Here is a 144,179-nt window from a genome sequence, read left to right as displayed (position 1 = left end):
TAGGACCCTGAGGATTTTCAAGTATCTGGTTGCAAACAAAACACTAGAAATAAAAACATCTTTCTGTTAAACCTAAAGGCTGGGGTAGTATAAGCTGCATTAAATATCTCCTTAATCTAGATAGCACAGCTCTGCTACTTGAAGTGAGATATGCTTAACAACTCCTTGTTGGGAACCTGAGAACTTTTAGCAAGGTATTAAATAAGGATCTCAGCTCCTATCAACATTACAAATCCATGGACATCAACAGGCAAGCCGGCCTAAATAATTCTCTTAATAATGAAGTGTCTACTGCCTCTAGCTCCTTCTTATGCTGATAAGCATTTCTCTGGTGTCCTACCAAAAGAAATAATAGATTAAAAGTTTTACTTAGTAGAAAAGATCTCAAAAGTGTTCCTCTTCTTGCCTATGCATTTTCTGTCATTATTTGTAGGCTGTACTCAAGCATGCCAGATGGGTTTGCATTGTCCTCTTAAGTTTGACTAACATCAAAACAGCTCATTTGTACAGTCAAATACTCAGAAATTACTATCATAAACCATTTCACTTCACACCCAGAAATTTTGTCCAACATGAACAATTTCTGTAATGTTTCCAGAGTCTAAAGATACATTGTCTACTGTGGAAACTCTCTTCTTTCTCTGTACATGTGCTGAAAGATTTATGTCACTAAGAAACATGTTAAAAGTGTTCTTCCTAATGTCTAGCTGCTGTGGAGAATAGGTTATTATGAAGAATGTGAAAAATTCAGTAGACTGCTGTTTGTGCTGATACCGTTTTTGCTATCCATTTAGAAATACAGAAAACACAGGAACTCTGTTTTACTTTGGCAAATATTTTGGGGCACCCTGATTAGCTCCAACAGCAACAGCAACAGCCCAGAGTGTTGGAAATTATAGAGAAACTGAGGCAGCAGAGCTAGGTTCGCAGGCAGCACTTGAGAGTGGTCAGCTTGATGTGCTGCAATACTCCCATGGTCACATATGGGGGCAGGACACTTCCTGTATAGGGAAATCCAACATCAGACTTTCACACCAAGATTCAAGTCTTCATGAAAGAGAGAGAAGAGTGGTAGACTGGGATGGTTCCTGTCGCCATACTTGAACAAGATGAGCTCAACATACTTGAAGAAGATTGGCAATAATATAATTCACAGAACCACAGGTTGGAAGGGACCTCAGGGATCATCTAGTCCAACCTTTCTGGGAAGAGCACAGTCTAGACAAGATGGCCCAGCACCCTGTCCAGACAACTCTTAATTCATAAATATCTGTTTGCTTCACATTGATTTGTGTACCGTGAATGATTGCTGCATATGTATTTTATGTAGTGCAGGATATTACTTCTCCTGAGTACCAAACATTTCACTATCAAGAAATCTCTGATTTTTAATAAGAATGTTATTTTTGCCTGGCCATCTGTCTCCATTGAGCTGTATCTCTCTTCTTCCTCACAAAAAAAAAACATTCAAGCAATCAAAAGACAGGAACTTCATAACAGGGAAGGAGAAAAGTTTTGAAGAGGGAGCTTTTGATCATTTTATCTCATTGTTTACAAATAGCTGTCCAACTAATCATTGGTGTCAGCCACTCCTCAGATGGAACTCCGTGAAGAACAGCTGTGAAAAGAACACAGCCAAATCACAGAATGGCAGAATCACAGAATGGTAGGTGTTGGAAGGGACCTCTGGAGATCGTCTTGTCCAACCCACCTGCTTGAGCAGGCACACCCAGAGCAGGGGGCACAGGACTGTGTCCAGGCAAGTGTTCAATGTCTCCAGGGAAGGAGACACCACAACCTTTCTGGGCAGCCTCACAGTAAAGACGTTTTTTCTCAGGTTTAAGTGGAACTTCCTTTGTTTCAGCTTGTGCCCATTGACCCATGTCCTGTCATTGGGCACTACTGAAAAGAGTCTGGGCCCATCCTCTTGACACCTATCGGTGTCCACCCAAATGGATTGCAAGCTGATGAGAGAGGGTGAGGATATGCACGCTGCGGGCACATTGGTTTTTTAGAGTGCCAGCAGACTGAAATGTTGACAGAGTGGTAAGAGAAGCCATTTTCCCAGTTCTAGAATGTAGACAGCTCTCTTCCAGCTCAGGAGGAGGAGGAGGCTGGCTATGCCTGTGTAGATCCAAAGACTCCTCTGCAGAAAGTCTGTCCCTTCTGTCAATATCCTGAAAGGTAGGGGTATTCAGGTGCTGCCAAGAACCAAAATGGATATTTTGGCTGGGCCAGCTGTGATACCACACATCCTTGTAAGGAATATCAGCAAGCCTCCTTAAGCAGAATGAGAGTGAAAGGTCCTTTTAAATATGCTTCTAGCAAAAGTCAGTGTCATCTCCTCTGTAATTGCCCTCATTCATGACATCTGACACTATGCTTTCTCAGGAACTAATCCTGCCAGGCACATTCCTGGGCCAGGAAAAAACTGTGGGTTGTGCTGATTCCTCCTCTGATTGATGTTATCACATCCTCTGAGCCTGCAAATGCTCTGGAGGAGCCAGTGATACGGGCATGACAAATGGATACGAGTAAGCTGTCACCTCCTTCCCTGGTTTTAGATCTCTGTGTGCTTGCATGCACGGCACGTATTTGAAAACAGCTCACTGTCTCTCTGCAGTGATCAGGGCATATACTGGACCTGATGCTTTTCTCCAGCCTCAGACCTAGCAGCTTTGGATATCCATCTTCCATTTGGCAGAGCTTGTAATCAATCTCTGCATGTCAGCAGCTCATGCTGGTGCTTCACAGTGTATTGCCGTGTCAACTGCAGCATGCAGGTGGCAACATGAGAACCTGCCTGCTGGATTGCTTTGACAGCAGGCGCTACACAGATGCAGGAGCAGAGATTATGGTTATGTGAGTGTGGAGAAAGCCCACCTGGAAAGGCCTAGACTATCTGGTCTATTCCTTGTAGCAGGGACTCTTCCTTTTTTCAGACACTTGCTAGTTAAGTTGAAGAAACTGACAAGTGGCATCCTGTAACTCCACTGGTGATGGCTGTGTGACTTCCCTAGTAGCTGTTCTTTGATGAGCTCTGAATTGTAATGGAAAGGATAGAGTTCAGCAGTGCTTACAAATCCATGCATAGTGCTTTTCAAAGACTGACTATGAACCACCTGGAAATTAATGCCTCTGTGCAAAGAGAAGATTGGCAGATTACAGAGACTGTGCAGAGAAAGAGCCATAGGGGACACTGCTTTTTGTTGGGCAAGATCATGCCAACACAGATTGATTAAAGTTGATGGCTCTGTCTCCAAGCCTGACACGAATTGCAAGGTTTGAAAGCTTTTTACTCTATTGTTTAGCAAAGACTCAGCTGTAATTTCAGTTATACAAAGCTGATCCATTTCGAACTTCACTTACCATTCCTCTCATCACAACTATAATTCTATTAAATCAAGCAGCAGACTGATTATTCAAGTAACAGAAATTATGTGTACCCATCTTTGTTAGAATAATGCTGATTTTATTGTCACCTTCAAGCCATTATGAATATCTTTCTTATGTATCTTCCTTATTGTTCCAAAGAAACTTGTTCCAAGATTCCAAATATGTATATAATTGTATGCAAATGTAAGTCCTACACACAGAGAGAACAAGAGATCCTAAATGAAAATTGCTTTTCAGTACCAAATATGTATTTTATTTTCTTTGCAGCAGGGAGAAATGGTCGAATGTATTATTTCAATTCTTTTCATATTGCATTACTTTTGGTGAAATGTCAATAATACAAATAACTCTTTATACCATGATTAACGCTATTAAAGCTGCTGGTAATTAACTTTGTCATTGCAGAAAACATTTTTGTCACCAGAAGGCAAGGCCCTGATGTCTGGAGGGAATAGGACGTAAGTACTTTTAGCTCAGAAAAAGCAGGAGTTTTCTAGTGTCTGGGGGCACAAAGAGAGTTGACTGAACAGCTCCTGTGGGCAGACTAATCAGTGTTTAATATACAGTGGTGTGCCAGAGCTTACAGCATTTCTGCTAAGCCAGCTAGGATGTAGCACTGGAAGATAGATGTTTGTGATCCTTCTGGGAAAAGTCTGGGCAGTATGCAGGAGCAGAATCTGTAACCGAACGCTATTACAAGCAGCCTTGGGTGGAGAGTGGGTGTTAGGAATAAGTGAAGAAAAGGAGGGAGAAAATAAGCTTTAGAACATCTCCTTTTGATGGATTTTTTTGTCTTTTTCTGTATATCATGATATTCTGGCTCGGTAGCAAAAACCACTAAGATGTGGCTAGCAGAGAGGTTTTTTCCTGGAATTGTAAGGATTAGATCAGGATGTCTTGCACATCCAGGGCAAAACCGTCAGTACCCTAATCTAGTAACAGTTCCCGTGGGGGAACTGAGATAAGTAGATGTTCCAAATATACAGACTAAGGATGCTTCTCAGGAATGGAAAAATGATGGGGCCCTGGGCTTCTGCTGCCTACGCAGCAAGGTATTATCTTTTGAGGGGCAGAGAGCAGTAGTAGACATCATGGGCACACTTTGGCTGAAAACCAAGACAGAGTCAGAATACATTTGATTCTGGACTGAGGAAGCTGGATGCAGACACAGAACATGACCTGCCTGAAGATAAGCTGAGTGACTAAAATGTTATGTTTCCACCATTACCAATGCTCATCCATGAAAACACTTCTGCACTGGGATAGCAGGAAGGATTCATCTGCTGTGCGGCATTGCCCACTAGTCTGCAAAATAGCCTAGTTGCTGGAAGGAAATGACAAGAGTAAGATCTTCCTCTAAATACATGTCTGCTTAATAATTTCTCAAGCATTCCCTAAGAGGCAAAAGATGAGGTTTGGGTGAGATTTTTTTTGTGTGTGTCAGAACAGCTGTTACTATTAACACCTCAGGAAACTCCAGATTGGATGTGAAACATTCTTGACATAATGCTGTTCAGTCAGGGAGGCAACTGGAAAGAAGTTGGAATCTATCTGGAAGGTAGGTCATGTCTGCTTACAGGACTGTAAGAAACTGGGTTTAGGTGTAATCTGTCACCCAACCTGTTAAGTGACCTAAATCAAGATGATCTGGAAAGCAGGATACTACTGGGAGAACCTGGAGATACCTATGCTACTATGTGCCTTTGAAGATGACTTTCGCAGCTCAGGTGATATTTCCTCCCTTCAGGACGACAACTGCACCTGGCTGTGGGTGAATGGGTAAAACCAGGTTTTGTCCTGCCTTCATACAGTCAGGCTGGCAATCCTGAGCTGACAAATTTCCACAGCAATTAACAGGAGAGATCAGGATGATGGTTTGATTGAAGAGTGCTGTGTGTTCTTTTGGTATTGAAGACTGTTTCTCTTTGTGTGAAATGGACTTTTTCCCTTTTATTGTGATCTAAGCCCCAAGCCTGTTAGGCAGTGGCTAAAGCCTTGCAGCTTGACAGGTGAAACAAACAATGGCAAATAACAAAAAATTATATATATATAAAATATCTGCTGTCAGTTCCTTTTACCCATTGAATTATTCTTGGAAAAGAAGAAAACTATTTTTGCTGGGTTTGATTCTCCATCCCTGACAAGAACTGAAATCTATTTCAACCAATGCAGTTACACCAGGGTGAAAGCTGAATTACAGTGAAGAGTCACAGAGAGAGTGAATTTGGATGCACCAACAAATGCACAACTGCACTGAAATATGCATGTGCAAACCCTTCTTTTCAGCTCACTACTCTGTGCATGACCCATTCTCCCTAGACAGAACCTCTAAAAAAATGCTTTAATATTCACATGAAAAATTTATCAGATCCAGGAAAATTAGAGCAATTCACTGTAATTACTTGCAGCTGATGCTAGCCTCAAATACAGATGTTCCAGCTCTAAAAATAGCCCACCTTAAAAGGTACAGAAGAAAAGTGCATCATCTAGAATTTAGGCAGTGATCTTGGTTAATGAATTCCCAGAGAAAAATTCCTTTAGTGATAACATTTTGACAAACACAAATAACTCTTGCTACTCTCAGTAATGTAGTAGGTGGACAGTTACATCTAGATGAGTGGGTTTGATGTTTGTTTGGCCAGGGATGCCCAGAAGGAGAACAGAAGATCCCCATGAAGCTTTCTAAGAGGGTGCACAGTCTCTTCTCCTTGGGAGACTGTTTCCTGAATAGCTTTTTGTACTCTGAATATCAAAAGTGCAGATATTTATTCAGTATAAACAAATATTTCTCCAGCAAAGCTACATTGATTTGAGGTCCCACACACTGGCCCATTGTAAACTCTTTCTTCTGTCCTGTTGCATGTGAAAGAGTCATTACTAATACTGGGTGTAGGAAGCACTCTTCCATGCCAGTGTCCTCCTGCAATACATGTGTCTTTGAAAATTCCTCTGGGATATCGAGTTGGAGGAGAGATCTTGAATCCATTTCCAGGGACCACCTCACCTGGAGGAATGGAGAAATTTGTTATCTGTCCAGTTACCCACAAAAATTACCCACAAAAACCCCAGAATATTTTAAGTAAGGAGAATGGAATAATTTATCTACTTTATTGTAGGTACTAGTAACAATATTACTAGGCTTACACACTATTGTATAAGAGTTGGTGGCAAGCCATGTTTGCATCAGCCTCCCCTTTTTATAAACTCCATGAAGTTTCTCTCCCTCACACCCAGCTATCAAGATATCAGATTGCTTACACAAGTTCATGGGTAAGATCCAGTCCTTCAAGGAAACCTACATCCTGCAGATTGCTCTAAGGAAAGGCAAAATGCTGCAGGACTCTTTTGAAACAAATAACACGCTTCCAGAGGTGGAGCTGGTGTGTAAGGACCACAAGATGTGGCCAGCGGGAGTAGAGAAGTGATCATGCCCCTATACTTGGCACTGGTGAGGCCACACCTTGGGTACTGTGTTCAGTTTTGTGCCCCTCACTATAAGAAAGATATTGAGGTCCTGAGGCAGATCCAAAGAAGAGCAGCAAAGCTGGTGAAGGGTCTAGAGAACAAGTCTTACGAGGAGCGGCTGAGGGAACTGGGGTTGTTTATTCTGGAGAAGAGGCAGCTGAGGAAAGACCTTATACCTCTCTACAACTACCTGAAAGGAGGTTGTAGTGAGGTGGGTGTTGGTCTCTTCTCCCAAGTCAGTAGTGATAGAACAAGAGGAAATGGCCTCAAGCTGCGTCAGGGGAGGTTTAGATTGGGTATTAGGAAAGATTTCTTCACTGAAAGAGTGGTTAGGCACTGGAACAGGCTGCCCTGAGAGGTGGTGGAGTCACCATCCCTGGAGGTATTTGAAAGATGTGTAGACGTGGCACTTCAGGGCATGGTTTAGGAGGCATGGGGGTGTTGGGTTGATGGTTGGACTTGATGATCCTTGAAGTCTTTTGCAATCTTAATGATTCTATGATTCTATAATTCTAAGATTTGCTTCCAAAGCTATTTTGGTGTTTCACACCACTAGTTTTGCAAGTGTTGCCTTTTCTTTACCTCTGGACCCCATTTTCTCTTTCCTCTCCCTGATTTTTCTTTTTTTTTTTTAAAAAAAAAAAAAAAGGTGAGTCTGCCACAGTCAACTGAGTGGCTGCAACCCCAAGTCATCACGACCATTCAGCTTCCCCATCTCTAAAACCACCAGCAGTAGAAATATGAGACTGCATGGCTGTAGTCTTTGTCCTCCAGATGTATATGTCCACGGAAAGAAAACACATGTGAGACCCAAGAAGTACTTTTGGTGGTGAGAATTATTTTGGTGGAAGCTCCACTTTTATCTGCAGTCTGCACTTACTTATGTGGGATAAAGCCAGAGATGGTCTGTAAACACAAGAGAGTTGAAGAACAATCTTCTTCTTTCAGGAAGACTTCCTTCCTTCTCTGCAGGAGCTAATTTGCCTGTGGTGTTCTAGCTAGGTTGTTGGTCTGACTTTATCAGCCTCTAGAATCTGAGTGGGGAGGTCAGCCAGATGCACAGTTTTCTGTACTGGGGTCTGGCACTGGGTTTTGTACCATGTCATTACTGAAACTATGGGTTCTATGAGGTTACTCAAATCTTCTGGTTTTGTTGAGAAAATCCCACCTAGGATTTGCAGGCACCTCTTAAAAAATGCTTTCTTGAAACCTAGTACATTTCTTGCAGAAAACTGTCATTTACACACAAACATTACCTTTGAAATATCTTCTTTGAACATGTCCATTGACATGAACACACTGTCTGGCAGCAGACAGAATGTATCTTAAGGCAACTTCAGCCTCTTGGTCACCAACAGTCTGTGGGTTACCTTTGAATTACTGTCTCAGCTGGGCTAGAGACCACCTGTACTATAAAGACAGTGCCAGCCAAAGCTCCAGAAAGAAGAAATACCAAGCACTTTTGTTTCAGGCATAGGGAAGAATTTGCAGTCTGCAAAAGAGGCAGTCCTCAGCCTCACTGCCTAATGAACAGCCGAAGGACCTAAGGTGTTGTCTGGCTGTAATGCCCGTCATACTCTACTCTGCTGACTGCCCCATCAAGCAGAAGTACACCTGGGATGTTCTATCACCTCCCAACATTTTATCAAGTTTCTAAACCCACGTTTGAACTTACTGCTGAATACACCTCAGGTGCATTCTTTAGCTTTGACCTTTTCTCAGGCTAACAAGGAGGACAAGGACTAGACTTCAGCAAAAGTCAAGGCTGACATTGTAAATGAGACATTGACAAGAAAAAGAGACAGATTTGTTTCCTCAGAGTCTGCTCTCTCTCACTTCTACTCCCTGTATTCTTCATCTATTCAGAGAATCACAGAATCACAGAATGGTAAGGATTAGAAGGGATGTCTGGAGATCATTTTGTCCAACACCCCTGCTTGAGCAGGCACACCCAGAGCAGGAAACACAGGAACACGTCCAGGCGGGTTTTGAATGTCTCCAGGGAAGGAGACTCCACAACCTCCCTGGGCAGCCTGTTCCCCTGCTCTGGTACCATCACCAGAAACAAGTTTTTTCTCTTATTGAGGTGGAACTTCCTGTGTTCCAACTTGTGCCCATTGACCCTTGGCCTGTCATTGGGCACCACTCAAAAGAGTCCAGTCCCATCATACTGACACCCACCCTTTAGATATCCCCACACAGTCTTCTCCAGGCTAAACAAACCCAAGCCTCTCAGCCTTTCCTCATAAGGTAGATGCTCCAGTCCCCTGATCATCTTCGTAGCTCTCTGCTGGACTTGCTCAAGCAGTTCCACATCCTTCCTGAACTGGGAGGCCCAAAACTGGGCAAAATACTCCAAATGTGGTCTCACTAGGGCAAAGTAGAGGGGGAGGATAACCTCTCTCAACCTGCTGGACACACTCCTTTTAATGCATCCCAGGATACTGTTGGCCTTCTTGGCCACAAGGGCACATTGCTGGCTCATGGTCAGCTTGTTGTCCACCAGCACTCCCAGGTCCTTCTCAACAGAGCTGCTTTCCAGTAGTCCAGCTCCCAACCTGTACTGGTGCCTGGGGTTGTTCCTTCCCACGTGCAGGACCTTGCACTTGCGCTTGTTGAATTTTGTCAGGTTGCCCTCAGCCCAGCTCCCCAGCCTGTCCCATATCTCGTCGGATGGCAGCAGAGCCTTCTGGTGTAGCAGCCGTTCCTCCCAGCTTGGTATCGTCAGCAAACTTGCTGAGGGTATACTCTATCCCATCATCCAGATCATTGATGAATACATTGAACAGGACTGGACCGAGCACAGACCCCTGGGGAACACCACTAGCAACATGCCTCCATCCAGACTCTGCTCCGTTGATAATGACCCTCTGAGTTCTGTTGTTGAGCCAGTTGTCAGTCCACCTCACTTTCCACTCACCCAATCCACACTTCCTTAGCTTGCCTGTGAGGATGCTATGGGAGACAGTGTCAAACACCTTACTGAAATCAAGATAGACAACAGCCACTGTCCTCCCTTCATCAACCAAGCCAGTTATGCCATTATAGAAGGCTATCAGGTTGGTCAAGCATGATCGTCCCTTGGTGAATCCATGTTGACTGTTTCTCAAAACCTACTTGTCCTCTACATGCATGGAGATGACCTCCAGGATGGACTGCTCCATCACCTTTCCAGGGATGGAGGTGAGGCTGACTGCCCTGTCGTTCCCCAGGTCCTCCTCCCTGCCCTTTTTGAAGATTGAAGTGATATTTGCTTTCCTCCAGTCCTCAGGCACCTCTCCTGTCCTCCACGACCTTTCAAAGATGATGGAAAGTGGCTCAGAAAGAACATCCACCAGCTACCTCAGTACTCACATGCATCCCATGAGGGGCCAAGGAATTGAGAAGATCCAGCTTGCCTAGGTGATCTCTGACCCAATCCTTCTCAACCGATCTTAAGTCTTCCTTTCTCCAGATTTTTTCTCTCTCTTCTGGGGGCTGAGATGCCTGAGGGCCAGCCTGAGCAGTAAAGACCGAAGCATAGAAGGCATTCAGTAACTCCGCCTGCTCTGCATCCTGCGTCACCAGGACCCCTTCCTTGTTCAGCAGTGGGCCCACTGTGTCCCCAGTCTTCCTTTTACTACTGATGTATTTAAAGAAGCCTTTCTTGTTATCTTTGACATGCCTTGCCAGATTTCATTCCCAGTGGGCCTTGGCCTTCCTCATCACAGCTCTGCATGCCCTGACAACATTCCTGTATTCCTCCCAAGTGGCCAGTCCCATTTCCCACGTACTGTGAACCTCCCTCTTCCATTTGAGTTTCTCTAGAAGCTTTTTGCTCATCCATGCAGGTCTCCTCTGCCTGTCCTCTTCCTCCTGGGGATGCACCAATCTTGAGCTCAGAGAAAGTGGTCCTTGAATACTGACAAGCTGTCTTGGACACCCCTGCCTTCCAGAGCCCTAACCCATGGGATTCCTCCTAGCAGGTCTTTGAAGAGGCCAAAGTTGGCCCTCTTGAAGTCCAAGGTTGTAACCTGATTCATAGCCCTGCTTCTACCTTGCAGTATCCTAAGATCAACATGGTCACTGCAGCCAAGGCTACCCCCAACTCTCACATCCTCAACCAGCCCTTCCTTGTTTGTTAGCATAAAGTCAAGCAGCACATCTCACCTCGCTGGCTTCCCCACCACCTGCATCAGAAAGTTGTCCTCAATGCTCTGCAGGAACCTTCTGGATCATGCATGGCTCGCTGTGTTGCTTTTCCAGCAAATATCAGGGTGGTTGAAGCCCCCCATGAGGACTAGGGCCTGTGACTGCAAGGTACTTCCAGCTGTCTGTAGAAGGCTTCATCAACTTCCTCTTCTTGATCAGGTGGCCTGTAGTAAACGCCCACAATATTGTCGCCCATATTTGGCTGTCCCTGAATTTTTACCCACAAGCTCTCAACTTGTTCTCCTTCCGCTCCAAGGCAGAGCTCAATACATTCCAGTTGCTCCCTCACATAAAGAGCAACTCCCCCACCTCGCCTTGCTGGCCTGTCTTTCCTGACAAGCCTGCAGCCATCCATGACCACATTCCAGTCATGTGAGCTATCCCACCATGTCTCTGTGATTGCAATGAGATCACGGCCCTGCAACCGCACACAGACCTCTAGTTCCTCCTGTTTATTCCCCTTGCTGCGTGCATTGGTGTGCAGGCATTTCAGAAAGGTGCTTGAGCATACGGGTTTCCCTGGAGGGGTGTACGAGGAGCCACTATAGCCATGCAAACTCTTGAGGTGGTTCGTCTCCTGGTTGCCATCGCATGAGGCCACCACGGTACCTTTATCACTGCTCAGGTTGTCCTGTCTTATTCCCCATTGTGTGTGATGGCATTAGCGTTGCCATTTTGTCATCCTCCCCCTGAGTTCCTCAGTTTAAAACCCTCCTCACCAAGTTGGCCAGCCTGCTGCCAAAGATTCCCTTGCCCCTTCCAGACAGGTGGAGTCCATCCCTCCCTAGCAGCCTAATGTTGTTGAAGAACATCCTGCTGTCATAAAAGCCAAAACCCTCATGTTGACATCAGCTACGTAGCCAGGAGTTGATTTGTATTATTTGCCTATTTCTAGTTGCCCATTTTCCTCCAACAGGTAATATGGAGGAGAAGATAACTGGGGCACCAATATTTTTCGCTTGCTTTCCCAGAGCTTTATAGTCTTGCGTAGTTCTGCCCAGAGTCTGGCTTTCAGCATCGTTTGTACCCACATGGAAGAGTAGCAGAGTATAGGAATTGGTGCTTTTGCAAGTTGTGGCACCCTCTCAGTGATGTCTCAGATCTTAGCTCCCAGAAGACAGCAAACTTCTCATGACTCCCTGTCAGGTCGGCAGATGGCTGCCTCAGTGCCTTTTAAAGTCACCCATTCCTAGTGAGTTGTTGGTTTTCCATTTTCTCTCTTGGAAGGAAGTAAAAAGTATATGTCAAAATTTCCTTATAGATTTGGCTCCTCATCACAAAAATACTGCTTACTTGCTTTCATTTTTGTCTGATAAATATTGTATGTTTTTGTCACCTAGCAAGAAATTTTTCTGTACTGCTGCTGTGTTTGAGCCCACTGTAGAAAATGCTAGTGCAATTCTGCAGAACTATGAAACATCTGGTATGCCTGTAACATGTTCGCTGTGCTACTCATGCTATTCAGCCCCCAGTGAGTATTTTTTCTGGGTGTGCCAAATAAACGCTGCAGTGAGCTGAGGGCATACTGGAGCTTTCCCTAGCAGGTCATTAAAGGAGTCTTCAGGAAGCCACAATCCTGAATGAACCTGTGTTTTACAAGAATCACATGTTAAGGGGGTAATAGTCTCACTGAATACATTTTCACATCCTGAGAAAAGAAAGGATAACATTTTAGTGATTTTGTTAACCATAGGCATGATTTCCCTTGGATTCGGCCTCACCTGAACTCCTCCTTTTTTACTGAAGAGATCCTGTTCCTCCCTGGCAGAAAGAATAAATATAATTTACTGTCTGTGATACATCTAGCAATGTACTTCTTCTGTCATATCTGAGGCACTTAGCCTAAGAGTGTCATGATCCCTGTGCTTCACACAGCCAGACTCCACACACAAGCAGCACTGTGGCTTCCCTCTTGCCTTGTAAGCCTCTGCAGTAAGTAAGAGCTAGGATGCAGCTACACCCAGTCACAGACTGGGAGAAAATCTGAGACTCTGCAATGCAAGAACTGTGTCTGCTTGGTTTCCTGTGACAGTGTCTCTCTTAGACAAGAGTCAGAAAAAGAGACCTTTCTTCAGGCCTCTTGGAAGCCTTCCTGATTTTTCCAAGAGCGTAAAGCATGCAAACATACAGAATGTATAAAGCAGCCCAGGCTTTTAATAACATGAGGAGCCAGAACATAGTGGCCTTGTCACCTTCAAGAGAACTCCACATCTGAAAAGGATTCTGTTTCTTCCCACCGTGCTTTCCATGCATCAGGTTCATATCATCCTGTTACCTACTGGGATAATCAATCTCATATTAGTATCAGACAGATGATGTGTCACAGACTGCTTTGGCAAAAGATCAGTCCTTGCTTTTAGCACCTAATCTTCTAGTTTACTTACAACAGGCCAAGCAATGGTTTTGTGAATGTCTAACCCTATCAGCCCTCCACATCAGAGAAAGAGTGGCAATGATACCCAGAATCCCATAGGTATGATACCACTGCTAAGAGCAATATTGCTGGAGGTCAAAAACCTGAATGCAGCAGGCATCTCCAAAGGCTGCAGACTGCACATAAATTTGAAAGAAGGTTGTCGGTACTGTCTGCATGGACATTGATGAACCTTCCAAAGACCCAGTTCCATACCTTTGTGCCATGGCTCGCCACCAAATTAAACCAATGAACCACAGACTGAGTATGAGTGAGTGCATGTTTGTGCAGGCAGCAGCTTTAGCTAACAAAAGTTTAGCTGTTCTTTCCCTTGCAATGACCTTGCTTAATTCAGTCAAGGATATTATTAATAGCTATTGTTATCAATTATTTTATTTAAAGCTAATAGTGAAAGAGCACATTCTTCCAAGATTAAATCCCCTAGTCTACTCGGTATCTTATCAGACCTCATAATCTTAAGGGAGATAGACATTTACAAAGCCACCAAAAGCTTTGAGTCAGACCAGCTCATGTTTCCTTCTGTGACCTTCTTAGGCTGGTCTCAGTCAAACTGAGCCTCTTTTCCCCTGCTTGGAGAGCTGAGTTACTCTGGAAAAGCACCAGAGGACAAAGCAACATGTAGATGTCTGGAGAGCAGTAAAAAGTGCAGGGAGGACTTTATTCCTTCTTGTGTACCATGTACAGCACGGCTCCTTCTTAACTGTTCAAATTCAGTTACTGACACAGCAGCACTGTGAAGTAAGAGTGGTACCATCCTACCTAGCATCCCTATCTGTGTGAACCAAGGCACAGAGTACTAAAGCACTTAGGGGTAAGACAGGAAGTAATCCCAGGTCACCATTTAGCCTCCCATTCCCTGTGCCCATAGTGGTACCTGAATCCCATGGATCTTTCTCCCTGACTGATGATCAAACATTGCATTGTGTTGTATAATACAGGGACTGTGACTGAAAGTCAGGACTCAGGAGATGCCTTGCCAGGCTACTTTTGAGAGAGTTGCCATCTAATGGGGACCCTGCATGACGGCACATCTCCATCTGCTGCACTACTCCATAGCTTCCCTCCTGCTGGGAACTCTGCATCCCATGCATTCATTGTCCCAAAAGCCACCAATTTCCTCTCATGTTACTCCATGTTCCTTATCTGATGCGCAGGGACACAACTATAGGATTGTTGCCTAGGGTTTGAAAGAAAGCTCATTCAGCACTCCTGGGGTCTGATTATTGCCTTGTACCTTTGCTGTGTGCACTATGGCTTCTAAGTGAGAACCAGGTGTAGGATTAAGCTTCGGAACATCTTCAGGACCATTCAAAGCTGCCTTCCACATGTGGCAAGGAGTATAGCATTTCCCAGAGCTATTTTACAGCTCCTGGTCCTGCCTTAGGTCCACCATTTCTCTCCTGTTGCTCTGCTGGTTGACATTCCCAGAAAATTCTTCTCAAGATGCCACAGGTGAAAGTCCAAATACTCAGACTGAGGATGGACTTACTGATGTCCCATGCACACCACAGTAATGCTGGTGCAACTGGGGCGGGGACCCCTTTCTTGTGCACAGGGTGGAAAGGTTTCTCTGCTCCCACATTTGCAGCTCTGCAAACAGCAGCAGCTGATTCACAAAGTCTTCCGCTGTTCCCAGTGCAGCACCAAGCAGATCCTACAAGGCAGAGAGAGCGTATGTGAGAAAGTGTTTATTTTTAAGTACATCTTCTGCTAATAGTTCATGGTTTCAAGCCCAGCAATGTCTGCAGCTACACAAATCAATGCTGAATCACAATGGCTTAAAGAGGAGGGAAAGGAATAGAGACCAAGATCATCACCGTCTCCCACAGTGCAGTCTGAGAAGGGAAAGTTTGCCTGATGAATCCAGTGAACAGCTTCTCCCTCAGATTGACCTGTCTCTGTCACTTGTAACATACAGGGTTTTTGGGTGCTACTGGAGTAGCCAAGACTGACAGGATATGAAAGGGGGATCCCATGCCTCTTCCTGTTTAAGTATTAAGAGGTAAGTTAGAAATAACGTATGCCACCAGACCCCAGCTCCCCTTACATCCTTGATTTGCTGTGAGCTGTGACTTCAACCTTGGTTCCTATGGTTTCATCTGATAAATGATTTAATTTTTCCTTCTCTGGGAGTGGAATGTGGGAATATGACCTTTGGAAGGAAAGGTTCAAACCCAGGATTTAAAGTCACCCCTGCATCCTCCTACTTTTTGCTCTTAAGAGCAAACCCAGTAGGGTCACTGCTCCCAAACCGCACAGCCACCAGCCACTCAGCCAGGCTCCAGAAAAGGAGAAAACATCCCCAGCACCAAGTATCAGATGTTTTATTCTGTTCTTCCAGAGCTTTAGCTAAATTCTAGGCAACAAAAATCAATCTGCAGTAATGTAAAGATCATGCCCCAGCATCCTGCCCTGTTTTACTGCCAATTTCCACCCAGGCACAGTTTCCATTAATACTGGTCTGATGTAGACACATCTCTGTGTCTGTGTAGGTACAGGTGCTCTCAACCTATCCAACAATCTCGGATACAAACTGGCAAGCCTCCATTGTTGAACATGTAGCCAGGCTCTCCTCTGCTCAGTCTGAGTCTGTTTACACCTGTTTCAGAACTCTTTCAGTTATGACCTGAATGCCTCAAGTCACTCAGCAGTCACTGCACAGAAAATTAAAGCCTAAAGGCATAGCCTTTATCATAAATCCTTGGGCCCTGCCCAAATCCTTTGCAGCTGCTTCTTATCAGGCCCAAGCCTAAGTCCAAAAACAGGCACTAAGAAAACCCCAGTCCCATTGTAAAGCTCTCTCCATACCTTAGGCATGCTTCTTGTGTTTCTAATATTTATTACTTATCACAATCTGTATCTTTAGCACCCCAGCCAAAGCCATGGTTACAGCCACCTCTCAAAGGGTCCTTCAGGCCTACCTTAAATATTTCCCTCCACTTTAGACCCACCAACATACAGTCTCAGGCTTCACACTTGCATGTTATTATGCTCCCATGGGATCAAAGCAAAAAGGGAAAACAGATGCAAACTAGCAATGCCAAGAGCTTAGCTTAATTTGAATTCAGATGTAAGCAATGAGATTTTAGGCTGAAAAATTTGATCCATGGGCTTTTTCTAAATACATTTCATCACATAATTTTTTAGCTTAAGAAAGTCGGGAGAAACGGCATTAACTATCCTGTAATACCTTGAAACAGGTAGAGGACTGATATCCAGAAGAAAATTAATTTTTTCACTAAATAAGAACAACGGACTATGTGAGCTTTGCAAAACTGAATTGGGCAGACAGAGGAGGGAACTGAGAGGTAAGGAAGCATTTGTTTTATGGTTATATATATGAAGAAGAACAAAGAGACAGATAAAAGGGAACATCTCACCTCAGAAGACCCTGAAAGCTGAGTGATAAAGTATGAAGTCAAGGAGAACAACTATTTAGGGTGTTTATGCATGTTGATAAGAACTAAAACTAAGTGTCCTTTAGTTGAACCATCCTCATTATAATACTAAAATTCTTGCCCATAGGTCAGAAAGCCCCCTACTCAAATAAGCCCCTTACTCTCTGAGCACTCATGGCAAATTTAAAGGGAGCGGTACCTTTAAGATGAAGTGAGAAAGAAACTAACCAATGATTAGCTGAGAGGTGTGAATATTAGCTGTTACTGATACATTTAACTGTATAAATACCTTGTAGTTTCTTGGTGTGGTGTGCTAGCTTTGTGGAGTAACTACCTTAGTACCCATCTTTGTGGTAATAAAATATCTCCACTCTGTGTGTATTTTGGTGTTTTGCATACTGAGTGAATGAACCTGCTTTTTGGGAAAACAGGACTGCTAACAAAAGGGTGTTGTGAATTCAGTTGCCAAGACTAAGGAGCAAATACAAAAGATAAGTCTGCAAATACAAAGTTTAGTACCAGTCTGTGTGGCATTTTTGGACAAACCTTCTGCAACATGACACCTTTTAGAAATTTGAGCCAGATTCACTCAGTTCTCTGTATTTTAAAACAGATTTTTCCAAAGCATTTGTTTAAACTATAGTTTGTATTTAGTTTTGAAAAGTACTTCTTTATTCCTAAAGAAGTCCTTTTAAATAGAGCCCATGTGCAATACCTGGTTCAACCTGAATTTTTGAATTCCCATTTTATTTGATTAAAACGTGTTTTTTTGTAATGCAAAACAACTACCAGGACCTTCCCCCCCACCCCCATGGCCATTCTGTTTCAATTTTCTCATCATTCTACTCAGCTGGAACTGAAACACTTTTCAAATTTCCTCCATGGAGATAAAAGATCACCTTGCCTCCTGCAGCTACTTATATTGACTAATCTATCCTAGGAGGCAGAAAAACAGAAGGGCAGTCAGAGAAAGGGTCTTCCATTCATCAGTCCAACCTCACAAGGCTTAGCTCTGCTGCCAACTATCTTGGTTCCAGCAAGGAATTAAGTGTATCTAGCAACGGTGTAAATAACAGAGGAAGCTACAAGGGAAGAGCCACATCCTCTGCACTAGTCTTGCAGGGCTAATTCAGTAGGAAATGGATATCATAGAATGAAAGAATGTCTTGTGTTGGAAGGGACCCAAGGATCATCAAGTCCAACTCCTGTCTCTGCACAGGACAAATCCAAATTCACACCATGTCTCTCAGGGTGTTGTCCAAGTGCCTCTTCAATATCAGGCTTGGCGCCTTGACTATGTCACTGGGGAGCCTGTTCCAGTGCTACACCACCCTCTGGGGGAAGAATCTTTCTCTAATACCCAACCTAAACCTCCCTGGTACAACTTTCTGCCATTCCCTCAGGTCCTGTCATTGGTCACCAGAGAGAAGAGATCAGCGCCTGCCCTTCCTCCTCCTCTTGTGAGGAAGCTGTAGACCATGATGAGGTCTCCCATCAGCCTCCTCTTCTCCAGGCTGAACAAACCAAGTGACTTTATGGTTTCTCCTCTAAACCTTTCACCAACCACGTGGCCCTCCTCTGGACACTCTCCAGTAGCTTTATATCCGTAATGTACTCTGGCACCCAAAACTACATACAGTACTCGAGGCTGCACCAGCGCAGAGCAGAGCAGGACAATCACCTCCCTCAACCAGCTGCAATACAGTGCTTGATGCACCCCAGGACACGGTTGGCCCTCTTGGCTGCCAGGGCACACTGTTGGCTCACGTTCAACTTGCCATCAACCAGAACCCCCAGGTCCATCTCTGTGGAGCTGCTCCCCAGCCTCTCGCTCCCCAGTCTGTATGTACATCCAGGGTTGCCATGACCCAGGTGTAAAAATCCAGCACTTGCCCCTGTTAAATTTCATATGGTTGGTGATTGCCCAGCTCTCCAGTCTGTCTAGATCTCTCTGCAGGGAGATCTCTCCCTTCTTGAAAACTGGGACAACATTTGCCAGCTTCCAGTCAACTGGAACCTCTTCAAATTCCCAAGAACACCGAAAAATCATTGAGAGAGGTCTCGCTATGACATCAGCCAGATTTTTAAGTACCCTTGGACGAATCCCATCAGGCCCCATCAACTTACAGGGATCTAGCTGGAGCAGCAAGTCATGCACATGCTCAGGGTTTATTAGGAGTTCATCATTCCCACAGTCATGGTTCTCTAGCCCAGGGCTCTGGGGGTCCCATAGCCCACCATCAGTGTTGAAGACCAAGGCAAAGAAAGCATTAAACATCTCTGCCTTGTCTATGTCCCTGCTTGTGAGGTGACCATTCTCATCAAGCAAGAACCCGATGTTATTTCTAGTCTGCCTTTTGCCATTAATGTATTATAAAAAGCCCTCCTTATTGTCCCTCACAATACTGGCCAGATTCACCTCTAACTGAGCTTTGGCCACACATATTCCCTCCCTGCAGTGGCGAACAGCATCCCTAAAGTCACTCTGTCACTTCCAGCAAGCAGAAAACATGGCTCATTAATAGACCCCATTGCAGATATGGAGGAACCCCCACTGCACCCCTCACACCATGAGTTGATTCATTATGCTTTCAGAAACCTGAAGGGATGATAGCTTTGTGGAGTTAGCAAGGAGAAGGATTTGCCTCTGAGCAGTGGGTAGTGGGTGTAAGGAATTAATTAAATGTGCAGAAAAGGGATTTTATAGAAGATTAGCTGTAGAAACAAAGTCATATGTTTGTCTTTGGGAAAGAAGTAGCTGAAGATGGGGTAAATATTTGTCTTTTTATATCTCTCTTCCTCCCTCAACGCTTTTATCTTACATAAATGAGCATGTGGTACCTTGTGAGTAATGTTTATAAACCACAAATGCATACAGCTAGGGCAGAAAGAAATGCCAAGACTAGTCTTCATGTCACTCAGCAAAAGGCATTACAGGTGCAGGGCTCTACTTCTGATGGGGCACAACGTGACCAGCAGCTGCTTATGGAAACTCTTGCACCTCTTCACAAGGTCACCTCAGATCAATGTGTGACAGCTGCTATGGGCATCAGAGAACCAAAGCAGGGTTTGAACTGACTTAACCCACCCCATTTTCCTATCACTAGTCTAAGTTTCAGTGGAGGATTTTGTCATAAATGCATACATTGTAAATTAATAACAGGGTGTGAAGCAGTAGAAATATCTGATACAACGGGCTTCCTTCAGTTGAAAAATTCCTTACCTTGAAAAAGGGTGGCTGAGTACCTGCAGTGTAACTACAGGAAGATGAAGTGCCATTAGAGACTTTCCATTACTCTGATTTTCTTTTATGTCACAGCTATTTGGCCATTATGGAACAAATAATGAGATTCTTTAGAAAGGGCTTTCAGACCACATAGCATTAAAAAGAGCAAGAATTTTTTCTGGTGTCAGTGAAAGACAGGTTGAAAGAACATTGCATGTAGCATATTATTTTGTATATATTGAGTTGGGATTATCCAAAATAAAGCCTTCTTGAAAAATTACTTTAACCTCTTGAAACGCTACTGGATTCTTTTCCATGTGGTTATAAATAGAAATGTGGCATTATATAAAGCGCAGAGATTCAAAAATCCCTCCCACCAGAAAGTCAATTATTCTACACTGTTCTCATCTTCTATGAATAGCTAGTTCTTTTGCAGTGTTTTTTTGCCTATAAATTTCCAAGAACATCTATAAGGATTAAACCCTTTGTTCAGCCAGGTGGCATTTCTCTTTGTCAGCTCATTGAATGCAGCGCAAGAACTTCTGAGTGACAGCTGCAGGAGTTTACTAAATTGTCCATGTAAAGGGCAGTAAGCTCCTTAACATCTGCTTTCCTTCTGACCAAGGCATTACCAGGAGCTCTCCCTGGTAAGATGCAAATTCATCAAGATCTAGGCCATCAACAGAAAAAAGACAGTACAAATATCTGGATGCTGAGAAATAAACAGCAGAGACCCCTCCCCTCAAAATATGCCATAAGAGTTTACATGTTCTCTGCACAAAGATCTTCTTTCAGCAATTATCCCTGCTAATTACTTCCAGCAATTACGCTAATACAGAGGGACACAGGTACAAAAATAAGATAATGTGATATCAGGTTCTCATATATTCAGAGTTTCACTTGTCAGCTATAGGAAGGAGGGGCGAATAAAAAATTCAGCAAAGACCAAGGGCATTGGTCAACAAGTATAATGAACCAAATATAATGAACACATCACAACACAATTAATGCAATTACACGTCTATATAATGTGAAAATACAAGCCATGCAAGTGGAAAACATCAGCAATTTAAATTCTCATTAGCTACATTTGCTTCTGTTTTTCTCTGTTAAGTCAAGGTTTGGAGCTTCAACAAAAAAGGCTTTAATCAGCCTGTTTATCTGAGGTAAGGAGTAGGTTGAAGTAATGACACCAGACTGGAAAGATGTCTTCAGTTGCCTAGCATTGTTGTGCCAAATATAGACACCATGTGTCACATTCCAGCCCAAGCGATCCCGAAGCTCTTCTGTAAATTACTTCTTCTGTAAAGTCCTTTTTGGTTTGGGAAGGCAACAGCTAAACACACAGCCATCTGAGGGAGGGAGTAGTACTTTCCGCCGATTCTGGTGAATAACTATCTATCTAAATTATGTTTCTCCAAAGGATAATTTCTATTGAGAAAAGAAAGTGTACACGTTGCTGGAATGGTAAAAAAAAAAAAAAAAAAAACAAACCACCACAATTTTTTGTAAAGTATTTCTGGATTTGAAAAGAAAAAACACCTATCTTTATTTTTAAAAGCCAGAAACAAAATGTCATTTGTTTTTCTTTTCCTCTCAGACAGCAAATAAATAAATAAAAGCAAAATCTCAATAATGAGCTCTCAGAAGATAAAAACATTTGCACTGAAATATTTCCTAGCATAGAGAGTGAAATCCAGGCTGTGTAATTGATAATCTAGGAAGAGACTGGTTCCAGAAAGTGCAGCAAAAAACATAAAAGCCAAGCAAGATGCAGTAGGTAGTTTCTGAACACATAATGAAGCATTCACCACACATATAATTAACTCAAAAAGATACTGGAGGCTATCTGTCCCAATTTCAAAAAATCCCAGGTGTTTCAGTGCTCTATTCTCACACTTCCAAACTCCAAAGACTACCATGCTTTTGAGATTCAAAATAAAGTATAACAAAAAGAAATACAGGATTATTCTTTCTTTAGCAGATCACAAGACAAGTTACCAGTTACTGACCCTAGCAGGTTTTTATATATGTCTTTGGTACTTTTCAGTGCACAAGGTACTTTTTAAGTTACATTTAAAAAGCTGATATCTCTGTCTTTCCTTGGATTGTAGCTAACTGACAAAGCCCAGGTACTGAGCACAACTGTGAGCAGAAATAATCTAGATTAACAGAATGAGGCTTGGATAGGCTTGATAAAAAATTTCCTTGTAAACACTTAAGGAATTTTATGGAGGTTCTCACTGATGGTGGAACAAAGTTCAAACCAGCTCCCTGGTGTCTTCTGGGCAGGAACAGGAAAGAGAGAGAAAGAGAAACCGTAATTGAGATTCCCTTATAACTGAAAACGTAAGTTAAGAAAACCAAAAAGTTTATTTTAAAAATGGTCACAAACTCCTCATTTGATGCTCAAATACAAATTCAGAGTCTTCCCAAGTTATTCCAAAACAGACCTGATTCTTCCATCTCCACCTGAACTACCATGACTCAATCACAGCATCATGACATTTTCTAGGTTTCCTAGCTGCCTTTTAACACAGCAATGTCTCTGGCTTCTTACATTTGAAATTTAGGGTGAATTTTTTGCCTTTACCTAAGGCAGACTTAAGATTTGCTTCCCAGACAGCATAAATTGGTCAGAGTTTTCAGGTAGTTCCATTAACTGTTTCCCCACAGAAGGACCACTGCAGAAAAGCTCTTGCTTAAATTTGTTTACGTCAGGTTCTTGTCAGGCTGGATCTGGGATTATAGCTCACATAGCCCTATTCCATGACACTCACATATACTGTTCAACATGAGCAGGGCAGCTACTTCACAGTTATGCAATCAGTTCTTCCTCTGCTCCCCTACACCCAGGCTGCAAAGCAGTGCGGGTAGCTTAGATGGAAACAAACGAAGTGGTTCCAAACACGCTGAGCACAGCTCTTTCATCTGCATAGTGTAGGGGATGAGTACAGGAAACATAACACTCTCTCCCTTGAAATTTGAATGGCTTCAAATTTCAGAAGCCATTAAAGTCACTGGCAACTTTTATCTCTGTACTTTCCAAGACACATAGAACATGACATAGAACATAGAAGCATGACTTTTTATATGAAAGAACCATATTCAATCAAGTTCTTTTCACTTTCTTCTCTTTTCTACCTTTACCTTCTGTTAATTCAGTACTTGAAGTCAGGACTGCTTCTTTTGGACAGGCTTTTTAATCCAGTATGATCCACTGCACTCAGAGGAATTTACTTGGCAGCAGGCAAGTAAGTGAACAATTTTAGAGAACATGATGACACCTCAGAAGAAGGAAATTAACAGAAAGCCTTAGCCTTGCTGGAAGGTAAGAATGCAACAACCTTGCACAGAGCACAGCATGAAACCATAGCACAGACAATAGGCTGGGATCACAGTATGAGATCCAACTTCCTGACTAGATAGTCAGGCTATTTCATAGAGGAGCACGGCACTAATATGGAAATCTGAATTTATTAGTTAGATCTTCTTTCAAAGTGTCACCAGCATCTCAGCATACCCTTGATCTTCCTTGCTGAAATGCTGGGATAAATGCTGGCTATCAGAGCTGGAGGCTTTGGCAAAAGCCACATGAATGTGACCAACAGACCACAGCATCGAAGCTAAACCCTGAACATCTTGTTTGCAAAAGTAATCCCACTGACAGAGGAGATTGTGCTCACCCAGAAGAAGCACCACTTCTTCCTTTTATGGAAATCTCTGCAGTTTTCTCTCAACATTCAACAAAGCAGGGGAAAGTCTTTTGTCTTCATTCGCAAGCTGAAATCTTTTTGGACTTGCCACTGTTGAGCTACCATTGCATCAATAGCCATATGCCATGGAAAAATATATCTTTTTTCCAGAAGGAGGGGAAGATCTCATGAACACACCAGAATAGTTTCTTGCTATTGAGTGGCATTTCAAATCTGATCTTGCTGAATAAAGTGTTGATCTGACTTCCTTGTAAAGAACTGTTTTCTCCAGGAACTTTATTCCTTCATCCAACCATGGAGTGAATCCCACAGGTATGTCAAACATCTCCCACAAGATCACAGGTATATTTTTTCCTACAGCCAGCAACAAAATGAACAGATCCAGCAAACACAAAGAATTTCATCCCCAAACACAGTCCTCTTTCAGTTCCAGGCCTCTGAGTGACATCACGCTCTACCTACAGATGGTTATTTCCAGTTCTCAGATACTTAATGCAAATATTTTTGAAAAGACAGCACCCTGCTTGCTGTGGGTTTTGTTTCCTTAGGAGATAGCCATGCTATACTATAGCTCTCTCTCCCTACTTTCTAAGCAGCAAATTTATGCTCTGCAGCAAGAGGTGGCATGAGGTGAGCTGATAGCCCTGAAGACTGAAAGCTTTAACATCTATCCAAGCTATACTGTGCCTTACTACCTGGAGCTTTTGGCAGTGAACCTGTCATACCGTGCAACTAACATTTGGAGAAGAGGACATCACACTGTCACCAGAGAGAAAAACGTGCACTCTGGCTGGCTATAGTCACAGATATTGGACCTCAGCAGGCAAGCAGTTCTGCTATTAGGAGACTGAAATTTAAGGGGAACCATGCAAAATTTAATTCTTAAATTTGTTCATATATGTGGAAAGTCATCTGCCTTATAGGCATTCTGGGCATGTCACTGAATAGAAGGAAAATAGAAGACCCAGAACTGGTCTGTTCATGTTTCACTCTTTATCAACTCTGATTTCTCTATTTTAGGATTCCCTTCTGCTCTTTGTATTATGCAAAGAGATGTGACATATTACTTTGACAGACCTCCCTTGTTTTATATTAGAACCCTCCACCATGTTCTACAATGGAAGGTGCAAAGGGTACAACTCTACAGCAACAGCTTCCTCAGGCAGAAAAGGAAAATAGGTGAAGTGGGAGGGGAAGTAGCGTTGCATAGTTGTGCTAAAAGTTTGGGCTGCGGCATAGACACACCCAACCTCAGCTGATCTTGCCAGACCACCTGCATCCTCCCACTGGAAGACAGACTGAGCAGAAAGCTTAAGTCCTGATGCTTTACAGGAGTGTAACTGAGAAAGCACACAATGCCTGCTGCAATGAGTGGGAGCTTCTCCATCTAATTCAACAAGCTTTGGGGGAGGGTGAAAGATCTACTGTGTTCCTCCTGGCACCAGGAAAGAAATCCACATTCTGCTCCCTTCTAAACGCTCAGCTTCTGCACTGCATGGGGTTAGTATTTTTGTAGTTCTGCTGTCTCAGAAATGTCAAGCTCATCGAGATTTCATAAAGCCTCGTCACCCAGGTGTGTGTTATCACATAGGAAACTCAGCTTCACCCAGCTTCTAGTTAGTGCAGCAGCAGGCACAGAATAGTATTCAGAAGCCCACAAGCTTCACACTAATATTCACATCTATGTTGACATTTGAAGCATGTGATATTGATCTTGTCACCCAAGGGAGGAGTTCAACATGTTAGTGTCTGTGTCACGGCCTGAAGGGTACCAGCGGCCCTGTCTGATGCTGCCTGGCCCCCTGGGGCTCCTCATACCAGTCCATGGCCCAGGACGCCATGCCAGCCCACAGGGCCATCATCCCCTGCCCCAGTGACACCCCAGCAGGGCCCATCTCTAGCTACCCACAGCCCTGCCCTGCCTAGACATAGGCCCTGCTAAGCTGGGTCCTACCATGGGCCCACACCCTGGCCCAGCCTGAGCCTACCCCTGTCCTCTGGGAGGTGCCTGATGCTCGTGGCTGGAGTGGCCTCCAGTGCCCCCAGCCACCCTGCTCCTGGCTGGGGCAGTGGGATGGAGCTGGCTCCCAGGCCCTGAGCTGCTGGTGGTATTATTCCCCCCAGGTCCCAGACCCACAGCCCCAGAGAGCCCTCAGCTCCCGTCATGCCCAGGCAGTCTGTGCTGCAACCAATACAGACAGGCATGATGCGAATGTTGTACAGGACTGGGACTCCTGACACCCAGATTCTGCTCTGACTCAGCTCCTGGGCAGCCTGTGACATGCCCCTGCATCCACACTGGAAAGAAACAGCCTGGCTGCCTGGTCTCCTCTGCAAAATGTTCCAGGCTTTCCTATTGGAAAAAGACAGACATGATTATTATCATCTCTCTCCTCTGTAGCAGCCTGAAACAAACTGCTTTTATTATGCAAATGTGAGTTACCCCTTTGGATGGTGGTGAGGAGAAGATGAGGTTGACAACGTAATCCCTAACTCTCTGGTTCCCCATCTGCGAAGGAGAAGAAAGCAGACCATACTGCCAGACGAAGCTTAAGGACAATTTGTCCAGGAAGGTATTATGAGGGCAATGGGCACTGAACTGTGGTTGAGCAGTTGAGAGGGTAGAAGACAGACAGATGAGCACTGGGAAATCAGACAAATCTCAAGTTCTCCCAGGCAGTCTTGGAGATACAAAAGCAATCTCTGCCTGCTTAGGGTAACACACTCAAGTCTCATCCCACCTCTCCTTTCTCACCAGCTTATTCGGATGTGGAAAGGACATAAAGAAACCAGGGGCTGATTCTTTCCCAAAAATCCTCACAAAGGGAATCTAATCTTCCAGGCATACAGGACAAAAACAGTAACTGTAAAAAGACAAGCATTTACCATTTTCCTAGGCTGTGTTTCAAAGACAGTCCTTGAATGCCCCACTCCCAATACTGGCCACTGAAGGTCAGTATCTGTCAAGGGCATCATGCTATTTCCAGCATGTTTTTCTACATATATTCTTTTGTACTCCTTTGGGTTGAAAAGACAATCTGCCCAAGGAATTTGGTGAGTTGTCTGAAGAACTGGAAATACAGTTCTTGCCATTCCTGGGCCAGTACCTTAACTAACTTCTTTGTCTAGGATCATGATAGTGAAATCAGAGGAAGAGCAAAAGAAATCACTCGTCCCAACAACTTTGATTTCTCTTCCAAAATGATAAATCTGCACGTGCAACAGAACCCTAAAAGCTTACACACTGACAATAGTTATTTGAATTCTAAAAAGTAATCTGCTATTTAAGTAGCCTGTCTGTTACTTAAATGATCCAAAGTCATATCACTTTTATTAAAAAATAAAATAAAACATATGTGACTTTAATCTTTGTTTGGGATTTAATCAACCCTCCCAACTTAGCCAAGAGCATTTTAAATAAAACCTCTTTTTATAAATCAGGCATTTTAATAAAGTATTACTAGCTGCCAGAGTAATACTTTTAATGACCAGAGACAGAGTTCTGTCTCATGGTTTCAGAAAAGTTAGACAAGAACTGGTCTAAATTGCTCTTCAAAACAGCCCTGAAACACTCAGTACTTGCTAAGCATCTCTCAGTTAATTTCAGGAAGCTGCCATGGTAATCGATGTAATGAAAAGGGTAATGAAATTATCAGATCAAAATACAAGTTAGAGGAAAAACGGTTCCTGAATGCCATCTTTGTCCCAAGCCATGATCCTTATACATCACTTATCAGGGTGGTAATAGGCCATACATTGGAAACCTATGTCTCAGTGTCAGGCATGGGAAGCAGAGAGCTCAACCCTCCTCCTCAGGGAGACACCACAGGGCTGCAGGGGACACAATGGTACATCATCCCATACTTCCACCTTGTTTTCCAGGTAAGACATCGCATATCAGAGCTTCACTTTCCATACCATGTAACCAGGCATCACTCGGAAGCGCTGTTTGCTGCTACCCTTCACACAGGATCTCTGCTCCCAACATTTCTTTTCAGACTTAGGAACCCATTAACCTGTGCAGCTTACTTGTTATCAGCCAAATTGTTCTCTGATGCTGGCACTCCCACTTCTCTTTCTGCCTCACTGTACTCATGACAATAGAGACTCTGAGATCCAGTTACTGTCATGCATCCTGCTGAGTGATTGTTACTGTGCTGTGGGTATGGTACATGAAGATTCCTTTGGAATGACCTGGTACCAAAGCCTTGAAATCCTTGCTCTCCCCCTGTTTTAGAGTTCAAGCGGTGGATCTGCATTGAAGACATGGAAGATATTTTACTGTGGTACATTCACAATGCTCTTAACCTTCCCAAATTTTGCAAGTGCTGGTACCTGTGTAGTTTTATTCCCATTTCTATTCCCTTGTATTGCTCTTGCTTTTTGTAATACAACAGGCCTGAGGAATCCAAATTACTTCCTTCTCCCTTTGCACATCAGTAAAGCTTCTGGTAAGCTATTTCAAAAGTCAGGTAAATGGCCAAAGAAGATTCTGTGAACCTGCAGGGCTTGACTTTTCTGCACAGTTCTAGAAGGTTTAACACTGTTTTTTCTGGTTACTGCTGCCCTTCTCTGAATATTGCACTTTCATAACCATATTGAACTACAGGGTTGTCTTTACCACAGCAGCTCAGCATCCCAGTGGAATTCCAAAACCTGGAAGTTCTAGGTACATATCAGAACACTGGATAGTAGTTACATGGTTTTGCCAAAAAGCCATGCTCTGTGTGCTAACTGCTGGGATGCAGTTAGTGAAATATATTGTAAAGAGTACAGTGCATATGCCAATAGTGTACCATATAATCCCAATCTTCAGACATCTTGGGTGTTTTTAAGTCACCACAAGTGCCCAGAATTCATGACAAAGGGCTAAGGGAGGCACCTGCCTTTCTAGATCTTGAAGAACTGGTGGGATACATTCTGCATCTAAAACAGAACTAGGAGTCTGTTTTGAGGGGACAGAATTCCATCCACCCAGATCCAAAGCCCTGCTTTTTCTCTGGCAAGTAAAGATGTGACTCAAGTCCCAGCCTTGTGTACTCAAATTTCAATTAGCCAAGAATGCTCTACTGTGGCCTCTTCTCATCCTCTGGGCAAGACGAAATCCTGTCCTGTCTCCTTTCCATCACTTATCTATGAGAACCCCCATGTTAGTCACTCCTGAACAGACCTTCCTGGTATCCCTGCTATCTCTTTGCGCCTGCTCTGGTGTCTATAATAAGCAGCTGCAGCAGTTCCCACTTAAAGAACATTCTCTGCTGCACCTCATGATTACGCCTCTTTAGTGCTTAGTTTCTTCAAGTTGTATTCAAATACTGTCATACTTTATGTCACTTGACTTCCCTCATTTTTTCTGATAGAATTTCAGTCTTGTTAATTACCAGCATTTTCTTTTCATTATCAAGCTAAGTGTCCTGTTTGGCCACATCAGTTACAGACATCTCAGATAATCCCTGTCTTTTCTGCTCTTCTGCATCTCTCATGCAGCTTTGTTCAGAAGAACCTAAGAAAGGCTATGCTAGACCACACTAACAATTCCACTGTCCCTGTGTCCTGTCCTTCACAGTAGCCAAAAGCAGGTGACTAGGTAAGGATAGAATACATTAAGCCCTATAGTTTACTGCCCTCCAGTACTTCCACAGTTTGCAACAGTTTATGGGCCAAGTAAATCATAAACAACAGCTGATGACTATCATCTACTTAATAACCCACTAAGGATTTGTCTTCCTTGACTTGCCCAATATCCTTCTTGAAACCACATAAATTTCCAGCATCCCTAACATCCTACAGCATGGACTTTCATACCTATCTGCAAACTAAACGAAGAACCATCTGCTTTGTTTGTATTAAAGCTGCTAGCAACTAGTTTCATTTCATTACCCTGTGTTCTGCACTAGAAAAGACCATGAACAGTCAACTCTTGTTCATCTTCTGTAGCATGAAACCATTTATTATTTTCCCCTAATTCCATCTAGTATTTCAAGATAATAATAGTGCCATTTTCATTTTGCTTGGGCCATATCAGCTTCTCTGTTTTACTATTTTTGCCACTTCTTGGCATAAGCTGTCAAGTACACATGAAGCAGAATGCACAGAATCAAAGCAAAAAGTGAAAATTGATACCATGGAATTGTCAACAACCTAAACCATGCTAACTCATAAATATGGTCTTCAGCATTAAATGCTGCATGTGCAAAGAGGGGCAGAAAATGTCAGGAATTTCCTTTCTGCTGTGGGTGGACAGTCACATCCTCTAGAATCTCAATCCCCTGTGATTAATACTACATGTCATCTATTGATAGTATCAAAACTGAGGCCAGCCCTCATCTACTGCTTGAAATGGATGTGCCTGAAGCATGTTTGTACCTACATCCCTAAGTGTCTTATGAGGCTATGAAGCACTAGCAAGCATAAGCTCTTTAGCAAACTGCAAGTTAGAACACTTTGTTCATCTCTGTAGTCAGAAACACTTCCTTCTGACCTATTTTTTTCCTACTGGCTTTGGTGAGAGTTTTGCAATTGGTTCAATTTAGCAACAGCTCCATTTTCTGGGTAGTCACTGACTGCAAGACCAAGCAGACGTTACATGTTGCTGTTCTGATTTGATGCCTTTAGTGCCATGGCTAAGAACCGCATGATATTAAAAGCTAAGGAAAAATTCTTAGATTCCCCAATAAGTCCTTTCAGAAAGGACAATCCAAAGTGTATGTGATCAGTTAATAATGAAGAATAACTGGCCTTGAGCCATCCCACAGGCAGCAGGCTGATTTCATAATTTTCCTAGATCACAGGGTCACATTCTGACATCAGACATATATGATCATCCTCTCTGAGATTGCCAGGAAAGTAATTTATACATTAAAAGAGCACAGTGGCAGCATGGTTAGCAATTCAGAAGGGAGTGTACTGCAGCAGACAAGGTCTTCACTGTGTTGTAGACCCCCAATGAGCTGCTCTTCTAGAAGTGTTCCTGTGTGACAATGTGCAGAATGTGTGGGTCATAATGAGCATGTTCTATGGTACCTGGTAGTATGGTGAGTTTTTTTCTGGCTACTGGTGTATCTAAAAGATGCCCACGCTCCAGTTCAGTAGGTCTGCTCTCCTTCTGAATCATTGAGGCCACAGGAAGTTAAGAGATGCTCCTATTACTTCCAAATCAGCTGTTGCAAAGCCAGAACTGAGTTCAGAATTCTGAATACACCGCATGTCCTCACACGCTGGCATAGAATACTACATGAAATTAGAGAGCTGGTTAGCAGCCGCAGCAACAGACAGATAACATTGCCCTTTTCAGATGTAAAGAGAAGAGGGCAAGAACTGATCAATGGCAGTGGGAAGACTGCAAGGTGGTGGAGAGTATGCAAGTCTCTCCCCATTCTTACCACTTGCACTACTTCAACCCCAGCCTTCTGAGGGAAGAAGGAATGAATACAGACCAGCCATGGTCTTGCTCCAGTGAGCATCTTGAGCTATTTTTGAGCTTCAAAAAATCTGCAAAGATAGTTCAAATGATCTTTTCTACCTCTGTACTCAAATCCTGCCTGGGCATTGGTACACACAGAATAGCAGCTCCTTTTTCACACTGCTTTCCTTTTCTTGATTTTGCCTTGTACCCAGTAGAGGAATACAGGGGAACAATAGTTAAAGGCCTTCAGCATTCATCTGGACACACCAATGCCGTGCTTACTATGAACATACACTGAAAGCAGACTCCAGCAGACACAGCTGTGAACAGTAGACATGGTGTTAGCCATGTACACAAAGGCTCCACTGAAGAGAAAAACACAGTGGTAAACAAAAATATGCCTTGGAAGCCACAAAACTACTAAGAATGCCTTCAGAGGGCTGTAAGGTATGCATTTGCAATGCCTTCAGGAGACCTCAGGTAGTTCATTAGATCTACAGTTGGCTGCAACTCATGACCGATCATCCAATAACCCTAAGAACGACCCAGCTTTTTAGCCTGGGGAGCTCAGGGGTCTCATTAGCTTCTTCCTCTCTGGGAAATTCAGGCTTTTCCCCTCCTTAACTCAAATGTAATAAGGTGTAGTGAGTTCAGATGCATTTAAAAGGGGTCTGACAGAAACTTCTAATGAAGGTGAGGCACATACCTATCTTCTGCCAAATGTTTGTCTCTGGTTGTGACTGGTGCCCCCTACTCCTCACCCCTGGTGTTATGATTTGCATGATTAGTGCCATCTGGTGAAGCAATGGCCATTAGTCGTAAACAAGCTTGTCACATACTGACTCCTCCTTTGAAAGTGTCCTGGGCACCAGACCAATCAGAGTAACACACATAGCAGAAAGGGAAGCATAACATCATGTGGGCACTGCCTATTAAAATGCACAGCTTCAAGTCCCAGGTGTGTATAGGACCAGAGCTGCTGCTGGAGAGCAGGCCTGTGATCCCCCAGCAGTCAAGGACACCACCATTGGCTACTTCCTCTGAGGACTGAGCAACTTCTTATATGTGTACTTTAAGCTTAAGTTATGACTGATGTGTTAAAATGACCCAGTCTGCAGAAGGTCCAGGTAAAATAAAGTTCTGCTTGTAAAAACAACTTTGCTGCATCACCATCCTACCAAGGATCCCTAAAGAATCTGCCTGTCCCCATAATTTTTGGTGACACTGGTATGACAGGAAGGCATCAAGAACCAGTGAAGAGAAACTCCTAATTAATCTCTGTTGCTTTCCAGGGTGCTAGGTGTGCCAATATGTTTCTGCCTGCCACACCATAAACAATACTAGTGAAACAAACAAACAAAAACAAACAAAAAGTAAGTTGTTGAGAAACCCTCTGAAGCAGGTAGAAGGCATGAGGCATGGAAAGCAAAGCACCTTCAGTCCCTCAACAATTTGCCTCATGACATGTTGTTTAGCATGAGAGCAGCCAGAATACCTAAACAGATTTAGGAAAATTGAATGTCCTCTACATATACACTGCATTTCATGAGCAAAGCAAAAGGCTGTTGTGGTCACCCTCTAAACTATTTTTGAAGTCATGTATAGGATTTAAGTTCCAACTCTCGCTAAGGTCCCAGACTAGTAATTTTAATACGCTGCTTAGGAGGCTGCTTAAATGACACTTCCAACCAAAAGATACTGCTAATATCCTCATTACAATTATGTTCTTCAAGCTATTAATAGATACCAAAAAGGCAGTGCATGTAGTTATTGAAAACCATTCGAAGCTGAGAAAATACTGTCATTTTTATTCAGTGTCAAAATTAATAGGAATTATAAAATTAGACTTGTGCATAATTCAAGTTATTCCTAATATAACTTGGCCATTTTTGGCCCTCTGTAAAAATAGAGGGCTGCAGCTTAATCAGAAAATTTTGGTTTCTTCCAGTTTATATATTTGCAGTGTATGTGAACATGCTCTACTGAACCAGCTTTTACTGGTTTACTACTTTTACTATAAGAAAGTACCACAGGTCCATCAACTCCCCAGGCTTGTGGCAAAATACAAAAGTACAAAATTACTTTTTTGTCTTAGGCTTGCTTTCACACTAGAAAATGTCTACTCATAGCCATAAAGGAGAGAGCAAGAAGAGCAGGATTTTTTAGTGAGCAAGCTGAGAGTGTCAGCTGGAGACCAATTGTCCTAGACCTTCCCAGAGAGGAAAGGTTTAATATTAAGTGGGAAAGTGAAGACAAGCAAGGGTACCCAGAGGCAAGAGCTTGGATAGGCTGAAAGAAGAGCCCAGGGAGTGGTATTCATAATCCCGGATCAGCATCAATCACCGTGTAATGCTCTGCAATTCTAGAGGTTTTCACAGGCTGCTCCTAGTAACTTTAGGGAGTGATGGGGGATGAAGACCTACACAATCTAAATGTGTTGATCATTGTAGCCCTTCTGTGTTTGTGAGTCAGCATTTAGGGTCTTCTGTGGACATAAGGGTCACCAAAATCAGAAGTATAGCTGACTTCTTATGTCTCTCAGATATGTAGAAAGAAAAATGCTCACACCTGATGCAGGCTCGCAAAACCATGTTGAATGATCTGAGGTAGCAGGTATGCTGAGGAAGCCACATGAGACAGGCAGCTGCTAATAAAGTAGTCCTTCCCTAGTATTTAGATTAATTCTCTGCTGGGATTTGGTGTGAAGCTGCCAAAGTGCTCACAAAATCCAGGATCTTTGCAGACTGCACAACTCATGGTCAGCACCAGTCTATTCATCATTCCTCACAGGACCAAGCAATTCCTCTTCCTTTAAAGAAGGTAATTCCCTAAAGTGCATAGCTTCCTAGTGGTTTCCACATAGATAGAAGCTTGTGTTAAGAGCTAGAAGTTAAGCTATTCTTTCTTCTCTATGGCAATTTCTGGTTTTCATCTTGTCAGCGAGGTTCAGCCCACTAAAACAGACACCTAAGGCTATGCATAAGAGGCAGAGGCCCTAATTCGTTAAACAGATAAGGATTTAGCTATCTGTCTGACTCAACTTATTTCAGCCATGGGCAATCCAAGATACAAAGTTTTTACAGATTTCTTGAAAACAAGTAACTTGATAGGGGTTTGCAAATTAAGACCATAAAACCAGAGGCATAATTCTAACAATTATTGTTGTTCTATAAGCCAGCCCATCAGCCTGTATGGGTTTGCCAACCAGCCAGTGTACACATAAACAGGAGCCGCCACTATCCCTAACGAACAGAAAAGCTCGTTCTTGCTTCCCAGTAAAAACAGTAAATCACACTGTCACAGAATGTTAGATGTCTCTCATGTTAGAGACCTATCAGGAAAAGAAAGATGTGCAGCCAGTTGGAAAATGAGAATCAGGATCATGAGTGTACCAGTAGGCTCTGCAACCTCTTGGGTTTGGCTGGGTTCGGCTTGGGTTTGGCTGGGTTTGGCAGCCAAGGGTTTGGCTGCCTGTGTAGAAGTCCAGCTCTGACATGGTACAGCTTTGTAACCTGGGACTGCTGGGGAAAGCTGAATTAAAAGGTCTGTGAAAAGCTTCACCTGGGATTTCTACCCACACACCCTTCACCCCTTTGCTTGGGAGCTGCATTGATCGATGCCTGAGCTACTCTGTAGGTATTACACAGAATACACAGAGTTGTATAGGTTTGAAAAGACCTTTAAGATCATTGAGTCCATGGTCATGCTTGTGCCTGACCATTTATCTGGCTGACCTGGTTTGTCCATCACTGTGGATTTGTCTGGCCAGCACTGGATTCTTTTTGGACTGTGGCTACTGCTCTCCTTCAGGTGCTGCATGACAGCACCCTGTTAGGGAGATGAGTGTCTGTGCCTGTGCTGTGCTCACCCTCAGCTTCTGAATTCCCTTCCCCTGTAAAGCAGCCCACCTCTTGCTGCTCTTTGGACAGCAAAAGAGAAAGAAGCAACCTGAAAATTTTACCTTTTCATCTGATGTATGGTTTTATTTCACCAATGAAACTTAGCGACTTATGAAAGTTGGAAATGTGTCTCATACCCTCCTGACTTCAATGCCCCTGGTTTTCACAACATTTTCCTGAAGCACACTAGTCTTTTTCTGTTTACACTGTAGAAAATCTATTCATATTCACTTTAGAAAACCTCAAAAAGAATACAGAATACAATGAGGAAAAGATACTGCTTTCATGATGCTTACAGCTGAAATTGCAATTTGGGTGTTAGTGGAATTAATTGCTGAAGGAAGCTGTGACTGCAAAAAGTTGGCATGTATTTAAAGGAAGAAATGGGTAAGTATTTGCATGAGAATTACTAAATGGAAAAACCACATCAAGTTCATGGAGTTTCCTGAGCTGAAAGTAGGACGAAGCTGGGGAATCCTCAAGGGAAGTATCAGCTATATATGCCCTGTTCTTATTCTTCTCTCAGCACGTGCTTTTGTACATGATGACAGACAGGCTTCTTAGCTAAGGGGCCTTCATCTGAGGTAGTAATAATATACTTACGTTCCTGTATTGTTATGCTTAAATTTGCAATGGAGAAATTGAATTGGTCTGCAGGGAGTAGACACATGTAGCAAAATTAACTTGGTTACAGTCAAAAAAAAAAACCAACAAACATATTTTGTGCTAAACCAGCACTCCAGTGGAAAAATTCTGACCATTTCTAACAGCTTGAAGACATGCATCAGCAGATGGCAACCACAACTTAGCAACTGCGATCAAAGTGCTTGTCTTTCAGCTTCCCTACAAAGATGATAAAGTACGTATATGTCCAACGTATTAGTTATGGTTAAATTATACAAATTATGGGAATATCCCATTGTCCCTCCTAGGAGGGAGTAATTCCTGTAAAACTGAAAAACCTGTAAAATTAGTAACCACAGATTAGAAGGCAGGATATCTATCTGTCACCAGTTCTCCCTCATCACTAGCACACTGAATAATCCACTGCAGTCCTGATGCAGAACTGAGTCTCCTAAATCACTGCTATGCTGTCTGTGCATCTAATAAACACCCAGACTTAAAAGCAATATGCAGCTTCAAGGAATAAGAATCCAGCCTTGAACCAACAGGTAATGTCCCATTTTCACAACTGAGGTTCATTTCTGATGTGCCCAACTCACAACAGCTTGTGGAGCAACACAGTGATCACATAATTATTTGGGATGTTCGCATGTGGGTTCATCATGCCTCTCCTTAGCAGCAGACAGAACACTATGGCAGGTCACCCACTAGGAAACTAACTAAGTGGGTGCTGATCCTGGACAAGGTGCCAGCTCCCATCTGAGTGACTGAATATAGCAGACAGCCTGCAGAGAGTTCACTGCAGCCTCCCAAAGGCACAGCCCTGAGAATGATCAGCATATGGAAAGCCAGTGTTTTCCTCTGCCTCCTTTTTATCGCTGGCCCAGCTGCCTTCTTCACTCACTTGAAAGGGTACAGAATGGGGCCTCAATATTCTCTCTTGGAAGGCAATGACCATGTGCAGGGAGGAAGCTCAGGCCAGAGACGATCACAAACCCAGCTTCCCAGAAACAACAGGTGATTACAGTGTGGACATAACATCACTAGCAGCTCAGCTCATCCCTCACCACTTGTCTTGGAAATATATGGATTGTGCCTCAGAGTCCCACTTCTTATGATTAAAATACCTGGTGCCAGCATTTCTCATGATCTGTTGGGTCTGTAACTGTCCAAAGGGGAATGACAGGTTTAATGGGTCATTTTCTGTTTGAGCCTATTCTGGGGGAGGAGCACAAAGGTTCCTCCTCAACACTGAGTCCAGCTCTGCCCTGTTATGCAATATTTCTATTTCTGGCTCAGCTTCAAGGTCCCTTGCAAGTCAAGCTGGGAAACAGATCCCATGGTGGCATCTCCTTTGCCCATCCACTATCCCTTATCCCTGTCCCCAAATATGTTCTGCTTTGCCCCCTCCAGACAATATTAGAAAAAAAACACAGTATCCAGCCTTGCTTTGGCTGGCAGTGTGATTTCAATTGCAGTGAAATGCCGTGAGGATTAGTTCCCTGGAGGAAACAGGCACAAAGCAAGATATAATTTGAGGTGTGTAGCAAGACTACAAGGCAGAATTTAAAGGGCTAGGAGTTTAATCACTGTTACTGTGTAGGATTCCCAGCAGGGACTCTGCTATGATAACAGCACAAACATCCTCAAAAAAGACCAAGTATGGGAGTAAACAGTAGCAACTTCTATATCACTGATGAAAAAAAGAAGAAAATTTTCCATAGTATTGCCAAATTGCAGGACTAATGACTAACTTTTCCTTCATATTGCATAAGACTGTATAGAGATCCTCTCTCTGCTGCAGACTCAGGCATGACACTCACTGTGTCATGGGGAACAGCTTTCTAATGGATGGCTCTTGTTTAGTTACTCTGCAGATTTATTTGCATGTGGAGGACAAAGGAGCAGAGAGCAATTTCCATACCAAAGCCAGTTGCACTTAGCTAGCTGAATGACTTCACTTTCCAATTTTATCTTTTCAGAAAACAGCACGTGTGTGTGTGTGTGTGTGTGTGTGTGTGTGCATATGCTTATAAACACATACGTATATGCACACCTAACTGAAAAGATGCAAGAGCACAAGATTTGATAGATGGCTGGCCAGATGCTCCACTAACTTACCAGCGCACACTCCCGAGGTAAATTCTCAGGAAAGATATTTTCTTACCTTCCCCCAGTCCCAACTGCTTTTGGAAAAAATAGAAGAAAGGCTTTGTCAGAGCTTTTTAGCTTGAAACCACATCTTTCACAGCATTTTCTCTACTTAAGAATTCCTTACCAGCAGGAAAGTAAATCTTAAGCCTTCCCCCTAGTGTACCCAAAAAAATACTCTGAAAAATACTGTCTGCTCAACTTCCTGTGCCCCAGGAAGCCTGCTCACCACTTATGTATTGTGTGACCAGGAATATGTTGATGCTTCCATCTTGAGGCAATCCTTGTGCTGTCTAGAAGGCGTGACCTGGCTGTGCCATGACCTCTACTTCCTAAACTCACCTGTACTTTTCTTCCCATTTGTTTTTCACTTAGGGCAGCCGTACATGTAAGAGAACACTCCCACCCCCACTCCCCTTGGAAAGAACAGGTATTGTATGTGTTTAATCAGCATGAATCTAGACCCCTTTGATATTTAGTCTAAGTTTAGGGACAGGCTATCTTGGCAATCAGAGATTATTCATTTCATCAAGGACAAGCATTCGTTTTAGAAGAAAAATATGGAAAGTTGGGAAGAGAAAATAGCCTTAAGTTGTTCTTGCATAACACACAACCATATATGGGTAAAAAGGGTTAGGGTACTTCATCTGTAAAGACCCCTGAAGAGAGGAAGGCATGCATAGAAGAATCTGGAACGGAGCCAAGTGGAGTGACTTAATGCCATTACGCAACCTGTGTAGATTAGACTGAATATGTATTAGGTAGGCAGAATATGTATGAACTTATTGTATAAATATAATGAGGTAGCTGGCTTCAGTGTGCTTGATTTGTGGAAAACCACTGAGCACCCAGGCTTGCGCAACCCTGACATAAATAGGCAATGTCTCTCCTCTGTGTGATTATTGACTCATTGCGCACCGGGCTACGAATCTGCTTTTCGGACAACATACTGAGCTCACAGCTGCCGTGCAATGACATCTGTTCTGCAGCTGACGCTGGGGGCAAGAGTGGTAGAGATTCTGCAGGGCGTTTTCTGGATCTCAATAAGAAAAGCCAAACAACAAACAGTGTAATAAAATGGCTGTTTCAGTAAGATAGAATAAAAAGAAAAATAAAGATAGTGAGTAAATCTTACATTCCTTTGCGTTTTTGAGAACCCTGCTTTCATGCAGCATTGAACTGACTCTGGGTGGATATTTCCCGCAGCACGCTGTGCAGATCCCATCCACAGAGAGAAGCTTTTATCTTTCTGGTCATTTGAAATATTACATTATTCTCTTACAAGAAAACCATTCGATTTGTAAAGGATGCTCTCATGAGAACTTGCTGCTCAGTTAGGTAAAGGCAAGACCGTGCAGGTGTAGCAATCGCTAGCGCCAAGTGGGAGCTCTCTACAGACTCCTCTGTTACAATGAGCTGGCTGGGTTTGTCCTGCAGCCAAGGGATTGTACACCACAACACGGGAGCGGAGGCCATGCTGTCTGTGCGGCGCGGCCCAGTGCAGGCCTGGGCATGCTAAGGTTAACTTTATTGTGGATCACTAACGAGCTCAGTCCTTCACCGAGTTGTTATTTTGTTCCTGAAGTCATCTTCAATACCCATGTCCTTTCCTGGCAGAGATCTACTCAGGGACATACAACAGGTTGTCAATATGTGTGGGAGCAGCTGTTTCCCAAAATATCCCCAAACTGAAGCATTCACTCTTGAGTTGCTGTGGCACTTGACTTGTCAAGATGCGTGCATCCAGGGAGATTTTTCAGGCTCCTCACAGGAAGGTGGGATAAGCCCATCCCATTGCAAAGGGAAAGCTTGGGAATCACCCTTCCATAAACAAGTGTCTCACATCAGCAACAGAGAGTCAGATAGAAGGAAATTATATTACCCTACAGCTTCCATACTGGCACCCCATTTTGGGCAGTAGCTCAAGACCCTGCCTGTTTTACCAATAGCCGAGTCACAAACCAGTGTCAGGATTACTTTTACTTGAGGAGTGAATTGCCAGGTCCAGCACTTTGCTCTGGCTGGCGTCTGGAGAAGTAAGAAGCAGCGGGGACACAGGCTTGCCAGGAAAGTCTTGGTCAAAGATCACAGGACCACCACTGCAGAAAACAGGAGTGGAAACAGGCGTGCAGTACCTGAACAGCCAATTTGGGAGATTTTGGTAAATGCTATACAGGACAACTGCCCAAATAGCACAGTAATGCCTTCTGTCTGGCACCACGATATCTAATAGTGGTCTTTCACCTAATCAGTCAAACCTGCCATATAGGCCCCTTCTCCACAGCCCTGTAATTACCTGTAGTGCCAAGGCAGAGAAGAAATCTGGGGCTAACTAAATGGCCATGTAACCATTTTCTACTGAACTAAGCCTGAACTATGCTTGAGGAAATAAATTAAGACGAGGTCAGGAAGCAATGATTTTGGAATAGAAAGAGCAAAAGCAAAACCAGCCAAAGAAGATAAAAGCCAAAGGGGTGGGGGTCAAAAAACAGAAGATTTAGATTCTTTGAGAAGTGCACAGGAAAATACCTGGAAAACATTCATTGGAAAAATGCTGCTTCCCATGTCAAGACATGGGCACATGGAAAGGAGAGAAGTGACCTGGAACAATGTCTCAGACAGGTGCCTGTCTTATCAAAAACAAAAATTGGAGATAAAGTAGAAGACTGAGTAGGAAATCAGCCTCAGCAGGAGAAGGAAGCAAGACCCCTTAGGATGAAATAATGGCCAGGAAGGGCTTGTTTAAAAACTCAGCTTCTGATTCAGTAGGAATTCAACAGTGAGCCGTATTCAACAGATTCCAGTTCTACAAACTAGTAACCTAAGATGAGGCCAGATCTCTGCAGGTGTACCTTTCAAGGCTACAGAAAGAAGAGACAGAAGGGAACTTTTCTGATCATCAAAACTGATCCTGCTATCACAGGCAAACATACCACTGAATCCCATCTGTAAATCTACAGAGGGGAAATGAGTCTTACTGTGTCTTTCACCATGTTTTCAGCTATGATCACAGTATCTAAGAACTGACAAACTAACTGTCACCAGCCACTGCAGAAAGAACAGATAAGTTTTGTTCAAGGTCTTCATCACAGTCAAAATCTGATCAGAGTCTGGTATGAAATCTGGTTATGAAGTCATGTATCAAAATCGTGGCCTCAAAAGAAACCACCCACTTTCTTCTTCCTCCCTACTTCCATTGTCAAAACTGACTCCTCTGTTGTACCAGCAAAAAATACGCTTTCAAGTACATGGAGAAATAGAATTAGGATAGTGGTCTGGGTTTGTGTCTTGGACAACCTCTTCAGCTTAGAGTCCCAGTCTATACTAGCATAATGTGTTTGTGAAATTACAGCCTACGTCTCATGGTTTTATCTAATGCAAGAAAAGCCTGTAAGATCATGTTGCAAGACAGGAAAAAAAAAAAAGACAGAACTGAAAACTCTGTAATAGGTGGATTAAAAAAAAAGGAACCAAACCACCTTGGCAAATTAAAGTGGCAATTTTAGATGACTCCTAGTTCAAATCTGTGTGATTAAGTAAACATCTGAACAAGGCCGTTGCAAAGACAATGCCTGTCCTCTGAACAGGGACTGAAATCTGGCCTAGATTCCTGGTGTGCCATGTTTAGGTTATCCAAACCCTACCTTCACATGGAAAATGGAAACAAAGATTCATACAAGAAAGGTTTTGACAAACCCTTTCTCCATTTGCCTGGGATCTTGCGAATTTTGACAACTTTTCAGTCACATAAACTGCATGCAGCAATTCCAACCACGCAGCCAGCCTCTCCAGATTAGTTAGCCTTATGTCATAAGTGAATTGATTATATCACTTTTTTGTAGACTGCTTCTTTGCTTTATCAGATATTCTGTACTAGGAGAAGGAGATCTTTTGCTTCTCAAAATCCATTTTGACCTTGCAAGTTTTCATTTTTAAGTTTAATTTTTACTTTTACATGTAAGGATCTAGTGCCTTTTAGTGCCTTTTTCTTTTCAGAAATGAAGGATGTCATCTGAAATTCCCACAAACTCTATTCATTATTGCAGTCACCCAAGGAAGAAACTCAAATATTCCTACAGAGCCTTCAGGACTGGTCAAAGAGGGCTGTGAATATCTACAGTGAATTAAGATTAGCTAAAGAAAATTCGCAAATGCTTGCCAAAATTATGAGGATTTCATTATCACTTCACAGACAATTAATGAACTAGAGGAGGGGGAAATAAGTGTACTTTGTTACACAAATTATACACTGTAAACCATTATTTACTCATATCTGAAAGATAAAATTCTGGCATGGAGGAACAACAGGCAGATTTTAAAGAGATTTAGAAGGAATATCAGCCTACTCTATGGATCTTAGCAAATAATTCAGAGTAAATATTATAGATTATGAACTTTAGTTTTTTCCTGTTTGCAAATTGCCTTGAACAGCTTACAGTCAATTACAATTAAAGCCAGATTCTGCCCATCTAGCCCTGTAATGAGGCAGGCTTTTTACACCTGGAATTTTTCTTCTTTTTTCCTTTTCCAGAGAAAACACAGGTATTCTTTTTTTCAAAAATATTTTTAATGATACTTTTAAGAAATATTTTAGGCTGCAAAACCATGTTTTTGAGAAATATTTTAGGCTGCCACAGGTAACCTGGATCATGTCATGAGTGACAGCAGAACTCTGGGACAAGGGTGAAGGTGAAGGGCATGGGTGCCCAGGTGGTGTCTCCTCAATCTCACCAGTAAAGGGGAAAGACTCTAGCAGAAGCAGACTCACTGAGTGGGCCAACACCTGGCTGCACAGCAAGGATCAAAACCAGGGTTGTGGTTCTAAGACCATTGACCTTCTGTAAGAAATGAGGAGTACTGAGCAGGGAGTTGATACATCTGACAAAGTGGGGCAAGATTTGTCTTTGTAAGTAGACTTGCTAACCTAGGAAGGAATGCTTTAAAATAGCTATGCCTGGGAGGACTACTGTAACCTGAAGGGAAGTGAGGGCACATGGGGCTGAGCAAATGTGGGGGATAGCATGACAGGGGAAGTTCTCACATTTCCACTATAAAAGCAGTGTGACTTTCAGCCTATCTCAAATGCTTGTACGCTGATGCATGAAGCATGAGGAACGTGCAAGAGGACTTAGAAGTCCCTGCACAGTTGCAGAGATATGACCTTACTGGGATTACAGAGACAAGGTGGGATAGGTGAGATAAGCTCCAATGGTGGGGTGCTGCAATAGAGGGTTATGGGCTTTTCAGGAAAGATAGGGTGGGAAGGTGAGGAGAAGGGATTGCACTAGACATGAAGGACTACCTTGAATGCATATTGGTTTGCCTTTGTACAGGTCACAAAGCAGTATAGAGCTTGTGAGTAAGGACTAGAGGACAAATCAGCACATGTGATGTTGTCGTAGGTGCCTGCTACTCACTCCCTGATCAGGAAGAGGAGGCAGATGGAACCTTATTTAAGCAGTTGGAGAAAGCTTCGCCATCACAGTCCTTGATATTTATGGATTACTTTAAGCACTCTGATGCACGCTAGAACAGCAATACAACTGCTGGAAAGAAACCACAATATGTCTGGAATGTGCTGAAGGCAATTTCTGATGCAGGTGACAGATGCACTGATGTGGAAAGATCCTCTGTTCAACCTGTGACTTCCAGACAAGGAAGAACTAGTTATAGGTGACAAGTTCGAGGGCATCCTTGGCTGCAGCAAACATAGGACAGCAAAGTACAAGATCCTGAGAGGAATGAACAAGACCAAGAGCAGAATTACAACCCTGGACATCAGAAGAAGAGATCTGAACCGTTCAGGGACCTGCCTGGAAGAATCCCAAGGGAAATTGCCCTGGAGGTTAAAGGGGCCTGGGAGAACTGTTTTATCTTTGCAGCCAGCCTCCTCAAAGCACAAGAACAGTCCATCCCAATACGCAGAAAGTCAGGCAAGCATGGCAGAGCGCTAGTATGAATAAACATAGAGATCCTCACTGAGCTCAAACACAGAAAGGAAGTAGACAGCAAGTAGAAGCAAGGACAGGCTACCTGGGAGGACTACAGAGACATTGCCCACTAACATAGGTAAGGGATCAGCAAAGTCAAAGATCGTCTGGAGTTTGAAGGTGTACAAGAAAGGTTTGTTTAAGAAAATGGCCAGCAAAAGGAAGACTAAGAGTAGTATGGGCCCATTGCTTAGAGAAGGAGATATAATGAAAAGGGACACAGGAAGTACTGAAATATTCAGTGCTATTTTGCCTCAGTTTTGCCTGGTAAGGCTTGTCACCAGGCATCTGTGGAAGTACACATAGAAAAGGAAAATAGGGCTAGGTATTACTTAGGCATACAATAGTCCATGGGTTCATATGGAATGCATCCAGTAGGACACAGATGTCATTTGCAAGGCAGCCATCTATCAGCTTCAATTCCCATTACAAGAAAGGTTTTGCATACTGGAGCCAGTCCAGTATGGGCCATTAAGATGGTCAGGGATCTGAATGACACAGCATGTCAGGAAAGGCTAAAGGAACTGGGTCTGTTTAGCCTACAGAAGAGAAGGTGAAGGGGAGGCTTCATTACTATCTGCAACTACAAGGTCAGAGGGTACAGAGAAGATTGAGCCAGACTCTTCTCAGAGGTGCATCATGATAGGACAAACGGTAATGAGCATAAGTTGGAACATGGGGAATTCTGATCAGGTATTAAGAAAAAAATATTTACCATAAAGGTGGTCAAGTATTGGATGATGTTGTCCACAGAATTTGGGGGATCTTCCTCCTTGAAGGTAGTCACAACTCAGCTGAACACAGCCCTAAACATCCTGATCTGTTTAGAGCTGCTTTGAACAGGCAGTTGGACTAAATGACCCTTGGAGGTCCCTCCCAACCTAAGTTATTCTATGACTCTCTGACTGGATTAGCCATTAGAACAGATGCAGACAAGTCTTGCAGAAAAGGTCTGAGCTGAGTTCCCCTTACTGAAAAAAATTATTTTGGCTAGACCCATATTGGTGTTTAGGATCAGTCCTGATTAGCTCAGCCCTCAAGAAGTACCCTTACCTTCAATGTCCTCACCAACACTGCAGTAAGGCCTTGACATGTCATGCTCATCCTTTGCACACCAGCATTAGGTTGTAGCACAGGGAAGAGAAAGTAGCAGGGCTAAGGACTGAGAAAAGACCAGGTCAACTAAGTCTAAGGCAATCAAGCTGCCAGAGATGTTCAGAGTGAGCCATGGGTTGCCAAGTCTTTCAGGGTATCTGCTTAAAGAAGCAACTCTTACTTCACATGCTTGCTTCACAGGTACACATCCTTTCATCCTAACTTTGGTTATAAAGAAAAGCTACACACCATGCTGTTCACAGTATCATGATCAGCCAACAGCATCACAAAACCAATGTGCGGTCACAACTCAGCAGAGCTGAATTTTACATATGACATAATAATGCATTTCAGTAACCAGTGATGAACTTGAAACTCCAGTTTCATCGGCAGTTTATTGTGGATCAAATCTAATTTTAAAAGCTTGAGAAGACCATAACTCATAAAAAATGACTAGTACAAATCTGATCTAAGCAGGTATTTGCTAAAATTGAGTTTACATAAGCAATGGCCTTTCTCAGCAGCATTCATTAGGTGGATTCTGGATTGATCCCTCTGTCTTTCCTTGATATAGTTCTGTTGGAGTTGAGTGAGGTGAATTGGGTTTTGAGCTACAGAGTAATTCATAAAATCACTGGATGGGAACATATGTCACTCAGAGTAGAAATTACCCCTTTGGCTTTTTTTAATGGGATAGGGTATGCTCACTGCAGAGAAGTATCCAGCTATTACTGTGAAAGAAAAAAATCTGGCTATCTTGAGCACATTGCAACTAGTCCAAACATAGGTAAGACAGCGCTCTCCTAGCTTTTCTAGTAAGTATTACAGGGAGTTTCTTTTTTCATTTGGAAAACTGGCTCCACTGGGTACCTTTGGGTCATTTAAGAGCAAAGTCCTTGAGAACTTTTTAAGTGGTTACAAAGTGTATCTTCTAGCAGTAGTTTTGGAAAAATTTGCCATCTGATTTCTTTTTAAAACCTGCAGTTTCCATTCCCTCTCTGGCAGGGAGTATGTCTAACTTGCAGCAGAGCAGGGAAACCATCTGGAATCCCATTGGACCGTGCCTGCCTGGAGGACAGGAGAGAATTACACCCAGGGAGGCATTTTGCCAAAAGCACACCCCAGCATCTCAGCCCTTGCTTCTCATCTTCCTGCTGTTCATTGCACTTAAGACCTGGCTGATGGCTCTGTGGCCATGGCAGAAACCAGATGAACAAATACTGCTGTTCTTATGACTCAAGCGAAAACATGAACAAAGGAGGAAGTTTGCATGTTGTTCCTCCACACCAATAAGTAAAAAACTATCTAATGTTACCAGTGCAGCTCTTGCTACCTGTTTTAGTAGTACACTGCTATGGAAAACACCAAGGTACTCAATGGCTTCCTTGCCTCAGCCTTTACTGCTAAGACCAGCATTCAGGAATCCTAGGCTTCTGAGACCAGAAAGAAAATTTGGAGTAGGGGGGACTTACTTTTGGTGGAGGATGGTCAGGTTAGGAAGCACTTAGACAAACTGGACATACAGATATTGATGGCACCTGACAGCTTGCACTCACAAGTACTGAGGGAAGCTAGCAGATATCATTGAGAGGCCACTCAATTATCTTTGAAAGGCAACTGGGACAGGTGCTGAGGATTGGAATAGAACAATTCTCAATGCTACCTTCAAGAAGGGCAAGAAGAAAGACTCAGGGAAGCACAGTCCAGTGCAGGTCTCCTCAGTCCCTGGAAGGTGATGGAACAACTAATCCTGGGAACCATTTCTGGACACGTGATCTAGGTGATGAAGAAGGTGATCAGGAGTATTCCACATGGATTTACAAAGGGGAAGACATGTTTAACTAATTTGATAGCCTTCTCCAACAAGTTGACTAGCTTGGTGGATGGGGGAGAGCAGTGAGCATTGTTTACCTTGACTTAGGTTAGCTTTTGGCACTCTCTTCCATAACATCCTAAAAAAGAAACTGGTAAAAAAAAAAAAAAACGGGTTAGGTAAGTGGGCACTGGGGTGGATTAAAAACTGGCCAAACAGCTGGCCCAGAGGGTTCTGAACAGTGGCACAGAGTCCAGCTGGAGGCTGGCCACAAGTGTTGTATCACCTGCTGTCTGTACTGGGGCCAATACTGTTTAGTATCTTCATTAATGCTCTGGAGAATTAGGTAGAGTGCACCTGCAGCAAGTTTGCAGAAGACACAAAAGTGGAAGAAGTAGTCGTACATCTTAAGGCTATACTGCCATTCAGAAGGGCATCAACAGACTGGAGAAATGGGACAAGGATCTTATGAAGTTCAACAGAGGGAAATGTGAAGTTCTGCATCTGAGGAAGTGTTATCCCAGGCACCTGAGCAGGTTGAGGGAGGTGATTCTTCCCCTCTACTCAGCACTGGTGAGGCCACACCAGGAGTACTGTGTCCTGTTTGGGGCTCCTCAGTAAAACAGAGACATGGATATACTGGAAAGAGTCCAACAAAGGATCACTAAGATGATTAAGGGACTGGGAGATCTGTCATGTGAGGAAAGGCAGAGTGAGCTGGGACTGTTCAGCCTGGAGAAGAGAAGGCCTGGGAATCTTATCAATGTATATAAATACCTCATGAGGGGAGTACAGAAGACAGAGCCAGGCTCTCTTCGGTTGTGCCAAAAGACAGGACAAGAAGCAAAGGACACAAATTAAAAAAACATGACATTCCATCTGCACACAAGAGCAGACATTTTTACTGTGAGGGTGGTCAAACACTGGGATGGGTTGCCCAGAGAGGTTGTGGAGTCTGAACCCATGGAGGTTTTCAGAATCTGACTGGACACAGACCTGGGCTGTGGTGGTACAGTCCCCCAGCCACGCTGGGATCCCAGAGTAAGCCCTATTGTGTTGTTACCTTCGTCATGATGACTTGGGCATCAGGCAATCTCTGTCCACACCTTGGATATCGTCTGCCTGAATGGTACATCAGGACCACCCTGAGATCCCAGGATAAGCCCTATCATGCTGTTATCTTGGTCATAACAACTTGGACGTCAGGCAGTATCTGTCCACACCTGGGCCATCTGCTGCCTGACTTGTGTACCAGAATTGTGGCCAGAATGTAAAATATGGACCAAAGCTTATGATCTCGATCCTATAACTAGCGATCCAAGAGGGAGGCCCTTGGAGATCTCTGGGACCACAGCGGGCCACGTGACCCTGTATATCCCCCTGGGCTGGGACACCTCTCAGGGTAGATTTCACAAGAATTGAAGGATCATCTGTTGATGATTTTTTGAGGACTCAAAGGCCTGATTTTGAGAGGTTCACTGGCCATGCACTGATGAATGCCAGCATATTTAAGTGAGTAATTTATGAAACTCACAAAAAGGGAAATTTTATTCACAGGTTAACCTTGAGGTTTGTGTGTGTAATTTGACTACACACACACACATATACACATATATATAAAATCCCTATTCACATAAACCATTGACCAAGTCTGAGACTAAGATTGGACCTACCTGCATCTAGACTTCTCTCTGAAAGAAGCTGAGAAAGCAAGGGGGTCTATTCTGAACCTCGTGACTCAATGGGAGGGTCCTCCTTATCCCCTGCATCCACAATCCCTCTGAATCATTCTAACTCAAGTATACCTCAGTTTTCCTTCGTGCACTTCTTCCATCTATATAATAGAGTGATTCTTGCCATTCTCAAATCTTTAACTAAGTCTCTATGTTGATTGTAAAAAATTCCATCAAATTGCTGTTTTAAATCGGCTGATGCTGTTAAGGATTACACAACCTAATACTGTGATCTGTCTCAAAAATATTAATAAATCTTAAACTGCTAACCAAAGCTGTGTAACAAATCATATTCCCAACAATTTGGTGTAATTGGCAGGATACTAAAGGTTGTATTCACAACAATTTGGTGTAGTTGGCCATATCCACAAATTTGTATTTGTGACATGGGCAACTACTTTAGCTGACCCTGCTTGAGCAGAGGGGTTGGACTGGATGATCTCGAGTGGTGTCTGCCAGTCTCAACAGTTCTGTGGACAGCTGTAGACTAGGGAGGCTGCACAGAATCTTCCAGCTTTGACTGTAATTTTGTAGAAATGTGTTCTCCTGCTTGCACATACCTCACAATTTTCTCAAAGCAAAAAGGAAAGGGATAACATCTACTGATGATCAGACTAACTGTGGTCAGTACTTGCCTGCCAGTGCAAAGATAAACTGGCCTGTGTACAGTACAGCCTAACTGCTGTCTTCCTCAAGGTTTGCAAAGATGTTCTGGGCAGCTCTGGGTTATGTTGTTACAAATCATAATCATTCCAATCTTCTGCTACTTGCTAGGGATTATAAACTGGGTACAGCTAATTTAAGGGAGTCATTTCCTTTGCACACACCCTGTTTCTAAGATCTGATCTTTCATCTCCCAGAGATGTTTTAGTCTTGTCTTGTGCAACAAATACAGCTGGTACTTGGTTCCACAATTCTCAGGAGACCAAAGAAATCTGTTGCTCACAGTTAGCATTGGATGGCTGAGAAAGGTGTGAAGGAGTTCAATGAGTTTTGCCTGCAGGGCTTGTGACTGTCATGTTACTGCAGCATGTATTTAATGTCCCTGCAAATGTGCCAAGCACAGACAGGGTGAAGAGAAAGGTGGAATTCAGGTGACAGGGACTTCCCGAATTTATTCAATGGCCACTGGGTGTCACTACTACTCCACAAGAGGTGGTCACCTGCACGGTAACGAGGGCCCGTTCAGTCTGGATATTCAGCTGCTCTCCCGTTGTCAGTGACAAAGAGAACAGTTCAGGGACTCCTGCACCTGCTCAAAGCAGATATCTTTTTTAAAGGCACAGTGACACCTTGACGAGCGGTGAAGGTGAGTTGGAAAAAAGTAAGGCCTTCCGAGGAAAGGGACCTCCTTATTAGGTAGGAATGGGCTAGGGGGATTCCCAGAGAGCACTGGAGTTCAAGGTGGGGCAAAGGTTAACCTTAGTTAAGAGTCAGTTTCAAGCAGGTCATCAGCAGAAAAGCTGGCTCCCTAATGTGGAAAAAAGTGCAGTCCTGGAGAGACACACAGTTTAGGGGACTGTAGCCTTGCTGTTAGCATTACACAGTATCCTGTAGGTGCTTGCACATCCCATGACAGCACAGGCTGTGCAAGCTCTCACCTGTACAGACTGCAGCCATGCTTTTGCTCTGGTTGGCCTCCTCATCAGTGGGAAGTGGCCTTGGTCTCCTCACGCCCAGCTCTAGCCACTGTACCAGCCTGCCTAAGCCACAAGTCTTGCCATTTTAAGTGACTGCTGCTGAAGGCCTCACAAGACACTTCCTGGTGTTGCCACTTCCCCATTCCCTGACCATGATCTGCCACCTTTCTTCAATATGTCCTTCCTCAACTGCAAAACATCCTCCCTTATGCCAAGCATAATACCAGGGATGCCCAGGACCCTGCTACGCTTTTGGCAGCCAAGGGGTTGCAACAGTCTAGAGATGCCCATCGCTCAGATGACAGAGTGACACTCTGACAAATTAGGTGTAATGGGATGCAGGACTTCAGTCCTGCAATCAAATTTTTCAGTTATACCAAAGCAATTCTCAAAATGGCATTCAGTTAGAGTGAGAGGGTAGAATTTGCCCAAGCGGTGAACGAATGCAAGCCTCAGTGCTCTTTCTAGACTCTGTAAAGTGAGAAGCCCATGGTGGCTGACGCTGGCATGTACAGTGGAAGCTCTTTTCCTGCCGACAGTTTAGCTCCACAGCTGTTAAGCATTTTTTGGAGGACGAAGGCTATGGGAGATCTTGACATCAGAGGTCACTACTGTACTAAACAACAAAGCATACAGGAGCAGAAAAACCCAAAATGTAAGTTCTTCATGGAACAGACAAAGCCCAGTTGTCACTCAACAGGAGCCAGCATAGCTTCAGTTTCACCAGTTTGGGTCAGCTCAGCCTTTCACTCCAGCACCTCTTGAGTTTTAGTTATGTGCAGCCTCGGTCAGTATCTTTCTTCTCTAACTGGAGTGGCTAGCTAAAACCTAAGGCCTTGCCAATTATTTCCATTAGGAAAAGAAAGGACATGGGAAGGAAGATAACTAAGTGATCGCATTTCCAAGGGAGGCACAAAGTATCCTAGACCACAACAGGAGGTAAGAAATGGGAGTGTTAACCTAAATCTCTGACCTCAGCCAGCACTTGAACCATAATTTCCCAGCTTCTTCTTGCCTTTCCCTCCACACCAGCACTCTATGCACAGCTCTGCCTTTCCCAGAAATTGCTGCCTGGGATATGGGTGGGAACATGTCCCTGTCTGGGGTGGATGCCCCTTTTTTTCCAGTTTACTGACTCAACAAGGAGTGTGAGGCCATCAGACAAGGGTGGTGACCAGAACTTTCCTGAGGCCCAGCCTAGCCATTACATGGTTTGCTAAGAGCCACATTCCAAGTAACATCCAGGCCACAGGGCCCTCCAGGACAATTGGTGGATGAAGGTCTACTGCCAGACTCTCCCCTTCCTCTGCCTACTCTACCCACCACGGTAGACAGCCCAGGGAAGGAAGGATCTTTCCACTGGGCTGAGCTGTCTGGTTTCTGTACCCACTTTGGCTTGGTGTACTGTCCTGTTGCACTTCCCCAGACTCAGTGTAAGCTGAACCTTCCTGCTCCTCTTGGCTGCAGAAATGAGGATTGCTTGCTTGCTCCTTCTTGCTGCAAGCCAAATGAGTCATCTCCAGGCTCAGTGTGCCAAGAAAGACTTCCAGCTGGCAGGAACATAGTGACTCTTATTTTTCTTTCTCTGTCATAAATGCAAAACACCTCTCCCAGTGTCCCATTTGCTGCTCTGTCCTGTCAGGAGTCTCTTCTCTATGATTTACAAGCTCATCTCCAGACACTTGCCCTGGCTCCCCACCCTGGCTTTGTAATGCCCATGTTCTCAATGCACTCAAAGATATCTAACACTCAGAGGGAACAGAACCACCTTCCCCAAGCACAGAACTGAGATACACAGCACAGCTTGGGCTGATATGTCCTTTCTCTTCTCTCTTGACAGGCTGTAGCTGTGATGGGAAGTTCTGAGCATATGTGGCTTTCCTCATTTTCTGCTAAGGGAAGACTTCTCTACACTGCAAAAAGGACTGGCACTTTAACTCCAGTAGGAGCCCTCCATCCCAAAATAAGACATAAGACTTTTCCTTTCTATTCTCTCTCCTTTTTCCACTCTGGCAGGTGTCTCCGGGAGGCACAAAGAGTAGACAAGACCATATCCTAGGCAGTGCTGAGAGGTGGAGCTTGGGCTACAGGGAACGCTTAGGTCCTGGAAGGCAGATGTCTGTATGCATCAGCCTGGCTGCATACAGACCAAACCAGCCACCTGCCCATAGTGCACAGGGTCCAGAAGTAGAAAAGGCTGCTGTACTGTGGCGCTGCAGAAATAAGAGGAGTTGTGAAAGTCTTGTACTCCTTGCATTTGTCAGAAATGGCAGTTTCTAAGCAGGAATCTGGCCCCATGGGGCTGGCAGCAAGGAAAATCAAGCAGAAAAGCGAAGTTCAGTCCTGAAATTAGCCTCTGCAAAAGTGGCTAAGCTTTCTCCTGTTTCTGGTAAGGAAAATGTTCCAGAAAAACTTTTCAGTACAAGGAGGGAGACTAGTCTGTGAGACTGCGGGACACACTCTCATATCCTGCCTGTTCCCCTGACACAATAATCTTCAGCTGTCTGTAACTGGTATCAGAAATATTGTTAATTTTTAAGAAAACCCCAGGTCCAGTTTGGAGAACAACTCTGCTTTCTTAAAAAAAAAATAAATAAAAAAAGACAGGATTCCTCACAATGGACAATAAGTTTCTGAGGGATCAGAATCAGGTGGGCTGAATGCCTTTTTTGAGTACTCTCCATGGTTTTTTAAAAGCCTGAGGTGGGAGGAACTATGTGTTTGCCAGCTAAGCAGGAAGTCAGCTTTCCCAAAACAAATAAAAAGTTTCAACTTTATAAAAACAAAAACTGTCTTGACTCCTAGCAACAAACTAAAAAGGGCAAAAGTAGATTTGCAGTCAAACTGTCTCATTTTGCTAAAATTACCCCTTAAAGTTATTTTAAATTAAATTTATGCACATTCAGACCATCTTCATAAAGAAGGGAGATGAGAAGTCTCTGAAATCTCTTCCACTAGTTTACAGTACAGAGGTTTGCTGACTACATCTCCCCATAGCTCTAGCTTTCTCAGGTCAAAATCACAGTGAACTGACAACTCCCCACAACTTTTGGGGTCTTTTGCATTGAACACAGCTGGTTTCCATCCCTCCCATGCCCTCATGGAAGGGATTTGTTCACATCCCCATGATGGCAATGTGGCTGAAATGAGCTCCATCCCCTCTAAACCACACCCCACCATCAGAATACCAGAGCAGCATTCAGGAGCTTGTGCAGTTTCCCCAAGCCTGCCAAATCAAAGTCTGTTAGATTCTCTCCCACCACACCCACATTACCCTGCATGTGTAGAGAAATATTTGTGCTGCCATGTGGGCAGTAATGGCCATCCCTAAGGTTAACCTGCAAGGTTAAAAAAGACTGACACTGGATTTATAGGCTCGCACAGTGAGAAACTGTTTTGTGGTAAACATCACTGTTGTTTCCTCTCTCCTTGTGTTGGGACAGCCAGATGGGATGCAAACTTCCAGGTCTACTTCCTTATCATTATTGTCTTATTTTGATTAGATTAGGAGAGCTTTTATGGTATCAGTAACATCTAAAACTTACACCAGGCTACCATAGACCAGTTGAACCAGTTTAATTACAATGACAGCACACTGCATGTGATACTGCCATATGCTCTGCACACACCTTATCTGTGTTAAGGCATGCATAAATTACTTGAGACATTTTCTGCAATATTGAGCACAACTGCATACCGTCTCTGGCCTAAAAAATCCCCGTGTTCCAGTCACATTTATCATGCAAACATATCACAGCAAACAGAATTGTCTGCTGACTTAGTAACAGAATTAAATTACAGGAAAAGATGAAGAAGAAAGAAAGTATCACTGAAAACAAGACAAAGAAAGATAAAAACATTACCTAACATTTTTTTAAATGTAGATTTTTTTTCACTGCAGAATCCAGTTTACAACAAAAATTTTTAGAATGCCAAGGAGATCAGATGTTTAGAAAGAATCCCACTGCTTCACTTAAAAAGAGAAGTGAAACGAAGGCACATAGCTCCCCTAGGACCCCTTGAAAGACTAAAGGCAGTACCCACTGAGTAGGCTGAAAGTGTCAAGGGGAAAGATAACTGACCACCAAAAGGTGAAACCAGCCTTGCCTGTTTTTCACACAGGTCCATCTGGATTAAAACTAGCATCCTGCTTACAAGGACTAGCTTTTCCGTGGCCCTGTTCCAGATAACCCAACATTTCCCCTTGCAAATTCTGTTTTCATTAGACATATGAGAAATCTGATTCTTTCCTTGAAAAAATAAGAAAATAAACACTTCTTGGCCTGTGGAGGACCTGTTCTGTTTCTATGCCTCAGAAAACTGTTTATACATAAGAAGGTACAGGTTATGTGTGATGATTCACTGCTGTCCACCAGAGAACACTAACAACAGGTTACTAGTCATTACCCTTGCATAGCAGGAGGTCTCCTCCCCATGCTGTGATGCTGCCTCTGCTGAGTTTAATTTTATCTTCCACCTTTGGACTCTGGTAATCACTTGAAGAAGCCTGCAAGCTCTAGCTTCCAAGTACAGGTGCCGAACACCAGAAATGGCTCTGCCAGAGTCACGTGTGAAACCAGCACTCATGGTATTCACAATCACCCTAGAGAGATGACCATCAGATAGTGCCAGTGTCACTTGAGAAATATCACCCAAGCTCTACCAGTGCAACAGACACAACACGTTTGCACCATTGCCATCACTGTCTAGCCTGTCTGCTTTTAGCAGAGCAAGGTAACCAATGACAGCCTCATCTTCTACCTGAGTAGTTAGTTGGAAATTTCATGCTACATGCTATTGCATGATATTGTAAATGGATTTTGGCAAGGAAGGAAATATTCCAGCACAGAATGCTGGGAAGAACGGAACAGTAAGCCTTGCTTGAGAGTTTATTTCCTTATTCAAAGGACTTCAGCCTCTTAGGGCTTAAAAGTGAAATCTGCATTAAGTATTTCTTGCAACCTGCAACATCAGTTGCAAACATGCTGTTGCTCTACTTCTAAGTGCTGCATAATGAAGTGTTTCACTGGACCTTCATTCCTAGGAAGGCAGGTGGATTTTCAGGGTACCCTCCTGAACTGACTCAGACGTACAATGGAAAGAAAAGCTATGGGAAACACTTGACATTTCATATTTCATATTCATCCCAGCTCGAGATGGAAAACAAACAGAGTGGATGTGACACAGCCTTAACACAAAACCATGGGGAAGCATAGTTCAACAGAGAGGGTGGTAACTGCAAGTCTAGAAATGTAGGACACGCTCCTGGTGCAATCACTAAGTTTTGAGGCAAACAGTTTAATGCCCCTATGGCTTTATGTCCCTGCTGCTAGTCCTCTCTTTTTTTCACTCATTTGAAGTGAAGCATTTGATGAAAGGGCTGGTTATGCATATTTATAGAATATAGTACAGCAATGACCGACTTTTGTTGCAGGCTTTCAGAAGAATATACTGTAGCACTGGAAATGTTCAAAAGATCTCATAAATTATTTGCTGGACTTGGCTGGATAGGTCCGTTCCTGGAAAATTCCCAATTTGATTGCTAATCTGGTTTGGTGAAGCCATACAACATGTTCAATTGATTTTGGAGACAGACTTCTTGGATCACTGTTTATTCCCCTGCAAATTCAAAGACTTTTCTGTTCTTCTTACTGCAGTATGCAATCCCAACATGTTCTGGTAGACTGAATGGAATCACAACCTGCTGTTGCTGTGACAGAAATGTTGCTTTGTCCCTGTTACAATGCCTGGATTGCTTGTGCAGGATGTGTTTGCCATTACAGGAGGGAAGGCTATTTCCAGACACCTCCCATCGCCTGTTGTCTGACTGCAGAAAGACAGGGAGACTTTCAGTTGGAGTCTGCTGCTTGTCAGGGAGGCCTTTGCTATGCTTTTCCTATCCCTAAGAGAGCTGTCCAAGACCAGGGTCACCAAGAGAAACAGTCCACAAGATCCATCAGCAAGGTTCAATTCTGGCAGTAAAGATTCTGCCATCCATGCTCCAGGTTCTGTGATAACCAGAGTCTCGGTCTTAACCTACAACAGAGAGACCTAAAATTGCCCCCCCACACACACACTGGGGAACATTTTGGAGGGAATCCCACTTACCTTCCCGGGAAAAGCCCTTTCCCACCCTTCTAGACTGAAACACGAATGGGGTTGTCAGTGAAGAATTTAGGAGGAATGGAGGACAGGAGCAAAAGTTCAAAGAGTCTGGCCCTTCTTCAAACAACCCCACTAGGCTCTGCAACCATCCCTAGGCTATGTCTGCTGTACACCCAGGGGATGATAACAGTGCAATTATAGAAATGAGGCTTAACCTAGAGGAGTGGATTCCTGTTTCAGCTCATGTGAAAATGTACCAGGGAAAACTGCCACTATTCTCCAGTTCCCCTACAGACTAACAGCAGGGTCACCTCAGCTTTCTGTTCAGTGAATGCTGGGAACGTGGCAGGTTTTGGTTGGTTTTTACCACAGTCAGACAGGAATTTCTGCCCTATATATAAAAAGGAATGCTTTGTGCAGAGTCATTTGATTTGTGGTTTACACAACCAACCTCTGAGGCATATTGCGTGCTGAGCAGATAACTCAGGCCATTCCAGGAGCCTGATGTGGAGCCTCAAATACACAGTTGGTACTGTTTAAAGACAGAAGATTCAACTAACTATACTGTCAAGCACTGTGTATTTTGCCTGAAGTACCAGCTCCTGAAATCACATCTTCTGACTTACTCCTTATTAACCAAAAATTAAGTGTACGACCTTCACAGCTGCAGAGAAAACCTTGGAAAAAAAGGGCAGCCAAAAGACTCAAAGACCCAAAGAAGACAGTAAGAAGGTAAAATATATTGCTTTATGATTTTAAGTAAATATCAGTAATTTTTGAATGCAGAGACTGAAAATACTTTTCAAAGCAAATAGTTTAAAATTACTTTGCAAAATAACTAAGGCTTTCTGAACTCTTGGGGATTAGAGGTGCCTGGTTTTGCCCAGTTTCTTCTTAGTAGGAACTGAATGCTAAGTCCAAACTGACTCTCAATTTGTAGATAGTGGTTCCTAAGCTGAATTTAGCGATACACTTTGAACAGAACATGAGAATGAAGCACTGTTTAGATGCCCTTTGCAGAGTGCTTAAAAATATCCTTCCTCCCTGAATGACAGACTACAACCCATTCACAAGCTTTGAGCAATATGGTATTTTGTGGCACATGCTATCTGAGTTAATTATCAGTGGTGAGTGTTCTTGGAGCACCTGACATGCAAACCAATCCTAACATTAAAGAAGCATAAACTACACTGGAACTTCTGAGTTAAATTATTCCCTGTCCCATCAGAAGGTAAAAAACTCTAGGACAGGCTTTCTACTTCACTTGAAGAAATCAGAACTTGGAGAATACTGACACAGTGCATCAGATGACAACAGTGTGTATTTTTGCCAGCACTTGCAGGACAACAGTTGGCTTCTGAGGTTGCAGTAAGGCTGCAAACCTCCTGCAGGATTTCCACTGCAGGATGGAACACTTCCTGCAGGAATACCAGGGTGCTTGCTGCACCTTTTCCCAGATCCAGCAAGGACAGTGGAGCTCGTTACAGCTCCTACATGACCTTTGGCACTGTCTCCCTTGCCATGTTACCTGCCCCTTTGATCCACCAGCAGAGCTACTATCCCTGGACGACTCTCTCACTGGAGCAATCACAAAGAACCAAGTTAACCTGTTTCACCACAACAATACCTGGATGCAAGATGTGAAAGTATAACCAGTGTTTAGCCAGGATTTGACTACCGGCGCAGGAAGGAAAGAATTGTGGGGGTATCCTGGCCGTGTACTACCAGACCTCTATCATTTTTCCAAACAGCCTCAGCCACTGGAATTTTCATCTGACCTCCCACTGTCTGTAACTTCATCTCCTGAGGACAGCAAATCCTGTGAAATAACTGCATAGGTTTGGTCTGGTTAATTACACATGGTTCTTTTCATTTTTGAGAGGGAGCTTTATATATCACCCTCCCTGAATTTAGAGAGACTAGAATATAGCTCAACAAGTCAAATTTGCCATGCCAGGCAGGATTTTAGCAACTGTTCCCAGAATGAGCTCATGAAAGTTTTCTTAAGCCTCAAATGAGAAGTGGAGTGAAACAAAAAAATTCAACTGACATTTTTTGCTGACAAGGGAAAATATTTCAATTAAACAATTAATTTACTCAAACGCAAATCTGTCTGGTCAGCAAGAAAGACATGGTTTGGTTTTCTCCTAAAATGTCAGATAGTCATGGTTCCAAAAAAAAAAAAGTTTACATTTTCTATCACAGAATCCCAGAATCACAGGTTGGAAGGGACCTCAGGGATCATCTACTCCAACCTTTCTAGGAAGAGCGCAGTCTAGACAAGATGGCCCAGCACCCTGTCCAGACGACTCTTGAAAGTGTCCAATGTGCCCTAGTCAACCACTTCCCTGGGAGATTATTCCAATGGTTGACTCTCCTCACTGTGAAAAATTTCCCTCTTGTGTCCAATCAGAATCTCCCCAAAGCAATTTGTGTCCATTCCCCCTTGTCCTCTCCATGTGACTCCTTGTAAAAAGGGAGTCTCCATCTTCTTTGTAGCTACCCCTTAAGCACTGGTACATGGTGATGAGATCCCCTCTGGGCCTCCTTTTCTCAAGGCGGAACAAACGCAGTTCTTCCAGTGTATCCTCGTATGGCAGGCTTCCCAGTCCTTTGGCCATCTTGGTGGCCCTTCTCTGGACCCCTTCTAGCCTGTCCACATCCTTTTTGTATAGCGGGGACCAGAACTGTACACAGGACTCCAGGTGTGGCCTGACAAGCGCAGAGTAGAGTGGGATGGTGACTTCTTTCTCTCTGCTGGTGATGCCCTTTTTGATGCAACCCAGCAACCTGTTGGCCCTCTTGGCCGCAGCAGCACACTGTTCGCTCATGTTGAGCTTCCTGTCCACCAGGACCCCCAGGTCCCTCTCCACAGAGCTGCTCTCCAGCCAGGTGGGTCCCAGTCTGTGCTGAACTCCCGGATTATATTTTCCCAGGTGCAAGACCTCATACTTGTCCTTGTTGAACTTCATAAGGTTCTTGCTGGCCCACTCTTCCAGCCTATCCAGATCTTCCTGCAGAGCAGCTCTCGCTTCTAGAGTGTCTACTTCCCCACTCAATTTGGTGTCATCAGCAAACTTCATCAGGCTACACTTGATGCCAGTATCCACATCATTTATGAGATGTTGAATAACATTGGGCCCAATATCGATCCCTGGGGGAATCTGTAATAAGATTTCATTACTTTAGTTCAACTGAATCTTAAACAAAAACGAGAGATATGGTTTGCTTCTGACTGAAACTTTTTGTCCCTGAACAAAACTCTTAAGGGGTTTGAGTGGTCAGCAGACAGAAAATTTTATTTAGTTGGTGAGCTTTCAGTCAACTTAAAATGTAGACATTTTTCAGCTTGGCTGGCATATTAAAATAAAAATCCCTGTTGATTTGTGAGAATGAGGTAGTAATTTTGCTATGAAGTATTCCGTTTCTGGTAATGAAAAAAAAAAATAGAAGACTCGCTGGTCTGGTACAGCCCTATGATTACTACCCGCTGTTGGTTGTGCAGGTGGGCAGTGATGAGGTTTCAGAGAGAAGCCCAAGAGCAATCAAATAGGACTTCAGGGCACTGGGGCGACTGATTTAAGGATCAGGGCTGCGGGCAGTGTTCTCCTCAATCCCGTCAGTGGCAGAGAAGAATACTGAAAGGAACAGGAAAACTCATCTGATTAACACGTGGCTCAGACACTGGTGCCATCAGTGGAATATTTGGTTTTTTTGGTCATCGGGAGGCTTACACGGCACCAGGCCTGCTGGAGGCAGATGGAGTTCACCTGTCTCAAAGGGGGAAAAGGATTCTTGCACATGAGTTGGTGGGGCTCATGGAGAGGGCTTTAAACTAGGTTTGAAGGAGGAGGGGGTATAGCCAGGCCCACCAGAGAGGAGCCTAGGGGGTGGCATGCCAGGGTTGGGGGTGAAACCAATAGCTCAGCTCAAGTGCATCTACACCAGTGCACGCAGCATGGGCAACAAACAGGAGTAGCTGGAAGCCATTGTGCAGCAGAACCATGACTTAGTTGACATCACAGAGACATGGTGAGATGACTCTTATGACTGAAGCCCTGCAATGGATGGCTATAAGCTCTTCAGAAGAGATAGGCAAGGAAGGACAGGTGGTGGGGTGGCTCTATATGTTAGGGAGTGCTTCGATTGTGTACAGCCTGTAGTGATTTTGATGATAAGGTCAAGTGTTTATGGGTAGGCATGAGAGGGAAGGCCAACAAGACAGATATCCTGCTGGGGTTCTGTTATAGACCTCCAAAGCAGAATGAAGAGGTTAACTGAAGTGTTCTACAAGCAGTTGGAAGAAGTATCACAATCAGTTGCCCTTGTTCCAGTGGGGGACCTCAATTTACCAGATGTCTACTGGAAATACAACACAGCAGAGAAAAAACAACAACGCCATGCAATGCTACAGACTTGGGGAAGAGTAGCTGGAAAGCTGCCTGGCCAAAAAGGACCTGGGGGTGCTGGCTGACAGCCAGCTGAACATAAGCCAGCAGTGTGCCCAGGTGGCCAAGAAGGCCAACAGCATCCTGGCTTGTATCAGGAATAGTGTGACCAGCAGGAGTAGGGGAGTGATCGTGCCCCTGTACTCGGCACTGGTGAGGCTGCACCTTAAATACTGTGTTCAGTTTTGGGCTCCTTAGTACAAGAAAGACATTAAGTTGCTGGAGCGTGTCCAAAGAAGAGCAATGAAGCTCATGAAGGGTCTGGAGCACAAGTCTTATGAGGAGCGGCTGAGGGAGCTGGGGTTGTTTAGTCTGGAGAAGAGGCAGCTGAGGAAAGACCTTATACCCCTCTACTGAACTACCTGAACAGAGGTTGTAGTGACGTGGGTGTTGGTGTCTTCTCCCAGGTCACTAGCGACAGAGCAAGAGGAAACTGCTTCAAGCTGCATCATGGGAGGCTTAGACTGGGTATTAGGAAAAATTTATTTACTGAAAGAGTGGTTAGGCACTGGAACAGGCTGCCCTGAGGGGTGGTGGAGTCACCATCCCTGGAGGTATTTGAAAGATGTGTAGATGTGGCACTTCAGGGCATGGTTTAGGAAGCATGGCGGTGTTGGGTTGGTTGTTGGACTTGATGATCCTAGAGGTCTTTTCCAACCTTAATAATTCTATGATTCTATGTTCACCAATCCCAGGTCCACTATTGTTGGTCATATATAAGTCTGCAAGCTAAAAATAAATTATTTGCTCAGGAATTAGGACTCTATTTGGCTAACTCCCAGAAATACCATGGGGACTTCAAAGGAGCTGGAACTACTACGTAAGAATCCAAGTGTGAACTGAAGACAGTCCAAATAGAAAAATCTCATAAAATGGCAAATGAGCCATATAGGAATAGATTAAATAGATGAAAAGGGAAAATACACTCCCTGGATCTTTAATGACCTAGCCTCAGCCAGCTCTGAATACCCTACCAAAGTGTGATCCAGCCAATATGGGAAATAAGCAACATGCAACATTTCTGTCCTTGGTCAGGATGTGCCAACCTGGGTGTTTTCCAGGCACAGCCAGCCTGCTACTTTATATGGCACTTTGCTCTGCTTGGCATGAGAGAGCTCTCACACTCCTGCTCTCCTACCCCCAGCACAGGCACAAGATGTGAGAGGGGACTGCTGCTTGTAGGCAGGCACAGGCAGGCTGACAGCTGAGGTTCTGCTGCCTGTCTAACATAGGCCTGAACACCATCTCACTTCTCTGCACAGCCAGGAAAAAGCTGACAAAAAGCCAGGTTCAGAACCAGAAATTACACTTAAACTTTTATACAAACATTTGCACAGAAATAATGACCTTTAAAGACCAGTTAAGACTGGCTTGCATAGAAAATCTGTATGCATGACTGCCATCGATTTGAGAAATGCCTTTTAGTTACCTTGTGTAAAACAGATGGTGTTCTCAGAACTACTGCATTGTACTTATTTTTAACTCACAGAGTTCAATAATTGACGGCTCTGACCTGGTGGTTAGAAGAGTGGAAAGATTCCCTTCACTAACAGTAGCAATCAGGACTATTTATTAAATGCTCCAGAGCCTGGAGGAGCATGGCCTGGCGAATACAGCAAGTACTGTAGCAACTGCTCTTCAGACAGCTCTGGCTGTGACCTAGATCACCTCTGCAACAGTTGAACATTGCTCAGAGGTGGGAATGAACTGTACAAAATGTAGCATTTTGGGACCCTTTCATACTATTTCTGAACAATTAGTCATTGTTCCCCATTGCCTCCTGCAGAAGAGCTAAGACTTTTTCTGCCAAGGTCCATATGTTATTTCATTTTCCTCATTTAATTTCTCTCACCGTCTGGCCTATCCACATGATGGTAGCTCTCATATTGAGTCTGTTTGCTGTCTGAGGTAGGAGCTGTGCCCTGAATTTCCTATCTATACCTTGCACCACAGGACACCATCATCGCCTTCAGAAATATGAGACCAGTAAAACCCAGAATGGAAAACCAAGGTAGCTCTACATTTACAAGTGGGACTAATCAATGCAAAACAGATAGAGGTAAGTAAGCATCTGAAAAACATCAAGGAAAATAAATTTTATGGAGCAGGCATTTATTGCCTCAATATATTACAGTTTTTAGCATATACTAAGCAAGCAAATGCCTCCACAGGCTCAGATGCATTTTTTTGCATGAAGCACTCTGCTTTGCTCTGCGATAAAATTGACAGTTCCTATTTGCCAGTCCAAGTTACTCAGGAGAGCTGAATTTATTGCTTACCTCCACAGTTCCATCATGCTTTGTTGATTAACTGTCCTGGAAACAGTTAAGAGGGTGCGGAGGGAAAAAACCCAGGCCTTAAGGCCCATCAGCTCCAAGCACACATTGTTCCACAGAGAAACATCCTCCAAGACCTGAACCAGTATCACTGCAGACTTCCTGTTCCGCAGTGCTTGCAGCTGGAGTTGGAACAAAAGCTTGGACTGGCAGATCAAAGGAGCAGCTTTAGAAAAAGGCTTGAGCTAGTCCACTGTCAGCATGCAAGCCCCATTAGCAAGCTGCATCTCTCAGCATACTAGGCTCTGAGCCTTACCATTCTGCCAATGAACAGAGCTGTTGTCCATCTGGACTGCATGATGTTTCTTCCATATCAGAAGTATATATGTCAGAGGTCCAAAGGTCCTGCATGTGGATTCTTATTTTATCTTGAAGGTTAACATTTGCTTCATTCAGGCCTGGAACATATGGGTAGGAAATGAGGATTAATCACCCAGGGACAGAAACAGAATAGGAACACAGAAATGCCAATCCCAGTCAGATTTTTTTTAATTATTTTTAGTCTTTTTAGGTCTCACCTTTCCCCTTACCTTCAGAGAATATTTCTCATATTCCAGTCCGAAGAGCTACAAACTCATTTTGCTGCCTCTTTGAAGTCCAAATTCAGACATCAATACCATGAGACTGGCACTTACACTGTAACACTGACAATAGTGTGTTTCTTGGTGAATGTCCTTGGAAACAGCCCCTTGTCAAACCCAACCCAGATTTCCCCAATGCGAAAGACTCAGCTTGATTTAGGTGAACATGCCTACAGCTTCCCTTGATACCTGGCCTTCCTGTCCATAACATGTCCTTTCATCTTACGGGGAGGCCATGTTTACCTTGATGTGTCATGATACCCATGTTGGCTTCAAATGCTGCACCCATAGCAGTGAGACAAGAGCTGTGGTGAGCTCACCCCGGAAGACCCCATTAGCCTATGCTGAGATGTGTTCAGCCACATCAGAAAGAGGTAACAGTGCCAGCGCTAGCCAATTTAAAGGGGACTTGGCTTTCTCTACTCAAAATCAGTTCCTTCTGATCCCTTCATTGCTGCTGCAGATGAATTCTGGACACTTGTCTACAGCTCTTCTTGGTCCTTGCACGCCTCAGCTCCACTTTGACTCCTTACATCCTAGCACAGCCTACTTGGCAAGACCTGAGTAAAACATACCACGATACTCAACAGAGTGAAACAACCCAGCTGACCCATGTGAGTATTTCCCCTGCTGCTTCACACTAGTTTTACTCCACTAAACCAGTTGTTGTGACTAGTTATAGAGCACTTCATATTGACAGGCAAGTCCCCACCTTATCCTATCACACATTATTTCTCAGAGGCAATCTTTCCCTTCAAAAAGGCCAGGGTAAGACATTCATTGCCTTCCTAACTGTCCCTAAGCTTAGTCCATTAAGGAATCACTGAAGGACTCACTTGTCCTTGCAACTGTAGGTATACAAACTTTCAGGATTCAGCACAGGTTTTTCTCTGTCAGTCTCCTTAGATAATAGGGTCCTTGCAGTCTCAGGAAATGTATTTGTGTTTCTCGTCCCAATGAGAAATTGGGCTCAAATGAACTGAAAGAGAGCAAGGGAAAGTGGAGAGAATCCCAGATACTTTATCTTTATTCTCTTATTCCCCAAAAAGGTAATGGAGGATTTAGATGCCATGCATTTCAGATTTTCTTAATTTCTAGAGAGAAAACCCCTCCCTGATCTCAGTTAGAGGATGTAATACTCTCCTGACCTCTTCTGAAAGATGTACTGAAAGAGATACCGGTAAAAGAGCAAACACAACACACCTTCATTAAGGTACTGATTGACTAACAGCAAACTTCCAGGTACAGATCAGCTGGGGCTATGCTGAAAAGAAAAAGTGAGTCACTTTCTGTTGATGCCTTTGGGGCAAATGAAATTTAAGTCCCTGGAGACTAGGTAAATAAAAAATAATGAAAGGAAGTTTCTAGTGCTAGTGGACCTAGGAAATGGAAGGGAATGAAATCACCCCTCTTCACCTGTCCTAAAGAAGCAGCATTCATTTCTCTCTGACAAAAAGCCAGTATATCCTGCTGACATGGTCATGATTAATTACCTAACCAAATTTGGGTTCAGGAGTGAATTATTTTTCCATCTGAAATGGAACGGGACTATCAGGACTTGGGTGGGGAAGAAGGGTACACAGCATCTCCTGCTGTAGGGAGTGTGGGAAGTGTGGGGAACAGTTCCTTGTGCTGAATGCTCTGGGAGAGAGATGTCCCATTGCCTTCAACAGCTGAGAATCTTGGGCTTAGGTATTAAATGTTCTATCCTTATAGAAGTTATTATAGGCAAAAAAATACTGCTATTAAATCTGGCATGAATGACATCCCCTACCAATACATCCTTCCCTGGGAAGACACTTGACAAAATTGCATGAATAAGGGAATGTTATGCACATACCTGTTTGTCTGTGGGTTTCGAAAGCGACATCCTACAGTCATCAAATGGCCTTATGAGGAGAACCCCTAAGGACTGAGAAAGACATGCAGAATTAAAGTTGTAAGGTGTTCCCACATGGTAGCTTTTCAAAGCTGTCTCAAAGAATTGAGGCCCACTGATACAACTAGAATGAAGATGAGTGAGCAACAACTCAGCAAAATAGCAAAGTGTGGGTTTATTCCATATTGATTTCAAAAGGGAGTAAGTATATGCTTAAATTGAAGTAGTTAAATTCAAAGACTTCTACTCATTCAGCCTGGCCAGCACAACCTGAATTTGCAAATGTATACAGATGGGAGCCACAGTGATCTAGGATTAGCTTAAATATGTGTCTAAACTGGGTCATATGGATAGGCTATGCCAAAGAACAGGTATGTGTTTATTGGTGGTAGACATCCTAGGCGTGATGGAGAAGTGGCTGGAAATTACCTGATCACCAGCAGCCAGAGCAGGACACCTGACCACATCCCTGCCCTTTGACCTGCTCACTCCTGAATGCTTGAAGCAGGTTGTGTGACCTATTTTTGACTTGTTCTCATCTGTATTTTTCAAGAAGGGAAAGACTGGTCTGTGTCAGGTATTGCATGCTGCAGATTTTAGCCAAATACTGGCAATCTTGAGTTGTTTGTGTGCTAGGCATGCCATTGTCATGCAAGTATTACAGCTTTCTCTCTCTGAGTGCACACTTTTGCCATCCAGCAAAGCTGTACTGCACCTTCATTAGAACTATGGGCCCTTTTGTTTTACAGCTTAAACAGAGCCCTAAGAATAGCCAGTCATATGCACGGAGTAAAAGCCTGCCCTCCCCGCCCCTTCTGCTCTATGCCATTAGACTGGCTGCAGAAAACATAGCAGCAGTTTGCTAAGCACAGTGCGGCTGTGGGACAACATACCCAAGAGGGTGGAGTTGGGGTTTGGTGTGAGAACTGGATCTCTTTGTTAAAACAACTATGTGACCTAAAGGGAAGAAGGAAGCAAAAGAAATGCTGCTCACCATGCTCTGCCTCCTGCTGTGCCATGACACACTACCCCTGAAAGCCCTCTGGCACAGAGGAAGATGCAACAGCCCACACAGGTGGTACCTTTGTACATTTTAAGTGTCAAAGTAGCTTTAAAAAGTTGCCCTCCCCCAACTACAATTCAGCAAGACTTAGCTGTTAAAATGGCTTTCAAACCTAGGTTGATAAGAATTCAGCTAGTTCTGCTATGTGTTTCAGCACCTTTGACTTTCTCCATTGTGCATAAGTTGTTCAAACAAAATCTCTCTCAGTCTGAAATGTTCTAGAATACTCTCTCAAAGGTGATTTATTTTCCTCCTTTACAAACTATTTCAGTTTGGCTAATTGGTAATTAAAATTCAAAGAATAAAACATTTTCAAAAACTTTTCAGATACCATAAAGCCCATACATAAGTAATTGCAAAACATATGGAGCACTAAGCTTTTAAGTAAGGTTAATGCTATGAATTCTTGAAACTTGTGCACTCTGCACATGCCTTCTTATCCTTTCTAGAAGTATGCATGACATTTATGAAGATGGACACCATGGGGCACTGGGAAAAGAGTCTCTTTTGAAGGCTTAGAGGGACATTTACCTCAAGACTTTGTGCTTTGGTCTGTACAGCGTGAATGTCAGAGAAGCCTTGTGAAATGAATGAGGCAGGCTTTCACTGCAGAATTTGTGAAGAGGTGTCAATTACACCCTACATCTCTGCTTCTTAAGTTCTCCCTTTACGCTAGGCTGCTGGCCTCACCTGAAGAAAGGAGTCTGCTAGGGTCCTCACTTGGACTAAAAACCCAGTGAAGACAGAACATAAACCAGAACATCCTCCAGAGCCTTCCCGTCCCTCTGTGGCACAGACAGATAGGATCTCCCTCAGCTCAGCAGCACATAGCCATAGAGAAGCTTAGCTGCAGAGCTAGGGTTTCTTCAATTCTGCCTCAGGAACAGGTTTCAACAGACATTCAGAAGAAGGGAATGAAAACACCTGACTGAACTGCTGCAATGAGGAGCTGTACTGTCAGTTTCTGGCACAGGCCTGCACAGGAAGGACCCAGAAGGAAGCTGATACCAGCATCTCTATCAACACAGTTCTGAGGGGCATGAGTGTGCCAAAGAGCAGTATTAACAGAGCAGTGCTCACAAATACCACAGGAGGGGCTCAGCTGTCTCACAGGCCTGGATTTCTATTGGGATACCACATCTTGGTCTTGGAGCAAAAGTGGTACAAGTGTATGACATGTCTACTCACAGAGCTGCCCGGTTGCCAAAGTGCTTTGCTGGTACGGCATCCTGTAATTTTGCATGAGCAAAGTGCTGAAGTAAGTAGGGACCTCACTTGTTCTTGAGGTGAACTAAAAAAACCCTAGCCTTAATATATATGCAAGCTTTGTCTTTTCTGTAGAAGAGTGTCAGCCACACTCACATTTGCAAATAACTTTGCCAAGACCAGAAAGATGTTCTCTGTCCCCTGGTCATCTCAAACAGAACGTATGAACTCACCTTCAGGTCTGCTCTCTCACAGCACTAAATGCTCCCCTTGCATTTAGTGCAAAAATAGTGACTTGCAAGAAGATGAACCTGCTTTTCTGTCTTTAAAGGAAAACTAGCTCAATAAATACTCCTTTGACTTTGGCTGTATTATATGATCCTTCCTGCATGATGCCCAAAAATATGCCTACTCAATCCATTATATACAAGAAATGTGCATCATCTAGGGCTTGTTTTCCCACCCCTGGATCTGCTGGAGGTGTAGATCCAGTACATACAATGGTATCCATTACAGAAGCTTTCTGTTTTAGTCTAGCTTATAGTCAGAAACAGGCAGGATGAGAAGGCAAGTGATCTAGGATGGAAAGATTGTGTGCCTATAGGCAACTGTAGTACAATCCTGAAAATTTTCTCTCATCAATAAAGGGTTTTTTCCTGGTATTCAGCACACCCCAAATCCCAAATGGACCACAAGCCCTGTCCCTCAGCTTAAAGACACCAGTGCCTAACCCTGATTTCAACTCTTCAATGAAGTGTCCTGGCCCAGACCTTCTCTCCCAAAGCACCAAGTCCCAGGCACTTGGCTCAGAGCCACCAAGACTGTAATGTGCACCTTTGAAGTATCAAGAATCAAGGCGCAGGTATTTAGGCTCCCAGATCTTTTCTACCTTGATATTTGAGGCCACATGTGTTGAATTGTCCCTTGCCACCATAAAAGTTAAATACACACTTGGTCCTACAAGGATCCAAACCATGAAACAATAGAACCAAAACGTGACCACGAAAAAAAAATTGAAAAAAACAACACTGTAAAAAGTCCACACTTGGGAAAAAACTGCAGGAACTTTTGCAATATGTCATTTGACACACCAAACGAGCCAACACCTGTAAGTCAAATATCTTCCTCTTCAACAGGATCCACATCCTGTCCCTGCCCTTCCACAAATACAATGCTGAGTGGAACAGGTTTGCCCTTTGGAGAAGTAACTGCCAAGACACACTCAAGGAACAATTCAGTCATTTAAACATAGGTTTCTGATATAATATTAGACATGTTTAAGCATCCCTCATGGCCTTCAGCTGCCAGTACATGACCTGTAGGACTTTTGGATGCCTTCAATACTTTACAACATCTAACACAGAATCATAGAATGACTGAGGTTGGAAGCAATCTCTGGAGGTCATCCAGTCCAACCCCCCTGCTCAAGCAGCACCACCTAAAGCCAGTTGCCAGGACTATGTCAAGGTGGCTTTTGAAAATCTCCAAGAAGAGAAACTCTGCCACTTCTCTGGGCAACCTCTGCCATTGCTCAGTCACCCTCACAATAAAAAAGTGTTTCCTGAGGTTCAGAGGGAATCTCCGGTGTTTCAGTTTGTGCCCATTGCCTGTAACTGGGCACCACTGAAAAGAGCCTGGCTCCCTCTTCTTTACACCCTCCCTTCAGATATTGGAACACAATTATGAGAATCCTAGTTCTCTCAGCCTTTCTTCGTATGGAAGATGCTCCAGGCCCTCAATCATCTTTGCAGCCCTTCACTGGACCTTCTCCAGTAGCTCCATTATCTCTGTTTCACTGAGAAGCTCAGACCTTGACAGTGTATTCCAGGTATGACCTTACCAGTGCTGAATAGAGGGGAAAGATCACTCTCTCAACCTCCTCCAGCTCTCGCAACACTCCTCCTAACGTAGCGCAGGATACCATTCATCTACTTTGCCACAAGTGCACATTGCTGATTCATGTTCTACTTGGTGTCCACCAGGACCCCCAGGTCCTTTTCTGCAAAGCTGCTTTCCAGCCAGTTGGCCTCTAGCATATACTGGTGCATGGGGTTATTCATCCAAAGGTACAGGACTTTACACTTTTCTTTGCTGAACTGTATGAGGTCAAGGTCCTGCTAAACAGCAGCACAACGCTCTAGTGTATCAGCCACTCTGTCACTCTGTTACAGTCAACACTGTGAAGAACTAGGGTTTATTGGAAAGTGCTGGATCTTGGCTGGTCCTCCTGTTATATCTCATCACAGCAGTGAGGTAGGAAGCAGGTAAGGGTATCTTCCCCAGCTTTAGTTAAGGACAGAGGTTGTCTGAGGACCATCCTCTAAGAGTGGTGTTCTCTCCATAACAAGCAAGTGCTCTTTTCTGCATGCTTTTTCTTACCAAAAATCATGTGCAAGACGGTCTAACAGTCACATGGATCCATTTCCTGAAAGATTAATTAGACCTTATGACTCCTGCATACTGGCACAGGCCTCCTTAGAGAATCTTGAAATTTCCTTGAGCTAATCACTCAACTCCCTCAAAATATTTGTTTTTATATTTGCCTTTTCTAGCACCAGAGCAAGTGTCAATAGGAGTCACCAAGGTATATGGGTATCTGCAATCTTCCCAGGTAAAACCCTGTAAGCAAAATGTGCCCCTTTTTTTATACAGGACACCAGATGGATCCTTCTTGTTTTCTAGGTAATCATCCTATGCCATCTCCTACCTCCAGCCTGCTTCCACACATATTTAGCTATGTAAGTGTATTTTTCCCAGTCTCCTGCTTCACAAGAATGTAGCAGGGATTGTAGTTCGATGCTGTCTGAACAGTCAGAAGATAACCACCATTACAAATACTTCCTTGAACTCCATCTAAGCAGGATTCTGCAGGTCCAGCAGAGCTTGAAGCTTTACCAAGAGTAAACATGCTTTTCTCTGGCACCACATAGCTTGTGTACTAAACCATTACTCTGAGAACCTTATTGCATACAGCCACATTATTGGGATTACAACAGAGAACTTAGCCAAAACCTGGCTCAGGGGTAAGATCTGATTCCACTGAGTGTTGAAACAGGCTGTGGACATGTCAAAAAAATGTGATGTTCTGCTCCTAGTAGCAGAGAGATGCTATTATATTTCAGATGGTATTGATTTTACTTTTAATGAGTTGTGGGTAACTAAATGTATTAGCCATTCACTGTACTGTATGCCACTACCTACAGAAACTCAAGTGCCTTTACCTTGTTAGCACCCTTGGAATTTTGGATGGAGCTTTGACCTTTTTATCAAATATGAGTGAGCTAATATTCATCATCATGTTTGAATTTGAACAAGCTACCCGGTCTTATCAAGCCTGCAAGCCTAGGGATTTTCCACACAGAGCCTTCCCATTCACCTCCCTCTCAGCCCAGAGTCCCCACTGCTGGGGGCCCGAACCCCTGTTCCACACCTGTCAGACAGTCTGGCCAGGGTCTTACACAGGGGATGAAAAGGAAAGGCCCCAGCTGGCCTGAGGAGTCCACAGTCCTTCACTGCGGTGGCTGGTAGAAACCACCTCTTTTTCTGCCATTTTGTAAGTTCAGCCACTTGCTTTCTCCTTCAATAACTTTACTGTCCTAATTGCTGTACTAAATTCCTGTAGTGTTTGCACCGACATTTTTATAACAGCTTGCATGAACTACATTAAGAGTGTCTGCTCTTTTCTGAGTGGATTTTGTTCACATGCTATTTTCACAGGAACAGCTTGGAGGCAAATAAGGGGACAAAGAGGAAGGTTGAACAAGAAAAGCTAGTATAGCAAGGCTAATTGTTTAATCAGAGATTCCTGGAAAAGCACTTTCTATCCCTCTTTGCCCCAAAGCAGAGAGAAGTAAGCATATCCTAGGAGGGGACAGAGGAGCTAACATTTACTCTCAACTTCCTGCGACACCAGCTCAGGGCTCTGAATCCCCACACAGGAGCAGAAAAACCTTCTGCAAAACTTCCAGGTCCACATTTCAGTTTCCACCATCCCCAGTGCCTCCTCATTTGTGCAGGGCAGAGGATTCTAGACTGTATAAACTCCAAAACGGAGATCACGTGATCCTGTAAGGAGCTGTTGAAAACCCAGGCAAAATTAGCAGGGAAAGGGTGGTGCTACCTGCCTTCCAGTAGGAAAAGCCAGTGGAGGGGTGTGGAGAACAGGCATGGATGTTTGAAGTCATTGGTGTATATCCTATATATCACTATACTACCCTTCATTTTAATAACTCATACAACTGTACAAAGGCAAAGCCTTTTGTTCTTCCCTCTCATTACCAGACAGCCAGGCTGCTGTCAGCTGTGTGCTAGCTGCCCAACTTGGCCAGCAATGCAAGCAGCTCTGTTTGAGTTGATCGTGCAGCCTGTTCCTCAGAACACCCCAGTTCACAGGGGTTATCTCCAACACCAAGCCACTGGTCTGATTAAATGGGGGGAAGAGGTGGAGGAATTGAAAATTCTGCCAAATAAAATTGATCAAAATTTTATTAAAAATGTAATAATTTTCTAGACTGTAGACTGAGTGGACACTGGGCAACAACATTTTACGAAGACTTGTTCCCTAAAGGAGAGGCCAGAAGACAAGGCCAGATATGGCACCTGAAGGTCTGGTTTTGTGTGAGAAGACAGGGACTTAGTTAGGCCCAAATAACTTGTACTTCCTTAGGTGCCCAACAAGCCCAGTCAAGACTAGCAGGAATACAAGCCTCCCCTATGTTTGTCATTTGTGCAGAGAAGGAGTGCGGACATATCACAGAAATGACCTGTTGCTACTCTAAGCCAAGGGATAGTGAGGAAAAACCTTGTCAAAGGTTCACTTTATGCATCCAGCAGTGATCCCTCCTGCATAAAGCCTTACACTTACATGTTACCATGCCTACACAGGTATGCCTGTAGAGCCTGCCTGAAAGTAACAATGACCTTTCAGGTAGGGAAGCCAAGACAAAGGCACTAACACTGAGCTGTTCATACTACTTTGGTGCAGAGCCTCAAACACCTTGGGGGTACTTTACTGTGGTCGTGTTTTCCTGCACACTGGGGAAAGCACCATACGGCAAAACGGACCAGGACAAGAACACTTGACTGCTCCTGCAAGCACTTGAGCACGTTCATTTGTCTGAAGGCATTTCGTTAGTTTTCAGAGCAGACTCAAGGATGTTTCAGGCCAACATCCTGTTCTCTAGGCTCCTGCTTTTGCAAAGTTGCAGGAAAAGCAAAAGACAGAGACCTGACGCTGGGAGACAAAGCTAACACAGAGGTAGCACAGCAGACACCATTACCGGCAGACTTAATTGTCCCTTTAGTACTGTATTAGGTAGCACTGTGGAAAATTTGAGTTAAACAAATGAACTTAACATTAGTATAAATCCAAAACAAAAGCCCATCATTCCGGAAGTGAATTAATCATCAGAAGAGTAGGAAGTAAAGGCCCCATGCCAGGCAAATGATCAGTGAGATTTGGAGAAGCAGGATGACAAATGTCTGCTAAACTGGAAAAGTACAGTAAGAAGGGAATTGGCCTTGGGGAGGCCAAGGGAATTTGGGCTTTTCTTTCTGTGTAGTGTTGTCCCAAGAAAGGAACACAGCCTCAAGCTCCAAATCTAATGTCCTTTTTTTGACAACAACGGAGAAATTTTAGAAGCCAAGTATCCGACACTGGGAAATTTGTATATAGCTTGTTTTCTGAAATCTCCCACAACTGGCAAACAGGTTTAAAAAAAGAATATACCTGCATATATATTTATATGTATGCATACACACATACACATGCATAATGCAGGCCTGGGAGTAGAAAATCTATTAAGTGAATGTTTCAGTGCTGAGAAGCAGTAGGAGCCGCAAACACGTGTAGAGGATGTAACTTCAGTAGAACAGTGTGTAACACTGGTGGGTTTCAGGTGAGATTGCATACAGAAAAAATGAGGTTATTTTTCTTAGACAAAGAAAGCAGAGAACTTAACAGCAAAAGAACTCACAGTTAAAATATATCGTGAAAGAAAAATCATGTATATGTGGAAAATAAGGGAAAAAATTGCAGCCTATGGTTCACAGCAAACTAACACAGTACCTCCTTGTTCTCTGATGCTACTCTTTTGAAGTCTTTTGTTGCTGCCTTATTGTTCTTTCTTTTCTTCTGATGCTTGCCTTAGCAGTCCACCTTCTAGATATATAACAGGATAAAATGAGTAGCTAGAAACACACTGTACTAACAGAATGGAAAAAATATAAAATTATAAACTGCCATGGCTACAAAGGGATGGATTGAAACAGCATAGCATGTTGATCCCAAGTTAAAAAAAATCTCTCAGCAATAGTCACAGCCACTATTTTTAAACTGTTTGTGTATAAGCCTAAATCTGGTCACAGAGGAAGAGTCAATCAGTAAAATTTACAGGTGCTGTAGACTGACCTGCTTACTGGAGTGCTTCTGTTATAAATTTATGTGTTAGGTTGAACATGTGTGTTTCAGGAAAAACAAGCAGGAAATGAAAGAATGGCCAGAGACAAGTAATTTCTCTGCAGACACGAAGACCTGCATATCGGAGATCAAAAGACAGTAAGGAAAGAACTGCAAGTACTCCAAGATGGCCCTGAAAGTCAGGGGTCACGCAAGTGCCTACAACAGCTCTGGGCCCTGTGTGAAAAGGGTGTCTCCCTGCAGGACTCCCTTGGGACAGGGAAAACATGCAGGCCCCAGGACCCTAAAGGTGTCAGAGGTACAACTGCAAACAAGCCACAGCAAGACACAGCCTTGAAATGGTGTATGTGAAGGCAAGAAGCTGCAATCAGACTTCTGAAGTTCTGGCTGCTGCTGTCTTTCAGACCTGAGCTTGGAAGACTTGCTTGTTTGATGCAGGTGCCATACACGCTTCCTGAGCCGCTTGCCTTGGGCCAGCCTTTGGTCCCTGTCGTTCTGAATGGATCTGATTAGTCTTGGCAATGTTAAAAACACAACGTGTCATCGATACTAGCTGTTAGCATCCACAGAGCAGGCTTAGCAGCAGTAAGGCTGCCTACATCTCCTACCTGCTGTGCGTGCACAGCTGGTACCCAGGAGGGAAATGGCTCCCTGACACACCGAAGCACACCAGGAGGCAATACTGCCCAACGCGCGGAGCACCCTGAGTACAGACCCCCGTTTCCCACGCTGCCCCGCAGGGACACCGGCACAGACTTCGCAAATGAAGCGCTAAAGCCTTGGCGCCCAGCGCGCCTGACGGCCCCCGCCGCGGCTCGGGCTTATCCCAGAACAGCCGGGAAGTCCCCGCAGAACCCTGTCGTCCGTGGCCCCTCCGGCACCTTCCAGGGCCGAGCGCGGCCCCCGCCCGGCGGCGGGCGGAGGCGGTGCTTGCGGCGCGGGGCGGTCCCGGCGTGGCCCCGGGTGCCGCTCCCGCGGCGGCCCGGCGGCCCGGGCCTGGCAGCGGCAGAGCTGCCCGGGAAGCGGCTCGGCGCCGGGGTCGTGCCGACCGCCATGGGGACCAACGCGCCGCCGCGCCGGGAACCGCTCGGCCGCGGCCCCCACGTAAGTCAGCTGATGCGCTCGCCGCCGGCGGGGGTCCGGGGGGAGGGGAGGCCCCGGCGGTGCGGGCGGGGGAGCGCTCGCGGGCGTGCCCGTTTTGCAGGGGCTGCGGGAGCCGCCCTTCGTCTGCGGCTGTTACCAGGCGGGGAAGCGAGCCGGGGCGGCGGGCGGGCGGCCCGCGCCCTCCCCGGGGGAGGCAGCGCTCCGCCGAGCCCGTCCGCAGGCGGCCCGGGCGAGGGCAGCCCCGCGTGGGAGGGCGAGCCGGCGTGTGGTGAACCCCGGGAGGGAGCGACCCTGCCCGCCCGGCGAGGATGTCACGGCAGGTGCCGTCTCCCGGGCCAACGCGAGACCCGACGCTGTGCCTCCGTTTCTCCATCTGGGATTTGCGGCCGTGGCGGCTCATGTGCTGGGCGTTCACAAGTTCTCCGCAGAACGGCGCTAAATGGTTGCCCATTTGCGCCCATTCTCTCTGGATTCTCTTTTCATCATTAAGTCAACAGCAAACTATGGGGAGCTGGTGATCTTCCCAAGCTATTCCTTGTCACTGTGACTTCACTGTCTGTTATTTGGGAGATGAGAGATTAGGTTTGGACTCACCCATATTGCAGTACTACCTAGAGGGTGGTCTCCTCAGGGTTTCAGGAGTATTAATCAGTTTTATTTTGCTGATATACCAGTGGCAATGACGAATGGCCCCACCATGCCATGGTGCTGGACAGGCACAGTGGGAAGAAAGGCATCTTTCTTCCTCAGAGGATTCACATCGAAGCAGGATATGGACCAGGCGTGGGAGAAGATACATGAACGCAAGCAGGGTAACAAGGGGGCTTGAGCTCTGTGGGGTAATTTTTTAGGTAGGTTTTCTCAAAAGACATTCAGCTAACAAGTGAAATGAAATCAACGCTGAGGGAAAGGCAGAGAAGAGGCATGCAGCAGGGAGAAGAGGGACAGCAATTCCAGAAAGGTTGGGAAGGTGGCACTGGAGGGGGGGTCAAAGTGCCAGGCAAGCTTGCAGGGCATGGTCCTGATTCCTTGCTCTTTGGCCAGCGCTCACACAGCAGGAATTAGTTCTGCTGATGCTATGGCCCCAGGCTGTTCAATTGGCCACCTGTAGAGCAGGTTTTCTGGCAGCCTGTCAGCTGCTTTATGCTACCAGGGGACATGGCTCTTTCACGCAGAAAGGGTGTGGAAAAGGCATCAAGGTGATGTTTGCCAAAACAAAAGGTGTGTGCCTATTAGGCAAGGAAAGCCAGTTCCATTTGAATCTGAATGTCTTACCATGTCAGCTGGAAATGCCTCTTTCTCGGAAGTGTTTCTTAACATAGCCTCCCTTTCCTCTTGCCACCCAGCCAGCTTTGACTTCAGATTTGGCTCCAGGTCTCCCTGAGATCTGGAGATGTGGAGAAATACGATCACCTCAGATATTATCTAATGAAGGCTTCCATCTAAGACTCAGATTTAGCCTTTAAAGAGATAGATTTCCACTGAGTGCTGAAAATATGTCCGTTGTCCTTATTTTTAAGTAAGAAATTAATGGACATTTTTTGCCTTCTTGTAGCAGCGTTTCCCTATGGTGCTCTAAGTCCGAATATGACACCACTGTGTCAGTACATCAGATGCTAAAGAGTAAACCTACTTAGGGACAGAAGTGAAAATTAACAAAGCTCCCTATTCGTGTTAAGGAAATCAAGGGCGCTGATGGAGACTACAGAACATTTGCATGTCCCCCAAGACTTTAAATTAAAATGTTAGTACACAAAAACTAAATGGACTTTTTGACTTGGGAGCACTCTTCTACCAGATTTCTCACCTCTTCTGCATTGCTTCTGTAGTATATCACACTGAACAAGTCTACCTGCAGCCTGGAGAACTTTAGCTAGTAAGAAGGTTGGCAGCCCACACTAGGGGAAGTAATTAAGGAAAGGAGATTCCCATCAACACTGTGCTGGCTAGGGAAAGGGGATTTTTATGGTTATATGGTTATGTAAAACTGAGACTAGGCAGTGTCCAAGATCCCTGTAATCTTTTCCATAAATATTATTTCATGTGGTAGAAGCCAATCATATTGTTTTTCCCACTAAGTACTTAGCTCTGAAAATACAAAATGTCCTTTTGAAAATCCTGTTCAAATTGGATGATTTCTCTTACAATTTCATTGTAAAAGATTAACATGGCTCATAGAACTTTGTATGAGAAAATACAGGCATAAGAGCATGCTACACAATGTCAGTACTTCACAACTGCATTTCAGAGATACACCAGGAGGTTTCAGAAAAGGACAGGAAAAGTTAGAGGGAGAGCCTCTCACAACATGGAGTCTCACTTGCCAAACGGCAGGGATATTCAGGCAGAGTTTCTAATAATACTTTCTCAGCAGCCAGGACAGTCAGAAGATGATCTGTAACCACATGATTTTGAGTAACCTCCTACATCTTGGCACATAGAAGGCCTTGGGAAAACAGACTGCTTGTCTCTCAATGGTGCATGGTCTTTCCCAGAGGGACTCAGCATAGCCTACGGACATGCACGTTGGAGTTAGAATGTCTATCAAGGGACTTGCCCTTCCTGCAAAATCAGGAAGTATTTTAGCAGTTGCTTTTATTTCTTTGTAATTCTGGACCATCTTTCATTAAAACAGCCAGTACTACATCAAAGCTTTAATGAACATGGATAGCAAATCCAGCTGAGTCCTAAAAGTTAAGTCAGAATAACAGCAGACTCAGATGCTCTTCATATGACTTTTTTTCCAGATAAGTATCAAAAAGAAGTAAATGGCCATTTAACATGTGGGGGGTTTTTTCTTTCCTAAATGTCATCCCAAACTCCAAAGGTCTGCTCTTCATCATATACAAGGTCCTGGTTTCCTGTCCAAGTAAAGCACATTTACAGAAGGTTTGTTGGTTGAAGGATTTCTTTACGTTTAGAGATAGTACCTCTTTTAAAACTGTGTGCTTGATTTTCCTTTTCGTTGACTTCTGTTTCTTGATTGGAAAACCAAAACAATTTCTGGGGATTGCTGGTAATGAAAATAAGGGCTATACATACTCTAAACAAAAAATGAGGACATTTTATCCTTGACCCCGAATTAAAAACAAAGACAAACTTCTGTGTAATGCCTGATACAGAAAACCCTGTGCTTTGACTGGCTTTTGAGCCTTCCATTACATCTCTGCAAGCTTTTTCCAATGAAAAATATGAAATTGTTTCTGGAAATAGTTTAGGATTTAATGTCATAGTAATAGTAATGTAAATGTAATGGAAATGTAATAGTTTAGGATTTAAGATTGCTGCAAAAGTCACATGATTAAAGAAGACATTTGAATAACTCAGTTAACGATACCTATTGTGTTACAAGGTGCAAAGACAGGAGGATTTACCCTGAGTTTAGTGACAGCTACAGCTGCACTTTTGCTCATTTTATATTCTCTGTCTCTCAAAATTCCCTTATCTGTCTTAGAAACTGTAAACTGACTATATGTTTTGTGCTTTCACCACCTTTTCAATTACATTTTCTTCTTTCATCGCGTTTTTGTCATAGTGCTTTTAATAGCCAAAGTAAAAGTCCACAAACTACACACAAATATTCTTTTAATATGGAAAAAAGATGTAAATACATGTTTACTATTATCATTCTTTAGTCCTGCATCAGATCTCTGCTTAACAGATTTTTTTTTTTGTAATTATGTAGTAGCATTGTTACCCCTTAAAACTAGAAGTTAGGAATTACCAGTGAAGACATATTTCAAATATTTGTCAGCCGACAGTCACATTGAAAACACAGCTGCGTGCAAGTAGGACGGTGTAGAGCCTCAGAAGGGATAAGAAGGTGTAAAAAAAAAAGATGCTAGTTGGACAAGAAGAGCAAATAGCAACTTCTAGACCTGTCTGCAACAGAGGTATTTATTAATACTGAGAAGAGGCCAGAGTTTGATGCAGTATTCTTCCTTACTGCCAGCCATTTACCTTTCTTTTCAACACCGTATGTCAATTTTAAGTGGAAAAATTAGGCACACTTATCACTAGATTATAATTTCTGGCTCCTCCTCTCCCTTTCTCCCAACTTCTGGCCTGTTGGACTTCCTGCTCCAAGATGGCACAGCTCTTGCACCTTTGTTAGAGTTCACAAGCCTCCACAAGACCCACATGCACAGCTGCTCCTCTCTGGACAGACAACACAATCTGCTCTTAGTCTCTTTGCACCTGCTGAAAGAAAGACTGGAGTGAGGGCAGAGGGCTGCATGGTGCAGATCAGGAGAGAAGGTTAGAGCCACAGCACCACTGGTACATGGTAATTTTGGTATCTTGCATCTTTAAAATTGTGATAATCTAGTAGGAATGAAGCAGAAACAACTTCGGTTTAGCTTCCACTGAAAGCTGCATAGAGAATTAAGCTCACTCTTGCAAACTTGCCTCTTTTAAGAAATATAAACAACTTGTTATTGTGACAAAAGCCCAAAGTGACCAGAACTGAGATAGCTTAGCAGAATTTGCTTTCCGGTCTTTCACATATGAGATTCATTTGCATCCAGATAACCTGGCTGTTAATTCTGCATGGTTTCCTCAACCAAGTACGCATAACAAATAACTCTCCCACCTGTAGCTGAGGTGGAAAATGGGATCTGGTATTTGGCAGACTTACCCACTGTTCTTACCTAGTGACGACAGCTTCCAATCAAGTTGATTCCTCACTGGCTTTTGTCCAAATACTCTTGAGTATGTACAGTGGCTTTACTCATTCCTGTTGGAACATACCCCAAGCTGTTTTAAGTAAACCATGTTGACTGCTGATCAAGGCGTTTAGAAGCACAGCACAGGCCATCAGCACAGTAAGAGGAAGAATTCCATCACAAGACTGACCCCAACCTAGGCTGGACAGTACAGAATTGACATGGACAGCTGCTTCTAGTTCCTTCTGAAAATCAGCTAAGTTTTCACTTTCTTACACTCAGCAACTGGTTTTGACATAAATAAAATAGATGTAAATGAAAAGTTAAGGGAAGACGTAATTAAAGCTCCACCTCATGTCGATGTTGATTTAAAAAGACATTCCTTTGCTTTCAGGAAGGAAGAAGCAACGTGATGCTTAGCCCCAGTGCAAAGATCACAGTGCTACTGACTGTGCACACTATCCACTTCCTGGACAGTCACGCAATGACAAATCCCTTGTCAGACCACAATTTAGTATCTTTCAGGATGGGTTTCCAAAGAGTATGATCTTTGAGCCAGCTGCAAACCAAACCAGATGATCTTGGTCCTTCTGTTCAAATCTTAAGCATCATGATCTCTCTAGAAAGAAGTAAGCTCCTCATTTCCAGTATTTCCCAGCACTTCGTGTATTAATGTCCATTTTGTCCCTACAGGGCTTTTACCACTGCTGCATAGCTTTTTGATGAGGAGAAGGCCAATGAATTAACGCGAACACTGAGACCCTACTCCTCTAATGAGCCCCAGTACTGCCCCTAGGCTTGGCTAGGACAGGAGGCCATCACAGTGTCATTGGAGATTTTGAGCAGCAAAGGGTACGGCAGCAGGCAAGATTATGGGCTGAGGCTTCTCCTCCCATCTCATCTTTCTGGATAGCATTTGTCTCTGCTGGAGAGACTTGGGACAGTAACACAAGACAAACTTCATCCTATTTATATAATATGTAAGGTCTGTGGGTGAGAAGTAACAAAAAAAGAGCATAAATTTTCCCGTCTTCTGAAGCTTGTGCTGCAAGATGCTGAAACACCATTGAAACATTTCAGGAAAAAATACATCAAGCGATGCACTCATACTGCTGTAAGAATAATTAACTTTCAATGCAGTTGCTTATAGCTGCAAAAGTATTAGTATAATTCCAAATTTGTAAATATATACACATTTTTATGCTCAGATATGATTCAGGCTCTTCCTCAGCATTTTGTTTCGGTGAAACCACCTATAGATATACTGGAGAGCTTATGATAACCCGAAAGCATTTACCGGAGATAATTCAAAGTTACTTATAATGACATTTCCAGAATGCACACAGGATTTTAAGCAATGTGCAGTATGCACAAAGAAAATCTAGTGATGCAGAGAACAATGAAAACAACTTAAGCAGGACATGAATTGAACCTAAGGTGCTTTCCAGTTGCTATTAGTACCACTGGTCAGTATTTCAGGTTAAGATCCCCTGTAATTTGAGAAGTGGGTGTGCTGCAATATTCTGAAAACACTGAGGCTTTGAGGAGCTATGACTCATTGGACCACAGCTGTCTGAGGATTTTATGAATGCCACCGTAAGATGTTCTTTCTGTTTCTCTTGGGAAACAGTTCAAACTTTTAAATCCACTAGGGCAAGTCTTAAAGGCTTTTTACTTTACTTTTTAGATTACATTTCAATAATTCCTATTCAAGATCTTTTTTTAGTTGAAGACTTAAGTATTTGTTCCTCAAAGCCTTTCTAAGCAAATATTCCTAACTGCTAGAAAAGTCAACTTTTTCTCCCTAGTAAAGGACAGGAATGCAACCATTTCCATTCCTTGCATCTGTGTTTTTTTTCCAGGTATGTCAGACACAGGAGTCACTATTAAGGCTAATTTTTCTGAGAAGTAGAGGCAAAAGCAGAAGGGATTCGAGACACATCAGATATGTGTGAGCAAAGATACAGTTTGGGCTGAAAAACTATTGTCAGAGTGCAGGTGCTGGCCCTACCACATCAGGCTGTCAGGTTTCAGCCGCACAAATATGATATCTATCAGGGGGAGAAAAATGCGAGAGGAATTCTCATTTTGCTAGAGTTGTGTGACACTAGCTACCCAAACATTTAGGTGCTTCCATACCAAAAAATAGTGGGCATAGCTTGCTGTTGTTACACATGGTGCCTGGGGTATTGAACCAGGATCCAAGTCACAGTAATCCCACTAATAAGAGACCACTTTGTCCCCAAAACACATCCAGTGTGACAAAACAAAACACATCACTCTTCCAATCAACCAAAACACACCGATGATCAGCAATACTTGACAGCTCATATAACAGCTTTCTTGATTGTGTCACATGCCAATGAAGTCAACAGGATTTAAGGAGATGCTGGCATTCTTGGCCGAATTAACCCCAAAGTCACATAATTCTGCATCACGCCCAGAAACTCTTTGTGAGCTACAGGGCAGGTGCTCTGTAGCAGGCTATAGTTCCTCACAGCCTGCAAGTTCAGGCAACCTTCTTATATTCTTCCATGCATTGCTGTGGGCTGTTCCTGTCCTCGCTTTTCATCTCCTACAGGCAACCTCACAGTTCATACGTTTCTAGACAGCCCTCATTTTAAAAGCTCTTAACACGATGGTAATCCCCACTAAGCCTGTAAGATCATTCAGCAGTTTTAACTGGATTGCTTTGATGAGTACTGCACCAGGTTTATTCCACATACAAACCGCTGTCCTGACACAGGGTGCGGTTCCTCGTTGTGAAGGCGAACGGCCACGTGACCCTGCAGACACCACCACGGACAGCCCCCGTGCTCAGCACCTCCAAAGGGAGATGGCCACCGCGACGCTGCTCGCGGCTCCTGCCCGAGCAGGCCGACTCTGAGCACGCCGGGGGCGGGCGGTGCCCGGTGCCAGGCGCGCACGGGAGGCTCCGAGCCCCAGGCGGCGGGGGCAGCGCGCGCCGCAGCGAGGCCCGCCCAGCACCCCGCGGAGGCGGGCGGGGCGGGACCGCCCTGCTGGGGGCGGGGCCTTCGCGCCGGCTTGGTCTTTGATGCTCCGGGCTTCTGCGCCGCCGCTGCGGCCTCGGTGCGGGGCGAGGTGATCGCGGTGCGGCGCCGCGCCGGCTCGGCTCGGCTCGACCTACGCGGGGTGTCCGGGCACCCAGAGGGACCGGGGTCGCTCAGGTCGTGCTGCTGGGCGGGGAGGGGCGCGCGGCACGGGCTAACAGCCCGGGTGGGGCGGCGGCCGGAGCTCTGCAGAGCCGCCGGTGTCAGCGCCCCGGCGCCGGCGCGTCATCGGGCGGGAAGTGCTGCCCCCGCTGCGCGTGGGCGGTGTCGCGGGCAGCGGTGGGGGGAGGAGGGCGCATGCGCATGGGCACTGCTGCGAGGGTGGGTGCGGGGCGAGGCGGGCAGGGCCTGCGCACACGTGTGCGGAGGGGCATGAAGCCCGTGGGCCTGCGGGGGTGGTGTGTGCGCGGGTGGGCTCTGGGGTTTAGCGGAAATGGCTGTGCCAAGGCCCGTGTGCGTGTGCTGGGGAGATGCAGGGTTCTGTAATTCCTGCAGATGGAGAGGTGTGCACGAGTCTTCTGAGGGAATAAAGAGAATGGCGTAGGTGTGGGTGTATACACGTGTTCTTTTGCTAGCGTAAATGTTTTGGTTCTTCAGAAAAATACGTGTTAAGACTGACACCAGTAGAGAAACTGCATATGCACCAAAGCCTGTGTGAAGCTTACTTGCAACTTTTTCAGTTAGTTGTGGTACAAAGGTTTGAGGCAGTACTAAAAATAATTCTGCTTTGGGGTTTACTGAAACCTAATGTTAACAGAAGTTGAAATGCACAAACAGTATGAATTGCTTTTGGTTCTGGTCAGTTCATATGCCTTTGAAGCATCTCCTCATCTATCTCTGAAATTATTTCAAGAGACCATTTTTGCAGCCAATAGCAGCTGTAATTGAGTGTGATCTGTGTGGCAACAAAAATGTGTGATCTAGTGATTCAGTTCTGGTAGATCTGTAGTTAATGTGAACCACAAAATATTTTTTTAAATTACTTACAGACTTATTATTTTAGGAGATGGTATTTTCTGTTGCTTTGAAGGATTCTAGAATTTTAGATGTTGCTTGAAGGCTAAGGAGTACAGAAAACCATTCTGCTTCTTAAAAGCCTGATTTGCATAAATGAAAAGATAACCGATTAGGCAGAGTGATGGTTCTTGCTCAGGCAGGTGACTCGGAGTAGCAGGCTTCTGGTAAACTCACTTTTGTCGCTTCCTTATTCTGTGCCCTTTTACTTTGTCATCTCAGTTTATATAGTATGGAGTATGTGTGCAACAGTGGCTGACCTGAAGAAGCTTGTGAGAGGTTTGCTTCTAACTACACTAACATTATTCATGCAGTTTGAAAGACAAGTGTATAGGGATCTCAGAAGTGTCCTTCACATATTAAGCATTATTTTATTTGATTTAGTAGCTGGTTTTACATATTCAGTGACAGGATGTCCTGCTCAGAACCATCTCCAACCGTCTCCATTTTAGAAATGAGAAAGCAGTGGTTCTGATAAATCTGAATCTAGCTAATGTGGTCTCAGGTTTCACTCAGTGATACAGCATAACATGCTTTCTGACCCACCTTTATACAGTATCAAAAATCCTGCAAAGTATTCTTTCTAAATTTTCAACATGAGGTACTGAATTTCTTACATCCATTTAAAATCTTTCAGATCTATTGGACAAAAAGAAAGACAAGCTTGAATTAAAACAGCCATCATTTACGTACATAACTGCAGATGTTTTCAGCATAAGGAAATAATTAATTTGCCTGAAGGATTATCATCTGACCCTTTGAAAGTGTACAACAGTGATTAATTAACATACTACTTTTGAAGTAAGGTTCAAGTATAATTTCAAATCAAGGGGCTCAATGTAAGTCAAATAGTATCTATTACTTTATGACTGAATCCATGGGACTCAGCTTTATTTGTTATGATAGGATTCAAATGCTGAAGTTCCAGGCTGTATCTATTCTACTGAAGTTGGTTGGCATAGCCGTAGCTGCTTTGTTTGAGTAAATGAGAAAGGCCATTTCTTATGAGCTTAGTCATGGCAGCCATCTTTGCTTTTTGCCACTTCAGTTTCATTCTGAAAGGTAAACTGCTCTCTTGGGAATCAGGATTGTTGGAATTAAGCTAGAAAAAACATCACTGCCAGTCATAGTTTTGCAGAGCCATAATGGATTGCAAGTGGAGACTAGAAATGTCCCTTACCTTTGACGACGAGGGGTAGATTCCTGATCCCCCTAACATGATTATTATACTAAAACATTGTTTCGTTATGTGTGATAAAACCTAAACTGATCTGTGTTAAAGATAGGGAGATCTTTGAAAAGTTCCTGATTTTTTTCAAGTTTCATAAGAGTGGGATGCCACAATAGCCTTTCTTTTAAAAATTTACTGAAAGAAGATTAAATGTAATATAAAAGATGCATAACATTGGATGTCAGTATTGTCATGCTTGCATAGCAGCTTCCCAGAAAGAGCTTCTCTAGCTGTCAAAACCAGTAGAGATTGATACTGCTCTAAGTCAGAGACGAGCAATCCTTGTGCATTAATCTGGAAAAAGTTTACTTGCCATTAAACTGGAGTAAAAATCTGACATAATGTTAGATTTCATACCAAAAGGATGGTACTTACTTAAAATCCAGTTATTTTTAGAAGGAGAACAACGAAAAACTTATAAATACCTGGCCTGATACTCTCTACTACCAACTTAGTAGTTTCTGTCTGGGGGGAGAGGAAATTTGGGTTATTTTAGGGGAGTTATTGCTGTATCCTTTTTTTAATAGGCTTTTCTTTTTCTCTAAAATGTTTTTTCTAATTGCTAAGTGAAAAAAAAAAAACACCAGCAAGGCAAAACAGTAAAAAGAGGAGAGGTAACCATTAAAGTTGTTATATAGTTTTATCAGCTACTAAACAAGCTGTAAAATTGGACTAGAGGAAGCATTTTATTACAGTAATTGTTGATGTTGTTTGTGAAAATACTGTTTCTATGACATTCAGTTGTTAGAAACACTTTTTATTTTCCAATAGCCTCCAAATTGCCTGATGATAATCATCATCCTTTTTTGTCTACTTGTCTCCAAAAGTTGCTTTCTTATTGTAACCTGATATTGTATTGTTGAATATCTTTATGTACTTTGGCCTGCAAAATAGTATGGAAGGGTTTAGAAGTCAATGTTTAACTCACTTTACCTTCACCAAAGTATGTTTAACAGGTGCATGAACCGACTGGGGCAAAAACTTTCTCTTGTTGTTTACAGAGTCTGTCAGTGGATGTGTCTTTTAGCCGTTTGTTCCATTGTGTCATTTTGGAATATGAGATTTTATTTTTCTTTCATTTACTAAGGTACCAATGATTTTTCCACTTATACAGAAGTTTCCATCTGAACAGGAAAAGGTCATTTTACTGTTTAATTATAGTTGAGCTTCATAATACCTAAATACTCTTTATATAGAATTTTTATATATTATTTATATAAATAGAGGTATTAAAATTAAGTTAGTTTTATAAAAAAAAAAAAAGCCCTTTTCTAAGATCTTCTAATAATAGGTTCTGTAAGGTATCAGTTGTCTTTTATCAATAGATGAGTTAGTATGTGTCCGCAATTGTGGGCTGCGCTTGTGTATGCTGTTCATGAAGTGTACCGTTTACTTGCTATAAAGACCATTATTAATGCTGCTTCTTTCCCCCCACCCCCCTGTTATTTCAGGAAGTGTATTTCAAGAATCTTTCAAAACAGAAACAAAAGGAAGTCATGGAGAAGAATGGAAACAACCACAAACTTCGTGTTTGTGTTGCTACTTGCAACCGTGCTGATTATTCAAAATTAGCTCCCATTATGTTTGGTATTAAGGCAGAACCACAGTTCTTTGAGCTTGATGTCGTAGTGCTTGGTTCCCACCTGATTGATGATTATGGGTAAGGTGAATATTTGTATCTGTCAGTATGTTTCTGGGGTGTTAGTGATAACATCATGAATGTTAGGTAGCAAAATCCTTGTCATCATGAATGTACGCAACAAAATTTTAGGGTTTTTTTCAGATTTTATTTAATTTTGCAGCTCCTTCTGATATTGCATTTTTCTGTATTTTTTTCAACCAACCTTGGAATTTTAGAAAGTCTTGGGTAAATGGTGTAACTGAGATATTCAACAGGATCACAGGCTATATGAAGTGAGAAACTCAATTCATTCAGATTTTCCTGAGAATCTGGTGATTATTGAATGAAAATGTGCTACAGTTTTTAATTTTCACAGAGAAAAGATAATCTTCATTTTTGGTTGCAGCTCTTTCGCTTTGTGTAGTTGTTGGAGAAAGTGCTTATATATTTCATATCCCAGGGGAATACTGTTAGTTCTTACTTCCAGGACTGTGGAGGAAGCAAAAGGTGATTGTCTTTTTCTGACAAAACAAACAAATATATTTAGATATGGTTCCGCAGGAGAGATTAGGGTCGGTCCCCTCCCTAACACCCTCTAAGTAAGCACTTAGATGGCCTGCCTGCATCGATGGAATGTCTTGGTCCAAATCGCTTCCTCTGGAAGGACTTCCCATGTCCTGGATGAATATTCTCCTGTTTGCTGGAGAAAAGGCAGAAAGAACAGCATGCATGTTCTCGCTGAGGTTGTGGTTATTGTTGGGTTGGTTTTGCTCAGGCTGTTTTTTGCAGACTGCATTTACCAGATTGGGCCCAGTAAGTGAAATAGATAGGAAAAAACACACTTCGCAAGTCAAAATCAGACTTTAGCGTAAGGCTTGCAGCGTATCAGCATTGTTGAGCTTTTAGAAATGTGATGCATAACTTCAAGTAAAGACACTTTTTGTGCTTTCCAACAAGGTATGTTGGCACTTTATAACTTAGGGTGTGAGGAAGTTGTATTGTCTCAAACTACTAAGACTGCTGCCCATTCTCAGTATAGTGCTCTGTTCCCTGCTGTGTACTGGACATTGTTTCCATCTAATAACCTGACATGGCAAGGTGAATTCAACACCACAAAACTAACCTGATTAAAAAAAAAAAACCAAACCAACAAATAACCCAATCAAACTTGTGCCAGGTTAGCATGTTGAATTGCGTCCTGTCTGACTGGAGCAATAAGGTAATCCCAATTCATTTGCTGAGGAGGAGAAACATGGCCCTGGTTTTTCTGTAGTCCTGAAGCCTTTGCTGTCTGCAAGACTTGTGCAAAGTAATATGAAATGCTACTTTTCCAGTTTCAAGGTATTTAACACCTGTCTCTCTCTCGTAAATGGTTTGTAATCCCCAAAGCAATAGAGATTTTGGTCTCTCAAATGTTTCTGTTTAGTTGCTTTGTTATAAGTATTCTTAAAGGCTGGTACTGCATAGGTTTTTTTGTCAGGACCTAGCCCTGCACTCCTTAATCTGGGGGATCCCAGAGAATTAGTGGGTTCTCAAAAGATGTGTGTTCCAGTGATTTGAGTAGGGTATTTGACATTAGCAGAACTCAGAGGATGGTGATCTTGTGAAATGTTTCTTACGGAAACATTTGGATGACAGTAAAAGAAACAAACACCAACACTGCAGTCTTGTTTATTCCCTAGATTTTGACCTTTCAGAAAGGAAAGAATATAGAAGAAAAGAGAAGAAAGCTTTTTGAAATAAATGGACATAGTAGGGAAAAAGACAGGTCTATGAAGGGTGATTGTGAAATGAGTTGGAAATGTAATCCAGTTTATGCTATAAAAATCTGAGCTGCTTCACTCAGTTACACGAAAAGCATTTGCCTTTTTAAAAAAACAAATTACTTGACAAGTTACTTGTAGGAATATATCCCGTTGTTACAGCAGTAAGCAGAATTGAGTAGATAGATAGGATTTTCTTCAGTTACGCAGGATGGAGATTGTTTCTTTACCTGAGCTGCAGCACTTTATGAAGTCTTTGCTATCTTAGCTGAGCTTGCAGATCATGAGATATTCGTTTGCAGAATGTGAATAGCAGATTTAATTAAAATTAACTCTGATTCAAATCAGTTTAAAAGTGTAATCCTTTGAATAAGACAGTGAATGTGTTGAAGACAAAACTGGATAACTTCTGGGTTTTTTCTCTCTTATTCCAGTCAGAGCCTGCAGACTACTTAGGTCAGGTTTAGTGAATGTGACAGACAAGTAGTCTTATAGAGCTGTGTGGTCTTTCATATTTCAGATATGTAACTGTAAACAGTAACAATTCTCAGTATTCAAGGAATGGTTTAACTTTCTCAATATGGAATGAAGCTGGTATTATGTGTGGAAGAACTTTTTTCTTTAGTGTGGAAGCCTGTTTCCTTTGAACTTAAGACCTTAAGTCTGGGATTATATAAGTCTTGATGCAACTCAAATACAGAATCTGAAAAAAGGATTCTATCTGCTAGATGTTTTCCTTGAACATAAAAGAAACATAAAGCTTTGCATCGTATCTGTTGTATTTATACATTTGTCCAGCAGAGTTGATATATGGTGAGGGGTCAAAATACCTTTCCTGAAAGGAAATCATGCCATATCTATTCTCTGGAAGTCTCTGCAAACACACAAGCAGAGAGTTTGATTTCTCAGGGTTTCCGGAAAATGTTCAGCAAGGCTCCTCGTTAAAGGTGTCTAGAAAAACTTCATGCTTGGAGTATGAGGGAAGATACTCATAAGGATGAGGACATTCTATTAAAGTCTTGGAAACTAGATCCTCCATGAAGGAGATGTGATAAGCAGGCCTTTGTTCAAACCCAGTACGACTATTCTAATATGCAATTATGTCACACTATGTTGCCATAAAACCAAGTTGTATTTACGTGTAATCCTTTTTGTCTTATCTTCAGTAATACCTATCGTATGATTGAACAAGATGACTTCGATATTCATACAAGATTGCACACCATTGTGAGAGGGGAGGATGAGGCAGCTATGGTGGAGTCAGTGGGCCTTGCATTAGTCAAGTTACCAGATGTCCTGAACCGCCTGAAACCTGACATAATGATAGTTCACGGGGACAGATTTGATGCTTTGGCCCTGGCCACATCTGCAGCCCTGATGAATATCCGCATTCTTCACATTGAAGGTGGGGAAGTCAGTGGGACCATTGATGACTCTATCAGACACGCTATAACCAAACTGGCCCATTACCACGTGTGCTGCACAAGGAGCGCAGAACAACATTTGATAGCCATGTGTGAAGACCATGACCGCATCCTTTTAGCAGGCTGTCCCTCATATGACAAGCTTCTCTCTGCCAAAAATAAGGACTACATGAGTATTATACGCATGTGGCTAGGTGAGCAGTCCACTTTTTATGTTTTTCACACCTTTCAACAGTAGACAAACTCAATAGGTTATCAGTCTGTAGGATCTGTTGACCAGTGGCTCTGAGAAAAGTACAGGAAAGAAACAGATGGACTTATTGCTATTAAGTTTAAATTTGCTTAATTGCAGATGATTATCAAGTAGCTTCTTCTCAAAAAATTAGTGTGTTTAGTAGTAGTGTCTAGTATTTCTTTCTTTCTAAATTTTCTTTTGATCTGTGTTTTACCATGTGCAGCTGGAAAGCTACAAATCTGTCCTAGTAAACACATCCAGTCCTTTTGCCAAATAAAAAACCATTATTCCTTAAATGGGTAATTTTTCTGAGCTGAACAATTTAAAAACAATAGTCTCACGTGAACAGTTATTTTCATGTAAAGGATGTATTTTAATAGAATCAGAGCTATTCAGGGCTAATCAAAAAAATCAGAGGGAACTTATATTATGAACATTCTTTTGGGGAACGTACTGCAACAGGGCAACATGCCAAAGGCTTTTGGTGTTTCATGTTCATTTACTTACAAATAATTCCTGTAAACTGTGGGGTTTGTGTTACTTTTTATTTTTACAAAGCAATCTCCTATATGGCACATTAACCTGTGTAGTTGGAAGCTGGAATATGCGTAGATCAGTAGGTGAATATTTTGCAGATAAACTTTTTTTATCAAATACACTAAAACAAGCATGACTGACTTTTTTAAAGCAATGGGAGTGAAGTCTTTGCTTGAGGGTGGAGAACTGACAGAAAACCTGAGCAGCTTCAGGGCTTTCATGTTATTCCAGATTTACACAGGTGTGAAAATAGGCTCTTGACCCTGGTCTGCAAAGCTTTAGATGTCAGCCTGCAAGTTAACAGTTTGTTGGGGTTTAGTTAATGGTCCCTAAAGTTACAAGACTTGCTTAGAGAGGCAAATAACAAGCTAGATCATCCTGGTACTCCCTTGAGTTTTACTGTAGCATTGAAATTTATGTGTTAGATATCCCATTCAGTGCCTTGACTGTTGAGGCTTTCACACTGGTAGTTTCAAAAGTATATCCTCTTATTATTCTATACCAATAAGAAAAACTTCTTGGGCTCCATTTGGACAGGTGAAGATGTCAAAACAAGAGATTATATAGTTGCTCTGCAACATCCTGTAACCACAGATATTAAACATTCCATAAAGATGTTTGAGCTGACACTAGATGCACTCATCTCCTTCAACAAGAGAACACTTGTTCTATTCCCTAATGTGGACGCAGGTGAGTAAAATACCTTCATGCAGAGGAACACATAACAGATTGTCTTTAAAGCATACATTGGTTCTTTTGGAGTGCTTTTATTCCAGACCCTCCAGCCAGATGGAAATAGCTGGATGGTTTCAGCATCAAGTGTGCATCTGCTACAGCTCCACGTGCATATTGCTGGAGGACATATCAGCTTTTCATTGTGGGGAAGAAGATGAAGGGAAACCATGTGACATATAGAAGCAATATTAGTGCCTCTTAAAGAAACTAAAAACTACAAAAATGCTTTTGCAGTTGATTTTGGGATCAAAATTAGGCTTAGATGCCCAGCTCTGCGACTTACACTGGGAGGATAAAAAGGGAACAAAAACAACTCAGAGCTGGCAACTGAATGAACAGCTATTACTTCCTTTGCATGTTTGGACTTTCAGTTTAACAATAGAACTTGAATAATTTATGCAACCTCTTGTTTTTCTGTAGGAAGCAAAGAGATGGTTCGGGTGATGAGGAAGAAGGGCATTGAACATCATCCCAATTTTCGTGCAGTGAAGCATGTCCCATTTGACCAGTTCATTCAGCTAGTTGCTCATGCTGGTTGTATGATTGGCAACAGCAGTTGTGGTGTCAGAGAGGTGGGAGCATTTGGTACACCTGTCATCAACCTGGGGACACGTCAGACAGGAAGAGAAACAGGTACATGTTTGTTTAACTACTTCAATTTCCTCAGGGTTCTGAGGTTTTTTTGTTCCACAGGATAAAGTCAAAGAATGCTTGACAAGAGGCCATCTTACAATATCAGCACAACATAATTTTTGATCCATTCTAAAGCTTTGCTGGCTATTCCTGTATCGTGTTAGTGCTGCTTGTGTGTTTTAAGATAATGAGGCTTTTATGTATAGACAAGTTAAAGTATATCTCCATTTGCAGTGGATTCCATTTAGCAGAATAGGCAGTTAATTGTTTTCCTTTATAGCTAGTTTGATGTTTGATATCTATTTTTTTTAAAGTGAAATTTTAATACGAACTCTTCACCACTTCAGGAAGTGGTATGTCACAGATACCCAGATACAACACAAATAGCCACTCGCCCCATGTTTTTATTTGTGCATTTTAAATTTAATAATAGAATTCTGTTGAAAGCTACTACATTCTATTCTCTAGTGTTTTGTAATGTATGACAGCATATCATAGGAGTCACCATTGATTTATTGGGAGCAAGGGGAAAGCATATATCTGAAGAGTGATGTCAATCTGGCTGGAGTCTTTCCTGCTCATTGGAAACAAAAATAATAATTTCTTCATTTCTAAAGCAGTTTTTAACCTCTAATGTAATTTGAGGAGCTCACCTGGCTTATTATGTTAACTTTTGTCATCTAGGTGAAAATGTTCTTCATGTTCGTGATGCTGATACACAGGATAAGATTCTGCATGCCCTACAGCTGCAGTTTGGTAAACAGTATCCATGGTAATAAGTACATTCATCTTGCTTCTTTCAAGGGGATGTTAAAGCAGTAGAGTAAAAAGCGTTTAGTCCTGAAGGGACTTCGTATTTGGTTGCATTGCTTTTAACGCACTAGTCCGAGGTTACGAATCATTTTTCATTTCACATGCTTCATTCAGAATCTAGTGCAATGTCCAATATGCACATTAGTATTTGTAGAGAAAAATGTTACTAGTAATGTTTTGATATAACTAGTAAATAGTAATTTGACATCCAACAGAAAGTCAAGGGACAAAATTCATGTTAGTTTAGACTAGCATGATTAAGAAAGAGAGCTTGTTCCATAAGAGCAGCATGGGGGAGAACATCCTATCTGCCTACCTGTTGCGGTTTAGCCGGCAACTGAGCCCCACACAGCCGCTCGCTCACTCCCCCACCGGCAGGATGGGGGAGAGAATCAGAAGGGTAAAGCTCGTGGGTTGGGATAAGAACAGTTTAATAGTTAAAACAAAAACAACAATAACAGCAACAATAATGCAATGGAAAGGAAAACGAGAGGGGCGTGAAACCAGGGCCGGGGGTAGGGGGAATGAACAGCCGAAACAAACCGCACATGACACAGCCGCTCACCACCTGACACCGCCAGTCCATGAGTTGCAACCACCACCCCTCCTCCGTGTGCCAACTGCCCCCATTAATGTACTGGTCATGGTGTCACAGGGTATGGAATGAACATCTCATTGACCAGTTGTCTTGGCTGTGGCCCCACCCCTCCCAGCCTCCCGCCCACCTGGCAGAGCACAGGAGGCTGGAAAGGTCCCTGACTACTATAGGCATCGCATGGAGGAGAATTAACTCTGTCTCAGCCAAAACCAGCACATTCTCCACCCCTTATTCCATACCATTTACACCGTGCCCAGGTCCCATACGACGCAATACAACCGTACCAACCACCACCCCTCCCCTTCCCATCCTTTAACATAATACACAGATATCATTCCCTTAGTCTATGGACCTTCCCTGTAAACTGTCAATAAAAATGTCCATTAAGTTCACCCAGTCCATGACTCTGGGCTCCATCTGCTGTATCAGTCTTTCAGGGTAGGCGAGATGGTGTGTGTGGTGTTGGGTTGCTGCATACCGAGTCAGTCATCGTTCCATCACTGCTGCACTTTACTTGTTTCATCAAAGTTCATCTTTCATGAACTGGGAGATTTGTAGTATGATATCATTGATATGGCATACAGCAACCACAGAAGAGATGACATACAATATTACATAGCAGTTCGCATTGTGCCATTCAGTTCATTGACTGTTTTTGCCCAAAATCAAATCCCCTTGAGGCACACATCGGATTTCTCCATCCTCCCGCATCACCCACCAAGTGCACCCAGGTCCTCGAGCAAAAGCAATCCCATGAATGGGTTTGCCTTTGCCTGAGGCAGGAAGAACCCAGACTGTTTTCCCCAGCATACTTTTTATGTGCACTACAGGGACTCAGTCTCCTTTCACAGCACGTAAGTGTTCTGACTCGGCAGGGCCAGCTCGATTGGCAGATCCCCTCGTGTTGACTAACCAGGTGGCTTTTGCTAAATGTGTATCCCAGTGTTTAAATATTGCACCCCCCCCTTGCTCTCAGTGTAGTTTTTTAATAGTCCATTGTATCTTTTGATTTTCTTAGAGGCTGGTGCGTGATAGGGGATGTGATACACCCACTCAATGCTGTGTCCTTTGGCCCAGGTGTCTATGAGGTTGTTTTGGAAGTGAGCCCTGTTGCCTACTCAATTCTCTCTGGGGTGCCATGTCGCCACAGGACTTATTTTTCCAAGCCCAGGATAGTGTTCTGGGTGGTGGCATGGGCCACCACGGGATACGTTTCCAGCCAGGTGGTGGTTGCTTCCACTATTGTAGGCACATGGCGCTTGCCTTGGTGGGTTTGTGGGAGTGTGATATAGCCAATTTGCCAGGCCTCCCCATATTTATATTTCAGCCATCGTCCCCCATACCACGGAGGCTTTACCCGCTTCGCTTGCTTGATTGCAGCGCATGTTTCACATTCATGGATAACCTGTGCAATAACGTCCATGGTCAAGTCCACCCCTCGATCACGAGCCCACCTGTATGTTGCATCTCTCCCTTGATGGCCTGAGGTGTCATGGGCCCACCGAGCTAGAAATAATTCATCCTTATGCTGCCAGTCCAGATCCACCTCAGCCACTTCACTCTTGGCAGCCTGATCCACCTGCTGGTTGTTTCGATGTTCTTCAGTGGCCCAGCTTCTGGGGACGTGAGCATCCACCTGACATACTTTCACAACCAGGTTCTCTACCCGGGCAGCAATATCTTGCCACAATGTGGCAGCCCAGATGGGTTTCCCTGTGCGCTGCCAGTTGCTTTGCTTCCATTGCTGCAGCCAGCCCCACAAGGCATTTGCCACCATCCAGGAGTCAGCACAGAGATAGAGCACTGGCCACTTTTCCTGTTCAGCGGTGTCTAAGGCCAGCTGGATGGCCTTTACCTCTGCAAACTGGCTCAATTCACCTTCTCCTTCAGCAGTTTCTGTGACTTGTTGTGTAGGACTCCATACAGCAGCCTTCCATCTCTGGTGCTTCCCCACAAGACGACCGGCCCCATCAGTGAGCAAGGTATACTGCTTTTCATCTTCTGGCAGTTCATTATACAGTGAAGCTTCTTCAGCACGTGTCACCTCCTCCTCTGGTGATAATCCAAAATCTTTGCCTTCTGGCCAGTCCATGATCACTTCCAAGATTCCTGGGCGACTGGGGTTTCCTACTCGAGCCAGCTGGGAGATCAGTGCAACCCATTTACTCCATGTAGCACCAGTTGCATGATGGGTAGAGGGGACGTTTCCTTTGAACATCCAGCCCAGCACCGGCAGTCGGGGTGCCAGGAGCAACCGTGCTTCAGTACCAACCACTTCTGAAGCAGCTCAAACCCCTTCATATGCTGCCAATATCTCTTTTTCAGTTGGAGTATAGCAGGCTTTGGACCCCCTGTATCCCTGACTCCAAAACCCCAGGGGCTGACCTCAGGTCTCCCCTGGCGCTTTCTGCCAGAGGCTCCAAGTAGGGCCATTCTCCCTGGCTGCGGTGTAGAGCATGTTTTTTACATCTTGTCCTGCCCAGACTGGCCCAAGGGCTACTGCATGAACTATCTCCTGTTTAATCTGTTCAAAGGCTTGTCACTGCTCAGGGCCCCATTCGAAATCATTCTTCTTCTGGGTCACTTGAGAGAGAGGGCTTATGGTCATACTGTAATTTGGAATATGCATTCTCCAAAAACCCACAACACCTATAAAAGCTTGTGTTTCCTTTGTGCTAGTTGGTGGAGACATGGCTGCTATTTTGTTGATCACATCCATTGGGATCTGACGACGTCTGTCTTGCCATTTTATTCCTAAGAACTGGATCCCTTGTGCGGATCCCTTCACCTTACTTTGCTTTGTGGCAGAACCAGCTTTCAGGATTTGGATTATTTTCTCTCCTTTCTCAAAAACTTCTTCTGCTGTGTTGTCCCACACGATGATGTCATCAATGTACTGAAGGTATTCTGGAGCTTCTTCTGAATCAGTCCATGGCAAGTGGCAGGGCTGTGCTTCCACCCCTGGGGCAGCTGATTCCAGGTGCACTGCACACCCCTCCAAGTGAAAGCAAACTGTGGCCTGCGCTCTGCTGCCAGAGGGATTGAGAAGAATGCATTAGCGATATCAGCTGTGGCATACCACTTGGCTGCCTTTGAATCCAGTTTGTATTGAGGTTCTAGCATGTCTGGCACGGCAGCACTCAACGGTGGAGTGACTTCATTCAGGCCACGATAGTCTTACTGTTAGCCTCCACTCTCCATTAGACTTCCGGACTGGCCATATGGGACTGTTGAGGGGTGAGTGGGTCTTACTGATGACTCCTTGGCTCCTCAGTTGGTGAATGAGCTCATGGATGGGAATCAGGGAGTCTTGGTGCGATATAGCTGCCGGTGCACTGTTGCGGTGGCAATCAGCACCTGTTGTTCTTTGACCCTCAGCAACCCCACAACAGAAGGGTCCTTCGAGAGGCCAGGCAAGGCAGACAGCTGTTTAATTTCCTCCATCTCCAAGGCAGCTACACCAAAAGCCCACTTGTACCCTTTTGGGTCCTTGAAATACCCTCTCCTGAGGTAGTCTATGCCAAGGATGCACGGAGCCTCGGGGCCAGTCACGATGGGGTGCTTTTGCCACTCATTGCCAGTTAGCCTCACTTCGGCCTCCAATACAGTTAGCTCTTGGGATCCCCCTGTCACTCCAGCAATGCTGATGGGTTCTGCCCCTATATAGTTTGATGGCATTAAGGTGCACTGTGCACCAGTGTCTGCTAAAGCTTTATACTCCTGTGGGTCGGACGTGCCAGGCCATCGGATCCACACAGTCCAGTAAGCCCGGTTGTCCCTTTCCTCCACCTGGTTGGAGGCAGGGCCCCTCTAGTCTTGATCATGGCAGTCACAACTCACCTCCTGTAAATGTGAGTCAAGAGTCTCTATTAAGCTTAGAAATAAAATCAGTGCTTCTACTCCTCTGTCTGGGGAGTTGCTCACTGGAAACTGGAGCAGCAGCTTTCCTGGAAGAGCCTCCCTGAGTGACTGTTCTTCCTTGCAGTTCATGTACTTGTGCCTGTAGGGTCGAGGTAGGCTTGCCATCCCACCTCATCGTGTCCTCTCCGTGGTCACACAGGTAGAACCATAGGGTGGCCTGTGGTGTGTATGTTCTCCTTTGAGCCAAAGGATGCTTATTCCTAACAGCTGAGACACTACTCTGTAGAGGCGGGGAGCAGGACATAGCTTCTTTGAGTTGCTGGACCTCTTTGAACAGTTTCACCACAGCAGATACAAGGGAGGAAGAGATACTTGCTTTGTAATCTCGGGGTCTATCAATCACCTCTGCCACTGTTCGTGCCTCGTCCCTCTCCAGGACACTACTGCCAATGAGTCTGCATACGAGGATGATGTGCTCCGTACAAACTTCTGCCACATGGGTCACATGCTCTCGGCTTCATCTGGATCTTTGGATGATCGTTGATCGTCCAGGTCACCATAAATCACCTCAAACATAGCTAATTCCCTTAGATACTGGATGCCTTTCTCAATGGTTGTCCATTTTCCTGAGTGATATGAAGGGGTACCTTTCCCTCACTCTGGACAGGAGTTGCTTTCAGAGGCTGAGGGCTTGTTTCCCTTTTCCAATTTCTTTGTCAATGCCCCCTTCCCTAGAAAGGGATCCCAGTTGTTTGGCTTCTTTTCCTTCTAATTCCAGGCTACTGGCCCTGTTATCCCAGCATTGGAGCAGCCAGGTGGCAATTTGTTCCCCTAGACAATGTCTGAAATCTTTTCACATATCTCACAACTCACTCAAGGACAGGGATCAGGTGGTCTCAGTTTCATTTATGACTTCTTCCTCCTCTTCTCATTATGGCCCTGCTTCTTCCTCATCCCTTTCTGAACAAGCTGACTTCCACTTCCAAGATTTCTTCTTGTGTATGGGGGCAACTGATACTGGCATGGGTTGATTCTCTGATTCAGCTGCAGTGCTTGTCCTGGGGGTGGAGTGGCCGCAGTGCCTGTCACTTTGTCTTTCAATCCAGAGACCTTCTCTTCCCCTTGGGAGCACTGAATACTGTTGAGCAGGGCTTGGTACGCGTAGGCCAGGCCCCAGCACGTTGCAGTTCTCTGTGTCTCTCTGGAGTTCCCAGCGTAGCAACATACTTTCTCCAAATATTCTACTAGTTTTTCAGGATTCTGCGCTTGTTCAGGGGTAAAGCTCCAAAACACTGGGGGTGCCCACTGCCTTAGGCATTTGCCCATGCTATCCCACATGCCCTGCCACTCGTAACTATCAAGCCTTGGGGCAGATCTCTGGGTGATATTCTTAAGTTGCTTTCTAACTTCAGTTAAAACCAAAACAACGTGCCCAAAAACTAACAATAAGTATATCTTAACTACCCAAGGATGTTCAAGATACAAAAAGGTTATTGCAATAAAGGTGGAGACATCATAGGAAAAAGTTGCAAAGATGCAATTCTGTATTTCCTCTATATAAAATCTCGCAGAGGAGGAGGTATCATTGCTAATTGCCTCAATTTGGTATCCAAAGTACAGTAACGGTTTCAGCAAAAACCCCAAATACCAGATAAAGCTGAAAACCAGTGTTTGTGTAACAAATCTCTTAGACAAAACATCACTAATCATGGCAGAACACAGCAGACTAAACAAAGCAACACCAATCTTTAACATGAACTGCAAAAACAAGAACATGGTGCTGTGACCAGCAGCTGTTATTGTCTCAAACCTTCTGAGCCTTGGTTTAGGCACCAAAAGAGACTGTTGTGGTTTAGCCCCAGCTGACGACTCAGCCCCACACAGCCGCTTACTCACTGCCCCACGGTGGGATGGGAGGGGAGAATCGGAAGGGTAGAAGTGAGAAAGCTCATGGGTTGAGATAAGAACAGATTAATAATTAAAATAACAACAACAACAATAATGCAATGAAAAGGAAAACAATGAGAAAGGCATGAAACCTGGAGTGGGGGGAAGGAGGAAATGAGCAACAGAAACAAACCGCACCTGATACAGCCACTCACCAGCCCAACGCCACCAATCCCCAAGGCACAACCACCCCTCTGTGCACCAACTGCCCCCGTTAATGGGCATGGCGTTAATGGTTGTGGCGTCATATGGTACGGAATGAACATCCCATTGGCCAGTCGGGGTCAGCTGCCTTGGCTGTGGCCCCGCCCCTCCCGGCCTCCTGCCCACGTGGCAGAGCGCGGGAAGATGGAAAGGTCCCTGGCTACTGTTTCTCAGCCAAAACCAGCACACTACCTCTGATTTGTGCCTCAAGGACACACTACTTTATAGCTGGATTGACTTTCAGGCATGATACGTAGCAAGTCCTGAGTGCAAGCTTTCAGGGGAGCTGCAGGATTATAGCAAGATGCTTTTTGTTATTCTTCTGCTGTCCAGTATTGGCCCTCAGTTGTTTAATGCGTAAGTTCTTACAAACTGCAAGAGATAATATTTGTCTAATTAAGGGCAAAAATCAAAAATGTGTTTCTTAAGAACCTCAGTAGAGTAACAGAACTGAATTCTGTAATATGAAATGTCTGACACCATGTATGATATTTCAAAACCAGACTTACATGTTGCAATCTTACATGAATGTACAATTTGTTATTATATAGTTGTCATCTGTGTGATAAGTACATCTTGTCTGGACATAAAGGACATACGCCAACTTTCCATAATTTTAGAGCTTTATTAGGTGGGTCCTTTCATTAAACTCTTAATTTTTGGGGGGCATCATTAGCTGTCCAGTTTTCTACATTCCATGTTTAGTATTCCAAAACAGAGCTAATGCCCGACTTGCATAATCCATTGTGTGATCTTCAGACTACTGACACTATCTACCATATCCGATGACAGAATCGAGTAGTGTGAGCTGCAGTATTGTCATAGTAGCCATATCATAATTTTGTAATGACAAGAGTTACAGCCTTCTGTCATACGAAGAACTTTATAGTTTGCAGTGTTGTTTCCAATTAAATTGATTTTTCTTTTTCATATTATAGCTCAAAAATATATGGAGATGGTAATGCTGTTCCAAGGATTTTGAAGTTCCTCAAATCTATTGACCTCAAAGAGCCATTGCAAAAGAAATTCTGTTTTCCTCCTGTCAAAGATAATATCTCTCAAGATATTGACCATATTCTAGAGACACAGAGTGCTCTGGCTGTGGATCTAGGTGGAACAAATCTCCGAGTAGCAATTGTCAGCATGAAGGTAAATAGTCTGTTGTGCTTTTGGATATTCTGCAAACTCCATTGGGCTTTCTGGTTTTGTTCCTACAGTGGGGATATGGGCTTATGATGCAGAAGAGCTCGAAAACAAAGGAGTCCTACTGGCTTTTGATGTTGAGGGGTAAAGTATATTTTCCCTCATTTTTTGCGCCTCTCATACAAACTTGATAAAATTTGCCTTCTGGTTTGCTCTTCTAAGGCTGCTGTTAACTAGCAAAGCCCATTTGCTTGTGCATAGTCCTGGCTGCTCCCTCTCTCTGGGAAGTCATACAGACCTCAAAGAGCAGGACAACTTTTATATGTGTTGGTTCCCTGTAGAAGGTGACTTGATTCACCCTGCAACTTTTTATATGTGCAGCAAAAAAGGGAAAGGCTCCAACAGCAGTCTTTTTACTTCCTCAGTGCTTTAGACAGGCATGTAATGGACACACAGAACCATTTTGAGCAAAAACCAGCATCTAGCAAAGCAATTTACAGAGGAAAAGTGGTGGGTTCATGGTGTATGGGTTCAGGATACAGAATTTTCCATCTCTTCTATCAAGAGAAGAACAGCCAGTAATGAAAAATCCTCAGTATCTTCCTGAATGGAAGTATAATCAGTAAGACAGTACCATGCCTCAGCTGGAACAGTGTTCACTGTAATGCATCACACCACAGAGATGGAGACCAATTGGAGAGAGAATCAGGAGAAAATCATTAATTATTACAGACATGGAAAACAGGGAACAGTTGAAGAAACTAGAATTGTTTCATCTAGAGAAGAAGAAACTGGGAAGAAAAGAAAAAAAAAAGCCTTCAGATATGAACAAGCCTCTTCCATGAAGAGAAAAATCAGATCTGCTTGTGCATGAACAAGTAGTAAAGTATCAATATAGCAGAAGGGACAATTATTTTAAACTTTTTCTTATTATGCAGCATAGCAGTCAATGCAAGAGAAGCTGGAAGAGATAGTCTGGAAAGGTATGGTGTCTCTGTTGCTGAAATAGTAGTTGTTGATCTTGCATTGGAAAAGGATAGTGTATTTAAGTTGTATGATGATCATCAAAAATTCCTAATAGGGTTTTTGGGTTTTTTTGTGTGTGTTTTGACTCTCTCCTTTGATGTATGAAAAGGGGTACTTGATGGTTTAATACTGTCATCAGAGTATGTAGAATTTGATACATATACAAGAATTCTTAGAGACTTTAAAGATTGAGTTTTGAGTCTGAATTGCCTCTCTTCCTGTAGAAGTAACCCATTTGAAATAGGCTTGAAGTTACTGCTTTGTAAAGGCTGTATGGAGAGATGTTCAAGCTTAGGGATACTGTGTGATTTAATGGTCTCCATGCTTAGAAGTTTCTCACCTCATTTCTCTGGTAATGGCACAGTAGGAGGCTTTCCCTTGCCTGTGTCATAGCACTAATCAGTATCCACTGCTTGTATAGCTCTACCACAGACAACATATTACAAATGTTTGACAGCTAACATAGGAAAATGAAAGTTCATTACTTGGTAGACAACAAAAACTTAAGTCTTAAAAAGCAGCAAGTGAGGCTACCAAAATGGCATCTGTATATCTGGTGCCAGATCACTTGCAAAGGCATCATATAGCAAAACAAGCTGATTATCCAGATCAATATAAAAACCCACAAAATTTCTACATAAACCTGAGCGCCTCAAGCTTATGGAATAAAAATTAGTTGGTGATGGTGTAAAAATATTTGAAATAATTCTTATGCATGCTGATAAATGATAGTTAGAACTGAAGCATTTTAACTCATTCAGATACCCATATTCCTGTTTGGGGTGGGGGGGTGGGGGGAGGAACCCGTAAAAGTTCTGAATTCTGCAGCACTTTAAAGATGTGAATAAAACTCATGTTGAGAAGTCTTTGACTTTTATTCTCAAAAGTATTGGACAATTACTCCTACTGTTACACTGCATACTTCCAGATAACTAGATCAAGTAGACATAGTTACCCAGAAAGAAAAGTAAGTTGCCTGCAGAAAGATGAAGGGCTATGTAAATTGACCTGATCCAGTCCAGAATTTTTGAATTCATTTAAAAGGAGATGTCTAGCAGATCATCAAGGTCTTCAAGAAAACTTTAATAAGTGTAATTTTTTTAGAAGTAAAATTGACACCGCGTTTTCTGCGGACACAGCCAGAAAAAAAAAGAATTTTAAAAAATCCTGTCCATTTGGCAGAGTGTAGCTTGAGGTAGCATTTATGAATGTTGAACTGTTAGCAAGTTGAAGTGAAAAGGATCAGATTTTCATAATAAAATCTACACAACAGATGTAAGCATTTAACAGGAAATGGCAGAGTTGAAGGTGTAGGTTTTTTATAAGGAAAATAACTGAATTTTCAGAAGCTCCTTTTAAAAGCTTTTGTGTCTTCTGGTAATGTTTGTTGCAGCCTTGTCTTCCAAAATAACTTCCTCTGATTCCCCTCCCCCTCCAAACCAAAAACGAAGAGGAAACTAAGCATCATAAAAATCCCCACACCCTGTTGCTGATGTGTTGCTGAGATGGTGGTCTCTAATAAACCATTGACATCTTGAAATTTTCTAAGCTATTTTGGCAACAATGACTTGCCATGTTGCATATAGACGGTCTTTGTTACTCCTTTTTGCTCAGTTTTATTAATACACTGCTGTTCACCTAGATCTATTGCAGAGTACTGGGGATATAATAGGGAGAATAGCATCACTAAGTGGCATATCTTCTGCAGTTTCTTGGCCTAATCCTGCAATATTAACATTTTAGTAAGGTTAGTTCCTTAGTACCTCCAGATTCAGGCATGCATAGTGAATTCTTTCATTACCACTGCATGACTTCTAGGGTTGAAAACAAGCCCTTCCTGCTGGACCCTTCCTCCCTCATACAACATACATCACAGTAGACAGCACTCCAGAAATATTTCAAGTGACTCAGAAGTACAATTGCTTAGAAGAAAAGTGCCTTCTGAAAGGGTAGTAAATTTTGCATTGAAATTTCTAGCATTTCTCCCTGACTGACTCCTTCTGTGGGTAAAATGGCAGTGTCTGTGACACCATGTAAAACTTCCATGTAGCCAAATTGGAAACTATACTTCAAGGACTATGGGTTTTCTGTCCTTTTTAGAAATTGCTATTCTCTTTCTTCTCTTTCTTTTTTTTTTTTTTTAACACTTTAGAGTATTGTGCTTAAGTGCATTGTTGTATCATGGTTTACTCCTAACAAATGTTTCAGTAGTTCATGTGATTTTTCCTTACACAATCCATGTGTTCCTTAAAATATGTATTTTATTTCAGACAGGAGGTTGATCAGAAGAGCAGAATGTAATGCCTAATCTTGCAAACTTGTCTCCGAGAGTTGTCAGGAATCTTGCACAGAACAGCCTGTAGGACCAAGATCTAAGGCATGCATCTGTATTTTTTTAAAAAGAGAGAAGTTATGACTCTACATTTTCAAGCTGACCTGTAGTTTAAGTTGAAATTTCCTCATGATGTACATTTCTATGGGGCATGTTTTGTTGTTTTTAATTTATAGGGGGAAATAGTTAAGAAGTATACCCAGCTCAACCCTAAAACTTATGAAGACAGACTAGAATTAATTCTGAAGATGTGTGTGGAGGCTGCATCAGAGGCAGTAAATGTGAACTGCAGAATTTTGGGTGTAGGTAAGTTAAATACTAACATTGTCTTTTCATCTAAGTTTTTCAACATGAAATGAAATCACTACTGATGAATTTAAAACATCTTTCTAAAACAGATCTTGTGTAGTTTGAGGTCTTATATTAACACAAAAACTTTTTAAAATGTCTGTGAAAATGAGAAGCTCCAGTCTGTTAGAGCCATGAAAACAATCTGCTAAGTTATATATAAACTATATTTGACGTGTGGTATATATATTTTGTGGATTTTGAAGCTCCCTGCAGTCTCAGAATTGTGAGTCATGCCTAGTGTGTATCAAAACAGCTCTTAAAACAAGTGCAGCTGAGTATTTTCCTCTGTTGTCTGCAAGCCTTTCTTTATGGCCAGGATCAACTGTGCAGCAGAATCCTCAGTTACATTTGGGTGACTAAGGCGGCTAAAACGTTAGATTAAATTAGCAGTTAACAGAGACAAAAGCAGCCTTTATGTTGATGTCCAGTTTACTTACACTGTATTAGAGTTCCAAGTTAAACTGTGTGTTTATACCAGACAGGGCTTCTTCAGTTTAATGATGACTGGGACCTTTGGTCTTAGATATTACAGTTATTTATGAAGATGTCAATTAATGCGTCCTGGATTTTTAAGGAGGACCTAAAATCCTCATTTTAGCTGAGAGATACTACAAAAGAAAAGTAGTTTCCTCCAGACCATAACTTACTTCAATCACACAGTAGGAAGAAAAGTTAATTCAAAATTCTTTTAAAAGTATTTTTCAAAACAACGCTAAGTACACAAATCCATAAGGACAAGTATGCCAGGTTATTTTATTATGTCCAAATGCTAAATCTTGAAAGACTCGTAGTTCCTGTAGAAAAGATAGCAAACTCTGGACTATTCGCTATTGCAAGTATCTAAGTACAGTTTACAGTCAGTTACGTTTATAAGGATAATGAAATCATAAACTGGTTTACAGAGGTTTATATATCAGGGAGAAAAATTTCCTTTTGTTTGTCATTTGACAAGAATTACTTTCTGATTTATTCATCATCTCCCTTCCTTCTGTGACTGATTGCTTACTGTTCAATTACTGAGTAATGAGGGGAAAAGTCATGCTACAGAATAAGAAATTTCTTACTTGCCTATTTTTGTTAGCTGCCCTTTGCCTCATTCAGACTCATAGTTTGAATGAGAACACTAACTGAAACTGGAAGCCCTCTTTAGAGAATGAGATATAATTCCTGTGGGAATAAAGAATGTATTAGATTCTAGTCATTTCGCTAAGACTAATAATCGTAAGATGGAGAGTTCCTATAACTTTGGAGAAATTTTTTGCAAGATTGAGCAGAAGGGCTGGACTTAATCATGGACTTTTTATCAGTAACACTGGAATTTTTCCAGCTATCATTGGTAAGGGTAAAAGTAATAACCATTGGGAATGAATAAGGAGAAAGAGCTACTAACAGAAAGCAATGAAAAAAAAAAGTTTTCCTCCTTTTAGCCCTATAAACTGCTGTCATACTCAAAACACTAGCTACATGAGTATAACATTGAGTGAAGAACTCCCACTAATACAAAACAGGTTTGTAGAGTGATTAAAAAGTAGGACTCTAGAAAAAAAAATGATAATTTTCAACATCTTTTTGTCTTGATGATCAAGTAAGTGTAGATTGCAACAGCTCTGCAGTTAGTTTCAATTTGGGGGGTTTTGCTGTTTTTTTTTTTCTGTCACTTAAAGCATTTACATTAAAAACAGCTTTATGAAAATGAGGGAAAAGTAGACTATCAAGCTCAAAGAACACTAGCAGCTGTTACTGAATTTTTTTTTTACTTTTACAGAACACAAATTTTAAACCAAAGGACAAATGTTGCACAGAGGTACTTGTTAGAACTATCTATTTACTGCTATTAGGCAGCATTTAAGTTATCTTTCTGGAGCTGAGAGTAGAGAAAAGAGGATGAACAGATAGCTTCTGCTAATTCCCATAGTCATTTACATCAATGACAGAATTACGGCATTTAGAAAAAGTAGACATATTTTACTAGCTATTGCTGAGTTATCAACTAAGTATTGAATAAGGTTTTGTTGTAATAAACATTTGGTTCTTAAAATCCTAGGGAGACCTTCACAGATGGACATTGGGAATGTTGTTTCTATTAGGTACTTGCTGACAGGCTCTCAGATGATGTGTTCTCTATAAAGTGAGATTTTTGGGGGTCTTACGGCGTTAATGTTCAATTCAGCTGCTTACCTTGTAGTTTTTGTGCAGCTTTCTATTACAGTGTTAACAATGGGACTCCTTTTTTTCTGAACATCTTTAGATAAGTGACATAATTATATAATCTCTGTACAAGAATAATAGATAAAATGTTCAAATTTTGTTGTCTAGAGCTAAATACCTCCATAATAGAGTGGCCTACTTTTCAGAGGTCCTGACAGAGTCCGTCAGCTTTGGAAGCCTTTCCAGCTAGAGAAAACTGGTTTGGCTAATAGTGCCTATTATTGGCCATTATTCTGTTCAGTAGACAAATCTCTGAACACACTCTTGATTTTTCTGGAAAACAGTGTATTTTTAAGTAGAAACTACTACTTAAAGTCCAGTGATTATTTTTAGTCATTCTAAATCTTGAGAGTTAAAGCAAATTTCAGGACACTTCTATTGTTCCAGGGTTTTAACAATTTATTTTGTACAGTTTGGTGTTGTACGTCTTTCATACATGACTAAAAAGAAACGCAAGTATTGTGATTTGCTGCAATCTTGCCTGAAGTAGAAACATTAACTCTGACTAACACTAACCATTACCCATCTACTTAACCTTAAGATACTAGGTGCGTTGTGATTAGATCAGTGGAATTCAATGGATTATCTTTACATGTCAGAAATTGCACTGCCAGTAATACTTAGAAATTTTTACTTTCATGCTCTGTTTCAAAGCCTAGTATTAGAAATAAAGACACTTGTCACTGCAAAGAGAAAAACAGATCTTTTACTTAAGTATTACACAGATTTAGTTTTGATTTTTCTCTCCTGTATTTCTGGGACTTAGGTATTTCCACAGGGGGACGGGTAAACCCCCGAGAAGGAATTGTGCTTCACTCTACAAAACTCATTCAGGAGTGGAGCTCTGTGGATCTCAGAACTCCAATATCTGATGCTTTGCACCTGCCAGTTTGGGTAGACAATGATGGAAACTGTGCTGCTCTAGCAGAGAGGAAATTTGGTCATGGAAAAGGAATAGAAAATTTTGTAACACTCATTACTGGTACAGGTGGGTATGTTCAATGAAACTCAGGAGTCAAAATACCAGCACCATCATTCAGAGGCTCAGCTGATCTTAAAGGCATAAACACCACCACTGTGCCTGCAAAACCCTAATACATTAGGTTCTTAAACCAAAAATCTTTTCGCTACTATATTTATTTGTTTCTTTTAAGGTACTTAAAAGGTACTCCAGCAAATGAGAAGTTCTGCTGATCCAGCTATGCAGGCAAACCATTTTTTCAAAATAAGGAAAGTCTGAGCAACTGTAGCTGGAATAATTTTGCTTTTTTTTTTCAGCTTTATAGCTTAATTGTCTTCCAGCTGCAGAAATACAAGTCAGATCAGGATACGTATCTAAAAGATAATCAGCTGAATATGAGAGATGATGCTTGTAATATTTCAAATACAAATGCAGGGTAACTTTTGCCCATTGTTAAGTATATGTAGTCCTTTAGAACGGTTGGTAATTATAACTCGCTGATGAATCCCACCCAGGGTTTGGGAAGGGCCAGCAGAGGATTGAGGATTGAAGCATCCTGGTTCTTTAGCAAACAGGTTTAGGTGTTGAAATACAGTATTAAAACATAGCCTCTGAAATGCAAAATTTTAAGGCCACTTGAAGGGTTAGTTTTGTGCATAAAGAGCACGACTCACAAGCTTCAAAGATCTGTCATAGTAGTTCAGTACCGTCCATAGACTTTTTAAGAAAGGAGAAGCATTTTATACCATTTTGATACATATATGAATAGGAGGGACTGATGAGCTTGCTTATTAGGTGTGTCAGAGAAGAGTTCTTCAATAACCAGTAATCTTTGGTTTCTAGTACAGAAGACCACTGATGCACATATTTTGTCTTATCTGTATTAGAATAAACAAATGTCAATGACCTGCAGAATTGGGGTCTTTAAAGACTGTTTTCGGTTTTTTAATCACAGAAATTTTCATGTCTTTGCAGGAATTGGAGGTGGAATCATTCATCAGCACGAGTTGATCCATGGCAGTTCTTTCTGTGCTGCTGAGCTTGGGCATATTGTTGTATCTTTAGATGGACCAGAGTGCTTGTGTGGGAGCCAAGGATGTATAGAAGCATATGCCTCTGGAATAGCATTACAGAGAGAAGCTAAGAAACTGCATGATGGTATCTACGTACTTTATTTTTGAAAACATGATTACTAAATTGCAGTATAGGAAGAAATTTGCAAAGATCATGTTTTTCTAGGAGGAGATGAGAATAGGTGTACAGGCAACCAGAGAGGATTCCTGTGTATGACCAACCCAGGAGCTGCCACAACCTGCGTAGTACAATACAATTGTTTTTCAGTGATGGCAATACCCAGGCAAGCCACATTTGGAACCACTGGTCTCAATATTACCAGAAGCATGTAGTAGAGTTCAGCCTCTCCTTTTTAAGCATGCTGTAAGGTAATCAGACAGGCATTCTGTGGGGTTTGGTTTCATGCTGAGTGCCTTTCAGCAATAGCTTCGCAGTTTTAGAATCCAAGTTTGAGAACATTTCTTAACTTTTGGGGCTGACAAGACTAGTAAATTACCATGCTGTAAATGTTTGAGTTTGATGCCCTACTGCTACAAGTAGTTCCCTGAATAATACGGGTATGACTGCTTTGGCTAAACACAGGGTGGGACAGATTTCTCAGATTCAGGCTTCAGTGTGCAAGTAAAACAGATGTAAAGATATTAACTGCCTGTTTGTCACCCTCCCTTTATTGACTTACCACATCACCATGCTTTTCTTGGCTTCTCTCATCCTCTTCAGAGGATCTGCTTTTAGTAGAAGGAATGTCAATGAAGAAGGAGGAGGTTGTTAGTGCTGCGCATCTCATTCAAGCAGCTAAACTTGGGAACACAAAAGCAGACAGCATTCTCAGAACAGGTGAGAACATAGCCCAAAGTGTGGAACCCTCCCATGATCAGATTTTGGGGGAAACAGTAGCAGTAATGCACTGTAACATTACAAACACAACTCTACACATTGAGGAGCTCTCTATATTAAATTACTAATGGTAATGAAATGTTAAATATAAATGTTGGAGGAAATGTGAGCAGAAGTGTGTACGAAAGGTTTCTGTTCCAATAAATGAGTAGATGAAAAGTTTCTGCAAAGATGAGTTTTAAAAAAGTGTGGTCTCAACATGCTCATACTGGAAGATTTGGGGACATTTCATTGTAGGAAAATGAATGGCTAGTCTGAGCAAGCAAAGGCAATTTACATATTACTTTATGTGGGAAATTTTACTGTTTTACTAGCTTTAAGCACAGTCCTCTTCCTCATACATAGCTCACAGCACTAATATGGTAGAATGATGCTTTCCTATTTACTGTTAGCTTACAAGAGTGGTAATGAATTGCTTTGTCTTTCACATCCATATCATTGGATAATGCATTATTGTGCAATAAGATTTCCTTTTTTCTTTCACTTTTGAAAGAAAAATTAATAGCAAACTCATATGGTCTGATAACATAAACTCAAAACTGCCTGCTAATTGGAATAGAACACTTCCCTGGCAGTGTCATTTGCTGCTGACAGATGTATCTCAACAACTGATGCTTGGACTGCTTTGAGTATTCTGCTTAATTTCTTTTTATTTTATCTTTTCAGCTGGGACAGCATTAGGCCTTGGAGTTGTGAACATTCTGCACACCATGAACCCCTCTCTTGTGATCCTTTCTGGAGTTCTAGCTAGCCACTATGTTAATGTTGTCAAAGATGTGATAAATAGACAGGCTCTGTCCTCTGTTAAAACTGTGGATGTGGTGGTCTCAAATCTAGCAGACCCTGCTCTTCTTGGAGCTGCTAGCCTTGTACTGGATTATACTACACGTAGAATATACTAGGTACCTGGAATAATTTTAGAAATGGACTATTGAAATTCCTAATGGGTGGAGATAATACTCTGCCCAAAATTTTTCTTTGATGAGAGCTGCTACTCTATCAGAGTAGTGTTCTGAAATGTTAGTAACTATTTTAGCATCTCCTAATTGAGGTATTATCTTTTTGTATTTTTCCTAAATTTCATGTGACTTCTTAGGAACTCATGTGCAATTCTGTTGTTTTTAATCACCTCTGTTGGTAAGCCTATATGTAGTTTTAAGTACAGCTGAATTATTTATGAGCATATCTTGGTGTATGCTGGGGAGTATGTGTATGGTGTGTCAAATTAGAGCTAACATCTCAGGATCCATATCTCATTTCCCACCTATGTGAAAGCAGAAGTCTACGTGACCAGCTTTTTAGTTTCCAGGCTTCCACCCACAAAGTAAATATGATGTAATTGCTAGTTGCGGGTAGCAATTTTAATGGATAGAAATCAAGAAAGTTGCCTCTACAAAAAGTCAAAAAGGCTGCATCTAGAAGCCGTGGTCCATGAAGGACTTGGTGGAGGCAGTTATTTATTGCATCATCTTTAGAGGGCAGAGTCCCATTTTAGAAGCTTTGCATATGAAGGAAGAAGATAATGGTCTCATAAGCTTACAGCCTGCAGAGCAGTCCAAACAAACTGACAACTGTAGCAGTGAGCGTCTTTGTCTTCTGGCCATGGCCAACAATAAATTATTTGAATTTTATTGTTTCGTGTTTTCTCAAGGAACTTCGTCTACTATGTCTGCCAAATTAGCAGAGAGGGGACTGTTTATTAATTGGTAGCCAATTAGCTGAAGTTCAGCTACGTGGCGCATCCGAGCGTAAAGACTACCTTTCAAGAAATCTCTTCCACTGGGGAATGACATAGTGCATCTCCTCAGCAGTTCTGGTAGCTGCAGGTACACTGTTCTTTTCCTGCATTTGCCATCAGCTTGCAGGATGGAAAGTCAAATCTGAGCCTTATCCTCACCTTCAAGGCATTCAGAAGCCTGGGAGCAAAGTATGTCAAATACCAATGAAGACTTGCCTCGGTAAACCATGGTTTATGTTTCTTTAACTAGTCGTTCGTGATCTGTAACTCTGTCTTTATCCAGCTGCTTTTTGACATGCTTTCAAGATGATAACTATTTGACACAAGGAGAAACTGAAAAACAGACCCACCTAACTGATCAACTATCCCAGAAAGAAGGTACCTGTGGAGAAACAGTCAGAAGACCATCCTCTGTCCTGCATTTAGTGGCCTATTTTGACATCTAACTCAGCCACCACTGATGATAGTCTCAGAAGCCCAGTAATGGACTAGTACAGGGGAATAAAAGGGGCTATTGGCACATTTAAACTTCTTCACCAAAATGAAACAACCTTCTGCAACTACTGCCCTGGGCGGTACAGTAATCTTGGACTGAATAGCTGTTACTGTAGTGAACCACTCTACTGGCTAATTCTGGGATATAATCTACATAAGTTGCCTTCACTTTATCCTCTCTTCCACAAGGAATGCTTACTGAGAACTCACATCTTCATAAGCAGCCGTTAGAAACACCGCCAGATCTCTTTCTTGGTATCTCCAGGAATAATTGCACAAGCCTCTATACCATAGTCTTTCTCAGAATTGGTAAATACTGACTCTTAACCATTTTGGAAGTTCTGGCAGGCTTTGTATCACCAGGGGTCCTTCATTCCTTTTCCTGTGTGTCTTGGTTTACTTGGTGAGTCCCAGTAACTGCAATACCAGAGCAGTAGCTCCATGAGCAGGTCAAAGGAGCAATCAGCTTTGCTCTCAGTGAGTAGCTCAGGTCAGGGGTAACAGTATTGAGGTTCTAACAGAGAGGAAGCCCCGTTACTTGATTTTCCCATCCTCTAGCTCACAAGGAATGCCTGTCTAAAAGTGGGACCAGGCTTTTGCTTTCCAGGCCTCCTGAAGCTAGGATATTTTTGGTATCTCAGACTCTAGACGTGTTTTTTCTTAGCAGCTGAAAGGAAGGTACAGGCATAGACTAAATAACTTGTTAAAGGTGTTTCAAGTAAAATGTTTTGTCTAGTCCTCCTGTTAAGAAAATGGTTCTTCAAATGCTTTTGAAAATGTTTTTTCTGTCAACTGGACAATAACATGCAAGAGATACAGAAGTCTTTGCATTTTTCCCTAAGAAGTTTGTGGGTTTATAAAATCAAAAAGAATAAAAAGACCATATTTAATATCATAATAGTGATTTTATTTGTTTGTTTCTCCTTCCTGGCCTGTTCAGAAACCTCCCTTGCACTTCAGGCACGTTATTGTGTGCCAGAGGTTTTATGGACACCAGCTCCCAATTGTATCCAGTCACAGGGAGAGTGAATATAGTACGTTCACAGAACATCTGCAGTACTGTGCAGTAACTTGATGCTGGTCCTATGTCCTCCAGAGCAGCCCATACCATGAAGGTCATGGGCTCCAGCAAGGGCAAACCCGCCTTTATATCCATTACTGGGAGGGAAGAAGGGGAGCAAAAGCACAAGACAACAGCTGAACTCTCTTTCCCCAGCTATTATAGGCATTTCAGAGTCTAAATAAGCAGTGCCTTCTCGTTACCTGCACTGGCAGCATCTGCTAATACTACGTGTTGTAGGAAGAGGTTCGGTTTTGCAGTACCTGGTAAGTGCATACAGTATCTTAACTGCTGCAGCCTTAGCAAGAACGCCACTGTCCAGCCCTCTAAGCAGAATTGCATATGCCACTAAAGAGCTTGGGCAGGAGGAGACCCCTCATGGACATGCATATTTATAATCAGCATTGCGTGAGCAAGTACCTGCAGTACTTAAACAGCAGAGTGCTGAAAGGTTGGAAAATGACTTAAAACTGAAGCGGAGTTCTTAGTGCTGTAGCTTATAATTCATGTAACCAATGTAAGACCTCTGTCAGTCCCTCTACTGCATTGCTCCTCATCCTTCCATCTGGTGGAAGAAAGTCTGCTTTTTCGATGACAGCTCTGCATAAGCATAGAAAACCAACCAGCCAGGACTTGGGACCATAGAGGCTAGTTGAGCTTTGCTAGCTATCTTTTTACAGAACGTTGCTGATGCTTTGCAAGCCACATAGCTGATCAGTACAGCAACAAGGTTTGGAATTTCTTTTTGGTCTCCTGAGTAGCAGGTTTAGTTTTTCAGTATTTTGAGTCTTCAATCTGCTATCCAGACACTCAAAATTAAAAAATGCCACAGCCTTCTGGTGATCTTGAAGCACTGTCCTTCCTCCATTTAAGTGTATCGAAGGTCAAGTTTGTATCACAGAAGCACGTCACAGGTGCAGACAGTTTATACTCTGATGCAATGTGCATCAGTGAAATCTGATTGCAGTGTCCCTTCCAAACACTGCAGGGAGTTTAAAGGCATTAGTAAGGGTAAAACACCTGGACTATACACCCCTTGGACCACTCCAGATAATGGTGTTGAGGAAAAATAGTTTGTCAAAGGCACATTAGAAACAGTGCTTTGGCAGCTGAAGTGTACGTGCTAAAGCCACGCATTTTGCTATGGTGCCCAAACCAGCCACTGCTTGTACGTGGCAGCTTGGTATAAAATCAGACAACAAAAACTGCTTTTTCAGATTGAGCAAGTGAGAGGACAAGTAATACAGCCCATTCTTTCTGGTGCTGTCAAAACTGAGGGAAGCTTTTGGGTTCACAACCCTTTTGACCTCACACAGCTGTCAGTTGTATCCTTAACAAATCACAAATTACAGCAGGCTGTTACTGCTAGCTGAAGAAAGCTTTGCATGCTTGAAATCACACATTTTTTTCCAGTAGTCCAAAAAGAGGTAACACATCTGCACACCACCTTCACCACCACTTTAACTGTATCTGCAGGTGTTCTGAAGACTTAGTCTTCCAGCTTTTTTTGCAAGAAGCACATTATACAGAAATTTTAAGTGTAAATGAAGTGCCAAATTTGTGCTTAATTAAACAGAAAGTGTATGAAGACTGTACTGAAGGTAACATTTTTAAGTAATATCCTGATTTTTTTCCAGAGGTTCTTTTTTTATTATTTTTAATTTCACAGGCCTGTGATAAGTATCGATACTGCACTTTTTAAAAAGCTAGTAAGATTTGACCTTATCCATACCTCATGCCTTGAGCCAGGTAAAATTTCTGCACGTGGTAACCAGCTGTGACCAGCAAACAGCCACATGAAGCAAAAGACTAAGTGTTAATTGTCAGTGAAAGTTGAATTATTGATACAAGATCTAATGAAACACTCCCCTCTTGAACAGTGTTGAGCAGACATTCCTTTCTTGGACTACAACACACCAACACTTAAATGGACCATCCCCTATGAAGTCAGACTACAAAGGCCTTGGTGGTCAGTAACCTTTTAACATTTGAGGATCCTGTAGATCTGGTGCAGCCCCAGGGACGCTACCACCCAGCACCACAGGGTGCTGCTGCAGCACCACTGTTCTGCAGAGGAACAAGCTTCCCATGACAGGTGCCACTGCAAGAAACCTCTTTTGGCAAAAACAACAAACACCCTCCTTGTCCATTCTAAAATACAAGCCAGTAAACTATACATTTCCCTCTTTACCAGCTGCTCAGAAAAAAACATCAGCAAGAAACAGGCAAGCCATAGTATGTTGGTTAATGACTACTTGAAACTGTTACCCATGTTCCTGAGGCTAAGATGATGAAGGTGCAGCACTGTTGTTTACAGGCTACCTGCTTTATAATGAACCTATGACCTTCTCTCCATCCTACTTCTCTACAAATGCTCATCATCATTTCTGGCTGGGTGCTGTCTGCCACCTGATCACAAGGTAAACAAAGCAAGTTCTATACCAGGATGTATTCAGCAGGAGTCTGTGCTTCTCTCTCAGTGCTGCACGAGATCTTTGTGCACATGCATATGGGGTTGTGCTCAAAGGATGGGAAGTGTCCAGGATTTTTTCCAGATTCCACTGTGTCAAGGACTAGAAACTTGTCTCAACATTGCTGGCAGGCAAGTTTAACTACCAAAGCCTGATCACTACGGCAGCTGAGCAGAACAGTTTAACCACCAAGGCCAACCCAGCAGGAATGTGCACCCCATTCTCTCAGACTACTCGTCCTCCGCACATACGCCCGGGCCCAAGGCCGACTGGCAACATATGAGGGGGGCTCGGACCATCTAGAACTTTCAGGCACCCTCTAGCTATAGTACTAGGCATTTGCCCCACTGCCAAGGGGGAGGCAGGGGCATGCAGAACAGTTACTGACTATGCAAGAGAGCAACCTTATAAAAGGGGAAACCAGCAGAGACGACGGGGGTCGTGTTCTAGAACATCTCCCCCTCCACCAGCTTCAAAGATGCATCAGACGCCCGGACTCCCCGCCCGGACTGGACGGACTGCCGCAGGTCCGTGGTGATAGCTACCGCAACAGTCCTGCTCTCTCCCTCCCTCTCGTTCCCTTTTTCACCTTTTTTTTCCCTCTTTCTTTGCTTTTCTCTCCTGTATCTATTTCTGGCCAAATAAAGTGACTTGGCACTTGACTCCATTTTGAGTCTTAATTCTGCTTTCGAGAACGTAAAAGGAACCTAGTCACAACAACACATTGGAGTTAATCAGAAGTTAAGCCCAGCCGCCCCCAACCTCCCAGAATTATCTGAGGTTGGTTGGAAAGCAAGGGGGTTTAACCTCTGCCAAACTGTTCAACCCAACAGTGGATCGTGACACATGGACTGACTCAGTTTTCTACATCAGCTATTTGCTATGGAGGTAAGCAGAAACAGTGGGAAGTTAAGGCCAGTAAACAAAGGAATGAGTATCCTTAACTAGGCCAGATGTAGCACAGAATTGTCACATGAAGCCACAAAAAGTGACAGATGCTGACCTCTGAAGGAAAAAAGTCAGTGTTAAGAAGCACGCACAAGGGCCCAGACTTGCCTAAATAAAGCTGAGTGTTCTTTTCCTCAGTGTCACATGGTTTAAGTATCTAAAACAATTCTCAGACACAGAAAGTCTAAGTAGAGCACTGGTGATGCCACACCACTAGGGAGGCCACTACTCAGCACTGGTGAGGCCACATCTGGAGTGCTTTGTCCAGTTCTGGGCTCCCCAGTACAAGAGACATGGACTGGAAAGAGTCCAACAAAGGGCCACAAAGATGATTTAAGCAATTAAAGCATCTGTCCTTGGGGAAAGGCTGAGAGAGCTGGGACCGTTCAGCCTGCAGTAAAGGCGGCTCAGGGGGCATCTCAATGTGTACAAATACCTGGACGGCAGGTACAAAGAAGATGGAGGGAGGCTTTTTTCAGTGGTGCCGTTACAGGACAAGAGGCAATGGGCACAGACGGAAACACAGGAGGTTCCCTCTGTGAACCTCAGGAAACACGTTTTCCACTGTGAAGGTGACTGAGCACAAGTTGCCCAGAGAGGTGTTGCAGTCTCCCTCCTTGCAGATCTTCAAAAGCCACCTGGACATGGTCCTGGGCAACTGGCTTTAGGTGGTGCTGCTTGAGCAGGGGTGTTGGACCAGACGACCTCCAGAGGTCCTTCCTGTGATTCCACAACAGCACTGATACAGGAGGTAGGAGGGAGACGACGAGGTAGCATACTTGAATAAAAAATTAAATTAAATCTCAGCACAAGAGCTAGATGAGGTAACAAAAACCCAGAGCGCTGCTTGTTAAGTGTTCCAGCTAGATGGTGTGCACAAAAAAAACCAGAGATTGTTAGCCCCTGCAAACCCAGCTTATAAAACACTGCTTTGACTTCTAGCACATTGCTTTGGCCTTGAATTGAAAGCCTTTGCCCACTGTCTTGGACTGCAGCTCAAACCCCATGCCCTTAGCACAGATATGAGGTAGGACAATGTGGTGATTAATCAGTTCCAAAACTCTGTGCAGGAGCCCCTCTAATCTGCTGATCTTTCAAATTCCAGTAAATTCAAATTAACATTTTTAAACATTGTATCTTTAATGCAGTGGAATTTTCTTTATTAAGTTACCAATTCATCTTAGAAGCCTTTGTTTGTAGGGCTTTGGGGTGAGTGGAAGAAAGGAAGTTTTCAGTCAAGGTGAATGCATAACTGGTCAAGGCTAGCACTGAGTATCAGTATTCTATGGACTTGCTCTGTGCTTCAGTCCTATTAAACTCACCTGCGTCATCCCTGTGCAGTTCAGAAAATATTTTCCTGCTTTAATCTTCCACAGAATTAAGCTTCCAGACCTGTAGACTATCATTTTCATCAGCACTCATCAGCAGGTTGTGAGTACACTTGCAAACATGAGAATAGCTCCAGCCACTATACACAACAGAAAAGTACAGCTTAACTGTTGAAGCCCAACTGGCAACTACTTATTCAATATCTTATAAACCAAAGGGACACAGCTGCTAGTATGACAGTTGCTGTGCAGCAACTCCTTGAACCTTAGTAAATTTCAACCTCTACCTGCAGCCTCCTTCAAACTGTCTGGACTAACCTCACCTGAACACAAAAGGTATTAAAGGAGTTCTGCTACACACTAGATCAGCTACTGTATCTTCGATAAAAATGGTGAAATAATGTAGGAGACTGAACAGACTATTCTTACAAGATAGACAGCTAATGTAAGTCTTACCAAAGCAAGGCTAGAATACAGCCCCTGTGAATACTGGCTGAGATTAGAGAGCCAAGGAAGCAGCAAAACAGAGATTTTCTGTATCAGTTTGTTACAAATTCAACCACCTTGGCAGACAGAGCTCCAACCCAGTAGATGAGCAGCAGTAAGAGCAAGTCTACCTTTCCCTTGCTCTCCAAACCTCCAGCCCACCACCCTGATGCAAGAAAGTGTCTGCAAGAGTCAGTAAGGACAAGGACACAGTTCAAAACACACCCAAACAGCCTCTTTACAACAGGACTTTGTGTACGAAGCCAGCATTAAACACATGGCAGAACAGTATATGCAGCAGAATGTCAAAGGCTTTAACTGCTCAGTGCCCTGTACTGTATTTCTAGCCTAAGATCTGCAGCTGGAGTGACAGCAGAAAACTACACAGAACTGCTTACCTGCAGAAGGCAGCGTCCTCAGTCCCGCTTGAAGTGAGCTAAGCTCCTTAACAAGCCTGCTACTCCAGTTTCCTAGAGCTTCTATCTTGTGTGATAAATTGGATAGGGAAGCAGTTTTTAAACTAAAGCTCTCAAGAGCTTTAAGAAAGCTTATGGAGACCAGCAAAACAGCCTCTCAGAGACCAGGAGCATCGCTGGCTGGTCAGTCACCAGCAAGGTGAAATCAACTAGCAATTAAGAGAAATTTTTGCTCACACTCAATTCAAACAGCCCCTGTCGAAAGGGAAAGAAGAGCTTCTTAATTCATCCAAAGTCAACACGTTTTGCTGTTTAACAGATCTTTAATCAGTAATGTCGGAAGAGACATCTCAGTGCATAATGGCACAGAGACTACAGTTTTGAAGGTTCTCCCATTTCAGACACAGAAAGGAAACATGAGGAAGAACATGCAATCAAACAATGATCAGCTCTAGATACATCATGAAGTTTGGTCCAAAAAAAAACATTGAAACAATTAATCCAATTACTGCAAACATAGCTTCTCTGAGTAAGGTTAAGATACTGCATTTGTAGTGTTTCCATTGTGCTTTCCTTCAGCGAACCAGCGGAGCCTGCTTGAGTGAGATGAGGACTGAACGCATGCGGGACACATCTTTTGCCTGCTTACTAGACTTGGGATTAAAGTCACAGAGCTGAGCCACACGTTCCCACTCAGTGCCTGGAAAAATGTCTTCTGCATCATTCACAAAGGCTTCTTCAGCTGCCCTAAAAGCAATGCAATGTACCTTGCGTTAATGCCCAATATATAAGGCGCTCCTTCCCTCTTACAGGACGCGGTTTCTCTCAGCATGTTTCAGAAGAAATGTGACCTGGCAGCTTCTTGTGGACATTATGACTACTTAAGCTCCCACTGCCCCAACCCTAGAGATGAAAGTAGGTTGCAGTAGTATGCTATGCACAAGCAGTGCAGAGGATTGCTGTGTAAAATGTTGGAATACAGGTGTTTGGTTTTAAGGATAATTGAGTCTGCCTAAGGAGTCACCACACAAACTGTGAGGAAGTAAGGTACTCCTATGTAGGCAATTTATTTATGGAGAGATGCCCAAGTTTAACAAGTTAAGCCTCTGCCACTTAATGGCTTATACTGGACACTTGCCAACTGGAAATTTACAACTCCCTGCAAGCATGTCTTAAAACAGATTCCATTTGAGGATTTAAATCAGTCCCAAGGCCTATAGCCTATCATAAAATAATCTGCTGATGATTCCCAGTGCTGCAGAGAAGCAGCATGAATCAGAAGGAATTTAAGTCATGAATCCCATGCTTCTGGGTGCTATAGGCTAAAGCATATCTTGGCAGAGGGATGACTCGTCTGAGATCAGCTCACAGGATAAACACACTTCCCCTGCTCTCACCCTAAAGAGACTCTAAGGAGGCTTTTCACATTATGCACAGGTTAGTGCCAGTGACTTCCCAGCTGAATCGTTCTGGCATTGCTATGCTGCCAACAGCATTGCTTCAATGCATGGATAACACTCCAGCATCTAGTTTACATGAACTGTGGGGCCCTGGTAGCTGCCTAAGTGCAAGAGCAGTAAGCACCAAGAGATCAAACCAAATCCATCTACTCCAACAAGCAGTACAAAAAAAAAGCAGTGAAGATGACTCTCCCATGAGGGTTCAGCACTGTTCACAGGGATGATGAGGTTACAGACACCACTGAAGACAAGGGTCACTACAACACTGCTACTCCATGTGACATGACACTTTTAAGGGGCAGTGAAGATTTTTTTACTTAACTGTTCTAGGCTGTAGCAAGGATGATTTATGTTTGTGCTTAAAGGTGAAGAGAAGAAAAGAAACAAGGAGAGAAAGTTTAAGTCAGATATAGAAAATGAGAATGAGTTTAATGCAGATGATCAGCTGGCTGAACATGCACTAGTAGCTTAGCCTATATTCAGGAACAGGCTGCCAATTTTATTCTGCAGCACTTATACTGCACATTTGCATTGGATATATGAAAATAAGGGTTTTATTGGAAAAAATCTATCTAAATCAACTGTAGGAGATTTCAGAAAAGTCAAACACCACCTGTAAATCCATCATTTCACAAGTCTTGGTTTACATCCACCTACAGTTAGGTCATGAATTGCACACTGGATCTTCAATATTAATGCACTCAAAGCCAGACCATGGCTCACCAATACACCTTCTAAAGGTGTCACCTTAGAATCTGTGGCATGGTCATCTTCCAATTCAAGTGTACAAATTAAGGTAAGAAATTAAAACACATGAACAAGCCAATGAACATTGCAATCCTTCCACTCCATGGAAACTAGTATACTCACTGGGGCCTGAAAGTCATGGCTGTATTCTCACTGACCTATTAAGCTGGCAAAATGTCTACACAGAGCTCCTGCTCTTATATATGTTCTCCCAGCAGCTAATGCTGATTTTCCAATACCACCTTATTGTACTTCTCATCTGTTCTCTAATGGCATCCTAATTCTATATGCACACACCTCTTCTACCCTGATTTATGGCAGGTGATTCCTTTCCCATTCCTTGGCTTGTGGAGCTTCACATGCAAGCAGTGCTTGAATATTTTTCTGATTATGTAAGCAAATAAGCACAGATTAGGAGCTCAATGCCTATTGCAGAGAATGCAGAGTTAAACATTGTGCTTCTCTATGGAAGTGGCTAGGACTAAACACAGCACCCATGTGAGCATGCAGACACTAACCCACACACCCAGCAAAGCACTGGGCCAAGCAGTGTTCATTGGACTGGAAGCAACGGTAAATCCCTACATCTAAAGACTGCTGAAGTCATTACCAAAATTCCAGTGGTACATATACTATGACTTAATCTGAAAGTGCTTGACATTGTGCAGTGTATGGGATCCTTACAGGAAGACGGCACTTAATACCGCAGTTCAGAGGCAGTCAAAAAAGTAAAGGCTATTTACTTATATTAGCTTGTACTGCTCTGAAACATTCAGAATTAATCTTTAAACATTCAGCACTATTTCTGATAGTCCTCATTACCTAGTTGACTAGTAAGCAGAATTAGTAGTTAAGCAACATACACATAACCAATCACGTCAGCGAAGGGTTGTTTGTAGAAAGCTTCATCTGCCACCCTAGGTAGCAAGTAGTCCAACAGGAAGGCAAGCAGGCAGGAAAAAAGAGATAAGGATGAGAAGTACGGAACACAGCTGAAAGCAGTTTTAACAAGCACATTAACCTTATTTCACCTACACTTACTGTAACAGGAAAGCAGCTACCACATCAACTGTATCCATTAAGCCACTGACTCAGAGGGCAACACAAAAGCTCTGCTACATCCTAGAAGGTGGGACCAGCTAGTTTGAGATTAGAGCCCCAGTGTTAGCATTAGGCTACTTCCAGTGGACAGAAACTGCCATTAGGGGAGAGACATCTCACCAGGCTGATGAGAATGCCAAACACTATTTCTGCACAACACTTGTTAAATGGACCCTGCTCCAGAGTGCACACCCTGCCCTCGAACGCTGCCCACAAAGCTTTGGGAGTATCAGCAGCAATAGCCACCAACTAGAAGGGTGCCAATCCTGTTTGTTTCTTGGCTCAACCAAAAGACTGTACCTCAGTGAATGCAAGTGTCAAATCCATAATTTTGTAGGAAGTGTAGGCCTTCTTTCTTCCTTTAGTAAAAGGTAGAGTCTACCTAAAACTCTACTTACTCAAGACAGTCCTGCTGGCCATTTTAATAAGAAAAATGGTTTCAAAAAAAACAGTTCATCTTGAAAGTCTGTGGGTTCCCAAAGTATAAAGCAGCCCTGATGATTACCTGGACAGAATGATGCTGGCAACCATAGGTCAGAAGCAGAGATCTAAGTGGTATCAGTACTATCATATTTACCTTTACATAGTTTCAAGTCAAAATTTCACTAGGAGCTTCTAAAAGTGTGAGAGCTTACTAGACTAGCAGCCATGTTATTAGTTTCTGCCCCAGGGCCCATAATTAGACAATTCAAACCCAACATAGACACAGTGAACATTTAGTTCTTCATTAGCAGAACTGAGTCAGGTTATTTCTCAAATGCTACCAAAAGGAGCAGCCAAAGATTTTAAGATACCTAATGAACTAACTTGTAGCAAAGACTAACTAGAAGGCCACTTCCATGTGCTCTAAAAATAGCAAGTAAGATTGCTAGTCTCAAGGTAGGTAATTACAGTCACTGAAGATCTTTGCAGCAAGTAGCATGCAAACAACTGGGTAGACTAGAACTTTTTCTGGCCACATTCAAACTTTGTGTCTTAAGGAATCTTCAGTAATTCTGTTTTATCTTAATGTTTTCTCTTGCTATTCCTAGACTTTTAATCTAGATTCTAAGAAAATTTAGAAAGATAGTCTACCACTGGAGACCCGTTTCTTAGTAGGAGGGGTTACTTTCATGATCTGAAGGACTAGTGCCTTAGGGCATACTGGAAGTATTCTAACCTCTCTTCTCCATTACTTTCACATCCAGTATCATAACTCCTTGGATAGCTGGGGATGGAGAAATCTTACCTGTTGCTCACTTTTGTTTTCTGGAGCTTTTCGTCTTGCCTTGCATACCACTCCTCCAATTCCTTTATTGCTTTCTCTTTCCATTCCGCTTCCTGCTTTCGTGAGTTCGCATCTGAAGATTTAAGAATTGATTTGTCAGTCATGTTTGTTCCAGCTGGATCTTGCTAACATTTCAGCTGATAGCTCAGGGTGCACTCTAGTGCAGACAGTTGCTTGACCTACTCAGGTAGGGGTTAGGAGATTTTCTGATTTAGGCCATAAGAACCCTAAATACCATGAATGTTCAGAGGATTAGCTAAACAGAATGCCTGTACTGCAAAACTGAGACAGTCCAGTTTAGGATGGGCATTTATAGAATAGACTAATTCAGATTCAGTAAGTCTGCTGGCCTGCAAACTATTCAAAAACAGAAACCTTGCTATGCTAGTACTAGAACAAAGCTCAGTAAAGCCTCTGTGCTTAGACAGAGTGAGGGAGTCAGCATGCTTTTCCACCCAGCCTACAGTTCAGGAGAAGCTCATCTGCTCTAACTAGCCCACAAGAGGAGCAAGAAGCTCAACTCTATCCAGAAGCACATTGTACAGAAGGTTCTGTCTGAACAATTTTCAGCAAAGCCTCCTCCCTAATGTTAAGTGAAAAGCATACCAGTTTGTAGGCCCTTAGAAGCTGTCCGCTGGTAGATATTGCTACATTTCATAGCTGTATTTTACACTTTAGTTACCAGTCCATTACTTAAGTATTAGATTAAGATCCATGTGACAACAGATGGCCTCAGCAATTACAAAATTAGCAATCTTTATCCTTTGAAAGAAGTGCTAATGGCTGCAGTATTTATCTTTTCTGCTGATAAAAGCTGTTCAGTCTGTCTGCATATTTTTAAGTAAAGGGCAGGCCACATGTATACTTCAAGGTTCAGAAAGCCACTTACCTGCCGATTCCTACACCAGTATTAAGTCTGCTTACTGGAAGACTCATCTAGACTTGCTGCTCAAACTCAAGTGTGTTAGATTACCAAGAGCCAGAAGCCATCATTGAGAATTCTGCTGCGTAAGAAGCTGCCACGAAGTTACAAGCAAGAACACTACTGCAACAAACACCCTCCTTACCAAGTTGCTCCAGGCGCTCCTTTTGCTCCTCTCTCCATCTACGAATACTCTCCGGTTCTGACTGCAGTCGATCTACTTGGGATATGGCAGCAAATGAGTCCGGTGGACCATTGCTCTCCTTAAAGGCAAGGAATAGTAATGTCATTTATACATGACAACTCAATATTTCAGATAAGAGCCTGCAAGCTACATAAAATCACTCTATTAGAACTGAGGACATAACACATTCATCTGATGTTATACTGCATTTCCACCATTAACATGAAAAAATCTCTTGCCACAAATTACACAGGTTTGAAGCAAATTAATACAGAACTGCCTCTAGCAATCAGGGATCAAACACAAACTCAAGTTGACTTGGAAGTCAAACTGTGCCAGAGCTCTATACCTGAAGAAAGCAGAAGACAATGCCTAGCACCTCACTAGGCAGTTATAGGCCTAGAGATCCTCAAGTTCATTTCACCTTAAATATTGGCTGTGAGAGTATTTTTTTTTACAGTTTTGTGCATAGGAGTTTAAAACTTTCTGACTTATTTGTGTACCTCAGAGACATCTGAAAACTTAATTGATATTAAAAGCCAATGTCCTTTAAAGACATTACAGAATTTGGATTGCTGTATCCAGCTTAGAACACAAGAGGCATTTCAACATTTCAGCATCAAAACAGTGTGAGTACTGTCATACTTTTTACTACACAATAGCTCAAAGACTTGCCAGAAACAAGGCTATCATTAATACGCCAGATTTGCAAAGTTACTGAATATTGTGCTGTTTGCCACAGAGGATACTCCAAGTCTAATAACTTTTATTGGTTGACCCTATTCTTAACAGACCTAAGAAATACCACTCCTGACAGTAACAGATAGATTGCAGCTAATGGCAGATTTGGCTGTGTCTTGCCCTTCTTTGGACCTCCTGTAGCCCTCAGTGAAGGAATAATGCAAAGAGAAGGAGCTAGGCTGGTACAACACCACCAGGCTTCACATTCAATTCAAAATAAAATAAACTGGCCAGTTGCAGGGGCAAACTAGTTACAGATAGCTAAAACAAAAGATACATATAGCCCATTTGCTCTGTCCTTCCTCATTAAGAGGAAGCTCTATCAACTGAAGCAGCTGGTCACTCAGAATTGCAAACAAAATTAAGTTATTTCATCTACCTTCTGTTGTACAAGGAAACAAAAAGGCCAATAAGATACAGTTTCCCCATCAATCTCACAGCAATGGTGAGAATGTAAAAATGTTAGCACCAGTGAAAGCTGTTTGTGTCTCCACAAAGTTTGGTGTTCACTTAGAACTCTGTGGAGAAGTAGGTCATGTGATGCCCCCTTCCCAAGCATTCATTTAGTCAGGGCTATCCAGCCAACTCTGATAGCAGGCAGTGACAATGCCTTAGCCAAAGTGGTGTGAAATTCAGTTACAACACAGTGATTGCCTTAGCATGCCTCGTTCCTCCCTGTCACTAAAAAACGAAGTAACTCTTCCTTTTGTCATTACCATGACTAACACATTTCCATACTATGATTGCGCTATTTAGCCAGCAGCTTAATGTCATGTAACTTTATGTCACTAAGTACCGTACAATGTTTTCAGTCAGCTGTAAGACCAATCTTGGTAAGACAACCAGGACATGTGAATTATCCTTAAAGGGCAAGCAATTCAGAAAACTCTGCTTCAATCTACATAGTCAGAGCATGCTTGCATCTTATTAGCCAGTGGCAAGTCAATGTTAAGTCATACCACAGAGCTTGTCACTCTGCTGACGGTGGTTATGTCCTATTAAGCCATAATTCAAAATGTGCTGCTGCTTTAAGTTGCCTCTAAGTTCAGAGGAAGAGCATATTAAGAGCATTAACAGCTTTATGAGATGCAGTGTCAGAATAGAAGTTCCTCTGCAGAGGTGACATAAAAGTACACTAGAGACAAGAAATTAGTCTAGATTAAGGTAAAGTTCTCAGAGTATAACAGGACATTCTAAGTACAGAACACTTCTATCTTACCTTATAGACATCTCCATTAAGCACTCCATCAACAGCACCTGTAAAGAAGTGACTACAGTTTAGCCATTTGAGAAAAGACAGAACACCAGATTTACTGATTCCAGTAACTTGTATGGAAAACTTTACAAGAGTATCTAATGAGGGAATTACATAAATGATCATTACTTGATACCCTGCAGGGTCACTCCCTTATCTCCGTACTTTTCCAGATAGGCACAAGAAAACCAAGTGAGCCATTATTTTGCAGACCCAGTAGTACAAGGTCATTTCTTCACCATGAGATAATGCTTCGGACTACATAGACAGCAGAGCTGACACTGCTGAGAAGCTGCTACAGACAGTCTTCTAAAGTTACTCCCACTTTCTCCTCCCTATCTTAGAAGCTGTCTACTAGACAACTATTCAGAAGTTAAGAAGCATGGCTCTCGTGGTCTGGTCTCCACCTGGAAGATTAACAATCCTGCAGCCAACACACTTAGCAATTTTTGTCCTAGTTTGGTTGCCTCCTAATTCCTAACCAGCTCAAAAGCTACAACTAACATTCCTAGCAAAGCCACCTTTCTGCTGCCTTCTGTGATGACATGTTTGATAGCTTCTTTCTTCAGATGCAATATTATTCCCTCTGAAGTAACAGTGGCAGCAGAGCCTCAGGAACAGGATCAGCTAGAATGCTTTGCCACAGAACCATAAAATTTCATCTTATTAAAACACAGCCATGGGGAACATGTGTCAGCTGAGACAAACGTTTGAGTTAGTGAGGCTAGTTAAATCTCCGGACTATGCAAAACACACCAAGATTTTCAAGAACTGCTAATTCTGAGCAAGGCATCTCTCTGGAACAGTGCTATGTAACATCTGCCTGCATGATATAAACAGGCTGTATTACCACCTTTGTCTCAGCCATAATGCCACCATGCATAAACTTATCACATAGAAGTGTTTCCACCATGTTAATACACTCTTCAATGAAAGAGGAGACTGTAGCAAAGCCACCCAACAGTAAGCAGAAAATCCAGTTATTCTGCACCGCCTTCCTAAGAAAGATAGCTAATTCACCTAAAACTGAGACTATTATGTTGCTGTATGCTCTATTTCTTTGTGCTTATGTATGCCCCAGTGTCACTCTAGTGATAATGGCAACAGGAAACTCTTCACACTCCTTTATCAGGGAACTAGGCAAGTATTAAGTCCTTATCCCTAAGCCCTGGATAGCAATTATTGACTGTATTAGGTAGAGGACTGTAAAATCATCAGTTCAAACATGGCAGTGAATCGGAAGATACTAGTCTCCAAGAAGATTGTTACTGGCTTCATTAGGGGAAGACTCAAATCAACAAAAGCTAGCTTTTCAGTTATGAGAACCCAGTATTTTATAACTAGACTCCTCTGTCTGAAAAGTGGTAGCTACCTTGCCTGATTGCTACTCCTCTGCAAGTTACAGGAGCCAGAAAGACCTGGTTTGAGAGGCACATAAAGCTAACAGCTTCACAGCAACTACCCTGCGCATCACTGAACATCAGCCTGGAAGTTCCTTCCAAGCAGATTGGTAGAGGTCCCTGCACATACGCTGACTTGGGCAGTTACAGCCACAATTAACAGTTCTACTATGAAGACTAAAGGTTTATGAAGACTAAAGCCCACAAAGAAAACATGCTTACACTTCACTCCCCTTCAGTTTAAACCTATCGGCACTGCACACATACGCTGCAGCTGTTCACCTTGTTTTGACAGGGCTGGAATTAAAGCTAAGCCAGGGTCTATAACTCATACTGACATTAACAGCCTGAATAAGCCAGCTGCCTGCTCTGCCTACCTGGGAAGAGCAGAGAGCATTTCACACGCTCAGACAATCAAGCTGGAGCCACAAGTTTATTGCTACAACACCCAAGGGAGGCCAGCCTTTAAATATATGTAGTTCTCATCTCTGGAAGGAAGGTAGTTGTTTCATGAGACATATGCCTTGGGAAGCACTGACTCACTAGCTGCCTGAGAGGGCTAATAAGTCTTTAAGATTCTTCCAAGAACTGCGATAACATGATTAAGTTTTCTTGTTATACCAAAAACATTCATTAAGATCTTCTGGTGGTCTGCTGAGGTAAAAGGAACATCCTTGCTGAGGGCTGCAGCTGAGATAAAACAAATGTGTTTGTCTTCAGGCAGCTTTTCTTCTGCATAGAAAGAGCCACTAACTGGCACAGAGCTAAGCGTTTCCAGTGGGCACCCATGTCAGATGCATCAAAAGTATTAAAACAAACCTCTCAACTGTTTTGAGCTCCCTTAAACTTGTGATTAAGATGCAGCGTCAGCATGCTGACAAAGCATACTGCAAGCAGAAGAGGAAATGGCATTGTACCAGCATACTATCATATGGTAATACAAGTATGCTAACTGGAACCAGACCAATAGTCAAACATTCTTTTATTCCAGCTCTCCAGTCTTAGTGTTTGTATAATTCAATATGAAGTCTAGAACAACTATCTGCTTGCCAGCCTTCGTATCAATAATCAATGCTAGTTGTGTATCAGATTTCTTTGACCATGGAAACATTGCATACCTGACTTCCCACAGAAAAAGCCTAAATACTGTTATTGCTATCATTATGTTTTCCTCAGACATGAACAATGAGAGCTCTCTACTGGCTTCAAAGTCCCTCCAGTTCTATTACAGTATTGCATCCTGAAGCTCCTGAAGTTAACATTGGACGTTTAGAACTATTCTAGTCAGTAATGATCCATACTCCTTGGTGTTTGCTCCTGAACTTAGGATAAAGCTGCACTTCTAAGGATACTGTTGCAAAGAACAGGTCCAAACATCTACAGCTGTAACGCAGGCTGACAACAGAGTAATAATGAAATTCCACACAGCAACCCAGATAGTTTTTAAAGTCTAGAATGGTTAGCAGAGGATAACCCATATCAGCTACCTTGCATTCACAGGAGAGAAAAAACAGCCAAGCTTGCCAGAAACAGGCAGCTAGAATCAGTGCCCTCCACATGTACTACAGCTTACAAAAGAAAGGGCTAGGTAGCTTGAAGATAAATACAAGAATAGTTTTGTCACTCCAGTCCTACAAGTAAACGTATGACTTCAGAGGCTTATCACAATGATGATCAACTACTCTGAAGGCAACTGCTTGCACTAATATCAGCCTCAGTACTACCTGGCATAAAAAGAAGTTTGCTTATCGTTGTTCACTAGCCTCTCTGAAGTCTTACTCTCAATGCAAAAGACAGTTATCAGAACAGCCAGAGGCAGGACTTTGCAGGGGTAGCTCTTCTAACACAAGTGCAACCATTTCTTAACACATGGATTAGTTCCTCTTAAGGACTTCCTATCCAGCTATGCTTTGGACAATATCCTCATTGAGGAGAAATGAACTTCAGGGTTGTGATCAACATGGCAGAGTCTGATTGGAGCCCCATAGCTAGCAGTGTTCCCCAGGGGTCTGTGCTGGGTCCAGTCCTGTTCAATACATTCATCAATGACTTGGACAAAGGGACAGAGTGTGCCCTCAGCAAGTTCACTGACGATACCAAGCTGGGAGGAGTGGCTGATACACCAGAAGGCTCTGCTGCCATCCAATGAGACCTGGACAGGCTGGAGAGATGGGCCAAGGGGAACCTCGTGAAATTCAACAGAAGCAAGTGCAAGGTCCTGCACTTGGGGAAGGAACAACCCCATGCACCAGTACAGGTTGGGGGTTGACCTGCTGGAAAGGGGCTTTGCTGAGAAGGACCTGGGAGTGCTGGTGGACAAGAAGTTGACCATGAGCCAGTAATGAGCCCTTGTGGATAAGGCCAACAATATTCTGGGGTGCATAAAAAGAAGGGTGGCCCGCAGGTCAAGGAAGGTTATCTTCCCCCTCTACTCTGCCCTAGCAAGGCCACATCTGGAGTACTCTGTATAGTTCTGGGCCCCCACCTCAGGAAGGATGTGGAACTGCTTGAGCAAGTCCAGCAGAGAGCTACCAAGATGATCAGGGGACTGGAGCATCTCCCTTCTGAGGAAAGGCTGAGAGACTTGGGTTTGTTCATCCTGGAGAAGACTGAGGGGGGATCTTAACCATACTTATAAATATCTGAAGGGTGGGTGTCAAGAGATGGCACTGGACTCTTTTCAGTGGTGCCCAATGACAGGACAAGGGTCAGTGGGCACAAGTTGGAGCACAGGAAGTTCCACCTCAATAAGAGAAAAAAATTCTTTATTGTGAGGGTGCCAGAGCAGTGGAACAGGCTGCCCAGGGAGGTTGTGGAGTCTCCTTCCCTGGAGGTGTTCAAAACCAGCCTGGGCACAGTCCTGTGCCCCTGCTCTAGGTGTGCCTGCTCAAGCAGGGGAGTTGGACAAGATGATCTCCAGAGGTCCCTTCCAACCCCTGCCATTCTGTGATTCAATATGACCATACAAGAAAGTATTTTTGTGAGCTACTTTCAGCATCTCTTTTAAACAACATGTACTCTACTTCTTCATTGCTACTTTGAGTGAACTAGTACCTATAGTTAAAGCAACAGAAGAATATAATAAAGTTTAATATATTCTGGCATAACATTAAATAACTTCACCACTCAAGGTCTAGTTTCCAATCCTTTTTCTTTTGGGCATAGATCATGCTTCCCCTTCACCTACCTCTCATCCTCAAAAAGTTTCTCTTTAGCTAGTTATGCAATAAACTGATGAATAGTTTTCCTACCTATAACTCAGTCTCATGCCTGTATGCAAAATAAAAGCAAGAAGGTCAGGAAGGGTTCTTCTTTTCTGTTTTAGTTCTAACCTGCTGTTGTACCAAAACCCATTAGAATTCCCACATTTTCAGTATAATCAATAGGCTAGTACTAGACCACACCTTCCTCTGCAATAATGCTGAGCCATGAGAGTTTCTGTAACTTCCCAACAGATGTAGTATTCTCTTGCAAACAGAAAAATAGGTTTTTTTGCCATAAGGTTCATAATAGTGCAGTACCACCACAAGACAGCAAATACAAGTTAAACATTACCATCCATTTATTATACCTTTATTATACCTCAGTGCTACCTTATGGTAGTCTGAAGCCTCAAGATCCTGATTGCATAGCAAAACCCAGAGCAATGGCTGTTCAAACAATTAAGAAAAAATATCAATAGCCACAAATTAGGAACTCTTTCTGTCTGTGGTGCTAACTAGATCTACAGGAGGAAACAATTCTTTCCTAATATTTTCAAGCAAATTGATATGCAGTCCCTAAAAGGCTATTAAATGTGGTTTATGCACAAACCACCGAACAAGCTTCTTAATTCCTAGAGAGATTCATAGGCCTCTTCAGAAGATGGAGAAGCATAATTCATTCAAGTTCACATAAAAATGACAAGAGTCTGAAACTGTGAAGGCAATGTTTGAAACTAGACAGCCTACATTAAACTTGTGTGTATTTCCATGATCGTTAACATATAAAACTGCTTGTCTTTGAATGTAATTCTCCAGAAGAAGCTACTTGACAAGCTGTCACAAGGTTTTTATATTGACATACAGGTTCTAGAAGCCATACACTTCTAATGGAACACACTCTCTCCTGCTCAGAGAACATAGCAAGTGAACTGCTATAGCCTGAAGACTGGAGAGAATTGAAGAATTTAACTGTAAATAAACGCAGGCGTTGATTTATCACTGAAAAAGAGATCTCATAAAAGACCAAGTTACTAATAACTAGGCAACAGCACTGTATTACTTGACTTATACAGTACTTCCTGTTTTCTGAAGCAGTGATTATGCCTCATCTTCCAAGGGAAATAAGCCTTCACGTGGCCAGGAAGCTTGAAAAGGATAGCTATTTACATCATAAATGGCCTACTGGTACAGGCCACTATCCCAGCCCTGACCATGGCAATATGCAGTGATGCTGGGTGAGACACATGAGCTTTACAACATTCTGCCATTCCCCGCCATACTCACCCAGTATCCACCATTACTAAATTAACAGAAATATACACTAATATCAGTTTCCTGATATTAACAGTTCATGAAGTTCACTACTGTCCATTTATCTGTTTAATCTTTTCAGAGGCTGTAATTTAAAATCTGTTTGTTGTATGAGACAACATTCTTACTAGTATATTTGGAGAAGTTGGTGACTGCTTCTCATAATATTTGAAGTTAAGATCTTCAAACTTCAGTTGAGAGCTGCCTGAGTTATGACTTTTGGCCCAGTATTTAGAAAAAAACTTATCCAACAGATCTGTAAATAAGGACTTCAAAAAGGTTACCAATAAAAAAGTAAAACCACAAATCCCTGATCATGGTACTTAAGGATTTACATAAGAATTTGTATTATTTCAAGAAGAAATTTGCATTCACCTATTTAAGTTAATCACAAAACAGTTTAATAAACTAATATGCACTAGAGACTATAGCTATGTGGTATTTGTGAGAATACTGATCAGACGATAAGAAATCTCAAACACAAACGGCAACAGAAGTTATTAGTTCATTTGTCACCATGCCTGAACCAGAACATTTTGCACTGCTGCAGGCCTGCACTTTTTAACAAGGAGAGAGCAAGTACAGGCTCCGACAGTCAACAAATGTATGTTCTGTTAAAAAATGGGACCACCAAAAGTCCACAACCACAATCTGCTGTGCCTGTTTAATAGGCCAGAGCATAAATGCAATCCTAGTGCAAATCAGAAAGCAAGATGGCATATAGATCACACCTAGGCTTCCCAGATCTTTAGACCATATTATCATATTCATTATTTTATGATGCTCTTTGTAAAGAAAGTTCTCCAATAACAGTTTTGCATTCCATAACAAGTAAACTTACATGAGTCAAGAAAAAGCTCTTGAAAACCAGCTTAAGAACTGCTTTTACATATCAAGCCAATCTAGAAGTATTTAACAAGTTGACATTTTGACAAGGAATCGCTCTGCAATAGCCATGTTGCACGCATGTAGAGAAGGTATGGAGCTAGTTAGTTCTAGCACCCTGTGAGAAAGGCCAATGTTAGAACCTTCTCCAAAGAATTTAGTCCTTGAACAGCTACTTCAATGTTCCATAGTCTGTTTGGAATGTAAAGATCATATAAGGCATAATGCTTGTCTGAAGCTCCTGAAGGAGGTCTACTCTGTCCTTTTCAGCATTATACACAGAAGTTATGTCTGATATCAAAACAGGACGGTGTTCTGATAACAATTAGCCTTATGTTCTAGTGCTTAGAGCACCTAACTCCCCTGTAAACACCCTTTTTAACTACAAACGTAGCCCATATGTTTTGAGCTTCATGAATGAGTGAACCCCTTAGGGCTGCGCTACCACTAAACAAGCACTGGAAACAACAGGTCTCCTTTACTCACTTAGAGCTTTGGGCTTAATTCCATGAGATACTATGAACCTGCATCCTTATCCATAAGACACGGCAGTAATTTTAGAAATCAGAATAATGGAGAGTTAATTCTAAAGCTTTCCAAGACTGAATTCGTGAGCAAAGTTATTCAATTTAGTCTTTAGAAGAATGGCATCTTCCTGAAGTGACAAAGGGAAGTCACAAGAGAGCAATATATATTCCTATGGACCTAGAGTCGAGTACAAGCAAAGTCTTCCAAGAATGTTGAAGCATCAGTTAGGTGCAGCATCACCCTACATTCACAACACCTTTCTATTAGACTTCAGTTAAAAACCCCAAATGTTTCATAATCAGAAGTGTTCATTCAGGGCTGCTTTAAGTACTGTTAGACTGACTGAAAACACACTAACCTCTTTTTCCCCAACATACACAGCCACCCTCCTCTGAATGTAAGAGCATGTTCTGCAGTGTCGGTTTTCTCACATTCAGTACAAAGGTTACCAAGGAACAAAGGCTAGAGGCTTAGTAAAATTAAATATTAGCTCAACTGACAGCATACTTGAAGACCAAGATCACTGCCTCGGAAGACAGAAACACAAGCGGCAGAACACAACATATTGACTTATCCTGCTTTCAGTGGATCTTCATTTCACGCAGCTCCTGGATTAGACGAGATCAGAGTTAATCATCAGTGTTCTTAACTTTGGCGAGCCCGGGCACCAAGACATCTTTACAAGATATAAACACCGCCCCGTCTGAGGGAGCAGGGATATAACTTACACAAGGCAGAGCATATTCAGGACGTCCAAGAAGACATGCCTGCACAGCCCAGACCTAATCCCGGGGCCACACCTGGGCGGCCAGACGCGGCTCACCGGCGGCATGTGCTCGGTGCAGAAAGCCGAAGCGAGGGCCCCGCCGACACCGCCCCCTCCCGGCTACGGGGCCTCCGAGGGAGAAGGGAGGCTGCGAAGCCCCCGCCAGGCCGGGACCCCTCTCCTCTCCTCCCCGGCCCGCCCGCCGTGCAGCGCGCCTCCCTCAGAAACCCCGCCACCATAGGGAGAAACGGTTGAGCGGGGCCCATCCTCCCTCCGCGCGTACCCGAGTCAAGGCCCTCCGGACCCTGCAGCGCCGCGGGCACCTCGCCGCTCTCCAGGATGCTGTAGCCCTCATCGTTCTCGATGCCCGCGATCTCGTTCTCCTGCTGCGCTAGAAAAGCGGCGGCAGGATCCTCCTCTGCGCCATCCAGCGCCCCGTTACCGACAGCTGCCGGCGGCTGCTGAGCACCGAAGAGCTCCAGGTCGGCCATGGGGGCTAGAAGTCGCAGAGGAACCGACTCCCGAGCGGCAGCAGCTTCTGCTCCGGCGCCCACGCCAGAAATCAGCGCGGAAGGGGAGGGTGCCCCGCCTACGCCAATGGGAGTCGAGCACCGCCCAGTAGTAAAACCAATCAGCGAGCGGCGCCCGCGGGGCTAACGGAACTCTCCGAGTGATGCCTTGGGCTCGACCCAATCAGTGCCAAGAGCGTCGCTGCGTCCTGGGGGAGGGCGGAGTGCAGGGAGGTGGGGTGTCTCGTCACGTCGCTGCGGGGAGGGGGCGGCCCGGCCGCCCGGCTCGTCACTCGCCACGGACCTGCTGGCGAAAGGAGGAGCCGGGTGGTGCGGCGCGCGCGCGGCCCGCGCCAGCGGGCAGCAACGCCTTGGGATCCGGCCTGGGGCCTGGCCTCGGGCCTGGCCGCCTGCGCACGCAGTGCCCGGCCCCGCAGGCCCGGTCGGCACCGACAGGCCTCTGCTTCCGCGTCAGGCGGCGACCAGCATTTGGTCTGCGGCAGGGACTGACTCCCCGTTGCGTTCCTGTCAGGCCACCCCGTCGCGTGAACCTGTGCTGGCTGCCTGCCAGAAGACAGGTGCTCCTCTTGAAGCCGGCGCAGGCAAAGGTAGCGGTCCGGTGTAAATACCAGTGCCAACGCAACATCGAGCCATGGGCATCTTGGAGACAAGTCTAAACCTGCAAAAAAAAGTCAATGAAAACACCTGGTGGTTTATGTTGTGATTTTGTGTGTTTTCTGTCTGGTACAGGGAAGCTTAAATTAGTGCAATTTCAAGTACCATGTATTGCATTGACCATGCATTGACAAAAGTGTGTATTTGAGAGGCAGTAGTTTCTGATACGATTTTTTTGACAAAGTTACTTTGATCAGTTTCTGTATCTGGTTTATCATACTGATCTGCAAATGGTTTATTGGCACAGCAGAGAGGGGAGGGGAAAATAACGTAGAAAGCACTGTCGGCTCTGAAGCTAGTGCAGGTGCTGCAAGAGGTACTTGTTAAACTCCAGTTACATGTTGCCTCTAAGCTTGTATGTTTCATGGTGTAGTAGGGGTGTGCCATCCAGGCTTATGTTATAATCCCATTCAAACTTTTCACAAGGTTGCCAAATTCAGAGGAAAAAATGTAACTCTTGAAGTCAGTTGTTTCCTATGTGAATTTAACAGTGTGAGATAAATCGCATGTTGAGTTATTTTTTTTTTCCCTGCTGTCAAAATAATTTGCTAGGGAAAAAGGAGGAAGCAAACTCATGCCATATGACAGAAAATGCATCTCACTTAGTCAATTAGAACATGCTAGATTTCTCCTGTGAAAACTCAGAATCTAGCATGGCAGGAGGTTGGACTTCCCTGTATTTTGTCTTCTAGGAGAAACATAGCAAGGTTATTTATTTTAAATTATTTCCAGCAGCCACAGGAAAACTAAATAATTAAGAATAACAGCAGTAAGCAGGCCCATAATTTACAACAGAAGTCTACAAAAATTAAACACCATCATGAAATATATGCCACGGTCTCATAGAAACTGGCTAACTTTGTACCATAATTTCTTCTTACAACACACTCCCATGTGCATTTCCATCACTCTTGTTTTCTTACATGTAAACAAAAGTGGAATATCTCACTGCTTCCTTTTAACTGTGAATAGTGAATTTTGGACAACAATCTAGAAACTTCCTTTTTTGCTCTTCCACTGCCTCTTAGCCCTGTGGGGATTTCTGATGGCTTTATGCCACAAACACAAATAGAATATTGTGGTTTAAAGTGAAAAACAAATCTGTTAACTTGCTTGTATTAAAGTTGCAGAACAGGGACAAAGGCATATGGACTCTAAGATGAATTAAAAGTTTGCAAATGGCCCAAGAAAACTTTTATCTGTGTTCCATCAGAATCACAGAATGGGTAACTTACTGGCTTTAGATGCACAGGAAAATACAGTGAGTCATTAGATCTGTTCTGATGATGAATTCCAAAATTAAATGTGACCTATAAGTCAGGTGCACTGTGAAATACTTCTGCATTATCAAATTTATTTTTTTCCTGCTTTCTTACCTTGCAAAAGAAGTCAAGATAGCTCCTTTTCTAAAGGTAGATGTCACTCCTTAGAGACCACTACAGAGCAGTACCCTTTGTAATTCATCCATAGTGGTTTGTTGATATGTTACAATGAGGAAAATAGTTTATTACAAGAATATTACATCAATAAACATTCATGGAAAGACTAAAAGGCAATCAGACTACAAAAGACTTTCAGGATGGTTCTGTTTCTTTCCATTCTTTGGAAGATGGTGACATAATTCTCATTTCTAAATGTACTGAGATCTATTTTAAAAGTGGTTTTAAAAGATGTTTTCAAGCATTTATAAAAATATGGGATTGCAGTTCTGTACTTCTGACATTAAGGAAATAATTGCAAAAGAGTAGTGGGATTTTTACTGACTCCTTCAAAATGTTTTTGATTTAAGGAATTAAATATTTAGTAGAACAGATGCTTCCAGAGCAAAAAAAATTTAAAAGCAAGTCCTTCCAACTCTCTGGAAGCATGCAGATGAGAAAGGCATTGTACTAATAACATCTGGATATAAACCACATCTCAAGAAGTCTCTCTAACTAGAACCTCATTGTGCAAGAGCCAACAGTTCGTGGCAATTAGAAGGCGAGAGCACATAATGACTAGGGTCTGGTCCAGGTCCATTGAAAACAATTAAGAGGTTTCCTCAACCTGCTGATGGCTAGGGACCTTCAAGCTATAGAGAGAAGCTAGAAAAAAAAGCTAACTTTTCAGTTATGAGAACCCAGTATTTTATAACTAGACTCCTCTGTCTGAAAAGTGGTAGCTACCTTGCCTGATTGCTACTCCTCTGCAAGTTACAGGAGCCAGAAAGACCTGGTTTGAGAGGCACATAAAGCTAACAGCTTCACAGCAACTACCCTGCGCATCACTGAACATCAGCCTGGAAGTTCCTTCCAAGCAGATTGGTAGAGGTCCCTGCACATACGCTGACTTGGGCAGTTACAGCCACAATTAACAGTTCTACTATGAAGACTAAAGGTTTATGAAGACTAAAGCCCACAAAGAAAACATGCTTACACTTCGCTCCCCGTCAGTTTAAACCTATCGGCACTGCACACATACGCTGCAGCTGTTCACCTTGTTTTGACAGGGCTGGAATTAAAGCTAAGCCAGGGTCTATAACTCATACTGACATTAACAGCCTGAATAAGCCAGCTGCCTGCTCTGCCTACCTGGGAAGGGCAGAGAGCATTTCACACGCTCAGACAATCAAGCTGGAGCCACAAGTTTATTGCTACAACACCCAAGGGAGGCCAGCCTTTAAATATATGTAGTTCTCATCTCTGGAAGGAAGGTAGTTGTTTCATGAGACATATGCCTTGGGAAGCACTGACTCACTAGCTGGGTGAGAGAGCTTGAAGGGTCTTACCCTTACTTCCTATGCATATTGACAAACATTCATGGAGACAATTAGCAATTATACCTCCTCTTCTGAGAGTTTTTTTTAATGGAGGAAATACAGAATGGCACCTTAGATACCATCTTCTATAATGCCTCCTCTTTAATTATAACATTAATTTGTTGCCTTCTGCTGCAAGGCCGCCAGCAGGCAGCAAGCCAACACCGCTTTCCATTGACATTGCTGATTTGTTGCCATGAGAATGTAACTGGATGGAGTGAAGAGGAGATGCTGCTAGTAGTGTCTGCTATGTTAAACACAAACATCCCAAGATAAGAGGTGCAGCTGCTTTCCAAAGAACACTTAGAAGTAGAAGGTGAAGTAAGAAATGTTCCTACAGCTAATAAACATGTGGTGCAGTGCTGCTAATTTTTGTTTATGTTACAGCTGTATCTCTAATCATCACAACTTGTTATTCAAGTAGAATCAGAATAAGCAGAGGATAGGGATTGTCCCATGCCTAAAGGAGGCACAATCTGCACGAATATGAACAGAGCAGAGGGACAGACTCTCAGAGCAGAACAGTAGGAATTAATATGACCAGAGATCAGGGAGGAGTGGTATAAAGAGGTAGGTTTACAACTATGGGGAGAAGATACTTGAAATAATATGAATTACAGAGGAAGTAATACTGTGAAGGTAAAGTCTTGGGAACATGAGGTTGTGAAATCCTCTTTTGAATGGATTGAGTGGAGCTAAAGGACCCGGAAAAGAAAATGCAATGTGGGGCTTTTTCTAAGGAATTGGACATTAAGGGTGGACTTTTTATCAAAAGAAGTGGCAGGTGAGTCACAGAATTGCTTAGGCTGGTTAATCCAACCTGCTTGCTAAAGCAGGGTCAGCAAAAGCAGACTTCCGAGGACTGTCTCTGGTGTGATTTTGAGTATTCTCCACAGATGAAGACAGCAGAAACTCTCTGGACAGCCTGTTCCAGTGTTTGACTACCCTAATAGTAAAAAAAGTGTTTTCCTGTGTTCAGATTGAATTTCTCCTCTTGTTATTATTTTTATTTTGTATCCATTGGCTGCTCTCCTATCACTGGGCACTACTGAAAAGAACCTGGCTCCCTCTTCTTCATTTTCTCCCATCAGGTATTTATACACATTGATAATATCCCCCTGAGCCATCACTTCTCCATGCTAAACTGTTCCAGTTCTTTGCCTCTCCTTATATGAAAGCTGTAAATGGGGTTACAACAGGCTGGTGGCCAGTCACTAGCAGGGTTCCACAGGAATCCACCTTGGGGTTGATACTCTTTAATCTCTCCATAGATGACTTGGATACAGGACTGGAAGGAATAATAATTAAGTTTGCTGATGACATAAAATTGGGAGGAGCTGTTGACACTCGAGGGCAGAGAGGCCCTGCAGAGGGATCTGGACAGACTGGAGAGCTGGGCAATCACCAACCGTTTGAAGTTCTACAAGGGCAAGTGCCAGATTTTGCACCCGTCAGGCCCCAGGGACTTATATATGTCATTTGTTTAAGTGCTCCCTAATCTGGTTTTCCTCTATCCCTGGTAAGAAGCCCCAAATCCCTGGCCTACCAAATTTGTTTAATCTACTCTCCTCTGGCATCCTTGCTAACTAGGAAGGTGGCTAATGTCATTGTGAGGGCACTCAATCATCTTTGAAAGGTCATGGCAATTCAGAGAGTTCCTTAGAACTAGAAGAGAACAATTGCATTTCTATCTTCAAGAACAAGTTCACAGAAAAACCTCTTGAATTCTTCACTAGTGAAAGATAACACAGAAGTCCTGATTCTGCAAATCAGTGATACATTATGTTTGACTTCATAGTTTCTTGTCCCTTTAGAATGCCCTGCATTTCAAGTTCTTCCATCCAAGGAAGACTTGCCAGCCCACCTGACAGAACTGACCTGAGAGAAAAGGTAGTTTTCCACAGAGGAGAACTTCCCAGCATGTCTTATCAAAGTGATTGCAACTGTGCACTTAGTGAGTCCCTATCCTTCTGTTCTGTGACATCACCCTCATCTTCTCTGACATAACTGAAGGGACCTATTTAATTTACAGCAGAAGTTGTACATTCCCCCAACACTGTAAGAAGTATTCAGTGAAAAATTTCCCTTTAGTAGTACATGAAAAAATTTAATTCACTAAATTGTTTTCCATCAAGTTTTCTGGACAATCTCTGTGATACCTTTGTTCTACAGATTGGATTCCTGGGGTTCCCTCTTCACACTACACTCTCTGAGTCCTTCAGCATCACTGATGGTGGAACTTCTGCAATTCCTAATATAGTAAATCTGATTTATATACTAGCAAAGAATCTAACACTTCTTCCATGGACTAAATTCCTGTTGGCTTCCTTAGAAACAATAAAGCAGAGGCCTTTTCTTTATTTGATTTGTAGACACAAAAGCATTCCATGACGCGCACAGTGAGTATTTCACTTTGTACTAACCCTGGTCACAAATGCCTGAGAAGAATCTGGCTGCATAGCAACAACCCATGCAAGAAAGCTACTACAAATTACTTTTTAATTCTGAGTCTATTTCTGCTGTAAACTATTTTTTTCAAAATGTGATGTTTTAAAAATTGGTTTAATTGACCCTAAAATGAATGACAGCCACTTGAAATAAATTGCTAAAGTACGCTCTGAGAGGAAATCACAACTTACTGCAGACTGTTGCAAGGTAAGGAAGTCAAGTGAAGAAGGTTTTGGTACAAGTGAACAGCCATTCTTTATTGATAGGGATATTTCTTTTTACCTTTCCAAATCATGTGCAATTTTTAGAAGAACTTTGAAAGGTAGTTTGACTGTATGGGAAACTGAGTACTCAAGAACTTCTGAACAATCTGACAGAATTTTCACATTTCCCTCCTTTCTGGTGTAGTCAGAAGGTATTTGGACTGATAAAATATTTCTGAGGCCATCTTTCATCTGCATAAACAATGTCTCCATATAGCGGGGACCTCCTTGTGGTCTCCAACTAAGCACACTCCATGCAACAAAATTAAAGTGCAGGTATTCGGTAATATCACATGTTCATGAATTTGCTCACTTCTTTTTCTGAAAGTTGATACTTGAAATTCATTTTTAGAGCCATACACACTCAGGATGTTTTCCTATGGAAAACAAAACAACAGGTTTATAGTTGAATTCAATATGGAAGGTGAGTATTGCACCACTTTACCTGTCTGAGTGTTAATGTACCATCTGAACATATAGGAAGCACCCATTCAGCTGCCTTGTCACAATATAAATTAACTTGACTTTTTTCCCATAGTGATCAAGGCAGCAGCATCCACGGGAATGCTTATCTTGGCAGAGTCCAGTTCTCTTTCCTTCCATCACCATACTTGCAAGTGTTAGAGACCTATTTCCTTGCATCAGCACAATCCCCAAGGGGGTACACTACTCCTCCACAGGTCATCAGGATGTGGAAACCAAACCCATAGGCACTACCTCAGTCCAGGAATTGTTTTCTATGTCACATCTCTGAGGTGCCTTTGAGGTAGTGACCTGTTCTGTTATTCCTCCAGTGACATTACCTGCTAGTGTCGCACTAGGAGCAGCTGCTTTACATGCCATCTCTGCCTGCTTCAGCCACATGTAAACAAAACATGTAAGCTCAAAAGTATACGCAAACCCCTCATCATTAAATCTTACATCCTCTTTCTGACCTCCTAGAATCATTACAGAGTCAATTAATGACCCCTTCCTCTGGAAAAGAAAGCAGTCTTCGAGCACGTTCTTGCTTTCTCTCACTCAAAATAATTTCTATTTGAGCCAGAGGGCAGAATGACTGATGAGCATCAGCATGTCATGGCTGGTAGCCACCAGTGAGCCACCAGGCTGAGACCCCCAGTAAGTGGATACAGGCAAAAATCTTATTAAAATATCTTTATTTTTCTTCTTTCCTGAACTTTCTAAATACTAAATCAGGGCCACAAAAGCCTCATTCTTATTCTGTACATGCAGGCTGTCCTTGAAGAGCCTGCCACTTACCTGACAGCATGAGTTCTGAAGTACCCATAGGTGCCTCCATAGGCGCTGTTCACCACCTCTTTAAGCTCACACATGTAGGCTATAAGCATGTAGAACAGGCAACTTTTCTCCACAAGGGACCCAAGGGTAAAAACAGAGCTGTGAGCTTTCACAGAATTACACTTGAACTACATTGCCACTTTCAGCAGTTCCTCCATATTATTTAGATATGGTGTTTCTTTTCTGTGAACTGCATCTTCCCACGTTTGGTCTTGCAAGTACAAGGCAGAGATGACAGCATGAGCTTTCAGACACCAGTTGTTATGGTGAGATGCATGGTGTCATAAAATACAGCTGCTAGAACACAGTGCACTACAGGTATTGAAGTGTTGAGGAAACAATTTATCAGCTAGGGCTATCTGTAAAGTTCTAGCATAAGAACGCAGAAAAGGTCAGGTAGAAGGAAAATAAAATGAGGCTCTTTTCTCATGAGCCCCCCTTCTCAGCAGCCTGGGGTAAACCAGCTAGAGCTACAGGGTGTCAGATCAATACTGCCCCACAGCTGGGAACACAGGTTGAACACTGACAAGAGCAGGATCTGGCACAGCGTTGGCAGGGACTGTGCATGCTGGCCTCCCGAGGAAGTATATTTACTAGGTATTGCTAGCAGGAAATACATCCTGTTTTCTGTTTTCCAAGTTATGTACCCAAGTATGTTACTTTTCCCATAAAATACTAGGATTTTGAAAGGCCACACAGGAGGAATCCAAACTGCACTCTGAAGATGACATCTTTAAAGTGACATCTAATAGAACGCTGCTTTTTACTTCCTTGCAACACTGACAAGTTTCTTTGAGTGGTGGACAGAAATATAGCTAGTTTAAGCTTCTCAGACCATTTCATCTTTACCAGCCATCGTATGGATTTCAACTGGCTCAAGAATGCCAGGAGCTTTTCTGAGGTAGGTAGTATGATCTCAAGTCTATTCTCTCCATGCTCATTCCATTATTTAACACCACCTGTTCATAAAGACCAGGCCCAATTGACCTTCACCTCCAAGAGCAATGGTGCACAAGGATTTCTTTCCAAGGTGCTGGAAGCTGAACTGTATGTCAGGACCTGAAGCTGTTGTTCATTGTGCCCTCTGATCTATCAGAGACAAGCAACTGGATCCAGATTCAAGATGTGCCTCTTACAATGAGAGTGAATGCAAATTGGTGAGGGCTAATGACTAAAATCTACAAACCTGTGGGAATGGGTTCACCTATGACCTCCGTCCACAGATTGCAGTGATGAGGCAGGTCTGAGGTCAAGCGGCAAAGTCAACCAGGCAGGCCAGGAGGCTGAGGTGTAGACTGACAATGCTATAGCACCACTGAGGCAGGACTGCTGACTTGGTACTATGGGCCCATGAACCCTGACTGTAAGTATTGTGTTTATTATTATTGTTTTGTGTGTCAACCCAGGCTTTTTGCCCCACATACTTTTCAACTGCTACTCTGACAAAAGATTTATTTATTTCTGTCCTATGTGTCTCCCTTGTGCCTTTTACAAGAGTGTGGAAGCTTTTAAAGTAATAATTTACTTTTACACACCTCTCAGAAAGGTGAGAATTATTCCAACCCCCACTCTGCCCTCAATTTACAGAGTGTACACTCCTCCCTCCTCTGCACCTACAGAGTAGAACTGAAGCACAGCAAGATTAGAGTGAACAGTGTCTATTTATTCCCAATGCCAGTTTAGAGATGCCAAAGACCATGTATTTTATATATATTGTGTTGATTCAGCACACTAGTCACTGATTTGTAGCTGCAAGAATTCAATTGTACTTCTGTAAACTAAGTCATAATGCCTTGAAATAAGCCAGCCATAAGATA

At 43.0% G+C, this 144,179-nt stretch overlaps 3 protein-coding genes and 1 long non-coding RNA gene across 7 annotated transcripts; 1 reads left to right on the top strand and 3 right to left on the bottom strand.

Moving 5' to 3' along the window:
• Positions 1-58,358: 58,358 nt before the first annotated feature.
• LOC142050170 (uncharacterized) lies at positions 58,359-63,463 on the bottom strand. The gene is made up of 2 exons (XM_075078553.1): positions 63,322-63,463; positions 58,359-59,445 (listed from the first exon to the last, which is right to left on the bottom strand). Exons 1-2 carry the CDS (start codon positions 63,361-63,363, stop codon positions 58,660-58,662), a joined length of 828 nt encoding a protein of 275 aa, XP_074934654.1. The 5' UTR covers positions 63,364-63,463; the 3' UTR covers positions 58,359-58,659.
• Positions 63,464-75,166: 11,703 nt separating this feature from the next.
• Positions 75,167-111,290, top strand: GNE (glucosamine (UDP-N-acetyl)-2-epimerase/N-acetylmannosamine kinase). Of its 3 annotated transcripts, none has more exons than XM_075079194.1 (12): positions 75,167-75,316; positions 86,748-86,956; positions 89,847-90,298; positions 91,414-91,566; positions 92,032-92,244; positions 92,929-93,016; positions 100,606-100,816; positions 104,345-104,474; positions 107,494-107,715; positions 108,664-108,846; positions 109,483-109,599; positions 110,326-111,290. In XM_075079194.1, exons 1-12 carry the CDS (start codon positions 75,266-75,268, stop codon positions 110,559-110,561), a joined length of 2,265 nt encoding a protein of 754 aa, XP_074935295.1. In that variant the 5' UTR covers positions 75,167-75,265; the 3' UTR covers positions 110,562-111,290. The 3 variants fall into 3 exon arrangements, with proteins under 3 accessions (XP_074935295.1, XP_074935296.1, XP_074935297.1); XM_075079195.1 differs by lacking the exon at positions 75,167-75,316 and adding an exon at positions 83,009-83,168; XM_075079196.1 differs by lacking the exon at positions 75,167-75,316 and adding an exon at positions 84,715-84,866.
• LOC142050514 (uncharacterized) lies at positions 77,895-83,037 on the bottom strand. The gene is made up of 2 exons (XR_012658049.1): positions 79,966-83,037; positions 77,895-79,516 (listed from the first exon to the last, which is right to left on the bottom strand). It is a non-coding gene; the product is annotated as an uncharacterized LOC142050514 (long non-coding RNA).
• Positions 111,291-118,904: 7,614 nt separating the features above from the next.
• CLTA (clathrin light chain A) lies at positions 118,905-135,067 on the bottom strand. 2 transcript variants are annotated; one of them, XM_075079198.1, is made up of 6 exons: positions 134,655-134,946; positions 126,243-126,280; positions 124,244-124,361; positions 123,138-123,249; positions 121,672-121,725; positions 120,338-120,419 (listed from the first exon to the last, which is right to left on the bottom strand). In XM_075079198.1, exons 1-6 carry the CDS (start codon positions 134,860-134,862, stop codon positions 120,353-120,355), a joined length of 597 nt encoding a protein of 198 aa, XP_074935299.1. In that variant the 5' UTR covers positions 134,863-134,946; the 3' UTR covers positions 120,338-120,352. The 2 variants fall into 2 exon arrangements, with proteins under 2 accessions (XP_074935298.1, XP_074935299.1); XM_075079197.1 differs by lacking the exons at positions 120,338-120,419; positions 121,672-121,725 and adding an exon at positions 118,905-119,348 and having other exon boundaries at positions 134,655-135,067.
• Between the last annotated feature and the right edge of the window lie 9,112 nt (positions 135,068-144,179).

This window comes from Phalacrocorax aristotelis, chromosome Z, assembly GCF_949628215.1.
Source record: "Phalacrocorax aristotelis chromosome Z, bGulAri2.1, whole genome shotgun sequence".
Taxonomy (NCBI): domain Eukaryota; kingdom Metazoa; phylum Chordata; class Aves; order Suliformes; family Phalacrocoracidae; genus Phalacrocorax; species Phalacrocorax aristotelis.
This window is presented reverse-complemented; position numbering and strand designations above follow the sequence as displayed.

Bases quoted from the DNA above. Each gene is read 5' to 3' on its own strand.
- CLTA (XM_075079197.1), bottom strand. From the start codon at position 134,862: ATGGCCGACCTGGAGCTCTTCGGTGCTCAGCAGCCGCCGGCAGCTGTC. The intron at 126,281-134,654 runs GTACGCGCGGAG...ACTTCTTTACAG, and splicing joins TCCGGAGGGCCTTGACTCGG to GTGCTGTTGATGGAGTGCTT. The intron at 119,349-123,137 runs GTAAGATTTCTC...CATTGCTTTTAG, and splicing joins AAAACAAAAGTGAGCAACAG to GGCAGCTGAAGAAGCCTTTG.
- GNE (XM_075079194.1), top strand. From the start codon at position 75,266: ATGGGGACCAACGCGCCGCCGCGCCGGGAACCGCTCGGCCGCGGCCCC. The intron at 86,957-89,846 runs GTAAGGTGAATA...TCTTATCTTCAG, and splicing joins CACCTGATTGATGATTATGG to TAATACCTATCGTATGATTG. The intron at 91,567-92,031 runs GTGAGTAAAATA...GTTTTTCTGTAG, and splicing joins ATTCCCTAATGTGGACGCAG to GAAGCAAAGAGATGGTTCGG.
- LOC142050170 (XM_075078553.1), bottom strand. From the start codon at position 63,363: ATGCAGTCCAGATGGACAACAGCTCTGTTCATTGGCAGAATG. The intron at 59,446-63,321 runs GTAAGGCTCAGA...ATCTTATTACAG, and splicing joins CTCTGTTCATTGGCAGAATG to ATTCCCCCAGGGATCGATAT.